Source organism: Dipodomys spectabilis, unplaced genomic scaffold (assembly GCF_019054845.1).
Source record: "Dipodomys spectabilis isolate Male_0828 unplaced genomic scaffold, ASM1905484v1 ptg000001l, whole genome shotgun sequence".
Lineage (NCBI taxonomy): Eukaryota > Metazoa > Chordata > Mammalia > Rodentia > Heteromyidae > Dipodomys > Dipodomys spectabilis.
Window position 1 is genome coordinate 32,128,495 of NW_024870678.1, and position 135,101 is coordinate 32,263,595.

A 135,101-nucleotide genomic window follows, 5' to 3' on the forward strand; every position below is an offset into this window, starting at 1 on the left:
CACAGTCCATGATTGTTTTTGTCTGTGAGACAATTGATTTTTTTAAATACCAATTCAGTTAGTCTTTTAATTGGAGAGTTAAGACCATTTACACTTAGAGTTATTATTGAATGATATGTCCTAATTTCTCTTTTATTCATCGTACAGGCTTCCTGGCTTACTGAGTCAATTACGTTGGGTTCCTGTAAGTATTTTTTATTCCATCATAAAGAATTGTTTTCTTGATTTCATTCTCATATTGTTCACTCTTAGTGTATAAAATACAACTGTTTTGCATGTTGAGTTTGTATCCTGAAACTTCTCTGTAGTCCAGGATTATTTCTAACAGATTTTGGTGGAAACTTTGGGATTCTCTCTCTCTATTAATGATAGGAACAATTTAACTTCTTTGGGAATACATCTTTAGAAAGGGCTGTGAGATGCCAGTCTCTCTTACTGTCTACTTGGTGAATGCTTCTGTCATGATATGCATCATCTGCCACCCTCACTAGTGGCAGTGGTTCTAGGCCCAAGTCAGACCCTACTCCACTGAATGCTGATGTGGACTACACCCATATGGCTTCATAGTCAGGCACCTGCAACCCATCCCCAAAGGGAAAGGAAGATGGGTTCTTAGTGGTAGCCATCTCTCGCCACTTGTCCTGATTCAATTTGTTAATGTGAGAGAAGATTCTGAGGGTTGCCTATTTTTCCTCACTTGTAAATCTTACATGCTGGTCTTCTGATTTACTTTAGGATGTGGCACCTATCTGTTGTTGTGTGTGGTCTCAGCGAAGTGTGCTTTGCTCCCTGTCCCCAGGCTCATGTTATTCATTCTAAAATATACAGTGTATGTGCAGAATCTCATTTAATCATTATAGCACTATGGTGAGATGATGTTCTTGTACATTTTAGGAGACTTTTGCATTTGAGAATACACACACTAGGAGAATTTAATATCTTTCCTTGTCCAATAAAGTAACTCATATACACATCCAGGTCTGTCTGATTCCAGGGCCTAATAAAGATTACCCAATGAGTTAAGTGTGTATCTCTCTTTTTTATTTGCTAAGAAAAACTCTAAAAACAGCACTTGACTAGAATAGCCAAAAGTTCCTCCTAAGCCTATATAGTTTAGAATAGTATTTCCTTATTGAACATAAGGAATAAGGTTCAGAGTTTCTTTGTAATTTCATAACCCATTATGGATCAAAAACTGCTAAGGGCTCACCAAACATGGCTTTGCATTTTCTCCTTGGCACATAGCTGAAGCGTGTCCAGGTCCTACTGTTGATAGGAGTGGCCCAGTAAAATATAAGCTAAGGAGTATGTGCCACCTGCTGTTTTCCAGGCATTCTCTTGCTGAAGGCTTTCTCTCAACATCTAGAATTACTGTGAAAGTACTTGACTTTTCATCTTGGAAAATGGGAGTTGGCAGAGCTTTCATGGGGGAGGGCTGTTCACATCCTGCACATCCACAGTGCTGGAACCTACCTATTTTGAGCGTCTGCCACTACGGTCAGCTTACTCTAACAAACACACACTGCGTGCGTTACTGATACAGCAGCAGGTGCATTAGCCGAGCATGCGGCTCCCAGGCCAGATGGAGACACGAGGCCTCATAAAACCCAGGCACAGTCTGCTGATGCTGCTACTCATTTTCCAGGAAAAATAAGCTCATTGATTCCTGTTTTTTTTTCTGAAGAGTTCTGAGGTATTATTTAGTGCCAATAGGATCAGCTAACAAGGATCAGCTTGGGAGGTGTCCTAAGGGCATTTTAAAGAGTTCATAAATAAACACAATGCGCTTATTTATCATACCACATAAGGTAGGTGATTCCCCCTACATCTCATTCTAATTCCTCATGTAAACTCAGGATATTGACTCCATCTCAGTTCTGGAAACATAATTGCCCCAGCTGTCTTCCTGTGTGTCTGCTCAACACTTCCTTTCAATTCTGGCCAGGGGGAAATGGGGCATTCTGAAAAGATAACCATTGGAACAAACAAACACCTCAGCTTTTACACTTGATCTTAGCCAAAAGGCTAAGTGATAAACACCTCAGCTTTTTAAATGAGCTCAGTGAATTTCTTGCAAGCACTTTATTTTCCCCTCAAGGAAACCAGCCTGAACTCTGGGCTCTTCCCAATTACAACACAATTCACACCTTGTTCACAGTGTGAATTTGAAGGGTTGCCTGTACCCGGCTGATTCCCCGGAGAGAGACTTGATGAGAGGAGAGCTTGCTGCGTGTGAAAATCAGGTTTATGAAGGTGACTGTGGATCAGAATCTTGGGTTTGGGGGAATGTGAGTGGCCTGGGGCCAGGAAAAGCCGCCTCTGCAGCACTTCTGGGTCGCAGTGTGACAGCAAACATCGTGGTGGCACATAGTAGGCTCTTTATAAACATTTGCCGCAAGAATAGTCCTTCTAGAACGGGCATGTACGATTTGAGCGGTGACTAAGCCTTTCTGTGAATTTATTGTGTCTCTGCCAGGTGATGAGTTGTCAGTAGACACAAATAAAGCCCTTATGACAGTGGCTTCAGAGAGATTTATGTTATCACTGTAGCGGTGGTAAATATTCCCCTTGAATACTGTCTTTCTGAATATTGAAGCCATTTTCTTCAATCTGGCTAAATAAATGGAGTAGAAAAAGAGTGAGAAAGTTACAGCTTTATCAAAATTAATTTTTTTTATCCAAATAGCATTTGGCATTTAAATATCTTTTAAAAAATTAGCATACGTGGCTATGAATTTATTCATTAACTGTTGCTTGCCAATGTACTACATTTGGTGCTGGGGAGAGTACAAGCTAATATAATAAGCCAAATTCATTCTCTGTTTTATTCTGAGGTTTTGTCATCTAAACCCTACTGACTAAAAATCATTGTTCTCCCATTCTGCCAATTTTTTTTTTGTTTTTTTGGGGGGGTCTGGTTGTGGGGCCTAAACTCTGAGCCTAGGTGCTGTCCCTCAGCTCTTCGGCTCAAGCCTAGCACTCTACCACTTGAGACACAGAGCCACTTCTGGCTTTTTTTCTTTTTGCTTATGTGGTGCTGAGGAATTGAACCCAGGGCCTCATGCATGCAAGGCAAGTGCTGTACCACTGAGCCACCTTCCCAGCCCCTCTGCCAATTTTTGAGCCAACTTTAATTTTGAATTTTAAATCTTTGAACTTTTATAAGCTGGACCTACCTCCCCTTGCCATGAAATTTTCTATAACATTCTTTGGCCTGTTTTCTAGGTCCTGGGTTCAGTTCCCATGAAGAAATCATAATGTTCAGCGCATGTGTAGAAATAATCTTTTTTTTTTAAAGACTGACTTTTAGATAAATGGCATTTGAAGAAGATTACCTCTAATTCTAAGTGTATTTTTTTTGTCTATTCCTTTCTTTTCCCAATAAGTTAAGAAAATGGGTCACATTTGGAACTGCAGGACAGCAGATAGCTGTAGGACCTGTCCTCTGAGAACATGGGAAGTGAGGCTCTTGGGTAGGACCAGACAAAGCTGATGCTTTCTCTTTGGGGTCCATGGTAGAGAACACTAATGCCAAGGACATGATTCCTTGCTAAATCTGGACATGGCCTCAGAGCCCTTACTTACACAGAGAGGTAAGTAGCCCTGTGAAGCAATGAGAGTTGTCTTTGAAGATGCAACGTATTTCCCATTCTGAATATTTCCTCCCCTCCCCTTTCTTGGGCAGTATTGAAGTTTAAACTCAGAACCTTGCACTAGCTAGGCTTGATTAGCCATTCCATCAGTCCTGTTTTTGAAATAGGGTATTGCTTTTGGCCTGGGCTGTGGTCCTTCTATTTGTTCTTTCACAGTAGCTTGGGATCATAGATGGTGACAGGTGTAAATCATCTGCCAAACCATTGGCTCTGATGGAGTTGATTTGGTCTGGCTTGTCCTTGAACCATGATCCCATAATATCCACCTTCCGAGAAACTAGAATTACAAGTTTGAGCCATTGAGTCTGGCCACATTTACCTTGAAGGGCTCTGGGTTAGCTCTTAAGGTTGGGGTAACAAAGTACCAGAGTGGCTTAAAAGAAAACAAGTTTATTCTCTTATAGTTCTAGAGATGGGAAGTCAAGGTAACGGCCGGGCCATGGTCCCCACTGAGGACTCAATGGGTATCTTTCCTCCTCTCTTCTAGTTTTGATAGTTCCCAACAGTCCTCGACATTCTTTGGCTGTGGATACAGCATTCCAATCTCTCTGCCTGTGTCATGGTATTCTCAATGTCTTTACACATTATCTTGCTCTGTGTGCATTGGTCCCTCTGTCTCTCCTCTTCTTATACTGACACTGGTCATGTTGGGTTAAGGCCTTGACCTACTCTGGTGTGATCCTACCCTAACTATACCTGCAACGATTCTGTTTCTAAATGAAATCATGCTTTAAGGTCAGGAAGGATGTGGATGGTGATGTCACTGTTCAACCCGGGACAGGCTCCTTGCTTTTGTCTTGTTACATAGTGGTTCATCTCAATTGGTAGCTGCCATTTTGGTTCTGGAGGATTAGAAAGAGCTGATGGTAGGAGAAGCACACAAGGGGAGGATGCAGGAGGCAAGGCCTGGGAGAGGCTTCCAGAAAAGGCAGTGGGGGAGGACAGGGCACTGGACACGAAGCTGAGGAGGTAAGTGGACTGAGAGCTGGGGAGAGGGACACAGTTTCTTTCACTCAGCGCTCAATGAACGAACTTGGGACTGCACTGAAGGACCCACAGCTGTGGCTGGTTCAGCCTAAAGACCCATGTGCAATGTCCCCCTTATTCTTTGCCTTGCCCAACTTGAAAATGCAAAACCACAGACATAGCTTAATAGGCAAATAAGGCTACCACCCTGTTTCCTAGCAAGACTCCATGTTCCTTGGCTCACTAGGCTTGTGAATTGACTAGACATTTTATTTTTGAAATAATGCTGCTATTAGCATTGTACTACTATGCTATGGAGGGCTGGTGTTTGGAACCTTGGGGCTTATCTTCATTTATTATGCTCTACTGTATTTCTGTTTTTTTTTTTTTTCAGGACAAAGCTTCTTTCGAAGTTCCTAAGAGCTCAGCAGCTAAAGAGCATCTGTGGAATATTATATATAATTTTCTCTGTCCATGGTTTGGGCAGTTGGGGCAGAGAAGGTTAATGCCATTTATTACTTATTCTGCAGCTATGGCTTTGCTGTGTGGATTGAGTATATTATGCAGATCACTGTTTGGCTCATTCTCTAGGCTGTCATGTTATTGCTATATCAAGATATATAACATTATAATTTGGTCTATTTTCCAGATAGTATATATGCGACATACTGCTATAGATATTTGATACCTTAAGCATGAAAACTAGAAATATTATTATTTACTTTTTCAGTCTATTTCTAGGATAAAAAATTCTCTATGCGAGGTTCTGCCAAACCATACTCTTAAGTTTTTTTTAAAAAATTAAGTAACTAGCTTTCTGTGGGGGTATAATATATTTACTTACTTATACAATTATGTTAATATATTGAAATACTTTATAATTCTATAATCTAGGTGTTTCTGTTGGTTGGCAAATTGCTTTTCCAATCTTAAATTACACAGTAGAATTCACATGGTGACTAAATAGCTCATTTGTGTGTCCACACATGGACATATTTAAGAAAAAATTTTGGGGGCCAGGTGCTGGTGGCTCACACTTGCATTCCTGGCTACATAGGTGGCTGAATCTGAGAATCCAGGTTTAAAGGGAGCCTGGGCAGGAATGTCTATGACCACCAAAAAAGCTGAAAGTGGGGCTGTGGCTAAAGCAGTAGATAGAGCTCCCTTTTTGGGTGAAAAAGCTCAGGGACAGTGTCCATGCCCTGAGTTTGAGTCTGGAACTGGCGTGTATACACTCCAAAAATATGGGGGAGATGATGAAGATGATTCTGAAGTCATAGTGGAGCAAAGACATGCCCGAAAGAGGAGTTAGGAGCGGGAAACCAGGCAGAGAGAACAGGGCATGGGGAATCCCATTGTCACCCATAAGATTGTCCACTAAATGGTCTGAAACACTGCTTTTCAACACTGGCTATTTCTTTTCTGGTGGTACTAGGATTTGAACTCAGGACCTCGGACTTGCTAGGTTGGTGCTTTACCATTCGAGTCATGCCTCCAGCTCTGTTTTATTGATGATTATTTTTGACATAGCCTCTTACTTCCTACCGAGGAGTATTCCTGAGTTACTAGCTCCCTACTTTAGGGATTACAGGTGCACACCACAGCATCTGACTGTTGAGATAAGAGTCTTCCAGCATGTTCTGTCCTGAAACTGTGGCTCTGCATTTCTCAGCCTCTCATGTATGCAGCTTGAGATGACGGGCACATGCTACCCAGATATGGGTTCAGAAAGAGTCTTATGAACATTGCTTCCCTGGCTGGCCTTGAATCACAATCTTCCTCTTCTCAGCCTACCAAGTAGCTAGGATTACAGGCATGACCTACTGGGGTCCAGTGTCCCCATGGGAACTTTTAAACAAGACCAGGCGGATCTACAAAGACTTCGATTGAATGGTTCTGAGTTGAGCTGGTATTAGAGTTTCATCCTCTTGTCAGGGAGCAGAAAACTGTGTGTCTGGTAAGTGCCAAGTATAATTACTGATTGATTTTAGAGGGTTTCATTTTTGAAAGCAGACAAGAAGGAAAAACTGCTCTCAATAGTAAAAACAAAATGTGGATACTGCAAACTTGGAACTTGGATGGAAATCTTTGTGAGCAATGGGTGAATGTTCCTCTGAGACTGACTATTCCCCAAAACTCTTTTATGAAGACCCCAACACACACCAAGCCAAGTTACAGTGGGAGGGAAAGGGGGTACTGCATGTAGATACCCCCAAACCCTACCCTAAACTCACAGACCCTGTGTCAGAACTAAGGGGGCTAGAATATTAAGATGGGAGGTTAATAAGCCAATTGATAAAAAAACAAGATTCTAGTTTTGCTACCTGGAAATTATTAGGTGGGAGACAAAGGATCACTTAGCTTCTACTAACTTGGTTTCCTGATCTCTCCAATAAATATAACAATGAGTGAACCTTGCAGGTGATTATTAGGATAGTTTGAATGTGTCTCCGTAACATTCAAGATCTGAAAACCTGGTTCTCACTACAGCAGTGATAAGAGGTGGGACCTGTGGAAGGTGACAGGATCATAGGAGCTCCATCTTCATGAATGAATTAATGGGGTATTGAAAGAGTGGCTTCATTATGAAGTGAGATCTTTCTAGAAGCTTGATCTGTCACCCTACATGAAGCCTCCTGCTGTACTATCGGACTTCCCAGCCTCTGGAACCAGAGCCATACAAACGTCTGTTATTTTTTTTTTTTTGTAAATAATTATCCAGTCTTAAGTATTTTGTCACAGTAATGGAAAACAGCCTAAGACAATTACATTGCAGAAAAATTTGATAAAATTTATAATCGAACACTTGAAACTCAACAAGCATCAGTAAGGAGGTGGCTTTTGATATTATTAGACCCAGATTACTGCAGATAATTTTCTTGTAGACAAGATGAGCTCAGGGCCTACCAGGTCACCATATTGCTCTATTTCCCAAGGTGGATATGCTCAAGCATAGAAATCTCCCTGGAGTCTAATACCAAGGCCACAGGAAAATGGCTCCCCTCCCCCACTCCCCATCAGCAACACCTTTGCTGCTCTGGTTTCTAGAAAGACTTCTGAGCTCTCCAGAGAATTGACACTGGGAAGATCAGACCACTGACACATACCCAGCTCCTTGTCTATTTGGGGACTCTGTGGTAGCCCTCTGGAGCATGCAATTATCTCAGCAGCCTTAAAAGATCTGCATAGAACAGAGGTACTGATTTTTTTTAAAATTCTGGTTCTGGGCTTGAGTTCAGGGCCTAAAACACTGGTCCCTGAACTTCTATGCTCAAGACAAGTGCTTTACCACTTTGAGCCACAGCTCTATTTTTGGCATTTTGGTAGTTAATTGGAGATAAAGGTCTTACAGACTTTCCTGCCCAGAACTTTGAACTGTGATCCTCAGATCTCAGCCTCCTGAGTAGCTAGAATTACAGGTGTGAGCCACTGGTGCCCTGCAGGAAGGCAGATTTCTAAGGTCAGGTTGCTCAGGGCTCCTCCACAGTACGGGACAGGAACCAAGGTGAAGGCCATGTGGTGTCTGTAGGAAGGTTTGCATCTTTTTAGGTCAGGGTCACGAGGATCAGCTCTCTTTATATAAAACCTTCCCAGAAGGCAAAATTCAAACCAGTGCATTTTCTGAAGGTGGAGGGAAGAGCCCAATTATGCCTGCTGTTATTATAGTTATTAAAGTTTATGTTATTCATAATTACAAACTCAGTGCCAGGCTTAACTGAAGGCCAGGCACTGTCCCTGAGCCTCTTTGTGCTCAAGGCTAATGCTCTACCACTTGAGCCACGGTGCCATTTCCAGCTTTTTCTGAGTAGTTTATTGGAGATAGGAGGCTCATGGACTTTCCTTCCCAGGCTGGCTTTGAACTGTGACCCTCAGACCTAAGCCTCCTACAGCACCTGGCTAGTGACTCTCTTGTAACAGTGGCTTGAGTCAACAAATTACTGGAAAGCCAAGGGAAAGGGGGTTAGGGATTCCACTCATGGGAGAACTGGTTGGTTGGGAGAACAGTTGTTTCTTTGTTCATTAAAGAAACATAAGACTCATGGGATATCTCTGTAGAAGGAGGAATGTCACTTCCTGTGTTTTAAAACCACTAACCATTGACTGGGCTTATGGGGGAGAGATGAAAATGGCCTAACTTTTGAATAAAGGAGAATCAAGAACAGCAAATGTGTGCAGTAGAAAATGGAAACAGGCTCACTCATTAGCCTGGCCCACCTTCTAGGACCTATGTGATAGTCTTTGTCCTGAGGGGGCATACAACAACCAGCGAGTCCTTGTCTTCATGAATTTGCAATCTAATGAGGAGGACAGTCACACCAACAAACTGAGACTACTGTTGGCCTCACATGGCTCTACCAACACAAACACCAAAGTTCCTGTCCTTACATTCTGGAAATGACAGCGAGGCAATGGAAAAACATTTATGTAATTTCCAAGTAGATGCAAGAACCAGAAAGTTAAGTGTCAACGTGTGAAATTTGGGAGATAACAAAATCCAGACCATCCCAATGGTGACATCAGTTTAAGTAGTTTTAATTCTGAGGTAGTGTGAAGATGTCCAGGTGGAGGTGACAATGGAGTGAGTTATACAGATGCACGTTTGGCAATTGTCGGTGGAAGGAAGGGGGAGGTAGCTGGAGTAGGGTTTCTAGGTAGAGGTTTCCCACAGCCTCCCACACCTGAAGTGTTGTGTGTTGGCTCACACCTGCAATCCTAGCTACTCAGGAGGCTGAGATCTGAGGATCATAGTTTGAAGCCAGCCTGGGAACAAAAGTCCAAAAGATACTTATTTCCAATTAACTAGCAAAAAGCAAGAAGTGAAGCTGTGGCTCAAGTGGTAGAGCTCTAGCCTTGAACAATAAAATACAGGGACAGTGCCCAGGCCCTAGTTCAAGCCTCAATATCTACACACATGTGTACACCCCCCACAGATTTAACACTATATATTATTTTTTGTTTTATCCTCTTATTCCTGGCATTACTTAAGATTGTTACATTCTAATGTGGCCTTGGGCTTTAACTATAGCATTCTCAAGATAGAGTACCAAATGTTGCACAATTATGGTTACATTCAATCTTTAAGATAATTTGCACCTGAATATAAATATTTGTATAGTATTTAATTGTTTCCCTAGGGACTGAAGAAAACTCTGGAAACTCAGATTAAAATAATCTTATCTAACAACCTTTGGAAGTGAAGATCATATTCAGAGACAGACGACCTACATAATTCAAAAAATACAAAAAGATTTTTCCTCACATCAAGAAAGGTGGGGGCCAGAGGAGGAGAATGCCCGCCCCCCCCCCCAATACAAAGCTAGGTGGAAAGAGGATCGATGACATTTCCTTAGGCTGCTGTCTCAGAAGGAGTAATTCCTTAAGGGAAAAATCTCATCCCTTGTATTTTAGAAAGTTCCCAGACTGTTCCATTCATGAAGAAAATGATTAGTGTGTGTGTGTGTGTGTGTGTGTGTGTGTGTGTGTGTGTGTGTGTGTGTGTGCTAATATTAGGACTTGAACTCAGGGTCTTGTGCTCTCACTCTACTACTTGAGCCACATTTTTGCTGGTTAAGTGTGGACAGAGTTTCTCAGACTTTTCAGCCTTGGCTGTTTTTTTTTTTGTGTGTGTGGGGGGGTCTGGTCGTGAGGCCTGAACTCTGGGCCTGGGCACTGTCCCTCAGCTCTTCAGCTCAAGGCTAGCATTCTACCACTTGAGCCACAGCACCACTTCCGGCTTTTTTCTTTTTGCTTATGCGGTGCTGAAGAATCGAACCCAGGGTCTCATGCATGCAAGGCAAGCACTCTACCACTGAGCCACCTTCCCAGCCCCCTTGGCTGGCTTTGAACTATGATCCTCCAGGTCTTAGTCTCACAAGTAGCTAGGATTACAGGCATGATCCACTAGTGCTCAGCCAAATCATTTTTTTTCAAATTCTTTATTGTGATTAAGTGATTACATAATTTCCCGGATTTCACAGTATTGTGGGATAGTGATGCTTAGTTAACGTCACAAACACATTATAACTTTCATGGAGCAAATTGTCTATCATGGTCTATACCATTTATGAGTTCTATGAGCATTGCGATACAGTTATTTCTTCCACATTGGGTGATATGTACATTTCTTTTGTTTTGCATAGCATCAGCTATTCCCTCTTTCCCACTTGTCCCCTCCCTCCCATCGCTGCCATTGAGTTGCTTAGTTCATTTTGGTCAATGTCCAGTGCAACTGATGGGTCCCGCTGGTGTATGTTTTTCCCTGATTCCCTGTAGTTCTGTGTCATCCTCCTGGTTTCCCTCCGGTGTGCACATATATACCATACATGTGATCAGCAGCATGGGGTTATTTAGTAGTGATTCCACCAGATGAGTGGAAGTCCTTTCTTAAGTCCTGTTAATGTTGTCATATCACCTAACATTTTGGATTTAACATCCACTTATCAGGGAGACCATGTGTTGTTTGTCTCTTTGCACTTGGCTTACCTCACTCAACATGATTTCTTCTAACTCCATCCATTTCCCTGCAAATGCCATTATTTTGTCCTTTCTAATGGCTGCATAATATTCCATTGTGTATAGATACCACAATTTTTGGATCCATTCATCTGTGGTGGGACATCTGGGTTGTTTCCTTATCCTGGTTATTGTGAACATTGCTGCAATAAACATGGAGGTGCAAGTGTCCTTGTATACTGGTTCCTGTTGTTCAGAATAGATGCCTAGAAGTGGTCATGACTGGGTCATAAGGGAGGTCAATATTTAGCTTTCTGAGGACCCTCCAGACTGCTTTCCAAAGTGGTTGTATAAGTGTACATTCCCACCAGCAGTGTAATAGGGTTCCTCTTTCTCCGCATCTGCTCCAGCATTTGTGGCTGACTTTAGGATGTGGGCCATTCTGACTGGGGTAAGGTGGTATTTCAGGGTTGTCTTTATTTGCATTTCCTTCACAACCAGGGATGGTGAACATTTCCTCATGTGTTTCTTTGCCATTTTTATCTCTTCTTCTGAGAAGTCTCTCTTTAGTTCCCTTGCCCATTTAGTAATTGGTTTGTTAGGTTTGGGAGGGATTAGTTTCTTGAGTTTCCAGTACATACTGGCTATTAACCCCTTGTCTAATATACTGCTGGTAAATATTTTTTCCCAATTCGTTGGTTGTCTTTCTAGCTTGGTTGCGATAGCTTTAGCTGTGCAGAAACTTTTTATTTTAAGGTAGTCCCATTTGGTGAGTCTGTCTCCAATTTGTTGTGACCGTGGGACTCTGTTCTGGAAGTTCCTGCCTGTGCCTATAAGTTCAAGTGTCTCTCCTACTCTGTCCTGCAGTAGTTTCAGAGATTCAGGTTTGATGTTCAAGTCTTTAATCCATTTTGATGTTGGTGCATGGTGATAGGCTGGGGTCCACTTTTAGTTTTCTGCATGTGGCTGCCCAGTTTTCCCAGCACCAGTGGTTGAAGAGGCTGTGTTTCTTCCACTGTATGTCTTTGGCTTCTTTGTCAAAAATCAGCTGACTGTAGGTGTGTGGTTTTATTTCTGGGTCTTCTATTCTATTCCATTGGTCTTTGGGTCTGTTTTTGTGCCAGTACCATGCTATCTTTGTTATTATGTCAGCCAAACCATTTTGATTAATCAGAATTTACAAAGCACTTGCTTTCAATAAATGTATGTAGATGTAGATGAGAAATATTGTTTTGCAGAATTCTCTATTACTTTTATTTTCTTGTGGTGCTGGAGATGGAGCCCAGGCCTCCTATTTACCAAGCTAGTGCTCTGCCTGTGAGGTCTACCTCAGCTCTGCCAAACTTAAATCCTCGCCTAGGTTGGGTACCAGTGACTCACACCTATCCTCCTAGCTTACTCAGGAAGCTGAAATCTGAGAACCATGGTTTGAATCCAGGCCAAGTAGACAAATCCTTGAGAACTTTATCTCCAATTTAACCATCAAAAAGCTAGAAGAGGAGGTGTGGCTCAAGTGAGTGACAGCTATGAGAGGAAAAACAAAGCCCTGAATCCAAACCCCAGTACCAAGACACACACACATACACACACACACACACACACACACACACACACACACACACACACACACACACACACACGCATGCATGAACATGCACAGAGTCCTCCTGGGAATAATGCCTTCATTCTCAAATATTTTTTTCCTTTGTTTAGACAATTCTGGAAGAGCAGAACTTCTAATGTCTGTCATAATTTGAGCATTAAGGTTTACTTTTATGAATGAAGCATGTATGTATGTATGTTTGGAGGACAGAACCTTGGTGTTCACTTCCAGTATCATTTACATCCTGGGTGGAGAAGCAGGTGTAAAGAAACAAATACAGCAGCAAGCAGGTGTAAAGAAACAAATACAGCAGAGGTACCCATTAGCTGCACTGGACATTGATGAAAGTGAACTAAGCAACTCTAGGGTGGTGATGGGAGGGAGGGAGGGAGAGAGAAAGAGGGAACAGCTGACGCTAAGCTAAGTAAATGTACATAACACCACCCTATTTAGTAGAAATAGTTCTATTGTTAAAATTTGTAGAGTTCCTAAGCTTTGTAGATTAGGATGATTATCACTATGAAGGTTAAAAGGTGTCTATTATGCCACAGTACTGTGAAATTTATGTGATCACTTAATCTCAATAAAGAAATATTTGGCCGGGCGCTGGTGGCTCACGCCTGTAATCCTAGCTACTCAGGAGGCTGAGATCTGAGGATCGCGGTTCAAAGCCAGCCCGGGCAGGAGAGACCGTGAGACTCCTATCTCCAATAAACCACCAGAAAACCAGAAGTGGCGCTGTAGCTCAAGTGGTAGAGCGCTCGCCTTGAGCTGAAGAGCTGAGGGACAGCGCCCAGGCCCAGAGTTCAAGCCCCACAACTGACAAAAAAAAAAAAAAAAAAAAAGAAATATTTGGAGAAAAAAAAGAAAAGGAACTTGATGTTAGTAGTTCAGCTCTTACTTGTGTGTGAAGGCAGATTCATTGGGGCATGTGGTCAGAGTCTACATTGTAGGAGACATGATTTATCATTGACCATTTTCTGCAAGTTCAGATGGCTAAATCTATGTCTTTTGAAACCTGTCATTTTTCAAAGCTGTTAGTGAAAGCTGAGCTTTAAGCACAAAGGAAAAGTCATGCGATGCAATGAGAAAAAAAATGGACCTAGGAATTCCTCAGAAAGAACTTATGCGTTTTCATAATTTCTTTGAGCTCTTCTGGAATGACTGACTTCATTGTTCAAAGCCACGGAGTGAGGAACTGGAATTTCCCACTCTCTGCCATTCAGCGGTATCATGGGTATACTTTTCAAAATAGTTGGTATGACTGGGTCTCAGCATCAGAACATGGCAGAGGTTTAATATCATTTCTCCTTCATAACGAACATTCTAGCTATTTTGTTTTGATTTGAAGTCTCTTGGTTTGTACAGTTGGTTGAAGCTGGTGCTAGCCAACTTGGTAAGGTGCCAGCTGTCTAGAGCAAGACAGGCTTATTTTGTGTAGGGACACTGGCTGATTGTTGCTCTCTTTCCACTTCCTCCTTTGGGACAGAGTTGCATTTAGTGAAGGCACTCACCCTCTTGGCTATGGGTTCAGAGTTTAAGATGATCTATCTTATATAAGACAGATTGGGTGGGACGAAATGGCGGAGTCATCACTCTTTAGGACAGTCAGATTTTATGGAGAAAACTTGCCTTTGGAATCGTAACTGGTATCTTCTTTGGGGCAGAGATCGTATCCTTTAGCCTTTGACTCTCTTCTGATTAGTACAGGAGTTCAAGGCCAGCCCTAGCCACTTCATTTCATACATTTTGTTCTGCAAGGTCTGACCTCATAATGAACTAATAATGAGCTTGCAGGCACATAGAGCGCCGGGACAACTCCTACTTGGGCTCTTGCTGGAAAATCCCAAATTGAGGGAATAAAGGCAATCAGCCCTGCCAGCAGATGATGGCTGGTCACATCTTTATCTTCCATGTGTCTACAGCTACCAGCCTAGGAGTCCACTCAGAGTCCTCTCCAACACAGGAAGAGTGCAGAGGAAATTGATTTGGTTGCCTTAGCCTATAAGAAACTTCTCTGAGTAGTTGCAAGTAGCCTTTCTCAGCTTTCTCTCTCTTTTCCTTTCTTTCTTTCTTTCTTTCTTTCTTTCTTTCTTTCTTTCTTTCTTTCTTTCTTTCTTTCTTTCTTTCTTTCTTTCTTTCTTTCTTTCTTTCTTTCTTTCCTTGTCTTTCTTTCTTTCTTTCTCCCCCCCTTTCTCTCCTTCCTTCTCCCCCCACCCCTTCTGTGTGTGTTAGTGTGGCTTGAACTCAGGGCCTTGCACGGCCATCTGCATTGTCACTCAAGACTGGCCCTCTACCAGTTGAGCCACACCTCTGTATTCCACCTTTGTGGTGGTTAATTGGAGACAAGACTGAGATTTATCCACCCTGGATGGCTTCAAAACAATGGTCCTTAGATCTCAGCCTCCTGAGTAGCTAGGATTACAAGCAAGAGCCACCAGCGACTCGCAACACTACCAGATTTCTAAGCCTACCAATCCTTACTTCACTGTTGGGAGAGTCGCCGATGCTCTGGACGTCCCTAACCCCACAGGCTCCTACCCTTAGATTGAGCGATCTTAGAATGATTGGTAAGGAAAGAAATGATTTCTCCGGCGCGGTGAATTGCCTGAATGCACAAACATCGCCTCATCCATTTCCCTTACAATCCACGAGGAAAGGCGTCGTGGAGTGAATAGGAATGTGTTGGGAGCTGCGGGGTGGGGTCGGTGTGGGGGGCTGTGGGACAGGGACCCCGGAGAGAGGGGGACAAGGAAAACCTTCCGCACGGCCCTTCCTCGTCACGATCGTTTTCTCAGTGGTCCCCCGTCCCGGGACAGCGTTGGGGGAAGACCTGGGAATCCGGGCTCACTCCCCGGTCTCCGGGACAGGTGACGGTGGCCCTGGCGTCGAGGGCCGTTCCCGCCCAGCCCTACGCCAGGGCCCTCCACTGTCTACGCGCCGGGATCGGCGCCTCCCCGCCCTTTCTCCACACCCGGCCTTCAGAAAGGGCGCGGGCGGCGTCTTTCAGGCTGTGATCCCCGCCCTCCCCCCCTCCGCCCTCCCCTCCGCCCTCCTCGCTCCGCCCACCCAGAGGCGCCCGCGGCGGGGCGCACGAGCCGGGCCGGGGTGCGCGCGCGCGCGGAGCAGGTGCCCGCCAGCCCTTCGCATGCGGCTGCCGGGCGGACGGTGGTAGCGGCGCGGCGCGGGGCGCTCCGCCCGCCCCTCCTCCGGGCAGCACTCGGGCACGGCGGACGCGCAGGCGGGGGAGATGTCGGTGGTGACGGGCGGCAGCAGCGAGGCAGCCGGCGGGGCTGGGGGCGGCGGCGGGCGCGTGTTCTTCCAGAGCCCCTGCGGGAGCCCGGGCCCCTCCCGGGAGGGCTCGGCCACCGTGGCCACGGCCGCCGCCGCCGCTGCCGCCGCCGCCGCCGCCGGGCAGGTTCAGCAGCAGCAGCAACAGCAGCAGCAGCAGCAGCAGCGGCGTCACCAGCAGGGAAAAGTGACGGTGAAATACGATCGCAAGGAGCTTCGGAAGCGCCTGGTGTTGGAGGAGTGGATCGTGGAGCAGCTGGGACAGCTGTACGGCTGCGAGGTACCTGGGCACCTGGCCGGGCGGGGAGGAACCCCCTTTTGCCCTTCTGCGCCCCTCACGGGGAGCCTCTGCGGCTCTGGCTCCCCGGGACCCGCGCGCCGGACGCGGGCGCCGCGCTCTCCATCGCCGGGACGCCCCGCGCGGCGCCGCACTGGGGCGCCACCGCCGCCCGGTGCCCGTGCCGGGAGCAGGGCGGAGGATGCAATCGATCCTTGCAAGAAGTGCGTTGCTGGTCTGGAGCTCCTGGCAGCTTTGCCTTCAGTCCAAGGTTGGGGTGGGGGTGGAGGGGGAGATGGACACTCTCCCTCCCCCCTCCCCCGGTTGTGCCAGAGCCATCCGCGGTTGGGGAATGAGAGTCCCCGACAGCAGCAGCCCCCTGCCAGGCCTGATTTGTTTTTGGATGGAGAGGGAGGCGGGGGGGGGGGGGGGAGAAGGAGGAGAGAGGTTCTGGGAATCTCAGAACCTCTTGGTCCCTCCATTTCCACATCAATGCTTCCCTTTTCCAGCCTTCCACACCCCCGCCCCCAACGCCAACCCCCACCATTCATTCATTCATCCCTGCCTTCCCCAAACTGCACACGTCGGGCTTCGTTGGTGGCGGGGTTGGGGGGAGGTGGGGGCGTCAGCTTTCTTTTGGGCTTTCTAAGCACACGCGTTTACTTCCAGGAGTGGGCGCAGCCTGAGGGCTGGGGGCCCCCTGGAGGGGTGGAGAGCAGGATGGGAGGGGCAGGGTGGGCAGGGGAGGCAGCAGCTCTGTGAACCTCACCCTGATTGACCACAGTTCAGGGGGCTAAGGTTTTTGCTCCGGTCTGATGACACAGATATCTTCGATGTAGGGAGATGGATTTAAAATAAGCAGCAAGAAACCCGAGAAAAATGATCTCCCGTGAGAGTGTTCAGGAATCCAGACTGAATGAAGTGCCCTGCTTACCGGAGTTGGGACAGGGCGAAAAGCAAGGAGAGATGAGCATGAAGGGTACGGCTTCTCAGTGGAAGCTAGATTTGTGAGCTTGTTAACTGGTACGCTTTTCAGCAAGAACGAGACACATTGAACTTCATGGCTTCCTGGCTGGTTTGGGAGGCATTTTGTATTTCACACATTTTATGGTCTATTGTGAACACATTGTTTTTCTCCAACATTTTCATTGGACGAGGAACCAGCATTCCCATTGCTCACAACTGATGACTGATTGATTATGACATAATGAAGCTTGGCTGTGTAATAAGCTTGTAAAAATATATTGCTTTTCCGGCCTAGCTTTTAGAAAAAAACAATTTAATTGCATTAATAATAATAATAATATAAAAAAATCCTGGCAACAAGAAGAAGTGTTCCCATGATTTTTTTTTTAATAGGAAGGTTGTGAAGGTCTTTAGAAAAACAATATATTTGACTTAGCTGGAATTCTAGTTGGGTGAATGGATGTGTTTAATCTCCTTTCTCCCTATACATTTTAATTTATATCTACTGGCCTTAGTATTCCATTTTGGGTTTGGAGGAAATTTGAACTGATAGAAACACTATTGTTGAAGTTAACAATGTTTCATTGGGTGTAGCTTGGGAAGCTAGAATTCTCAGTAGCTGATAAATTTTATATTTTAGAAATTCTTCACTGGGCGGTAATAGAAGCTGGTGGCTCATTCCTGTAATCCTAGCTACTCAGGAGGCTGAGATCTGTGGGTTGAGGTTCAAAACCAGCCTGGGCAGGATAATGCCTGTGAGACTCTTATCCCTAATTACCTCCCTTCCCTCAAAAAAAGCCAGAAATGGCACTGTGGCTTAAACAATAGAGCACTAAACTTAAGCACAAAAGCTCAGGGACAGAGCCCAGGTTCTGAGTTCAAGACCCAAGATAGGCAACCCTCCTGTCCTCCCCCCAAAAAGTGTTATTGTTTTTTTTTTCTCCCCAGAATAATTGGGGAAAATGGAAGTTCCAATGTTCACTATTGATTGTGTAGGTAGGCGCATATTTTAAAGGGTAAATATGACCTTGAGTCTTTTTCTTGTACTTTTTTTCTTTTGTGGTTTTTAGATAAGACTTATAGCAAACAATTTGATGTTGAGATAATCTAAGATTGTCTATGTACATTTCATTAGAATGTGTAATCATTTCTCTTCAATTTGTCCAGTGACTAAGCTGAACAAATAGAGATCATTGAGAAGATTACTGGCAATTTGCAATTACTATACTGACTTATACTTTCACTTAGTCATAAAGGAATATGTAGAACTGGGTGCCTGTGGTTCATGCCTATAATCCTAGCTACACAGGAAGCTGAGATCTGAGCATAATAGTTCTAAGCCAGCCTGTTCAGGAAATTCCATAAAACTCTCATCTCGGGCTGGGAATATGGCTCAGTGGTAAGAGTGCTCACCTAGCATTCATGAAGCCTTGGGTTCGATTTCCCAGCACCACATACACAGAAAAAGCCAGAAGTGGCTCAAGTGGTAGAGTGCTAGCCTTAAGCAAAAGCTCAGCTACAGTGCCCCGGCCCTGAGTTCAAGCCCCTGGACTGACAAAACCAAACCAAACAAAAAACACTCATCTCCAATTAACCAGCAAAAAGCCAGAAGTAGAGATGTGGCTCAAGTGGTAGAACCTAGACTTGAGTGAAAAAGCTAAAAGACTGCATATCCAGGCCATGAGTCCAAGCCTCAATACTGGCATATACACCGACAGAATGCAGCCTAATAAGGAGTTAAGTAAGGTGGGTGGGGGGCTCTTTTTATTTATTCCCTGGCAGGACTATTTTTAGCATTAGTTTTTCTCCTCTGGTTGTCTATCCTTGATTATTTTAGTACTTTAGTATTTTAGCCTCTGGTTTGCAAACTGAGAAGATCCTTAAGTTATAGTTTCCAACCTCATAAATACGAAGATAAGCAAGTATCCTTTTTACATTAAATTGATGATATTTCCCCCCAATACCTATTTCATGAAATTGGCACAAAAACTCAACTTGTCAGACTCAAGTTCCCACTAGACAAAGGCCTGAGTACCCTGCTGAGTGAGATAGAAGGTGAACACCTATTATTTAGTTGTTTGTTTTTTGTTGGTTTTGGGGCAGGCTTGAACTCAGGGCTTGAGTGCTGTCCCTGGGCTTTTTCCAATGGGCTACCACTCTACCATGTTGAGTCACAATACCACTTCTGTTTTTCTGGTGGTTAATTGGTAATGAGATTCATGGACTTTCCTGCCTGGACTGTCCTTGAACTGCAGTCCTCAGATCTCAGCCTCCTGAGGAGCTATGATTACAGGCATAAGCCACAATTGTGAACACTCATTTAATTGCAGAAGAACTTGTACTGGACAGTAGTTAGATGACTTGTCGTTTTCAGAATAGAGAATCATTTTCTTTCAGAGTAGCTTAAAGTTAGCAGGGAAGAAAAGAAATATCCACAGACCTGGCTGTGGTTTTTACCCAGGAGCTTGCAGTGGCTAATCAGTCTTATGTGGAGAGTAATTAGACAGACAGCATCTGGGGAGGGCGTACGTGCCAGGCGCTGCTCTAGGAGCCTGCTGTACGCTGATTTATGAGTCTGTGATGAGGGTAGCCTTAAGTATCCTTGCTTTAAAAGCGAGGAAACATCAGGAACGTGAAGAGACTATCCCAAGCTCATCTAGCTGGGGAGGGGTGTAGGATAGGGTTTGGGTTCTGAACCAGGCAAATGTAACTCTGAGGCCCCTATAGAATTGCAAGTCTGTTAGTTTTGCAGAGAGAAAAGGAGGGCCTGCAGAGCATATGTTTCTATTTTATTTTTATTTTCTTTTATTATAGAGGTGATGTACAGAGGGGTTTCAGTACATAAATAAAAAATATAGTACAATTCTTTTTGAACATTGTTACCCCTCCCTGTTTTCTCCCACTTTCCCTCCCCCAACTCCTCTTCCCTCCAAGTTGTAAAGTTCACTTCTAACATAGTGTCCAGTAAGTATTGCTGTTGCATTGGTTCAGCCTTTGTCCCACCATTCCTGTGATTCCATTTCTGTGATTCCGCTTCCCTTTCCCTAATCAGATAAACTTATATCCAAGACAGAGGTACTGAAATATAAAACAGTGACAACAGGGAATAAACTAAAGGGGGGGGGGGAAGAAGAAAGAAACAAATGCAAACAGTACACTGAAACAAAGCAAAACAAAAAACCTCAGTTTCCCTATCTTGGAGTTCATTTTGATTCACATCGTTTTATGGAAAGACTTGGAAAAATCATATTAAGTGAAGTAAGCCAGATCCAAAGAAACATAGGTTCCGTGGTTTCCCTTATTTGTAATAATTAGTATATGTCTAGGGTAGTCCTAGCAGAGGATCACAATAATGCAATAGCTATATACACCTTTCAATGAAATAAGCCAACAGGCATGTATATAAATTTGTTCTATCTACCTACTTTGACAACAGTGTCTTTATAATGACCCAAAAGGCTGGGTTTGAATTTTGAATTCTCCATTTCCCAGAGCTCAGAGCTGGAATGCAGTTAAGAAAATCTGCCCCTGGCCCAGGTGTCACTTTTGGTTCCCATTCCTGGAACAAAACCAACTTGAGAAGGGTATTAAGTGCATCTGCATGACTAGTCTGTACACATTTTTTCAGCCACCCTTGACCATGCTGCTGGCTCATACCATGTCTGAGAGGAGCCTGCCCCAGAAGCTATTGGTTATTGATAAGGGGTTTGGCTAAAAACAGTTGGGGGGATACTGGCTCCAGATAGTTGGGTCTCCTTGGTCCTAGACAGCCTTCCAGAAGGCAGACTAGAGCCTCAGACGATGGTGTCATTCTTATGTTGTTGTTGTTGGTTGTGGAGCTTGAACTCTGGACCTGGGTGCTGCCTCTGAGTTGTTCTGCTTAAGGTGAGTGTTCTGCCACTTGAGCCACAATGCTGGATTTCTGTTGGTTAATTGGAGATAAGATTCTCACAGACTTTCCTGCCTGGGCTGGCTTTGAACTGTGATCCTCAGATCTCAGCCTCCTGCGTAGCTAGGATTACAGGCATGAGACACGGGTGCCCAGCTCTCTCTTCTCTCTCTCTTTCTCTCTTTCTTTCTCTCTCCCTCTCTCTCTGTCTTAACATCATATCACCAAGACTTTTGGATACATAGATAAATGTTTTCATTAAATCCTAAAATGATTATTTACATGTTTTATAGTTCCTTTTCATTTTATCTGATAGGAAAGCATATACAGAAATTAGATTGTTAGCTTGGGATTTGGTTGTTGGGACTTGTTTAGTTAAATCTGCATCCATATGTAAGGATTTCTGTTTTAGGAAGAGGCATTTTCATCTCTCTTCCAAACCCTGACTGTTTTTAAGAGCATTTGAAATCTGACATAATGTCTACTCTCACAAGTATTGCAAGACGATTTACTGGGTAAGATATGTCAATTTTTTTCAGTCTTTCCCAGCGTCAAGATAACATCTGTACTTCGTTTTACAGTGTAGTTTACTTTGGAAATTAAGGGATATTGCTAAGCTCAAATTAATTGAATGCTAGGATCAGCTTAGCTATGAACATCTTGTGTGCTGAAGGTTAACTAAGCTATGTTTTCATGATTCCATTTGGGGGTCTTGCTTTGCTTTGGGTGTCTGCCTTTTGAAAAGGATTTTCTGACTGGGTGTGATTGATGACACATGCCTATAATCCTAGCTACTTGGGAGTCAGAGGTAGGCAGATGGTGGTTTGAGGCTAGTCTAGGCAAAGGTAGAAGACTCTGAAAAACAAGCTAAAAAGCAAAAAGGATTGAGGTCATGAATCAGATGGTTGAACACTTGTCTAGCAAGTATGAGGCCCTGAGTTCAATCCTCCATTTTCTGTCTTGCCTAGTTCCTTATCATCCTCATCCTAGAAAACTGTTTTTTGACGGTAACACTGAAAGAAATAGCCTTTAGATTGCCGCCTGAGACATGGATAGACGTGGGGGTGGATGGAAATAGCGAGATTCACAAAGCACCACTGAGTGTTACTGTGTATGCCCAAGAAAAACATTCCATCTAAAAATATAACCTAATTAATGTTCAAATACAACTTTCTATTCTATTTTGTAAAAATACTGGTTGTGACCTGTTAAGTGGATTTCTGAACACATTTATGGGCTTGGATCTTCAATTAAAAAAAATGCCTCAGAAAGGAAAAATCTAAACATATGAAATACAATTATAGATTGCCATAGATTGATACTTTTTTTTTTTTTTTTTGGTCATTCATGGGGCTTGAACTCTGGGCCTGAGCTCTGTCCCTCAGCTCTTTAGCTCAAGGCAAGAGCTCTACCAGTTGAGCCACAGTGCCACTTCCGGTTTTCTGGTGGTTCATTGGAGAAAAGAGTCTCACGGATTTTTCCTGTCCAGGCTGGCTTTGAACCTCGATCCTTAGATCTCAGCCTCCTGAGTAGCTAGGATCAGGCATGAGCCACTGCCAACCGGCCATAGATTTGATATTTTTGATATGTAGGCAAAGTTTATATAAGCCTAGTAATTACCTCTGATACTAGTATTTTATGCATGTGGAAACTGAGGCAAAAGAGGTCAAGAAGTGGCCTGGGGGGGGGCAGGGGACCTCAGATAGGATGTGGCAGAAGAGGGCTGTGGCCTGGAAGAGACGTGCAGGGACAGAGTTGATACCTCTGTTGTACCCGTCTAATTTGCTTCTTCCAGGGTGACTGCTCTTCCCCTCCTCTTTTCATCCCACTTCTGCTTTTCCTCCTTTTTCTTTTGCGTGCTCACGCATACAGAGATTGAGCTTTGGTGTTCTGTATTAATTGATTGGCCATATGATTATTCTTCTGCCAGTACCATACTATTTTTTACAAGTTAAACAATTTATTATTGTAATTGTTAACATATTCATTGTACCAATGAATGTTTTTCACTTTTGCTGTTGTTGCTGGGTGCTGTCCCTGAGCTCTTTTGCTCAAGGCTAGCACTCTGCCACTTTGAGCCACAGTGCCACTTCCAGTTTTTGAGCAGTTAATTGGAGATAAGAGTCTCATGGAGACTTTCCTGCTGGGGCTGGCTTTGAACCTAGATCCTCAGATCTCAGCCTCCTGAGTAGCTAGGATGACAGGTGTGAGCCACCAGTGCCTGGCAATGAATGGGGCTTATTGTGACCTTTCCTTACACGCGTGGGTTTTGTTCTTGTGCCCAGATGCCCTGCAGGGCCCACACTGTGAGTTTGTTCTTGTTTTGAATGTAGCTTTCTACCTTACATGTAGCATCAAGCTAGTTTTGCTGCTTTGTGTCTCTGCAGACAGGCCGAAACTTGTGGGAGCTCAGCTTGTGAAGTATTTAGAGAACTCCCATTTGTTTAGGTATTTAGGGACAGATTTCACCACCCCCCCTTAAATCTCTGTAAATTCAGCCTAACTGTCCTAAGGATTAAATTAAATACATTAAGAACCCATGGATTAAACAGAATAATCCCAGCCACTCAGAAAGCGGAGGTATAGGAGAATCATGGTCTGTGGCTGGCCTGGGGAAAAGCACAAGACCCTAACTGAAAAATAAACTAAAGCTCTAAAAGTGTGGTTCAAATGGTAGAGCACTTGCTTAGCAAGTGCAAGGTCATAAATCGAATCACTAGTCCATAGAAAAGAAAACAAAAAAGCCTGTGATAAAAGAAGTCAAAATTGCCCAGGTAGGAAGAGGGAGGGAGAAAAGAAAAGAAAAAACAAAACTACACTTAATTCTCTTAGAGCCATGGTTAGGGAAGTGTGGTGTGTGACTGGGATTCATCGGACGTTGTGTCTGCTCATCCAGCTGGTGTATGGCATCAGGCAATTTCCTTAACTTCTGAGAGCCCACCTTCCTTCCTATGCTAAAAGTGTTTGTCCTCATAGTGAGGATAGACCAGATAGTAAGACCAAGGAGACACCAAGTTGGTGTGTGGTTGCTGGTACTGTTGGGACTGTAACTGTTCTCTGTGAGACAGAGAAAGGGAATTAGGGGGAAAGGATCTGTCCTCATATCTCTTAGGCGTTGAATTTTGCAGGAGCATGTGTGGGTATACTGGAATCTCTAAATTCTTTCTTTCCTAGAGTCTTCCTCATCATTGGTGGATTTACCAGTTTGAAGGCAGGAGCCATCTTAATTTTTTATTATAGATGGCCCTAGTAGAGTGCACTTAGTTCTTCAGCCTTTTAGGATTTGTTTGAATGAATGAAAAAAATGGATCAGCCTTGCAACTCATTCGGGTTTTAGTAACCTATAGATTATCTGGTGATGGTTCATGTTTCATATTTGTGGCTAGGAAAAACTGTTGTATGGTTATGTTCTTAGAGTCTCTCTAATGCCCTTCCATCATTACAGTTTCATTTCAGCGTTGTTGCAAAATATATCTAATTTCATTGACTTACTCGTTGCAGATAGGAATGTAATGGTGATTGGTAGGTAATTGGTTTGTAAGCTTAGATTGAAAGAATACTTGTGGAAATTTTACCTTTACTGAAGTTTCCCTGCTTCTCTCTCGGTCTTCCTTTGTTCTAACGTGAGTCTGCCATACCGTGTTTGTCTGGCAAGCTCATCTCTGGTGCATGATTGCTTCTGGTGTCTTCCTTCCCAACAGCACATAAGCCTGTCTAGTCCCCAGCTCTCTCCCAACAGTCTTCTCTTTCTAGATGATGAGAGGAACAAAGTCTGAATTGTTTTGTTTTGCAGGTGATCTGTTATTTGTTGGCATGATTTAATTTTGTAGCTTATTTTCTTCTCTCTTGTTCCCTGTGCTTGGCTATTTCAGCCCTTGTTCTGTCTTCTGAAGGTACTTTGTTGCTGCCTTCCTTCCTCTTCGCTGGGTCCTGTCAGCTTCTCCTAGGCAATTCCTTCTATTGATGCTACGTCTTAGCTGTGTGGCTAGCCTTCCTTTCCATTTGAGCTTTCCATTCAAACTACATGTAAGTTGGAGTCTTTCTCTTCTGCCCAACACCACTACCAACATAGTTTCCCACTGTCTATTATGTGTCTTTTCCCTTCCTTCACTATCTACTTTTCCAAAAGCTCTTTCTCCACCTATCTTACATGTCTCCTTTACCTACAATAATGTGATGTCAGCTCTCACCATAGCTGGCCTGAGGACCAACCTTAGTTATCAATCCAGTGGCTTTGTTTGGTGGGTCTGTCTTTGACCTGACCTTCTAAACATTAGACAGCTCACCAATGCCTTTTGAAGCTCTGGTCCCTTGGTGACAGACCTATCTCCCGGTTCTTACCCTCTGTTTACATTATATTTCAGTCCCAGCTTCCTTTCTGGGGTTGTCTCTGTTGCCTCTTCAATGCTGTTCTTTCTGGGGCTTTGGGCTCCTGTTCACCTGTCTTCTCCATTTCTTTTATTCCCATGTGCTGTTTCTGGGTGACACAGATATATTCCCATGCCTTCAGCTGATGTCTCTCTGTTGGTGACATCAGATTCTGTAATGTTAGCCATGATTTGTTTTCTTTATTTTTCTTGTGTTGGTTTTTTTGAGACAGCGTCTTGCCGTGTGGCTCAGACTGGCCTTGAGCTCTCAATCCTCCCATCTCAATCCCAAGTGCTAACTACTGGAATTACAGGTGTATACCATCAGGCCCAGCCCCTGATTTGTTTTCTGCCAGTGTCTTACCTTGTTCTTCAAGTCTCCTCCTCTTCCTCCCCCTGCGTGTGGTGGCAAGTCTTGCTGCTCAGTTGTTCCAGGAAACTATTATGCGGTATCCCTTTCTCTTGCTTCTTCAGCCCTTTCAGCAGCTCCCCAGAGTAGACAAACAAACTGGGTACAGAAAGCTTAAGCTGTAGGAGCTGGTTAGAGGTCACACGTCCTCATTTTTGGTGTAGGACCTCTTCTGGCGATATCTCCAGCTTCCTCACGTCATAGTGCCGGAAAGCCATCTCAACATGTCACTTCATGGGTTATTTCTGGTCATCCCAACAAGGTGTCCTGCCCCTCCCCCTCCATCTTGAGGATAGAGCATGAGCACCTTAGCAAGCTCAGGGATCTGATCTGATCGGACCACTTCTCAAGAGTCATCTGTCCCCTCCCCCTTCCCCTCAGCCTTGCATTTTCAGTCCTCAGCTGCGGCCCCCGAGGCACGTCAGCAAGAACTCCTCTACAAGTCATCTTTCCCCACTCCAGCCTCCTTACCTGTCTGCCTGTCATCTGGCTTCCAGGCTGGCATTGGGTGGAGACTCCTTCAGGAAGGCCTTGCTCCATTTTCCCAGCAGACAAGAAGACAGGCATCCCTGTCTCCAGCTCCCTGCAATGTCTTACGCTTTTGCCACACTTTTATGAGGGTGTCATTTTGCAGCCCCAGCAACTCAGTCAGTCTTCCCTATTGATTTTAGATGACCCTGATATGAACTGAGTGTCTCTCTGTAACTCATCTCTCTTAAGTGATGGTGTTTGGGGATGAGGCTTTTGAGAGTGATTAGTGTTAAGTGAAGCCCTGAGAATGGATCCTTATACAGGTATAAAGGGACCTATCTCCCTGACATGGGAGGACATAGCAAGATGGCCATATGCAGCCCACAAGAGAGCCTTTCCTAGGGTGCATGCAACACCCTGACCTTGGTTTTCTAGTTTCTAGTATCATGAGAAATAAATATTTGTCATTAAACCTGCTCTGTGCACTTCTGTCATAGCATCCAGAACAGACCAAGACTGTCCTGTATCCAATGATGGTGGAAGGTCTTTCTTGCATCCGTGGGCTCAGTGATGTGCATTCCAGAAATGAGCTGCATGAGTGAATTTGGGTCAGCCTGTGTTGACACTTGCTCTTCCACTGTCAACTGGAAGTTACAGTTTCTTTTTCATGGCTATGAATTATAACTGTGCAGTCCTTTGAACCTGCAAACTGAAGGGAAGTTGTCATGAAATCAGGCGTCAATGCCTGGGTGAGGGAAGTCTTCAAAGGAAGCAATCACAGGTCACCGCCGCTCGTCTGTGATCTGAAGTTTCCAGGGTGTATGAGGAATCTGTCATCTGACACCATAATTGTTCATTTCTTTGGGAGTGGAAATGCTTGCTTGTGCTAAGAGGTGGTGAGTGTTTTTTTCAACTGCAGATAAGATCTCCAGTGGCAGGCTCACACAAGTCTTGATAGAACAGGTATTAAAAGCCCTGGTTCCTATGTTGGCTGTGAAGTTCCGGCCAATGAATTCTTACCAGGTTTTTCTTAGTCAGCACTGGCATTTTGAAAATCTGTTCCACCAAGGAAAATCTTAAGAAAGAGACCAGAGTGTAGGTGAGTCTCACAAGCATCATTGAAAGTGATCAAAGTAGGGCATTTTCAGACACTCCTTAGGGAGAAATGTGGAATGAGCAGTGGATGGTAGGGATAGTAATTTATCCATCCATCCATCCATCCGTCCATCCATCATCCATCCACCCACTTATTCTATTTATTTACTCATTCATTCATATATCCATTTGCCCATCAATTTTCTCATTCATTCATGCATCCATTTATCATCCATCCATCTACTCATTTATTCATGCATCCATTTATCTACCCATCTACTCATTCATTCATGTATCCATTAATTCATTTATTTACTTTCATCATCTCATTCATTCACTTATTTGCTTTCCACTAATTCCTTCACTCACTTATTATTCCCTTCATTCTGCAATTTCACTCACCCATTTGTTCACTCAGCAGATATTTACATAGGGAGAGAAAGGTGAATCAGAAGGCTTCATCCTTCTAAACTGTATAAGGGGAAAAAGGAAGAAGGTTGCAATGTATCCTTTTTCATTACTTATCTAACCCCTTACATGGCATTGAGTGAACATGCAATTGCTTTGGAAATTTAAAGTTAAACACTCACTTTTCTTATCTTTGTGCAGTGCTGGGATCAAAGCTGGGCCCTTGCATTTGTTAAGCATGTACTCAACCACTGAGCTACATCCCTAGTCCTCTAGAAGCTATTTTTATTTATATTTGGTACTACTATGTGGAGAGCTGCGGGAGCCCCAACCAAAGAGGGCCGCAAAAGCAACATTGTAGCTAAAATGGTGGGGCCGCGTGGAGCGGCTCCGACCTAAGATGGCGCCGGCTCCCGCCTTCCGTCTTCCCGGTGACGAGTGCTCTCTGTAAAAAACAACTCCTTATATGGCTATGACTTGGCTCCTAGTTTGCTTCTGTTTTTGCAGCCCTATCAGTATATGCCATGTGGCGCTTCAGGATTGGCCATCCAGGAGGCTTATAACCGTAGCGCAGGGGCGGATGGGAAGGAGAAGTAGGAAGAAGCAGGAAGAAGCGGGCAGGAGGGAAGTAGGAGAAAAGAAGCTGTAAACAAGGTCCTGAATAAACCTCGCGTCATCCTTGCGGGTCGAGGCGGTCGCGACACTACTAGAGTTTGAAGTCAGGGCCTCATGCTTGGTAGGCAGGTACTCTACCACTTGAGCCACACTTCTGGCTCCTTTTCATTTAGTTATTTTTCAGATAGGGTCTTATGTTTTGGACTGACCTTAGACTTTTATCCTTTTACCTATACTTCCTCCATAGTTGGGATCACCGGCATGAACTGCTGTGCCAAGCCCTAGGACTTAACCATACAGTATGTATTCTGTCCTTTGTATTTGAAATGAGCAGCTATTACCTTTCACATGATAGAAGTAAAGCCTTTGCTTCTAAATAATATGTGAACCCCCCTCCTTCTTAACTTGTCTTGTTTATGCTAATAGATATTTTTTGCTTAGATCCTTAGCCTCTGTGGCCAGTGATCTGTTATCAGTCATGAACTTCATTTATATTTGTTACTATTAATGGAATAAAATCTTTCAAGCCAAGGAGGTAAGTACTGAAGTTTCAGCTTGGTAAAGATGGCTTTTCCTGCTTTGTCCCTGTGAGCTAATACTCTACAATTCTAACTAGTTAACTGGTGTCTTATGTTTGCAACGGGGTATAGCAGCTCTCTGACAAGTCAAAAGAAAATGAGTCATTGATTTGGTGCTAAAACATGATTATACTTGCTGTAATGCAAACACCCTCCAAATATTACACTAAAAGAAAACAAAAAACAACACGTACTGTCTCTGCTAGACAAGTGCCTTTTGTTAGGCTAAAATATTCCATTTCTTCACCAAACCCCAGGAGGTTCAGCATTTAGTAATCTTATGCCTGAAGCAGTTTATATGGGCAGATGTTTAGCTAATGAAAATCTGATTGCATTTAGATAACTGGGCTGTCACCCAGTATACCCTAAGTGTCTGAAAGCACTTAGCGACTGGTTAATCTAACCAGATCATGTCCACTGAGTGACCTATCCCAGGTTTGAGTTAACTCAACACTTTGAAGGTGAATGAAATGAAGAGCTAGTTTATCACTGACATCCTACTCTACATGGTGGAAGAGGCAAAGAATGAGATACCCATAATGCTTAAGATGTTTAGAAGAATGGAATTATGCCATGGCATGGATCTACCTCCAACCAGAGTGCAGTTGGAGCACAAGACAGTATGGTGTACACAGGACATGCGCAGGGTGTGGGCCTCAGCCTTCCTCTCCAGGAACCCAGGCTTGTGAGCTATCTTCTTCCCACTGGTCCTACTTTACAAAAATAGCCACTAGGATGTTTCTCCATTTGGCTCCATTTCACAAATCCCTACTGGCCATCCCGATGCTTTATGCGAAATGAGAAGGTGTTGTTTTTGAAAATTAGTCCTCCCATCTCCTTGGGGAGGGAGTGACCTCCCTCCTCCCCCCCCCCCCCCACCGGAAGAGAGGCAGCCACTCCTATCAACATTTATTTCCAGCTTCTGAGCTGGTCTTCAGTCACTATTCTTGGTTGATTTTGATTTCTTCCTTGAAATAATCTAGTCCTATCAAGGATGCTTTGAGGATGATTAATAATATTAAAAATCATACCAAGAAAAGATCAGGATATTTATGAAGGCATCATTAGTAGCATCTACTGTCCTTTTGCTGTAATAATTATGCCTTGTTCAATTAAAGGTGTGTGTGTGTGCGCGCGTATATGTGTGTGTGTGTGCGCTGGTACTGGGGCTTGAACTCAGGATCTGGGCAGTGTTCCTTAGCTTTTTTAAAAGTTCAAGTCTGGTGCTCTACCACCATTGGCTTTTTGGTGGTTAATTGGAGTCAAGAGTCTGTCTTAGAGAGCCTGTTCAGGCTGGCTTAGAACTACAATGTAATCTTCAGATACCAGCCTCCTGAGTAGCTAGGATTAAAGGTATGAGCCACTGGCACCCAGCTAAAGGGTTTTTAGATGACAAAAAGGGTAGAGGCATAGGTTTTTTTTTTAATTTAATTTTTTTGGATTTCCCATAAGGTTTTAGGAATGCAGAATAATCAGTGCTTCAAAATGAAAAGTATTACCACTTTGCTGGAAGAGAATTACCTTTCTTCAACACGAGGTGTATCATATTTGTGTTGTTCGATAACTTAGAATGGGGTATGTCTTCTTTGTGTGTATAGAGAAGATGCTAGAGCAATACACAATGAACATAATTGTGCTTTTTTGGTGTCGTAGATAATTAAAAATGTATTGTGTGAAATAAATAGCTATCTATTTTGTAAGAGAAGAATTCTAAGCCTATTTTTAAAAAGGGGTAGGCATGTGTATCCTACACTTTTTGTAGTGACAGGTAAGAAAAGGGCATGTTTTAAGTCTTTTTTTGCCGTCAGACTGACTACTAAAGCCTGGGCAATTTGCTTTGTGCTTCTAGAGGCTGAGAAGTTCATGGTGCTGGTGCTAGAACCTGAGCAAAGCCTTCATGTGGCACCATGACACAGTAGAAGGGCAAGTGAGCATGTGCAGAACAGACAGAGGGAAGTAAGGTGGGCCGAAGGTGGACAGGGCCTCATCCTTACCTCGCTTGCTCACTCATGGCTGGTGCTCTACCATTGAGCCATGCCCAGTCTCACACTTTGCTGGCTAATTGGAGATAAGTCCTGAACTTTTCTGGATTGGCTGGCTTCCAACAGTGCTCTTCTGGATCTTAGTTTTCTGAGCAGATAGGATTATGGATGTGAGCCATGGCCCTCTTCTTTCTTTTCTTTTGCTTTTTTAATAGAAAATTGACTCGGGGTAGTTCCTTAGATGACTAACTCATAGTTCTGCAGTACTGGCATAAATCCAGTCATGACAGTATCTAGCACCAGTCCCCATGACCTCATCTCTAAGAATCTGTCATCATAATGCTGCTCCGGTGGCAGTTAACTTAGCGAGAGCTGTGGAAGGACATTGACTCATAGATGAGCACAGGTTTCCTCCTGCCACAGAGCTTTACAATGCCTACAACAGCTCAGATGGTGTTTTGCCATCTTTTCTTTTTGAGGAAGACAAGTGTTAAGAAATGCTTAATTATAAATAGCAAGGCAAAAAAATAAGCTAGCCTATTGGTTCACAATAGATGCTTAATATTTTCAGAATAAATAGTTATAACATGTTAGAAAAGATGATATCTCCATTTTGGAGGGTGGTGAGGATGGTATGTGATTCACAGGAGGGAAAGAAAGTTAAAAAGGAGATCAGATCACCCTTGACCTCCATGAGGCAGCCCCAGCCCCATCCACCTGCTCAGGGCTTTCTTCTCTTGCATCTTAGCAGGTTCACTGCTTGTCATGTATTTGCCGGTCTTTAGAACACCATCTCTGTGAAGTGCCCAGTTGAAAAGTAGAAAAACCCAACTTTGGCTTTGATTATTTGTCTTATGTGTTCTGGATTGATTAAAAAAAATACATCCCAGGAATGGATCTTTTGTGAGAAATATGTGCTGCATTTTCTCCCTCTTTGTGAGTTGCCATGTGTGTGTGCCTCTACCTCCAGCGTTTTGCTAGTTAACTGGGGATAGATGGCTCATAGATTTGTCTGGCCGGGCTAGATCTCAGTTTCCTGAGTTGTTAGAATGGATTACAGATGTGAGCCACCAGTGACAGGCTGCAAGTTGCCTTTTTTTTTTTTTTTTTTAATAAACTCTCTTAATGGTGTGTTTTGATGAACAGAAATTCATCTTTCTGTTTTTCAATTTGTCCATTTTTTTCTTTGTAGTTGCATACTGCTTTAAGAAATCCTCTGTTCCGAAGTCATGAGGATTTCTCCTGTGTTGTCTTACCTTCTAAATTTGGATCTGTAATCCAGCTGCAATGGTCTTGTGCTTGGTGGGATGGAGGGCTAAGGTTCTGTTTCTTCCCCACTTTGATATTGAGCTGACCCAGCATTATTCGTTGAAAAGATCACACTCTGCAGTCAGTGTACTGTGCTCCACATCAAAGGACGCTAAAATGCTTAGGAATTGGGTGGGAGTGAAGGTTGTGCTCTCCATTAGTAGGCTGGCATCCTGACTCTCAACAGGATGGTTCTAGCTGATGGTAACTTTGCGAGATGAGTAAGCCATGAGGGTGGAGCTCTCTCATAAGGCATGAGAGAGCCCTCTCCCTCTCTCTTCTTACCACGGGAGGGTCTAAGAAGGTGGTCTCGCCGGGCGCTGGTGGCTCACGCCTGTAATCCTAGCTACTCAGGAGGCTGAAATCTGAGGATCGCGGTTCAAAGCCAGCCCGGGCAGGAAAGACTGTGAGACTCCTATCTCCAATAAACCACCAGAAAACCGGAAGTGGCGCTATAGCTCAAATGGTAGAGCGCTCGCCTTGAGCTGAAGAGCTGAGGGACAGCGCCCAGGCCCGGAGTTCAAGCCCCACGACCCACAAAAAAAAGAAAAAAAAAAGAAAAAAAAAAAAAGAAGGTGGTCTCTAAGAACTAGGAAGACATAGAATCTGCTAGTACCTTGGATGTGGACTCCTCAGTCTCTAAAGTGCTAAAGAATAAATTTTTTTTGTTTAAGCCACCTGGACTGTGATATTCTGTTCCAGTATCCCAAACTGACCAAGACAGGGAATCAGGTATGTGTGAATCTAGATAGATTCTAGTAGGTGGGGTTAAATGCTGGGAGGGCGCTTGCTGATTTGCTCGTTCCTCTATGGCACAATGCCCAGGCACTGTTCAGTGGTCAACAAATATCACCTGATTGATAGATGGGCCTGAAGCCACTTCTAGTATACAAATTCTTTGTCGGAAGGACTTAAACTCAAAGAAAAGGTACTGAGATTTTATTCTGGAGAAGATTTTACTAGACTACTTTTATTTCTTCAGTGGTCAAAGTCTTGAGCAAGGCCAGTTGACTTTAGACTACCTGCCTGACAAAGCCACCCAACCGTTCAGCCAGTTAGCTGATGAATATAACTTATGGGCAAACTATGTGCCAGGCATCAAATAGGACTGAAATAATGGGACTCCTTCCAGAATTTCTATTTTTAGTTTTTGAACATTTGTTGTTCCTTTCTTCGTAAGTTAAGCACTCAGTATAAGGAAGGGAATTTGGGGCATTTTCTTTTATTTCTGGGATAGCTTTGTTTTGTTATAGTTATTTAAAAATTGTGTGTGTGTGTGTGTATGTGTGTGTGTGTGTATGTGTAGGAGAGAGAGAGAGAGAGAATGAGATTCTGGGTAAACAGGCAGCTAACTACAAATTAGAGCTTTTATGCTACTCTCAGAGTATTCTACAACCAATAAAGCCTCCAAAAGAAATTTTAGAAAAGATAGGATTTTATACAGTGGATTCAGTGAACACTTAAGTATTGTATTCATAGACTTCTCATTTTCACAATTTAGTGCCAGACCAGAGACTGGGTCCAGGGACGTAGAGAAATGGGTTTCTAGGGATCAGTGGGGACTTGGGCTGGGCCCATCCGAGGCAGCTCATCAGATGACATTGCCAAGAGGTTCCAGGGCTTCAGTCGTCAAGCTGCTGTTCCTCCTGGAATTCGCTCATCCACTGGAGATCAAAAGAACCTTGGGGGCTGTTCCTGCTGCCAGTTCTCTTAACCGGGGCCTCTCTGCTCCTGCTTCCTTTGGGTGATGTGAAGGAGGCGTGGCAGGGAGTAGCAGGTATGCTAGCTGGTTCAGCCACCAAGCCTTGACTGTTGGAAGTGGACCTGCCTCCATCCGCCCCTCTTGTCCACCTCTGCCTATGTCTGCTTGCCAGTTTCAGCTGCTCCAGAACCTTTTGCAGACACTGGAAAAGGCAGCCAGGAAGCCGATCCACTTCAAGAAAAGGAAATAGAAATAGATTGCTAAGGGATGGAGGCCTCTAGATTTACTGATGATGGCTTATATGACAGATCATTGATTCTCTTTCATATTTACTTTGATATCATCTCCAGTGTCTTTAGTTTTTGAGTTTAATTTTTTATTATTATAAAGGTGATGTACACAGAGGGGTTACGGTTATATAAATCAGGTAAGAGTACATTTCTCTTTGGACAATGTCACCCCGTCTCTCGCACTCTCCCAGATTTTCCCTCCCATCCCCCACCCCCACAAGTTGAATTGTTTATTTTATATTTTTTAGGGAAACATAACCACAAATTCTGTAGTTTCAATCCTATGAAACACGTGGAGATTTGAAGAGAGCAAAGAGTAGGTTTGAGGAAATCCTGTCCTTTATTGGAGGGAGTGGCTCTTAACGAGTTTGCTTTTCTGGCTTCTTTCCCTTTGATTTGGAAGCAGTTAGGGAGGCTGCTAGATGTAAAGGGTGGGGGGGGGGGGCATCTAGAAGTGACAGCTGACAGCCTGACAGTGAGGAGATGGAGCTATAAAAAGCTCAGAAGAATGGAGCCGTTGCCTATGAGGCAAAATGATCCAGATCCAGGCATAGCAGCGGCCTAGAGGGTGTGGCCGTGCTGTGCGTGGGATATTCCATAGTGGTGACTTGCGTAAAGGAAATACTGCACTGTTGCCATCTCCACTGCACGGGCGGGCGCTCGAGGGGGCCAGGCCACACTGATTTGCACGTCGTTTAAGCGTTGGTTATCTGAAATGCTTTGGTTCTGTAGAAGTGTTGCTTTCTCTGTCACATGCTAGATAACCATTTAAAGCACCTGTGATCCAGAAGTAAACAAAAGAAACAACTCCTTTCCTTATGGGTTTGGCTTATGCTAAGGATCTTGAAGTTTGCCTTCTCAGCACAAAAGCTTTTATGCAGGGAACTGAAATCTGTCTGTCTGTCTGTCTGTCTGTCTGTCTGACTGTCTGTCTGTCTGTCTGTGTATCTATCTATCTATCTTTTTCTCTGTGTGCTGGTAACTGGGCTAGGCATTGACTCTTAGCTTTTTCCACTCAAGGTTGGCATTCTAGCACTTGAACTACAGCTCCACTTCTGGCTATTTTGCTAGAGAGAGCCAGTGCCAGTGGCTCATGCCTGTAATCCTAGCTACTCGGGAAGCTGAGATCTGAGGATTGTGGTTCAAAGCAAGCCTGGGAAGGAAAGTCCATGAAACTCTTATCTCCAATAAACTACCTCCCCCCTCTAATAAAATAACTCCCCCCAAAAGCCTGAAGTGGTACCATGGCTCAAGTGGTAGAGCACTTGCCTTGTGCAAAGAAGCACAGGCCCAGCACCCAGGCCCACAGTTCAAGCCCCAGGACCAGCAGAAAAAAAAGTTTCATAGATTTTTTCTGCTTGGGCTGGCTTCGTAGGAGATCCTCAGATCTTAGACTCCGGAGAAGCTAGGATTACAGGCGTGAGCCACCAGTGCCTGGCACAATTCTTCCTGTATGCGCATTGAGGCTTTGTCTCAGTCTCACAGTCACCAGAGAACTGAGGCACAGAGAGGATTATATGGCCTCTCCGCCACCATCCATCTGTGGGTGGGAGGCTGAGCAGTATGGTGCTGCAGACCTTAAGGTCTTATGCACACCAGTTTCTTAGCTCAAATTCAAGACTCCCATGAGGAGCTCACTCATACCATTCCCAGGATCTCCCCTTTCCTCCCCAGAATCTCAGAGGGGATTCTTTCTCTCGGGATCTTGTTCATCCTCTGGAGCCCTATCTCACAACTCATCTCCATGTAGCTTTATTTTAGGCTGAAACAAATGTGTGTATGCAGCAATTCTCACACTCACCTAGCTTTATTAAAGTCTAATTGACAAATGAAGATTAAATATATTTGCAGTGTGATGCTTTGATATATATATATGTGTGTGTGTGTATATATATATATATATATATATATATGAGTGATTAAGTCAAAGTAACTACCATACTTTTAGTATTTGTAAATCAATTAAAAAGAAATGCTTCAGCATCATCTATCTAGTACTTTCTATATGCTGCCTTACAGTGTGATTTCTTGTGTCCGTGCATCTGATCTTTGCAATTCCACTGTAAGTAAGCTCCTTGAGGATAACAACTTTGTTTAATTAATGTAATGGTCCTCTCAGAATCCTGACATATTTAGTGGTCAGTCAATATGTTTTAAAGAAGTATGAGTCCCTGAAGGATCATTTGTCAAGAATGTTACTGTCTCATTCTTATTCTATTTGAAATACACTCTCAGTTGGCTTGAGCAGTGTTTATGGTGCTGTAGAGTTATTAAATCCTCATTGACCAAATAATAAACACTAAAACAGCACTAACAACAGCAACCCCTTTATATGGTGTTTATTATATACTGCTACGTTCTATTCTCTAAGGCCTTGTCCACCTAATGATACATGAAGTTGGAACTGCAGGTGTATCTACCTGGGCTGTTTCAAAGCACCATCCCATTCGTCAAGCCATTCTGCGATTTTCTTCTGGTAACAGGATCTCAAAATGTGTCACACCTGTCACAATTTACTGTACTAAAGAAGAATTCAGAACTCTGCTGGGAGTATTTAGCACAATGGGCCGACATGGTTTTGCATTCTTTCCCCCTTTTATGATGCTTGCTTGAGTTTTAGGAGGATTGGGTTCTCATGATTAGGGTGAGCAGGAGGGACACAGTTAGCCTCATGGAGAGAGTGTGGGGCAGGAGGGTACAGCCTATAAGATGTTGGCTGCAGCCGGGTGCCGGTGGCCGGTGGCTCACGCCTGTAATCCTAGCTGCTCAGGAGGCTGAGATCTGAGGATTGCCGTTCAAAGCCAGCTCGGGCAGGAAAGTCCGTGAAACTCTTTTCTCCAATAAACACTCAGAAAAGCAGAAGTGGCGCTGTAGCTCAAGTGGTAGAGCGCTAGCCTTGAGCTGAAGAGCTGAGGGACAGCGCCCAGGCCCAGAGTTCAAGCCTGACAAAAAACAAAAAACAAACAAAAAAAGATGCTGGCCGCCAGCTCTTCTTGCTGGTCTGGGTAGCACGGGCCTCCCGGCTCCCCTCAACCTCCACTTTCTACAAGGGTGCTAAGGGCCTCCTGGAGCCCTCAGGCTTGGAATTGCTTCTAAAAATGAAGCTCGAGGCAAGATGCCATGGTACAATTTGTGTCTGACTTTCTTGGCAGTCATGTCTTGTCTTGTTTCCTGCTCACGGCAGCAGTGTCTTTCAGATTAAACTGAATTTTCCCCTTGATTCACTGTCATAGTGCCAAAGAGATGGCTGAGAAGCCACTTCCTGTTTCTTTCTATGTGGTCTTCTTTGAATTACAGAGCAAGTTCAGGCCTCAAAAAATGTGAAGCATTTCTCACTTTATTCGAGGAAATTGTTCTTAGACTAATTCGTGATCTGTCTTGATTGTCCTCTTTCTACTGATATTTTGCGGAGATACTTTTAGGGGTGGTATCTCTGGGGCCAATGAAGTTTCAGCATCATCTCCAAGTAGACCACATGTCAGATCACAGCAGTAGATGTTTCTTGAAGCTGTTCTCAGGAATGAGGTTCTAAATGAGGGCAGGGCCTCATATCCTTGCCACAGGTGTCTAGGTGTGGTAGAGGACTTGAAGGAGTGGCTTAAAACAAGAGTAGCCTGTTTGGTGTATGTGTAGCTGCTGGATGTAGGGAGGTAGCTTATGTGTGGATGAGGCCACTCAGGAAAGTGCATGAGAGAACCCGAGAGCTAATTCTGCAAGGTCCTATTTGCCAGTGATTGGCCTTTCTCTGAATGCTGGCTCCTGGCTCTACCTCTTAGGGAGCTGTGTTCTTGACCCCATGTCCTGTTTGCTACTTCCCTTACTAGAAATCCTAATATCCAGGCTTCCTAGCCTACAGAGCTGACCCTCAGCCCAGAGGATGTCCTGCTGGGAGACAGGGCTGTAGCTGTTCTTGACACTGAGCTTGAGCATTCTAAGTGAGAGCGAGCAGGCCTCACACTCAGCAGAAAGGACCAGGCCTTCCCTACCCTGCACGTCTGTATGAAAGGAGAGATGTATTCACGATGCCAGAAGAATGAAGGACACTCTGTTTCTCTTCTTGCGGCTGTTGCTTGTGTGACAGGGTCTGGGGAGAAGGAAGGGGAAAATAGAGTGCGAACTTTTGAACCATATATGGTCTCACTTCATGGAGCAAATGTGAGGGCCAGGTTTATATTGGGAAGGAAGCTATCTTGGTAGATAAGATGGAATTCTTGTCAGTGTGCCCAAGGGCTGGGACCGTTGGTCAATAGCAAAGGCAGCAAGAGGTCATGTAAGGCCGTGTGTGGAGTCCTAGGACTTGGCTTTTGCCACCATAAAGCTTCTGGGAAGATCTGGTAATGTCTCTGTTAGCCATGCCTCCTCACCCCATCCCTACCCATCTGTCTTCTTCTCCCCAGTAGGGTTGGCTGAGTTGGTTGGATGGACACTGCAATCTATGGGGTCCAAATACCTGAGTAGCTTGGAACCACATTTCCAACCATCAATCCCCACCATCCTGTGTTCTTTTTTGGAGTCCAGCGTGACCTGGCACACAGCGAGAGCCTGAACTCAAGAGCATGGATGGCAGGGAGAGACAGAAAGTGGATGTGGAGTTACTTTAACTGGGAACTGGCCTGTAGCCAAATCCTTGGCACTGGACGTCAAATCAGTAGGCAAGGACACACTCATTACTGAGATCCTGTGTTCAGGCCTAGATGTGATAGGGTATTGTCCAGCTGCTCCTTTGTTAATGCTTTTCCCCGACAGCTGTGGGCCGTGGCCACAATCTCCTAGAGGGCTTTGTCTTTGTGTTTCCTGGTATGAGGAGACACCATATGGTATGATATGGTGAGCAAAGGCTGGCTCCTACCATGTCTTTCTAGAAAACTCTGTACCCTGGGAAATGCAGCCAGTGATGTGTGCACCCAAGGGTAGGGCTGCTCTGTTGGGTGAAGGAGGCTGGAAGGAATCCTGTGTGCAGGCAGCAGAGTCTGGCATGGGGACAGTGGGCACAGGAGAAGCTGCCTGTGTGGGCCAGCAAGACCAGCTTCTGACTCTCAGGAGGCTCCAGGCATGATTGGGGAGGAAGGGAACTTCTGCAGGAGGAGGGTGGAGACTGGTTTATTCTGCTGTTCTGCAGAACCAGCCACTGAAGTTCAATCTAGGCCAAGCCAATACTATTGACTTAACACTAGCTACCAGAAGCATCCCAGCCAAACACTGCAAACTACGTGTTGTTCTAGATGCTCTGCCTCAGTTGCTTGCTGCGGCTTTCATTTTTATGGGATCATTAAGGATATAATTACTCTTCCATCTCAGAATTATGGGATGCAGAGCACTGTATCAGAAATACCAAAGTGGGTTTGTTAGGCCATTGTCACTATGAATAACCATGATAATGAGCCACGAAGAGAGAGAATTGGCTTGCCTGGAGTGACAAGCTGGCAGGGTTGAGAAGAAAGGGCAGAATCTAGGTGTGCTCTCTGCTGTGTAGGCTTTGAAGTCTCACAGGTGATGAACTTCTCCCCACACAGGAAAGCAGAGAAAAAGATCTCTGTGTAGTTCTTGCGGGACCCTTCAGTCTGCAGAAGGTGGAGGCCAAGCGAGTGAACTCGCTAGGAAGCCAGACAGCCAAGCTTGTTAACTGTGGAGGTTTCTTATCGTTACAATGGGGAAGTGCTATTCAAAGTTCTTGTCTGCTTCCTAAAATACCTTGCCACCAACTTCCTCCTGGAGAAAGGGAGGCCTGGGAGAGAGGGGGAGTGCCTGCCTGTCCTGAGATTAGAACCCAGTGGGGAGGTCATCTGCACACAGCCTCAGTCTTCAACACGAGGGTGTCTAATCACAGACCAGGCCATGGGAATGGGGTGGGGAACTTTCAAACTGGAAACTAGTTGTGCAGATTTGCCTTTTATCAGCACCTGAATCCCCAGCTATATTAAATTGATGCCACTGATTTGATGAACTGTTAAAAAGAATTGATCAACGCTGGGCTCCAGTGGCTCATGCCTGTAATCCTAGCTGCTCAGGAGGCTGAGGATTTGAGGATTGAGGAGAAAAATCTGAAAGACTCTGATTTCCAGTTTATCAGCACAAAGCCATAGTGGAGGGATAGATCAAATGGGAGAGCACCAGCCTTGAGAGAGAAAGCCACAGTCACAAACGCAGTCCTCCCTGAGTTCAAGACCCAGAACTGACACATCAGTAATCCCCATGATTTTTCGTACATGTGAGATAAAACAACTTTTTTTTTTTAAAATAAGGTTGTGAAAAAACTGAAACATAGCATCCATACCCACGTTAAGTGAGAAAGAAGGAAGTTACGGAGGGCAGTTACTCACTTCTGTGCTTTGTGTTCTGTGTCTGTAAAGTGTGGATATCTGTCTGTCTGTCTTTTTCTGTAACAATAGGGATATTATGAGGATTAAAGCATTTAGCTCTAGTCTGTCTGCTAGGTGGGAAGCAGTTTGTGAATGGTAGCTATTACTACCCTTGAGACAGGATAGTATCGATTGATACAAGTCTTGGCTTCACTATGAACAAGTAAATGAAGCTCTCTCTCTGAGCCTCAGTGCTTTTGTCTGTAAAATGGGGGCACAATGGGTTCCACATCCACCAAGGAGTTGTTTGGAGAGCTACACACTTAACACTTGGGACTGTGCTCCTGTGTGACACGGGCATGCTAAGACATGATGTATTTCTTCTTGTACTATGTAAGAATGCCCACACATGCAGAGAGATCTCACGATTTCCTCCATTTGCCTCTGTTCTTCATTCAGTCCTGCCCATGGTCACACTGGTGGGTGACATAGGAGAAGCTGTGTCTACAGTGCTTTTAAGACATTTACCAGCAGCGATGGGTTCGCAGTGCTGTACCATAATCAGTGCCTCCTGGAGGGGCTGTGGGAGAAATGAGAGGCCATCCTGTGTTATCTGCATAAATCTGCATCACCACTGATCATCATCTTCATCATCACCATCATCATCACCGATCATATATACACACTCTCTTACACACGCATAAGAATCAGAGATAGCCCACTGTGGTGTTTTTGCAAGTGCAGTGTTTACCCCTCTATTCTTGAGTCTGTGCATCAGCAAGGCTGACCCAGAGGGGGAGGACTGGCCTTCTGTGAGCCTTGTATGTAATTGGCTCTTATGGCTAAGAAGGGAAAGCAAATGGGAGCTGTTTATGTGGGTGTTGTCCCTAAGCTTTTTTGCTCAAGGCTAGCACTGTCACTTGAACCACAGCAGCACTTTTCCTCCTCCTCCTCCTTCTCCTCTTCTTTTTCTTTTTCTTTTTTACTCAGATGTGAAGAAATAGGATATCATGTCTTAGCATCCATGATGCTTATGCCACAAACCATTCAAGGGTGCTTTTTAGGGAGATGTACCTAAGGTGGGCCCTTCCTCTTTTTTTCTAATCTTGGATTCTGGTTGTCTTTATAGGTGACTACTTCCTCCTTCTTCTCCTCTCCTCCTCCTCCTCTCCTCCTCCTCCTCTTCTACTCCTTCTCCTTCCTCTTCTTCCTCCTCCTCTCCCTCCTCTTCTCATAGTTATTATTATTATTTCTGGTGTTGGGAATAGAACCCAAGTCCTGAAACATGCTAGGCAAGTACTCTATTACTGAACTACATCCCAGCCCAAGGCTTTGTATTGCTATGATAGAACATTTGAAATGTCTGCAATGCTTCACTGTTAGCTCTGTGTTTCTGTCTGTTTCTTCAGCTCCTCAATTTCTCTATAGTTCTTGATTCTCAAGTGATCCACTTCTCTAATTAAAAAAAGGTTCCTTGCGGGGTGGGAAGGTAGCTCAGTGGTAAGAGTGCTTGCCTTGCATGCATGAGGCCCTGGGTTCGATTCCTCAGCACCACATAAGCAAAAAAAGCTGGAAGTGGGGCTGACGCTCAAGTGGTAGAGTGCTAGCCTTGAGCTGAAGAGCTGAGGGACAGCACCCAGGCCCAGAGTTCAGGCCCCACGACCGACCCAAAAAAAAAAAAAAAAGGTTCCTTGAACATAATAGGGTTTTCCCCTTATGTGTTAAATAGGAATAATGTCATATGTGAGCCTGTGCTGGTTATTTTTAAGCCTAGGAAGATGCTTTGTCCCTTCTTCGTGCCTGTGGAAGAGCTATGCCATTGGTGGTTGTGAGTCTGGGAGTTGTCTTTGCTAGGAACTTGCACCAATTGTGACTTGGTTTATTTATGAGTTGGGGCTAAGACAGCTTTTCCTTTTCATTGCTTCTCTAATTTGACTTGAAATAGAACTGCCTCTTGTAGTAAATGGGTTTGCTGTGTGTTTATTTTCTTCTTCCTCTTTCATAGCAGTTGTTAGTTGAGTGGTAAATAGGATTTGTGGGTGGAATAAGAATTAGTGTTTTTAGAAATTTTGAGTGTCATATTGGCTACATGGCTAAGTAGCTCAGAGTTGGAGATCGAAAAGAAATACCATACTTAATATTATCATTTGACTCAAGGGTTTTTTCACCAAATTTGTGTGTGTGTGTGTGTGTGTGTGTGTGTGTGTGTGTGTGTGTGTGTGTGTGTGTTTAGCCCTTCAAGGGATGAACAGTTTAGTTAAAGGGATGTCTAGACTGTAGGCACAGACATACTTGATTTGAATCTGGTTCCCATTTCCAACCTTGGGGCAAGTTATCTAACCTCTCTGTCTCTATCTGTTTGGGTTGCTAGTAACAAAGTTCCAGACTGGGCTGCTCAGACAACAGTGACCTACTCTTCACTCTTCTGGGGCCCAAGACCAAGGCACAGAGAGCTTGGGTGTTTCATGAAGGCCTGGTTCCTTGTTTGCAGGTGGCTGCTTGCTGCTTTCTCCTTGTGTCTATAGTCAATAGTCAGGGGTGATCTCTGTGTGTGTCTTTTCTTTTATTATTATTTTATTTTTATTTTTATTGGTCATGGGCCTGAACTCTGGGCCTGGGTGCTGTCCCTCAGCTCTTCAGCTCAAGGCTAACACTCTACCACTTAAGCCACAGCGCCACTTCTGGCTTTTTCTGCTTTTGTGATGCTGAGGAATCAAACCCAGGGCCTCATGCATGTAAGGCAAGCACTCTACCACTGAGCCACCTTCCCAGCCTGTGTGTATATTTTCTTATGAGGACACTAATCCCATTTCTGAGGGCTCCACTCTCCCTACCTAATTACCTTCCAAAGACCCTACCTCCTTGGGCTTGAACTCAGGGATGGGTGCTGTCCCTAAGCTTATTTTGCTCAAGGATAGCACTATCATGTGAGCCTTTCTCTTTTTTTGGTGGCTATTTGGAGATAAGCATCTCACAGACTTTCTTGTCTGGACTGGATTTGAACATGGATCCTCAGATCTCAGCCTCTTGAGTACCTAGGATGACATGTATGAGCCACCAGTGCCTGGCAAACATTTAGACTTTAACATTTGCTGTTTGCTGAACTGTCAAATGGAGATAGTAGAACTGTGAACTCATTATAGAGGGTTGTTAGGAAGATAAAATAAGCTAATGCTTACCAGGTACAAGGATTGTGCTTGTTGACAAGTGAGCACTAAAATATGTTATTGAAATCATAAGTATTCATTTAAAGTATAAATATTCTCCTAGTTTGCAGATTACCCCATTCACGATTGTTGTGGCACATTAGAATTCACACTGGAGAGGGAAAGATTTTTTATTTCCTCTAAATGACTTATCTTGGATTATTAGCCAGAAATTCTGGCTGATGTTAGTCATAAACTACTTGAATGTCCTATAGTACAGCCAGTCCTGAAATTATAAAAAGGAAATGAGTTGGTGGAAATGGGGTTATAAATTCAACTTTATATTCCTACCTCTACAGTAAAGAAGTAGAAGAGGAAAAAAAATACATTTTTCTCTTCGGGATTCAGGGCGATTCAATGTTCCGAAAAATACTTCTACATGTCACATTTCTTAAGAGTTATCAGGAACTTATTGCTCCCTTTTGAGTGTAGTTTCATCTGAAGTCACCAAGTGAGAACATTTCTTAAAATCAGATGCTGCTGGTGGCCCGTGTCTATAATCTTCAGCTACTCAGGAGGCTGACACCTCAGGATCACAGTATGAAGCCAGCCCAGGCAGGAAAGTTCATGAGCTTCATATATCCAACTAACTACCAAAAAGCTGGAAGTAGATCTGTGACTCAAGAGGTAGAGTGCCAGCTTTGAGCAGAAAAGCCAAGCAAGAGGTAAGTCCTTGAATTCAAGTACCAGTACCAGTACTCACAAAAAAATGAGTAAGTGAAATAGAGGAGTTTCAGTGATGGGCATAGAATCTCACATTGGAGCAAACATTAATAAGCATGTTTAAGAACGGCAGGCAGGGACTTGCTTGCTTTTTTGATAAGTCACTTACTTCCCAGGTTTAGAGGTGTTCCTGTTGATGGCTGGCTCACTGATTCTTTTAACTGTTGAAGGATTAGTTAGTTATGAAAGCCTGGTGAGCTAAACCGGGCAGGTCAAGTGTCAGTTCCTTCTTTAACAAGGATGGACCCAGATGTTTAGACTGTCCTGTAAACCATGTTCAGGTGGAGTCACATGGCCCAGTGCACCTGCTGCGTGCAGCCTATGTAGCATGTGTGTGGTAGTGTCAGACCATGAGACCTGTGGCCAAGTGAGGGAGTCAGAATTGTAAGTTCAGGAGAAGACATTGATGTAGAAGAGGTGGTTAGTGTGGCTTGCTTGCTTTTTCCCTCCCTCCCTCCCTCTCCCTCCCTCTCTCTTCCTCTCTCCCTTCCTCTCTCTCTTTCCTTTCCTTCCTTCCTTCCTTCCTTCCTTCCTTCCTTCCTTCCTTTCTTTCTTTCTTTCTTTCTTTCTTTCTTTCTTTCTTTCTTTCTTTCTTTCTTTCTTTCTTTCTTTCTTTCTTTCTTTCTTTCTTTCTTTCTTTCTTTCTTTCTTTCGCCTGGATGCTATCTCTGAGCTCTTTTCCTCAAAAGCTCTACCACTTTGAGCCACAGTGCCACTTCTAGTTTTCTGCTGGTTAATTGGAGATAAGATTCTCATAGACTTTCACTGGGCTGGCTTTGAGCCATTATCCTTAGATCTCACCATCTTGAGTAGTTAGGATTACAGGTTGAGCCATCAGCTCCCTGCTGAATTTATTTTAATTAATTAATTAATTTATTTATTTTTGCCAGTCTGAGGGCTTGAATTCTGTTCCTGGGCTCCTTTTGCTCAAGGCCAGCACTCTACCATTTGAGCCATAGCACTACTTCTGGTTTTTTTCTTTTTTTCCTGTGATTAATTGGGGATGAGAGTCTCATGGAGTTACTTGCCTGGGCTGGCTTTGAACCACAATCCTTAGATCTCAGCCTCCTGAGTAGAAGGGTTACAGATATGAGCTGCCAGAGCCTGGCTCTGAATTTCTCTTATAAGTCATAGTGATTTATTGTTCTTGACTTTTGCATGCTTTGCTGGTATGATTTATATTTCTACAACTACTTTCTTCAATATACATGTGAATCCCAAAATTGTGTGTGTGTGTGTGTGTGTGTGTGTGTGTGTGTGTGTGTGTGTGTGTATGTGCATAATACAAGTCTGGCTTCAAACCATCATCCTCAGATCCTAGCTTCCTGAGTTGCTAGGATTACAGATGTGAGCCATTGGCACTCAGCTAAAATTATATTTTACACTGAATGACATTTCCTTTAAAGCTGATCCTTTTAAGTGTGATTTACTCACACAAAGTTCAACAAAAAACCCACACCCCAAAGTGGAATGTTATATTCTAACATAACTCATCATTCATGAGAAAGACGTGCTTATTATTAGGGTCTCTTATTTCACTAGGTGATGACTCCAATTTGTTGTCAAAGTGTTTATGTACTGAGGGCTTCTAATTTAGAACAGATTAATCTACTTCTGGTTTTGTTGGCTTGTGTGTGAGATAATGTATTGACTTGAATCTTCTTTTGATAGTGGCTTAATTAAGTGGTTGGACAAATGTTTATAGTACACATTCTAAAACCGTAAATTTTGTCTCTAAGTGGTTGCAGGTGGATTTGCATTTTAAAAAGATTCTGAGCTTTGGAGAGAACAGGCTTTAAAGAGCAGTTCTGGAAGTAAGGACAGGGTCAGGAGGTATCACACGAGACTGGAAGGAGGCCACAGGGCCTGGCCAGGCCTGGGCTGCACGACATGCAGCACATGATTGTGCTGAAGTTCCACCCTGCTGGATTGCAGGTCCATTCAGGAAACAAGGAAAACTTGGTTAGTTGATAGGGAAGAGAACAGAGGGACTTTCCAATTTATGGGATTTCTTTTCTTTTCTTATCCTTTTTTTTTGATCATAGGGCTTGAACTCTGGGCGTGGGTGCTGTCCCTGAGCTCTTCAGCTCAAGGTGAGTGCTCTACCATTTGAGCTCCACTTCCAGTTTTCTGATGGTTTACTGGCCATGAGTCTCACAGACTTTACTGCCAGGGCTGGCTTTGAACCATGATCCGCAGATCTCAGCCTCCTGAGTAGCTAGGATTACAGGCATGAGTCACCAGTGCCGGGCCAATTTGTGGGGATATTTTAATTAACCTTTGTATACTGGATTTCCCTTTTTTGTCAATTTTTTTCCCTTCACATCATTTAAAGTCCTTCCTTGAGGGTCTATATAATCCCTTTTTTCTCAAATGATGTTTGTAAAACCTGACCCTACCCATCCCACCCTGTGCAACTCTTCATTATTTCTTTCTGTTGACATAGTGCCACCTCAGAGGGAAATCATTACCCAGTCAAACAGGTTCCAGTGTTCTGTGATTAAACCAATTTACATTCTGGTCTCACGCTTTTTCTTTTTTAAAACATCTTCATTTTTTGAAATTCATGTCTGTTTTGAATGGTTTTGGACTTTGAACTCAAGGCCTTGTACGTGCTAGGCAGGTGCTCTACCATTTGAACCATGCCTTCAGCTCTCTGGCTCCATTTTTATGGCCTGTTACTAGATTTGAGGGAGCCTCTGGTCTCTTGATTGGATGAGGAAGTCATCATGGTGGTCTGGATTAAGTTTAGAAAATGCTCTGTGCTCTTGGTGTGTAGGACTGGGGAAGTGCTTCAGCCTTCTGTTAAATATGTATTCTACCTGTTTTCCACCTTTGAGGGATTTCTGGCTAAGCTGCTTAGTTCACTTGTGATTTTTCAGCTTTTCTCTCAATGGGGACATTTTTCAGACTGATATTCTATGGCTTCCCCTATTTGGAACTTTTGAAATCTTTCTTCTGACACTAGAAGGCTTATAACCAAGAACACATCTGGGTGAAGTTAGATAGCAGCTAGTAGCCAGCCATCCCTGCCTTCTGGTGTTTTGAGTGAGTCAGATCTGTTTTGGATTGTGGCTTCCTGGACTCATGCTCCCACACTGAACACCTCTGGGAATGTGTCAGATCAAAGTAGGATAGGCACTGCTTAACCTTCCATGTTTTCCTTGGCTTTGACTCCTGTTTACAGGTTTAAAACTAAAAGTAATTTGGGACACAGCTTCTGCAGGTCTCTCAGGGCTGCCAGCCCTTGCCAGGGCCGCCTGAAGCATCATCGCCCAAGCCCTGGCCCTGGTTCTGTATGTCACAACACCTGGATGATGGCACAGGCTCAGTCAAGGCCCTTCCTTACCTTTTGATTCCTGGGGGCATTAGCCCATTAGCCCTGCCCCATCCCTCTATCAGGTCAGCCTGGCTCTGGCCCTTAAGCATCACTGTTCCATCCTGGGGCAGGCCCAGCCTTCGATCTCAGATGTCAGCTCTGCCTCTGCCTTACCTCACCCAAACACCCACCCCAGGCTCCACCCTTAGACTCCCATTTTTATCTGGGTTTCCTGAGGACAAGGGAGCATAGCAACAGTCAATTCAGGTGTAATCACCTCCTGGAATTTGAGTCCCACCCTACAAATATTTGCCCACCCAGACAGATGTTAGACTTGGATAAAAAGAAGAACCTTTCTCATACCCTCTGGATACCAGAGATGCCCACTTTCAGCATGCAAAGAAACAGATCTTTTAAGTAAAAAAAAGAAAAAGAAAGAAAGTGATTTGGGTTGCCCTTCCCCCAACAGCTGCCTGGCCCAGGGTAAATCCTGTTACCTATCTAACTGTATCTGTAACTGTAGTACCTCTGACTAGAGTTAGTGTAAGAAGTAGTAAACATCCTGATTGTAAAGCACAATGGCATACTACTTGTTACAGAGGTGTTGGTAATTTTGAGTTATCATTTTGAAAATGATGGACTGTCTGATTCAATTTTGTGCTTTGTGACAAATTCTACAATAGTGCTGTGTGACAGTTTGTGCTTCCTACGCGTCTTACAGAAAGCAAACATATAGACTCTCTGCCACTGAGTTATGGTTCAAGAATACGCCTTTTATTGTTAATCAATGAATGTGATAGTCTCTAAGGTTTTACCGATCCTCACAGGTGCAAATCAGTCCTTATTGGGCAGTTTTCTGGCCAGAGGCCAGAAACCCTCCGAAGAACTGCCGAATGAAACATAAAGAGCTCTGAACAAAAGCGGGGTGCTGGTGGCTCACGCCCGTAATCCTAGCTACTCAGGAGGCTGAGATCTGAGGATCGCGGTTCAAAGCCAGCCCGGGCAGGAGAGACCGTGAGACTCCTATCTCCAATAAACCACCAGAAAACCGGAAGTGCTGCTGTAGCTCAAGTGGTAGAGCGCTCGCCTTGAGCTGAAGAGCTGAGGGACAGCGCCCAGGCCCAGAGTTCAAGCCCCACGACCGACAAAAAAAAAAAAAAAGAGCTCTGAAGAAAATGTCAGCCAGAATTTGAATCAAGACTCATTTTCTTTTCCTCCAGCTCATCTACCGTTCACTTCCTTGGCCTGAGTAGCTCTCGTTGTCAATCACTTATTCTAAGACAAGAACAGTGTTAGGCCTGAGCTGTGTTCCTCCTATTTATGCCTTTGATGTAGCTGAGATGATACAGTATGCCGCCACTTCCAGTTTTCTCTGTTGAGATAGACTCTTGACTTTTTTTTGGCCTAGATTGGCCTGGAACTATGATCCTCCTGATCTTACCCCTCAAGTTGCTGGGATGACAGACCTGAGCCATTGGTTTTTGGTGTCCCTTTGGTTTTGTCCAAAACAAAATTTCTTAAGAGAGGATTTTATATTCTTTTTGTTTTTTGAAGCAGTCACTATAGTCAGATAATCCTGTTCAAAATCAGTGGACAGGGGCCCTCCCCTGAGCGGTCACTGCACAGCTGCAGATGCAGCAGTGCCCACAGAGACCGTGTTAGCAAACACCCGTCCCTTGTGAAAACACCTTCAAGGCTCCTCAGCGGATTTGATTTGCAAGAAAATATTCTGATCAGACCCAACATGATCAACCTTCCCTTGGGCATCAAAGCAGCCGGCTACACAAGGGCTTGAGCAGAGGCCACAGCCCCACACCATCGCTGGGAGGCTACAGGTGGCCACACTGCCCTTTAGGGGGATGATTTGTTTGCTTCTAAATAGGCAGGCTGCACTTTCTGGTTCTCAGTGGTCTCTGAAGTTGGCCTTCCTCTTCTCCACAAATGCAGCCATGCCTTCTTGCCCATCATCAGTAGCAAAGGTTGAATAGAAGAGTTTCTTCGCCAACTTGTTTCCCTCTGTTAGCGCCATTTCAAAAGCTGCATCCACAGATTCTTTGGCCATGGCTGATTTAATTTTGGCATTGCTGGCAATTTTTTCTGCACACTGGATGGCCTCTTCAACTAGTCTTTCAACAGGAAAAACCTGGCTTACCAACCTGCTTGCTTTGCATCCTGGACTGAGATCTGATAACCAGTCAGGACCATCTCCATTGCCAGGGACTTTCCAACTGCACGGGTGAGTCTCTGGGTGCCTCCAGCACCTGGGATGGTTCCCAGCAGGATTGCTGGTTGTCCAAACTGGGCTTTCTCACCAGCGCAGATGATGTCACACATCACTGCAAACTCACAGCCTCCACCAAGATCAAAACCATTGACAGCAGCGATGACCGGCTTCTTCCCACGGGTGAGGTGGTCCCAGTGGCTCTGGAACTTACTGGAGTAACAGACCTGGAATGGCTGATTCTGCATTTCTTTGATATCTGCTCCAGCAGCAAATGCCTTATCCCTGCCAGTGAGCGCAATGGTGCGCCCACGTCTGCATCTTCCTCACAGACCTCCAGGGCCTGGTTGAGCCCCTCGATTAGCGCCTAGGGGCGGTTCACCGGATGAGTCCCACACTGCTATTTCTCCCCCTTTTTTCTGTAATGATGTACTCAGAGCTGGCCCGCAGGCAAAGGGTTGCGGCGCAGGGAAGCCGGAGAGGAGCCACCAGTGCGCGGGCGCCGGGGAGGAGGGCACTCACGGCGGCAATGGCGCGGGGACAATCTACACAGCTTCAGTTCCCCATTGTTGGACTACACCAAAGCTGTTTTCAGGGAGCCAGTATCTTTCTTGTTTGATCAAACAGCCTCTCTGTCCTCATCTCACATGCCTGCTGTATTGTAGGCACTCACTTGAATGTATCTATCCAATGTTTATTTATGATTTGCCATGTGCAAAGAACAGTGAGCATGATTGGGAGAGATACAGAAAATAAACAAGCTGTGCAGTGCCCCTGGGAACCCCCAAAACAAGTGCTTCAGAATCATTGTCACAGTCTTTGGTGTATTTATTGGAATTGTTGGGGGTAGATGTTTGCTCCTTTTAGCATCTCAGCAGTAAAGAGGGAAGTCTGCTTGGTCAAGTACATGTTACCTACAGCGATTGGCACAGAATGTAAAGGCCAGACGTTGAAAAGAAAGACCTTACCCTGTTGACTTCAAGAAGGAAATGCTAAAACCACCAGGGTGGCTTGCTCTGAGCTGGAGCTGGAGATGTAGAAGAGGAGGGAAAGGGTTCAGATGTGGCTAGCCAAATACACAGAAATGCCCTGGTACAGGGGGCTTGAGGCTTTCTAGGGGAAGCCTTGTGGAGGATGAGCACCTGGGTTTTGCTTGTTTCTAAATCTACAGTTCTCACATGCAATGTTTTCCTGGAAGGGAACTGCTGAACGTTCCTCTAAGGCCCCTCACTAACCATAGAAATTCCATGCTGAACGTTTGACTCGATGACCATTTAGACTGATCCATTTTAAATTTCCCAGCCAATTTTGTGGACTCAGCCCTGTTCTTGACAGTTCTGCAAGTTCTAGACTCTTACACACTAGTCTGGAGTATTCCTGTTATTCTCAAATAGGCTAGAAGGTGGTATATGCACAGTTGTACATGTGGTTGGTCTTTTAAGGGGAGACACTTGACCCTAGAATATTCCGCTGGATTGGTTCTCTTTTTCCAGTTTTCATCATCTTAAGCTCTTGTCTAATCTGCTCCTGGCAGATGTGGGCGGGGTTTTGACTCACAGAGAAAAGGGAGATTAGAGTTTACCAAGTTTGTGATTTCCTAAGAGCTGCCATTTGTGGGAATTACTGGGAGAGATTTTATAAGTCGCTACAGGCTAATTGAATCAATATCTGCAGAGGATAGGCCCAGGAACCAAAAGGAGGTCTTGGAGGAGGAAAATTGAAGGGAGATAAAAAGGAGGAGAAGAAAAGCAGTGTTTCAGAATGTGAGACTGTGTCTGCCATTGTGTTGGCACCAGGTTTGATTTGTCAGTGGTTTTCTTTTCCTTCCTTCCTTCCTTCCTTCCTTTCTCTCTCTTCTTTCTTTCTTTCTTTCTGCTGAGGAAAACCAGAAAACAAAAGAGAAACCAAAGAAAGTGTATTTGCTAGAATTGGCAATCTGCATTTTCAAAAATATTTCTTTTTTTGTTTGTTTGTTTGGGTCCGGTCATGGGGCCTGAACTCTGGGCCTGGGCTCTGTCCCTCAGCTCTTCAGCTCAAGGCTAGCGCTCTACCACTTGAGCCACAGCACCACTTCTGGCTTTTTTTCTTTTTGCTTATGTGGTGGAGAAATCGAACCCAGGGCCTCATGCATGCAAGGCAAGCGCTCTACCACTGAGCCACCTTCCCAGCCCTCAAAAATATTTCTTTAAGTGGGGAAGAGGTTAGGAAGAGAAAGGAGAAGAACATGACAATGAGAAAGAAGGACAAGAGATGGGAAGTGGAATAATGGAACCTACTTGCACATGGCAGATGATGGGTGAAGAGGAGGGAGGGGAGCAGATAAAGGACAGGGGCAGATGTGCACATCTGGAAGAGTACCTTTGCTTGGCTCACTCACTTGGGCAGGCCATTCTGATTGTGTATAACCGTTACTGAGGACTCTCCACTTCCTTTTCCTGCCATTCATCTCACGTAAAACTGTTGTGAGCCTTCTCCTTCAGGCTCTTGGTTATTCTTCAGAAGTCAATGAATTCCTAAGAGATACCCGCATCTCCTTTTTCTTGAAATCTGTCTTCCCTTCTGACTTCTTTCCTGTTATCCCAAGAAATGGTTACTCAACGAATCCCAAATCCTTTTGAGACTCTGGAGATGATAAGGATTTGAGCCAAGAATTACATAGCAAGCCTCTGTTTGTTTTATATCTGGAAAATATGGGCAGAATGATACTGCAAGGAGGATTTTAAGTGATGTTATGTGATTTGATGATAAGAACGAAATTTTTTCTGTCGCAGTTGATAAGACAATTGTAAAATGTTCTTTCCCATTAATTAAGGAAAGAACTCTGCTTATTTACCCCACAACAATTGACTGTCGATAGGATTTTTTAAAGATGTTACTTTAAATAATGAGATAGCTTTTGTTGACAGTATTTGACACATTATTTAATTACTTTGGCCTTGCCTCATGTTGCTGTTAGCACAAGTGATTTTGCCTTTTGTTAACTTGATAAAATGTCTGCTTGACCTGCTGTAAAATGGAAGAGGTACCTATAATTTGTCATATTGGTGAAGAGCCTGTCTTGTTTATTTGAACTGCTTGTTATTTTTTATCATGACAGTGAAAATACAGAAGTCTACTTGTTTAACATACTTGTGTTACAGGTTAGAATGACTATTTATTGATTAATTGTTTTATCTAGGCCAGTACTGGGGCTTGAACTCAGGGCTAGAACACTCTTCCTTAGCTTTTTCACTTAGGACTGGCTATCTATCACTTAAACTACAGATTCACTTCTGGCTTTTTACTGGTTAGTCTCTTGGATTTGTTTGCCGATGTTGGCTTTGAATCTTAGTTCTCAGCTTTCAGTTTACTGAGTAGTTAGGATTACAGGCATGGGCCACACAGCATATACACAAATAAAAGGTGAGATTGAGCCCACTCTTAAACAGAACAATTGCTCCTGAAGGCTCACCATCTGGATGAATCTATAAATGAGGGCAAGATTAGAATATGTTTCCAATTTCCCTTGCATTTTTTTCTCACAACCATCTATAATATAACTTGTGTGACATTGTGCATCATTCTTGGTCAATTCTAAGAGGACGTTTAAGTACCCATGTGATTCTGTGGGTTTCTCTTATTGCTAAAACCTGAATAGTCTAGAAAGTGTTTGAACCATAGTTTTAGGCCTAAGCATCTTATTTTGGAGGGAGCTTCAGTTTCTTTCGTCAGAATGCAGTCTCGTGTGAGCATGCGTTTTGGGAACCGTGCTAAGAGGGGAGCTCAGAAGTGAATGAAACACAATCCTTTGTCTTCAGGGAGCCTAGTTTGCTGTTGGAGAACACAGATGCACATCTTCATGTTTTGTTTTCAGTGTAGTATAATATACGTAACGTAACATTTACCATCTTAACCATTTGTAAGTGTTCAATTCAGTGGCACTAAGTATATTCACATTGTTGCACAACCATTCCCACCACTCTCATTTCCAGAACTTTCTCATTCTCCCAAACTGAGAGGATGTTTCCTTTCATGGTGGATTTTGGCATAAGATTTTCCCCAGAGTTATGTGGGCCAGAGGACAGGAAACTCCTTGTGCTGGTGCACTGTCAAGTCATGATCAGGGACAGTGGTCAGTCCCAGTGGCCTTTGCCCCATTTCTTGATGTGTAGCTGACACCCAAGGCTGTTCAGCATTGGCCACTGTCTGGGCTGAAGAACATGTGTCTGAAGCCAGATGTTCCTCTCCTGGGCATAGAGATGGAGAAGAACTGTGGTTCTCATGGACCCCTACCATTTCTCAATTGGAACCCTGACTTTTAGAAGGGAACTATCATAATGTAGTCTTACTATAACCACTTAGCTACTAGCCAATCTGCCTGGAACAGCCTAGAAGCTGGCTAGGATTTATGATCACTGGGGGCAACCAGGCAACCATAAATCTGGAGCCCTGGTTTACCTTTCAACAACTGAGCAAGCTTACTGCTGTAAAGAACCACTGGGACTCACAGTAAATCATTTAGCCAGTTGCTCCGCAGATAATCGTGGAGTGCCTGCTAGGTGTGAGATGATTTATGTCCCCTTCCCTCCCCTCCCCTGCCTTCCTCTTTTTCCTTCCTCCATTTTCCCTTCCTCCATTTTTCCCTTCTTCTTTTCCTTTTCTCCATTTTTCCCTTCCTCTTCCCTTTCTCCATTTTTCTCCTCCTCTTTTCCTTTTCTCCGTTTTCTCTTCCTCTTTTCCCTCTCTCCATTTTTCTCTTCCTCTTTTCCCTTTCTCCATTTTCCCTTCCTCTTTTCCCTTCCTCCATTTTCCCTTCCTCTTTTCCTTTTCTCCATTTTCACTTCCTCTTTTCCCTCTCTCCATTTTTCTCTTCCTCTTTTCCCTTCCTCCATTTTCCCTTCCTCTTTTCCCTTTTTCCATTTTTTCCCTTCCTCTTTTCCCTTTCTTCATTTTTTCTCTTCCCTTCTTGTGCAGGTACTAGAGCTTGAACTCAGGTCCTCGACACTTTCATTTGGCGTTTTTGCTCAAGGCTGGATCTCTATCACTTAAGCCACAGCTCTACTTCCAGCTTTTAGGGAGTTAATTAGAGATAAGAGTCTTACTGGGAGCTAAAAAAATAGAATGGAAGAAAGACAGCCTTTTCAGTAAATGGTGCTGGCAAAATTGGTTAACTACTTGTAGAAAACTAAAGCTAGATCCTTATATATCACCCTGCACCAGAATCAACTCCAAATGGATCAAAGACCTCAGAGTCAAAGCAGACACTCTGAAAATATTACAGGATGGAATAGGAGAAACCCTAGGTGTCCTTGGCACAGGCCGAAATTTTCTTTTCTTTTTTTTTTTTTTTTTAGGATAATGATATTGTAAAGTGTATTGAACTTCAATAATGTATCACTAGTTAATAATTAGTATATATATAAAACATAACAATTACACATTGTTTATAACATATATATAAGTATGTATGGCATATATAAAATTGTGTATTGCATATAGTATATTATATGTACCATCTATAATTACTACATATAGGAACTGCTACATAATACATAGTTTATATACAGTAATTATATACTATATATAATTACATATAAATTATATATACTGCATATAATTACTGTATATAATAAAGCAAAATTATTGCTGAACATTTTGTTAATTTTCATTCTTTTTTTTTCTTTTTTTTTTTTTAAATTTTATTTTATTTTATTTGAGAACATACTGTACAGAGGGGTTACAATTACATGGGCAGGAAAATGCATACATTTCTTACCAAGCATTGCAGCCTCCTCCTTTGTTTACCCTTCACCTCCCTTCCCAGCCTCCCCCTCCCCCTGAAATTTTCTTAATAGAGACCCAGAAACACAACAAATCAAAGAAAGGTTGGACAAATGGGATTGCATGAAATTGCAGAGCTTCTGCATGGCACAGGACATAGCTAGCAAGATCAATAGAAAGTCCACAGATTTGAACAAGGGTCTCATATCTAAAATATACTTGGAACTCAAAAAATTAAATCCCTCAACAACAAATCTTCAAAGAAACAACTGCCCAATAAATAAGTTGGCTAAAGACTTAAAGAGAAACTTCTCTGAAGAGGAAAGAAGAATGGCCAATAGACACATGAAGAAATGCTCAACCTCTCTAGCCATAAAAGAAATGCAAATCAAAACAACATTAAGATACCACCTCACTCTAGTTAGAATGGCTATAATCAAGAACTCTAATAACAACAGATGCTGGAGGGGATGTGGACAGAAGGGAACCTTACTGCATTGTTGTTGAGAGTGTAAACTTGTTCAACCACTTTGGAAAGTAGTATGGAGGTTCCTCAAAAGACTCCACATAGAGCTCCCCTATGACCCAGCAATCCCACTTTTGGGCATTTACCCAAATGTTCACGAACAAGACCACACTAAAGCTACCAGCACGACTATGTTTATTGCAACCCTATTTACCATAGCTAAGATATGGAACCAACCCAGATGTCCCTCAGTAGATGAATGGATCAAGAAAATGTGGTATATATACACAATGGAATTCTATGCCTCCATCAGAAAGAATGACATTGCCCCATTTGTTAGGGAATGGAAAGACTTGGAAAAAATTATATTAAGTGAAGTAAGCCAGGCCCAAAGAAACAGGTCCCATGGTTTCCCTTATTTGCAATAACTAGTATATGTCTGAGTCAAGCAGAAAAGGTCAGATAAGTTGATGTTAGAGAAATGAACCCTAAGATATGTATTCAAATGTTTTTTTCTTTCATGCAATTGTTTCTAACACATTTATAAGATTATTTCTTTGTTGCTTTGTATGTCCCTCCCCCACAGTATAACCCCTGCTTTCACTGTATATGATGTGGGTATAATTTGTGGAGGGGAAGGGAAAAAACAAATCGTTTAAATAGGGATACAGGTGGACCCATTGCAACAATGAGAAGTACAAGTCGTTATGTCAGAAACGAACTTTATAACTTTGCGGGGGGGGGGGGGGAGGATTGGGTGGGGGTGATGGGTGGAGGATGGGAAGGGATGGGAAGGGGAAACAAAGGAGGAGGCTACAATGCTTGATAAGAAATGTACTCATTATCTTGCCCATGTAATTGTAACTCCTCTGTACAGTATTTTCACAATAAAAAAAAAAGAAATGTACTCATTATCTTGCCCATGTAATTGTAATCCCTCTGTACAGTATTTTCACAATTTAAAAAAAAAAAAAAGAGTCTCACTGACTTTCTGGCTTGGGTTAGTTTGCCCCAAGATCCTCAGACCTCAGCCTTCTGAGTTGCTAGGATTATAGGTGTGAGCCACTAGGCCAGGCTAGTCTTTCTTTTAGGTCAATATCTAGCAGGAGGAGAAAGCAAGGCCCAGATTCTACAAACCTTAATTTTGTTCCAAGGGCTCTTATTAGTCTTTGTTAATCTTCTAGGTTGTTTTGAGTTTGTCATCCTCAATCCAAAGTGTTCCCTGGACAGGAGAAAATCAATAAGGCTTTGGGGAAATATTCTCAGTAACATAGATAGGTGTAAATTATTTCCTCCTTAACTTTGCCACCATTTTTATCTTTGGTAGAAAAAAGAAAATCAATTCATTTGTTAAAATAAGACATCCCTTTTCATCTGTCATTCTTGCCTCTAATAATTGGAGTTTCTGTTCTAATAGAGAAAGGAACAGATGTAGGGGAGATAACTTGCTTTCTTGATAGTTGGAATTTGCTTTGTGATTGAGTCAGAATAACAAAATAACAACAACAAATGGCATTAAAAGATTGTTGACGCATTATTCTGTGCTTCTTGCCTGGAATCTAAGGTGAAACTACCCACAACAGTGTTCACAGCCTTTGTGGAAGAAAGAATTCCTCGGGAATCTTAAGGGGTCTGAAAGGCCCTTCTTTCCCCTATGGACCTGGCCTTCTACCACGCCGTGGACCAAGGCCTGACCTTATGCAGCTTGGTTTGCCTCTTCAGCTCCCTGAAATGTATCTCGTAATCTCGGGGGACATGCCAGTCTCAGTGGAGGGATGGCAAGAGATTACAAGGATTGTCTGCTGCCCTTGCCTTCCTCCAGCCTTCGAGAGGGAGAGCTTGGGGGCCATTTTGTGGGAGAGGAAAAAGCTAGGAGAGGAGCGCAGCTCAGCACTTGGCCTGATGAATGCAGGTCCCAGGCATGGGGCAGGGCTGACTTTCTAGGGACTTGTCTTGCATCGAGGAGCAGTAAATATTTGAATTGAATTGCATGTTTACTTGTCTGTCTGGGGTCTGTGAGGTTAGGGAGGAGAACGCAGGGGGCCTAAAACGAGCTGACTGCTTCAGAGATTGGCAAGTTGCTGGCTTCCAGATGGTTGTGGGAGGCCTGAGGTAGGCCTCTGGGTCACTGAAGCATGGTAGAGAAAAGCGATGGCCCTGGTTCCAGTGGGGTGGCAATCTGCTATGACATCTGTCCCCTGCCTGCCTCAGTGGTGGAGGGAGGAGGGCCCGGATGCTTACTTGGCTTTCTGTCCCCCTGCCTTGACTTCATGGCTGTCAGGGGCCCTTCCTGAGCACAGTGAGGTAGAGGACAACGCCACGAAGGGACCACTCAGGGTTCCCTTTGCAAGTCCTGCTTCTCTAGCAGTATCTTTTCTACCTAGTTTTGAGCTTGCCTCATCCTGGGGTGAAGACCCACGTGATCAGGACTGCCAGTGGCAGAGCAGCTCAGCCCTGATCACATCTAGGCAGCCCCAGGGGTCCTCACACTCCTGAGCGTTGCGTCCATGCCGCCGGGCGAGGTGTCTTCTTGTACAGCTGTCGGCCTCTCTCATTATCACTTGCTTATACTTTGTCTAGTTCTCTAGTTCTCTGCCCTAAATTGTAGGTGGGGGTCATATGCTAGTTTTCTCCTCCATTTATGTATGTATGTATTTATTTATTTATTTTTGCTGGTCCTGGGACTTGAACTCAGGGCCTGGGCGTTGTCCCTGCGCCTCTTTGTGCTCATGCCAACACTCTACCACTTGAGCCACAGCTCCACTTTTCTGAGTAGTTTATCAGAGATAGGAGTCTCACAGGTTTTCCTGCTAGGGCTGGCTTTGAACCACGAATATTAGATCTAAGACTCCTGAGTAGCTAGGATTACAGATGTGTGTCACCAGCACCCAGGTTCTCCTCCTTCTTACTGGCATTACTGGGAATTGGACCTAAGAGTAACTGCTCTACCACTTGAGTCAGTGCCACCCTCCCTAACCTTTTTTTTTGTTTGTAGTTTGTTTAAGAAATGAGGTCTCTTGCTTTGAGATAGGGTTTTGCTAACTTTGCCTGGGATGACCTGGAACTTGTGATGCACCTGCCCTCCTTCTTTCCTTATCACCATTGTCAGTGGAATAGCTTTGGTTTTGGAACTTCTGGAGCAGTGCTCTACAAGGGTAATTGACTGTGACTCTTCGCTGTTGGTTCTTGAGCTACTTAACTTAGATATTAAGATGCACTGGTTTTGAGAGAGGTTTCCAGGAAACTGAAGTTTTACATGTTCACAGGGGGATTCAGAGGCAGGAATTTCATGATAAAGAACCCCTTTTCACCCGTGGCTCATGCCTGTAACCCTGGCTACTTAGGGGGCTGAGATCCAACGAAGCCAGTCTGGGCAAGAAACTCCATGACTCTTATCTCCAATTAAATCACAGAAAAAGCTGGAAGGAGTGTTGTGGCGTAAGTGGTAAAGTACTAGCCTTGAGCAAAAGGAGCTCAGAAACAACATTCAGGCCCTGGGTTCAAGCTTCAGGACTGGGGGGAAAAAAAGCCCCTTTCTAGGGTTTTTGCTGAAGTGCCTGGCTTGAATGTGTACCTCCAAAATTCAGGTGCTAAAATTGAATGGCCAACATCATAGTACCATCACTAGAGGGTTGGCCATGAGTACTTCTTTCTTGTAAATGGGATGAAGGTTCTTCTACAAGAGGCTTTGTGGAGTATGCTTTTCCTTCTTCCGTTTGCCATGTGAGTTTATAGTGGTCCTCCCCTTTGGTGAGCACAGAAACAAGCCACCACCTTTGGTGCATAGACTATGCCTTGATCTTAGACATCTCAGGAGTCCAGAACTATGAGAAATAATTTTCTGCTCTTCATAAAGTATCCAGTCTGTGGTATTTTGTTATAGTAGCATAAATGAGTCAAGACAAGGTACTCTTGAGATTTTCCAAGTGAGGAACAAATACTAATAACAGAAACCCTGGCTCGTTTCCACTCCTTTCATGTTAAACCTGAGACGTTGTTCATGTTTTGATTTCCTTGTTCTGCTGCCTTCAGTCCTCTAGGTATGCCTTAAAGATTGGAAGAAGAAAGAATGGGTGTGCGGAAGCCAGTTCCTGGGGTAGCTTCATTAGAGATGACGTCTCTGCCTTGGACATGGTAGTAAAAGGTGCAGACTGCAGCACCTTCAGCCAGAGAAGCAATGGCCTTGGTGGAGATTCACCTGTGGGCCAGGAAGAGAAGGGATCAGACAGGCTCACAAGGAGCCATGTTGCCTGCACAGAGCACATTATGACATGTTCATGACTAAGACAACTATATACAAAGGTCTCCCAGACCCACACCAAAGCTTAAGTGGCTTGTTTGGGGACTGGCCTCTTGGTAACAGTGGAATTTAACTAAAGGCAGTTGGACCCCATGTCTAGGTCCTGCCCTCTCACTCTGGTGTAACTGTGGTACCAAGCATGAGCTCTTCTTTCCCTCCCTCCCATGGAGTGGAAAGAGGGAAGTAAAGAAAGGGCTTTCTAAGCTGGGCAATGGTGGCTCACGCCTGTAATCCTAGCTACTCAGGAGGCTGAGATCTGAGGATCGAGGTTCAAAGCCAGCCCGGGCAGGAAAGTCCATGAGATTCTTCTCTATTAATAAAGCACTAGAAAATCAGAAGTGGCACTGTGGCTCTGAAGAGCGCAGGGACAGCGCCCAAGCCCAGAGTTCAAGCCCCACGACCGACCAAAAAAAAAAAAAAAAAGGGCTTTCTAGAAAGTTCCTCATCTTCATGCAGAATAGTGTGGCTCCCCAGCATTAAATCTGTGTTCCTCTCCATGTCCCTCCTTGTGTCTGACTCTGCCATGCAAGCCAGGTGCCCCTGAAGAGGCAGCCCTAGCCCCGGCTGCTTCTCCTGAGTTGAACCCACACCTCCAGCTCCAGGCCTGCCCTCCCTCACTTGACCTCTCATCTGTTCTGAGGATTGACACAGGCTGTGGTCAGCTGAGACCCCACCTTCTCTTATGGAGGACTGGGAAGGAAGCAGTATTCCTTAGCGATTCCTTCCCTGCTAGGGCAGTGCCTTGTGCCTCTGGGACAGTTCTACCCACAGTCGATCGGCAGCTTACGACCTGGGTCCGTCTCAGGTGGCCAGATATGGATTGACTCACCTGCGACCTTTCACATATGATCAGCGCAGTAGTGTTGGTGACCATGTTCCCAGGCACTGTTGCCACCACAAAAGCAGTCTTAGTTAAAAAAAAAAAAAAATATATATATATATGGAAATAGTACAGTGGCTGAAGTGGTGGAGCGTTAGCCTTGAGCACAAAGAGGCTCAAGCCAGAACCCAGGCCCTGAGTTAAAGCCCCACAACTGACATATATATTAGACTATTGTTAGTGTTTCCAGTTAACAGAACCATTGGGCAGAAACCAGAAGCTTCTCATCTACTTTTGTTCCCCTCCCTTCACTGCAGCTTCCTGTTGTTTGAATATCTTGCATGGACATGGGATACTGGCTATCCTGACATGACCACCTTGAGGCCTGTTTTAACCAAACCCCAGCGTTTTCTCTGAGCTCATTCTCTGTGATGTCTATGTGCATGAATGTTCTCAGATTTAACAAGTGTGTGCTGACAAGGATCTACCTTTTAAGATGGTCCAGGATAAATAATGACCCATGTTCTTTATGGTCGTCACAGCGGCCCCTGGCAAACATCGCATTGATCTTTCTCCGACCTCCACAGCTCCATGCTTCCTCAATGTCCTGTAGTTGGGCCTGTCCAGTATGGAGTCCTTCCCTCCACGTTGGCTCTCTCATAGAGTAAGGTACATTGACGGTTCCTCTATGGCATTTTGTGGCTCGATAATCCATAGTCTTCTAAACCAGAAATTTCAGGGCACAGGCTGAATCTCTGGATGGGATTCACAGTTGCCTTTTAGTCTCTGCCAAGTGACTCCACAGATTTTTCTCCATCTCACTTTCTGTGCAGTCAAGAACACATTGGGCCATAGTCTGCCTGAGACAGGAAGAGGGAAGCGTCCAGATGCAGTGCTGTATGTAGGAAACTCAATGACGAGGGGGCCCCTGATTGTGCTAGGAATGGCTCCATCTTGAGCCATGTGGAGATAGCTTTGCATTGCCTTTGTGCTGCTATTGGGCAATGTTTCTAGCCTAAGAACATTCTGCTTAGCTCCTGTGTATTTCCATTAGAAAGGTAGATATGGGCCATTTTCTCTCAGACCCCTATCTCTGAGTTACTAGGAAGCAACATGGAGCCTGGTATGTCTTTTTAGGGACAGACTGGACTACTGTCACCTCTTCTTCTTGGATGATAGCAATTGTTTGTGTCAGAACACTTCTTTGATTTACCCAACATCCTTATGCATGGCCTGTGACCCAGTCCCACTGTGAGTATATTGATGGGCTGCTCACACTAAAGGCTTGAGCTAATAGCTTTTCCTGAATGAACAGGAAGTAAGTCTGCCTTTGGGGGATGTATGTCCCCATATCTGCACTCTCCTGCACCACAGGAAATGCTGGTGTTTCCTGGCAGGTGCTGCTATGGAGAGCTGGGGTTTTGAGGAGAGGCACCATGGATGTAAAGATGGTGGCCCCAGTACTCTGCCTCTAGAGAGAGCCTTTGGGAGTTTTTCATATCTTCACTCAAGGTGTGGCTGAGAAGGTGATCTTTGTCATTATCACGAACTATCTTAGGATCAACCGCCCGGCTTCTTTGTCGTGTTGGCACCAACGATGAGCAGCTGTGCGTGTCCAGTGCTCCTAGAAGTGCAAAATGTTATTGCTTCCAGAAAGCTCTGCACCTGGGGAATTTTGCTTGCCTTTTCTTTTCTTCCCTTCTATTCCTGGTGGCTCTGAACAAGTCAGTGATATGTTCGGTTTTTTGTTGCAATTTCTAGGCATTGACAGAAGGATTCTGACAGAGACATTCACATAAGGCATGTGTATTTTTTTTTAGGAGAATAATCAACTGATCGCATGCACCCAGTCCTTTGGAGTCCATGGAGCTCATTTGCCATGTATTGGGCTTGCACTGTGGGTCTGGACGTGGCATGGTAGCTATTCATCCCTCTGGAGTGGGTGTAGGCCTGTTTGATGAGATTAGGAAATAGGAAATACTTGCTTCTACAGGCTGCAGTTGGAAGATGTGGATTTAAACCTGGGCCTGTCTCTCTATGCTCCGGATTTACCTTTACCCAGCCCTGGCCCACAGTGTCTCCTCTGGATTGACAGTGTCTCCTCTGGACTGAGCATCTGTGAAAGCCTGTGGCTCAGGCAGGAATGCTAAAGTTTGGATCTTTTAAGTTCCATCCTGTGTTTTGTTCATCCAAATTCCCTGGCATTCTCTTTTTATTATCTTTAGGTAGTTGCAGAAAGGGCCTTCAAATCAACATGTCAGTTTATGAGTACAATGCATCTTTAATTTTTTAAATTGTTATTATAAAGGTGATACACCAGAGGGGTTACAGCTGTGTAAGTCAGGTAAAGGGTACATTTCTTTTTGGACAATGTCACCCCTTTTCTTGCTCTCTCCAAATTTCTCCCTCCCAGTCCCACCCACAAGCTGTATAGTTCATTTTCAACATAGTGTCTAGTGAGTACCCCTGCTGAGTACACGGTAACTTGGTGAATGACATCCTCTTATTCTGCAAGGAAATGGCCTTGTGAGCCATTGAGATCGAGGGTGGCATGTAGCTCACCATTTCTATCTGACTTAGCATCTTTGTCTAAGTCTTTTCATTAAAAAAAATCTAACCATGACTAGAGAGCTATGATCTCTCTCCAGGGATACTTCTGTGCTCCAGTGAATTGCTAAAGGTAGGGAGAAATTGGGGGGTGAAGGAGGCAGGCTCTGCAGTGCCAGTGATGCCCATGTAGCCCTGTTGGGTGAAAAGAAAAATGTTAGGTGGTGAGTGGCTCTTCCAGCCTCACTTGGTGCGAAGGAGGCACTAAGATATTAGATTTGTATATGAAATCTGCCCCCTAGCCTTTCTCTCGCTAGCCTGTGATGGCTGCCATAACTCTGCTCGCTGCTACTGCCTGTGTGCAAGTGGGCACAAAGCCCGGGGCGTAGGGCGGTCAGCAGAGCATTCTTAGACGATGTGTGTTTCAGGGATTGCCATTAGGATGAACACAGGATGTGTAAACATTTCACAGAGAGCTCACATAATCCCAAGGATTCAGTCTTGTTTTAAGCCGCCTACACAGGCCCTCCCCCCACTCCCCACCACCCTCTCCCTCAGGCTTATAGAATGGCGAACTGTCACACATTTGGCTGTTTTCCGTAATAGCTGGGGTTTACTGCTTCCCACACCCCCTCCTCCTGCTGCCCCCGGTCTCTCTCTCTCAGCTGCTACCGTTTGTGCAGTAGTGTATTCCCATGGGGCTTTCTCATGCCTATTTGGGGATGGAGACTGCCACAAACTCCTGTTATGCTGTGTCCCACCCATGTGGTCTGAAAACCATTTGTGTGTGTGTGTGTGTGTATGTGTGTGTGTGTGTGTGAGTGAATGAGAGGGAGAGAGAGAGAAAGAGATAGAGAGAGAGTGTGTACTGGGGTTTAAACTCGGGGCCTGGCACTGTCTCTTAGCTTTTTTAGCTCAAAATTAATGCTCAACAGTTACTTGAGCAACAGCACCACTTCTGTGTGTGTGTGTGTTAAGATCAGAGTCTCATAGACTTTCCTGCCTAGACTAGCTTTGAACCGTGATCCTTAGATCACCAGCGCCTGTCCTGAAACCCATTTTGATTCATTTCCAGCTAAGTTTTAGCTTGATTGTTCCTATCTGTTCCTCACTGTTAGGACAGGGTGAACAGCATTTTTTAAAAGCCTGTAAGACACATCCCAGGGTATAACTCTTCTGGGGCATTTATGTGTGGGGGTGTTCATGGTATGGCACACATGAATGTGTGTGTGTTACACTCATGTGCATGCAGGTGTGTGAGTGGTATACAGGTACTGTGCATGTGAGTGTATGTATAGTGTGGAATGTATGTGAATATATGCGTTTTATATGAGTGTGTATATGTTGACACGTGGATGAGTGTGAATGTACATATGGGTGTGTGTGCACATGTTACTGTGCATGTGTACACACATGTGCATTGTATTGTGCATGCAGGTGTATATGTCTTCATGGCATGGTTTGTGTGTGAGTGCTTATATTCACAGTGGCGTGCATGCAGGTGTGTGTGTGTGTCCAGATGTATTCCAAGATTTGCCTCAGTACCATTGCTGCATTGGTGCCAGCACCTCTGTGAGCTCTTGGTCACTGCAGCTATGTGCAGGTGCTGCCTATCCAGGTCTGTGCTCTGTCACTCAGTCACACTGTCCTGCAGGGCATCGTTGGGTGGCACAGCCTGGGTATCCTGCTGCTGCTTCAGAGTTGTGGTGAGGCTAGAACTGTCTGAACTTCTGGCCAGTTAGTGTCTTCCTGGTTCTGGGTCTGCTCTTTGCTTTCTCCTCTCTCATACAGCTCACCTCCATTCTCCCTCCCTGTTTACCTCTTTCAAAGCCCTTCCTTTTGCTCTTGCTGTGACTCCTATTCCTTCCCCATTGCCTCAAGCCAGGATGAATGGCCTGAGCCTGCGGCTGGCCAGCTCTTCCCTCTGTCCAGGCCCCCCCCCCGCCCTCCCCCCCATCTCCTTGCTCAGGAGTCTTCTGTGGCTTTGGTCCCTACAGGGCAGGGTAATGTTGTCTGTGGGCCGATGGATTTTGTCAACCTTTTTTTTTATATATATATATATTTTTTTGGGGGGGGGTCCAGGCGTGGGGCCTGAACTCTGGGCCTGGGCGCTGTCCCTCAGCCCTTCAGCTCAAGGCTAGCGCTCTACCACTTTAGCCACAGCGCCACTTCCGGCTTTTTTCTTTTTGCTTATGTGATGCTGAGGAATCGAACCCAGGGCTTCAGGCATGCAAGGCAAGCGCTCTACCACTGAGCCACTTTCCCAGCCCTCAACTTTTTTTTTTTTTTTAATTGAGATTCTTTTTTAAAAAGTGTTGAAAAAGTAGGTTTTTATATAACTGTTTTGAGCTTTTCCTGAAAACTTGTGCCTCACTGAGCACTTATTCCTAAGAGGCCAGAAAGTAGGGGTGGCTGGCTTCCTCCTGCCTTTCCCTGGCCATGTTCAGCTTGCCACACTCTCCACTGTGCCCTAATAGCCCCTCCATTCGCCATGTTGCTGTCATCTGCCTTCAACACATTAATATTGGTAGCTCAGCACTGTGGATCTGTCCATATCTATACTCAGAACGCACTATGTGTTTCTTGTTGTCTGAGTACTCTTTGCCTCTAAATCCATGCAGTTCTGCTACCCATGAAACCACTCACCTGCCCAGGAGGATGTGTCCTCTCTCCCAGAATCACTTGGGTGTTTGGTGCTATTGTTTGTTTACTGGAGTTGTGCTGAGGCTGGCTGGGGCCTCCCAGTGCTTGGTACACAATGCCCTCCTCATGATGGGTTCTCAGACTAGATATATGACTAGAACAATGCCTAGAGATGCTGCAGGCTTGGTTCTACAGGTACCACCAGGAGGCCCTGACCAATGAGGAATGGTGTTAACTAGTAATTTTCCCCAGTGGCTCTAAGACCCTTGTTTCACCTCTGTCACTAGAACCCCATTCTGGGGAAACATCTTTAATGTGGGGCAAATAAACCCTAATGCAGTGGAACTAATACTCCATGTTGGGAGGCGGGGGCCTTTACTCCCCTGTATGTGATGGGATCTGTCACAAAGGCCATTTGGCCACATTGCTTTGAGATCAGCATACAGAACACAAGAGTGAAGAGGCCATCCATGCCTTTGAAATCACAGCATTGAACTCACAGTTTGGCGTTCCTGGTGTGAATGCGAGCTTGATGCTGAGTCTGCTGGAGTAATGAGCCAGTCAGATTGTCAGGAAGATTGTTGGGGCTACTTTTTGCATCAGCTTAACCTCTTGGAAGCCCCGGATTTCACAGCCACATGCCCTTGGGTATCAGAATGACCTTGAGAATACCCAGCATTTCTTGTATTTATGGGATTTCTCTTTGAAAGGGGAAAGGGGCTGGAGGGTAAGTGGGCTCTGGGGGTAGTGCTGTCCAACAGGACATGATGACAAGGTGGGGTGAATCTGTTTTCTAGTGCAGTCACCAGGCCCTTTGCCTGTGGCCAGTGTGACTGGTGAGAGTTCATTGTTGTAAGCCTCGCTCTCTAGGGGGAAGGGGTCAGAAGTAATATCTTATAGTGAGCTATGCACATGCCTAATGAGAGGACAGTTGGCTAGAGGTGTCTTCTACCTGGGGTGGAACACTGGCTGTATTCGTCAAAGTTCACTTTACCAAGCTTGGCCTGGTATCACAAAGGTTTGTTTCAGTGTTGTTTGTCAGGAGACCTGTTGCCTTGCCGTTCTGAGGAGAGCTTACTGCTCTTTTATTTCCTTTAACAATAGCCAACTCCAAGCTTCCCTTTGCTGCAATTCCTTAAGAAAGTTCTATGCACAGTTTCCTTTCCTTGATCTCATTAAATCCTAAATATATGCTCTGAGTGCACAGAGTATAAATACTATTTCGGGGGAGTGGAACAAAATAAAGGGGAGGCTGTGTAGACTGCTACACAGATGGAAACGTGTGGGTTTATCTGTTTTGCTTGGCTCCTTTTGAATAGAATCAGATGAGACCTGCCTTTATATGGTAGTTAGTAAAACTGCATCGTGCTGTAGAGATAGCTGAATTAATCTGCACTTTTCAGAACACACATGCAGTATCCAACCAGGGGCTGGTTCACTTTGTCCTCATTAGCCATTAGACTGGTGATGCCTATGGGTGGCCTGTCCTCCCAGAGGCCCTACAAGAGCACTCTTCATTCGTGTATGGCCCACCTATTTTTCTGTAGCCCACTGTTGTGTTTGTGATACACTGGTTCTTTCATTGTGGACGTTCTGGAAGAAAGCTACGCTGTTTTCTTTCAAGCTATACACGAAAGCACTACCTCTTGCTATTTGGGGCCCACTATGGTTGGAATATGAAATGTCTCCCACATGTTCACGTGTTGTACACTTGGTCCCCAACTAGTGACTGCACTATTTCAAGAGATTCTGGAAACCACAGGAGGTCTAGTTGGAGGAATCAAGATGGGCCTTGAAGTTATTCCTGGTCCCCAGTCCCTTCCTAGCTCTGCCTACTTGCTGTCCTCCATGAGCTGTACAGCTTCCTCCTCCATGCATCCCACCGTTGTGTGGATTGGCCTCACCACAGACCCAGATTCAACAGCAACCAAGGACCATGGATCGAAATCTCTGAAACTAGGAGCTATAATAAATGGTTCCTCCTTTTAAGTTGCGTAGGTCAGGCATTCTGTCACAGTGACAAGAAAGTCTTTCTAATAAAGGGTTCCCTAGTATCTCCTGTTCTCCCCTGTCAATGTTCTTTTCAGTCATGATTTCAGATACACAAAATTAGATGGTTGGGCAGAAGAGAATCTGGGAGAGAGAAAATGAGGGTGGTGGTTTCTCAGTGCTTTGACAGCCAACCATATAGGAAGTTTGCCCACCTCCTCAGAGTTGGTTTGTCCATGTGATATAGTAATCTTATGAAGAAACACCTTTTCTGATTCCTCTCTGCTCTGCCCACTCAGGACATGGTCTCCTCCTGACCTCAGCCTCTAATCTTGGCTGCAGAACGCTGCCCACAGCTGCTTGCTACTCACAGAGCACTTCCTCAACCCTCACCAGTTCAGAGGAAGTAAGGGGTGCTCTGGATGGTATAGTGCCTTTTGGGGAACCCTCTTGGTGTTCAGCTGGGTTATATAACCTCTTGGAATCGGTAGTAATGCTAATGCCCCCCAAACCTGTGGCACATTGAGGTTTTCCACAGGCGCCTAAATAAAGTCTAGAGTGGTTACCAAGAAAAGAATGGAAGTTAGTTAGGAAACTGCAGCACTCACTTTCCTCTCTATAATCCATCAGTTCTCATTGTTCACTACAGGCATGCTTTGTTCAGGGGTGGGGAACATCCGTCCTTTGGGGTGGAAAATCATTTCATGCATGACGAGACTGACACAGGTGCTTCTGTATGCTTCTTAGCTGCCTGTGACACTCTACTTGTATTGATTGATAACTATGGCCTGCAAATGATATAATTATCCCAATAGTCCTTGGCAGCAAAAGTTTCCCTGCCACTGTCATCTGGAGAATAGAAAAAGGGTCATTTCTGCAATAGTACTTTTTACTGCTTTGTGAATCTTGCTCCTTTCACTTCTCTTCATTTCCTCCCTCCATTCTTGTTTCTATCCTTTTGCTTTCTGCTCCCTCAGGTGCTTCTCCCTTTTCTTCTTCCATTCCCTTCCTTCCTCTTTTCTTCCCCCACTCTCTCCATCCCCTTCTTACCCATAATTCCCTCTTGATGGATACTCTAGCACTTTATTTAATTCAACTTAATTGATTCAGCACAATTTAGTTCCTCCCTAAATTAAATACCCTTGTATTTCTCTCCTAGGAAGAAGAAATGCCTGATGTAGAAATTGATATTGATGATCTTCTTGATGCAGACAACGAGGAAGAGAGAGCTGTAAAATTACAGGTAAGCAGTGTTCAAAATATAGAAGTTGCCAGTTGTGGATAGTGTCATCAGAAGTGGGCATGCACTGATTTTGTCGCATGGTGGCATTGGCATACTGTCTTTACCCTCACATACCTCATCTGTGATCATAAAGCAGTTCTTGACTATAGTCCTCCAAGCACCAGAGGGGATGACTTTTTCCAGCCTTGGTTTCTTAGGAGAGAGCTGGTTGTGCCCTGATTGTCTTCCTGGGAAGGCAGTGAGCTGCAGATGTGTGAGGAGAAGGGACTCAGCTGAGCGGACACTGGGCTCTGTTCTCACAGCTGTGGATGGTATCACTCCTAAAATTAATTTCTAGAGTAGATTTCTTACAGCTCTCTATATTTTTTGTAGATGCTCACCTGATGGCATTGTAGTACGTACCTCTGATGGAGGTTGAGGTGTGTCCTATTCCTTAGTGAAAAGCATACTTCTGCACACACAGGAGGTCAAATCTATCACTTTTACACCTGCATTCGGCAGTTACTGAATAACCTTTGACCTGCCGTTGCTCTTAATGTCCACTGATAATTTCTGTTAGTGGCAATTGGCTATCACCAACGAGAAACGGTCAGGACACATCAGAGGGTACATTATAATACACTGATGTGTTTAATGTGTTAGTAATTACTACTATCTCTTGAGTGGCAGGTAGTCTCAGTTACAATAATTATGTCTCATGGTCTTCTTCACAAAAGCACAAACAAGATAAAGCAGACATCAGTTCTACAGAAAATGTGACAACAATAAGACACTTTTCTAAGTTCAGAACTTGCAAGTATCTTTTTGAGCTGTGAACAGCATCCCACTTCTTGGTCCCCAAGTAAGTGAAGGCATTGACGCTCAAGGAGGGCAAGTCTCAAGCTTGTCTGTGACTGAATCTTGCCATATCATTGTGATGGTCACTACTTGAACAGGCTGTCTCGATTTTAAGAACTGGAAGTGTTTAAAATTATTATTAACCTACTAGGCAAACCAAAGGAAATGAGGGGAGGTGTGCACATAGAAAGGAGGCAAAATAAAAAGAAACCACTGGGAACCAATGGATTACAGTCTGTGTAGGAAAACTAAAGTGGAAGAGGATGTTGATTCCAGATGAGGACCATCTTGAATTTATAGTTAGTCCCATTCTTTCTACACACCATAACCTGATACCCACTCTCACTGTCACAAGCTCTTCTCAGTGAGACATCTATAATATATAATCTATCTGTCTAGCTATCTAGCTAGCTATCTAGCTATGTATCTAATCTATTATAACAGGATATATATATGTATATATATATATGCTGTAAATAGTACATAAACTACTATTTTGCTATTCAAAAACTTGCCATGGGCTGGGAATGTGGCTCAGTGGTAGAGTGCTTGCCTAGCATTCATGAAGCCCTGGGTCTGATTGCTCTGTACCACAGAAACAGAAAAGGCCAGAAGTGGCACTGTGGCACAAGTGGTAGAGCGCTAGCCTTGAGCACAGAGAGGCTAAGGGAAAGGCCCTGAGTTCAAGCCCCACGACTGGCAAAAAAATAAAAATAAAAAAATTGCCATGTAGCATACATATGCATAATATGTACATATGTGTGTATTGAAGAACAAAGTTCTTGTACATTAATGATTTTATAACCTTAACTGACCAACTACTGTTGAAATAAAGTATGATTGTTGATGATAGTCAATTAGATTTCTTGATTTAGCATTGTAAAAAATAGTAGAATGAAATAAAATGACTTTTAATTTCATTTTCAAAGTGATGATATGTAATTTTGAAGCAATAAAACTGACTTCCTGTGTGTTTAATTCTAGGAAGCTCTTGTAGACTGCTACAAACCAACAGAGGTAAGCAAATTATCTTTCCTGAATGTTGTGTTTGAATTGGTTTTAACTAAGTCAATTTGTCTATTTTTGAAGGTAAACCACACTAATTAAATGCTAATTAGCAATTACTATCATGAGTGTGTATGTTTGCATAGTCTAACTTTATTACCTTTCTGCCTAAATGTATGTAGTTCAGGAAGACTTAAAACTAATGGAGTTAGGGACTGATTCTTGCTTTACATTAAAAAACCACACTTTAAAGAAAATTGTAAGAGGTACAGAATCATTGTAGTAAAAGGTTTGTTTATAACCAGTATTAGTTTATAGGTATGTATTTTCTTTTAATGTTTAAAAAGAGCTTGTTTTTCTAAAAAAAACCCATGCCTTTGTTAAGAGAAAAAATTATGCTTTGAATATTTAAAACATTACTATAAGAAATAATGAATAGCCAGGTATTGGTGGCTCATGCCTATAATCCTAGCTACTCAAGAGGCTGAGATCTGAGGATTGTGGTTCAAAGCCAGCCTGGGCAGGAAAGTCCATGAGACTCTTCTCTCCAATTAAACACCTGAAAATCGAAATTGGCACTGTGGCTCAAGTGGTAGAGCACTAGCCTTGAGCTGAAGAGCTCATGGACAGCACTCAGGCCCAAAAAGAAACAATGAATATGAATTGGATTAGACCAAAGCATTTAATATAGATGTTTAGTGACTTTTAGCATAGAGATTAAGGTTTTGGTCAGTTGTAAAAATATTATCAGAAATGCTACCTTTGATTTGTTCCTGTTAAAATCTGTGGCCATAAGATGTTTGTTGTAATTGTTGTTGTTTTTGGGGCCTGGGCACTGTCCCTCAGCTCTTCAGCTCCAGGCAAGTGCTCTACCACTTGAGCCACAGCACCACTTCCGGTTTTCTGGCAGTTAATTGGAAATAAGAGTCTCATTCGCTTTCCTGCCTAGGCTTGCTTTGAACCTTGATCCTCAGATCTCAGCCTCTTGAGTAGCTAGGATTACAGGTGTTCAGCTTCCATGAGCTGTTTTGAAATCAGTTTTGTAACATCAAATCAATGATGGCAACACTTGCAATTTTTGTTGTGGAAAGTTATAAAAGGGAAGAGAAAGCAAGGTCTGTGGTTTTCTCCCACATAGGTCATGAACTAATAAATAGAAGATTTTGGTTTTCTTCACTTTGATTCACATCCAACTCTTTTTTTAATATATATATATTTTTTTATTGTGAAAATACCATACAGAGGGGTTACAATTACATGGGCAAGATAATGAGTACATTTCTTATCAAGCATTGTTGCCTCCTCCTTTGTTTCCCCTTCCCATCCCTACCCATCTCCCCCCGCCCCCCACTCTCCACCTTCCGCCCCCTCCCGGTAATATATATTTTTTTATTGTACAGCAGGGTTACAATTACTACATCTTAACTCTTGAACTCAGGGCTTGGACACTGTCTCTGAGCTTTTTTTCACTCAAGGCTGGTGTTCTACCTTTTGAACCATAGCTCCACTTCTGACTTTTTGGTAGTTAACAGAAAATAAGAGTTTCAGGGACTTTCCTCCTGCTAGGAATGGCTTCGAACTTTGATCCTCAGATCTCATCCTCCTGAGCATCTAAGATTATAGACATGAACCACTGGCACCTGACTAAACTTGGAACTCTTGACATAAGTCTTTTCTCAGTTGGTCTCATCAAACTCAGCAATATAAATGTCATCAGACTAATGTATTAGTGATCAATGAGTAAAAATGGTGTATTTATTTCTTCTGCTTGAGTAAATACCATCTTGATTGTAGTTGATATAAAATTAGAGCTGGCTTAAGTGAGAATGTCTAAAATACAAGAAGAAAAGTAACGATCTTACCTTGAATATTTGCATATGAGTTGTCAGAGTGGAGGGGAGGTGGTAGAATCAGAGGCAGAAGTTTACAGGTATAGGATCAGTTCCTATTTCCCACTCTTCCCTTACAAGCTGTTCAAATCTTTAGGACAGAAAGAAGTTCACCCATGGTACTGGGGTGAGGCACAGCATGCATTTAGTATCAGCAGGATACCATTAGGCCAACCAATACGCTTTTCATAAAGGACTGTGTTTATCATCAGCTTTTTCTGTAAGTACCTTTATTTCACCAGAGCTTGGGCTGTCACCTGTCTTTTGGACAATCAAAGCCTGTGAATTGCTGTGCATTGTGGGCTCACCAGGATGACTCACGAATGAGTAGGTAGTAAGAGGAATTTTCAGGTCCCAGAAATCTGCTGGGTCAGGGAAATGTCACAGTCATGACATGGTACCTCTGAGTAATTTACAAGCAGAAATCAACCAATGTTTCTTGAGACATGCTACAAGAAAAGAAGCTTGCTTAGAAGAACTTCCTGAGGATTCTATCCATTAAACTCTTTTCTAGAACTATGGGCTGATTGTAGCTCATCTGTGTGGCACCCATGAGCTACAGAAGTAAACTCTGTGGTTTGTATAGAAGTTTACTTCATGGTGCTTGCTAAAGGACTACTGAATCCACCTAAACTTCTTTACCCTTCAAAAAACCTCTAAGCCCTCCTCACGGGATGCATTCTGATTTCCACTGTAATCTGTGCTGCCAGACCCCAAATAAGTGCTCTTTTGTTTCGCAGACCATCTTAACCTTTCTTGAAAACATAGCAGATAATATTCTCCCTCTTGGATAATGAGAATCTTGGTGGAGTAACTTTAGTTTCCTTAGTGTTTGCCAAGTGGTAGATTATAATTTTACTGGATTTCTGCCCCCCCTCCTCTGATCACTTACTGATTTGGAATATTCATGAGGATTTCATGTTGTCTGAATTGCAAATGTAAAGATTCAGAGGATTATGTTAGTAAGGGAAGAAGAGTTAAATGCCCTTGAATTGAAAATGGTGATCACAAGTGGGGTCCTCTGCTGCCTCCAAATTGGGGTTGGGATTTGTTAGTCCAAAAGCAGTGGACTGAATCTCTTAAGACAGATTAATACGCCCACTCTCACGCAGAACAAATTAATCTTTAGAAGCAGGTAGTCAAGAAAATAAATGGACAGTACAGTGGCAGTGGTTTTAAGTTCAAGGAGGGCAATGAAAGCTGAGGTGCAGGAAAGGCCTTCAGGAATTTATGAAGGCAGAAGTCATGACAGTAGATCTGCAAACCCTTCCCTGCAGCAGCTTCTAAAGCTTCTTTCAAGATAATGCAAAATAGGATCAATTCTGGTGTTGCCTGCCAGCAAATGGACCCTTCTAAAGATAAGTAATACCTGCACCCCACCCCCACCCCCGCCCCTGCCCACAAGGAAGCACAGCGGGACATGTATTCTGGAGTGAAATGGATGCTGCTTGCTGTGGGGCCGAGGAGTGTTGTTGACTGTGGGACTGCATTTCCAGTGTCTCCTGGGTGGGGCACGTCTAAAAGTGGCCTTCTCTGGGCTGACTCACCTCCTTTGGCTTCCTTGATAATGATCAAGCTTATTTTTTTCAATGCCTCTGCGATAACTTTTGCTATTTGGAAGTTTTCAGGTCTTCCCATGGCCTTTTCAAAAAGGCACATCCCAGCCTTCCATTCCCCTCATTGATCTAGCTAGAGTGATCTGGAATTCTCACTCTCCAGCCTGTCACACCTTGCCCAATTCCCACCATGACGGTTGATCATTGAGCTCTTTGGAAAAAGTACAGCTTCTTAGAATTTGACACTTGACACTGGAGGTCTGTAATCCCAGGATTTGGGAGGCTGAAGCCAAAGGATTACAAGTTCAAGGCCAACCTGGGTTCTAGAGTGAGACCCTGCACAAAACAAGACAAAATGAGAACCACAATCTTGCATGGGGGCTAGCTGTTGCTGGAAGTGGGCAGATGCTGGAGGTTGGGAGCAGATGGAGCCTGTGAATAGGCAGTTTTCAGGCATGGCTGGCCGGGGAAACAAGGCCCATGTGGGTCTCAGCCTCAGGAGTCCTCACCTATTGTTCTCTGCCTCAGGAGTGGGTGGTGGTTTCTGAAAAAGCAGGTTGAGTTCTTCCAGGACTCTTGGAGCTTGCCTCCCTGGCAGCTGCAGAGGCGGGTGATTTTAAAGCATTTTTCCTAAAAACTCCTCTTCCTAGGGGATACTAATAATACTGCCTGATATCTGTTTATCATCTTCGTTTTAAATGGTTCAGCATGCTTGAAAGAATCACAAAGCAGGCTTTACAGTGATACTGGTCCCTTCACTTCCTACTGTCCAAATAAACCCATCTCTTTTGAAAGCAGTGTGTTACCACCAAGTGTAACTGATTAATTACTTTGAACGCCCAGGGAAGGCTCCCAGGTGCCTGGCTATGGTGATAATGACAAAATGTGTGTGTCCATCTGCTGCCTCTGCCACAGACCCAGGATGGAATCTGGGGAATGAAGGCTCCAAGTAGAGTGTGCCAGTCGATGCCATGCCCCATGACGGAGCTGTGTGGCAGTAACTCTGGAGTGAGAAAAGACCTTTTGTTCTCATGCCTGCTTCCTGATTTATTTTCCCTCTTCACCAGCCTTGACTTCTTAGAAGTCTATAAATCAGGAGGCAGCATTCTGTAGTCAGTTTAACAAGCTCCTGAAAGTGTTATTCTTTTTTTTTTTTTTTTTTTTTAGTATTGCTTCTTTAATCTCTTCTTCTCTTCTTCCCTCCATCCCTCCCTCTCTTTATCCCTCCCTCCTTTTCTCTCTCTGGAACATGGTAGGCTCTACTCTTCCCCCAATTCCCCAGCCTTTTTAGTTTCATACTGCTTAAAGAAGTTGGACCAACTGATACTTTGTGTGAGTTTTTCCCTCCCTTAAGGGACATGGAAGAGTCTAGTCCCATCCTGCCCCTTTCTGTACTTTCATGCTGTAGTTCTATGAATTAGTTCTTTCATTCATGTAATTCTTTACTTTGCAAACCTTTGCGTAGCTTCTCATAATATATTAGGCTTTGTACTAGGAAAACAAAGGTGAATAAGAAGACTGTTGCAACCAAGTATGCACATGGATTATTTTGTATGCTTTGCATAAATAATTTTTTCTCACATGTCTTTTCAAGCTCCTTTATTTTATACAATATTGGATGTTAACACAGGAAGCTGTATTTCAGGAGGAAGTCTATTTCATTCTTTTTAAAAAATTGAATAGCATTCTTTTGTATTAACTATAATTTAATCAATTTTTCTTTTGATACTCACTTGAATTGTCTTCAGTTTATCTTTATTATAAACAGAGGTGGAATAAAATTACTATTATTGATCTATTGTTCTATGTACAAAAATTTTTCCAAGGAAATACCAAGAATTGGAACTGCACTTAATACTTGTATCAGCTTGCGTGCTCACACTGATACAAGCATTAAAAATTCCCTTTTAATGTCATCATTACCTCACCTGGTATTGCTAATGTTTAAGATTTTGCCCATCTAAAAGCAGCTTGTTGTTTTGACATTTCTTTTCCTGAGTAGTAAGAATAAGGATTTGGGAAGAGGAGTTGGGAGCGGGAAAACCTGCAAGAAAATAAGGAAGAGGGTGACACTGTTCAAAGGGAAATGTACTCATTACCTGATTTATATAACTAACCTTTCTGAAAATTACCTTTACAAATAGAAATAAAATGAGGAATTTTTTGTATGTGCTTATTAGCTGTTTCTATATCATTCTTTGGGAGTTTTCCATTTCAAATTCAATGTGTGCTTTTCTCTGAGTTACTTTCTGTGCCGATTTTGGGGAGTCCTGTGTATTTTGGATGACAATCCTTTGACCTTTATGTAGATTGTAATTGTTAAGTTTCCTAATGGTAGATCTTATTTCCAGTTACAAGGTCTTCTATGCACAGGAGTTGAGTTTTTTTCCGGTACTGAAGTTTGAACTCAGGGCCTTACGCTTACATGGCTTGCCTGCGTGACCAGCACACTTCTACCACTGAAGCCATGCCTCCAGCCCTGCTTTTTGCTGGTTATATTGAGGATGAAGTCTTGTGGACTTTTCTGTCCAGGCTGTCTTTGAACCATGATCCTCTTGGGTGTTAGTTCCTAAGTAGCTAACCTTACAGAAGTAATCCATTAGAGCCAAACCAGAAGCTTTAAATTTTGAATCAAATTTGTCAATGACATCTTTCATGGCTTGTGCTTTTAAGAAAAATTCAAAAATCTATTACTATTTTAGTGTGTTTAAAAATAGTTCCTTATGCTTTGTTTTAAACATTTTTACTTTTACTTTTTACTTTTAGGTATTCAAATGCTTCTTCCCTCTATTTGTCTATACAGTGTGAGGTAGGGATCTACAGTTACATTTTGCTGTATTATCCTAGTGCTATGCAAACATAGTCAGCCCTTCTTTCCTTCACTGATCTTAATTCATTTCTGTGTGTGTCGAGTTGCCCTATATGTAGGGCCTACTTTTGGTTGCCTGTCCCTGGCAAGAAATGGAAGCAAAGGTTTATCCTCAGGAGACAATTTCCATAATGTACTTATAAAGACACAGTCCTTTGAGTATCTGTCATCCTTTTCCCCACCCTTAAAAGTTACAGAATTGTTGTGTGAATCATATGTATTTCAAGTCAGTTTAAGTTTGTAATTAGATTAAAATTACCTAGCCTGACTGCTTAATACAAAATATTTCTTATCCTAGGCAGCCTGGCACAGAGAGAAGGATCAGGCCCTCCACCTGGCATTCATTCCAGGTTCTTTATGCCTTTACATTAACACAGTGTTTGAATCCAGGGCTGACTACTTAGTAGCTGCACGGCCTCAGGAAAGCCTCTAAATCCTTCTAAGCCCATTTTACAAGATATTAGTAATGATTAAATCAGGCAGTATGTGAAATGCACAGTGTGCCTGCCTCCTAGAAGTTGCCCAATAAATATGAACTGAATGTGAACCCTAGCCAGGTGCTCAGTTCTTTTGACAGAGTGACACTATGCCCGGCAAAATGACAACTGCAAGAGAGAATTGTCTGTATATGAATTAATGTGTAAAAAGAAAAAGGAGAGGGTAGAGGATTTTCACATACAATAATAGTGCCCAGCACAGAGGGGTAGGCTGGGCATAGCAACTCAGAGGCTGAACACAGGGTCACTTAAAAAGGCAACTATTGAGGGTAGGAGGTTTTTGTTTTTGTTTCCTTGTTAAGGGGGGATAGTCTGGTGGAAGGGAAGGCGGAGACTTTCCCTGCAGTGTGACACAGACAATGACTCAGAGGAGTCAGGAGAAGGGGGAGGAAGAGGTGGAGGTGTAAGATGATGGTGGTGGTGGTGGTGGTGTGTGTGTGTGTGTGTGTGCGCGTGTGTATTATGTGTTGAGGTAGTAGATAGTTGGGAAATACTGCTGAAGGAATGTCTTCTAGCCCATTTAAGCACTTCATGAAATGAAGGGCAAACATACTTGTTTGTAGCCCTTTAAGAGGGGAAGTGATACAGGCCAAGGATCTCTTGACTGCTGGCTTGATAGCAAGCCATTGCCTAGCTGCAGGAGCGGGAAAAGGCAGGGATCTGCTGAGCAAGGTGCTGAGGAACTGCAGCCCTCCACCAGGCACTGTGAGAGGCCACTATGGCCTTCTTCAGCCTGGGTGGCCTCAATACTTACAGGGAGGAACCACAGCCATGGAGGGAGGAACACTTGCTGACCAGGACCACTGTGAGCTTCCCTGAAGAAACATGTGCTGATATTCATACCCTGACCGAGCACTCAGGGTCTCATGTTCTTCTCATCTGCCTTCATTGTCACACCTTCCCATAGGGAATGGGGGGGGGCGGGGGGAGAGAATAGCTACAAGGTGTGTGTGTGTGTGTGTGTGTGTGTGTGTGTGTGTGTGTAGCCCATTTCTTAGTGCACGCTGTGATACCATGTCCAGAGTACCTGGGACTGGATGATAACAAACAAAAAAACAATTTTTTCATGTGCGTGCCAGGCCTGGGCTTGAACTCAGGGCCTGGGCACTGTTCCTGAGCTTTTGTGTTTAACGCTCTTGCTCTAGCATTTGAGCCACAGCTCCACTTCCAGCATTTCTGATGGAGATAAGAGTTTTGGAGATAAGGACTTTTCCTGCTTGGGGTGGCTTCAATTTGTGATCCTCAGACCTCAGCTTCCTGAGTAGCTAGGATTATGGGGGTGGGTGACTAGGCCCAGTGTAAAGAGTATTTCTAACAGTGTAGAGGCTGAGAGGCCTAAGAGCATGGTGCTGGCCTCTGACAGAGACCTCTTGGATGCATCATCAAAGCTCAGAATGAAAAGAGAACACATGAGAGAAACAGAGGTAAGAGAAAGCCAAATGTTCTTTATAACAATCTACTTTTAGGATAACTAATCCCCTTTTGGGATAATGATATTAATCCACTCAAAGCAAGCCCACACGGCCTAATCACCTCTTAGAGGCCCTGCTTCTTAATACTGTCACAATGGCAGTTAGATTTCAGCATGAGTTTTGTAGGGGAAGGGGAGGAGAAGGGTAGAAGAGAGAAGAAGGAGAGTATAGGGAAGGAAGAGGGAGAGGATAGGAGAGAGAGAGAGAGAGACCTAAGGGCGGGGGGAGGGGAGAAGACAGAAAGATAGAGACAGGAGAGGAAGAGACAGACAGACAGACAGACAGACAGACAAAGGAAAAAGAATCATCATCATCTATCCAAGAACCTATCCCAGTGGCCTATTTCCTCCAGAAATTAGGCTCCACCTCCAAAAGTATCTAGCACCTCCCAAAACAGCACCCTCATGATGAAGCCTTCAATATATGAGCCTTTTGGGCTGGGAAGGTGGCTCAATGGTAGAGCGCTTGCCTTGCATGCCTGAGGCCCTGGGTTTGATTCCTCAGCACCACATAAGCAAAAAGAAAAAAGCCGGAGGTGGCGCTGTGGCTCAAGTGGTAGAGCGCTAGCCTTGAGCTGAAGAGCTGAGGGACAGCACCCAGGCCTAGAGTTCAGGCCTCACGACCGGACCCCCCTCCCCCCCCAAAAAAATATATATATATGAGCCTTTTGAGGGATGCTTTATTGAAAACATAACGGTGATCATGAGAATGACCAAGGCAGTGGGAATTGTTTGCACTGCACTTACTGTAATCTCAGCACTGTCCCGCCATTTCATGTATTAACTTACTTAAGCATTTCATGTTTATATTACTCCCACTTACAGCGGAGGAAAACTGGGGCATGGAGAATACAATCTGAGTTACACCCAAGGACTTGAACCTAGGCTGTCTCTAGATCCAGAATCCTCCTCTCTGCCAGGTGACGACACTGCCCCCTGCTGTGTGTGTATGGGCTGAACAAGCCCGGTTAACAGAACTTTTTCCATTTGTTCCAAAAGGTTCTGCAGTGTTTGGGATCTAAGTCTTTGTCTTCAGTCTCTCTGCTTCTTGTGACATTATTCATTTCTCAGTCCTGGGGGTACTAGGCCCTAACCTCATTAAAAACAGGTGACTGGTTCAGCCCCAGTTTGCTTTCTATTCAGGGCCCAAGAGCTCAGGTAAGCACGGTAAGCAGGTAAGTCTGCAGGGTGTGGGAACTCACTTGGCACTGTCGCTTATGCCTACTACCAGCAGTGCTTTCCTTGTCTTCTGCCCCTGCTGACCTAGAAGCTCCTGAAAAACAGGACTTCTACCCTCCTTTCCTCTCAGCTTAGCACTCAGGGCAGGATCTAACAGAGATTCCACTTAGGGTTCAATGAGGGCTCTGCAGATAGTTACCCAACTCAGTTGGCACCAAAGGCCTAGATTTAAGTATTTGCTTTGTGATCTGGAGCAGCTGACTTGTAATGGAATAGAACATAAGCTTTACTGAACTGCACAACTTACGGTTTTGGATTAACTATGGGCATATGGAAAAGGGCTCCACAGGGGAGACCTTCAATCATGTTAGATCCTTCATATCAAGCCTAAATGGTCAAATTCTGATATGGAACCCGTGCCTGCCCATTGGGTTCATCCACTCACATGCATCTGTTTATACAAAGCCAAAAAAGAGTTGATAGCTTTTTTGTTGAGTAGTGAGAAGATTATGTCCTTTGTGGCTACGAAAATGCCTTAAATGACTATATTTTCATTGGGAATTCTTCGGCTGAGGAATAACATGTTAATCCTTCTCAGCATGTTTAGAGCATACACCAGTTAAGAGGAAGCTCTATCAAGGCAATGGTGAAATGCCACCTTGGAAACAACTTGTATGTCAAGACAGAAAGTCCACAGACTGCTTACCAAGTTAGTAATGTTCTAGATCATAAAGCAATACTCGGATTTAAAGGGATTCAAATCATTCAAAGCATGTTCTTTGACAACCGTGATATTGTCTTAGAAATTAAAAACAGAATAATATCTGGAAAATCTCCAAATATTTGGAAACTAAATAATGCGTATCTAAGTAATTCAAAGCCCAAAGAAGAGGGGGATTGAAAAGTATTTTGAACTAAGTGAAAATGAAAGCCCATCTTATCTTTCTGAGATTTCACTAATGCAGTGATTAGAGGAGAAGGTGTAGTATTAGATGTCTAAGTTATAACATATAAGGAACCTTAAGAATAACAACAATGACAACCAAGAGGATAAAAGATTGAGGCTAAGCCAGGTGCTGGTGGCTCATGCCTATCATCTTAGCTACTTAGGAGGCTGAATCTGAAGACCATGATTTAAAGCTAGCCTAGGTAGAGAAATCTGCAAGCTTCTTATCTCCATTAATCAACAAAAAAGCCAGAAGTGGAACTGTGGCCCAAGTGGTAGAGCATCAGCCTTAAGTAGAAAAGCCAAGCAAGGTTTTCAACCCTCTCCCCAACCCCCTACCTCTGTATATGGAAATAATAAAGATGTAAGTGGAGCTCAGTGGAATGGAAAAGGTCAATAAAATTGGCAAACTTCTATTTACTCAGGTAAGTAGGAATAGAGAAGATGAATGATCAATATCAGAAATGCGAGTAGGGAACATGACTACAGAGATTCAACAAATACCATGAGCAACCTTATAAAATGAATTTCAGCAGCTTAGATGAAACGAGCATAAAACATTGTGATATAATAAGCAATGCGTATTTGAATTGGTCTCCCCTCCACGAATGATGTTTCTGAAACACTTGTAATTTCCTGATTAATAGGGGAGCTACATTCATCTTTTGTTCAAATGCTTGATCGTTTACCCCAGTTCCTGGTGCAAAGCTCCTAATCCTTTCCTAGGCAATACTGGGTAGCAGGAGTATCTTTTTTTAATAGTGGAATTTAATAGATGAATTAGCAGAGGAAGCCAGTTGGAGGAGATAAAGAGGCTAGCTGACAGCTTCCTTGCAGAGTCCTACAGAGGAACAAGTCAATGTGAGCAGATGCAGAGATAACAAGAAATGCTGGAAAGAATTCCTTTCTTTTCAAGTTTCTGCAAGTGTTCTATACAAAGTTAGTGTGATTTCTTTCTTACATGTCTAGTAAAACCCCCACTGAGGAGACAATGGATAATTGATCCATTAATTTAATTAATGGCATATGTTTTGGAGTCCTGATAAGGTCTGGTCACCAGGAAGATCAAGTCAGTTAGAAGCTTGGAGCTGTCAATCCTACCTGCCCCTCCTCTTCCCTCCTCCCCTGCCCCCACTCCCACCCCCGTAAAAGGAAAGGAGCTGGAGGTTGAGCTAATAGTCCATCATGTTTGTGTTATGAACTTCCATGGGCACCCCTAAATGCAGGGTTCACATGACAGCGCTGAGAGTGTAGCATGCTCAGAGACAGATTGAGGGATCTAGACCCTTCCCTCATACCTTAACCCTCTGTATATCTTTATCTTGCTGTTTAGCTGTATCATTTACCATCTCCTTTATTATTAGTGGTAATCTAAGTGTTTACCTGGATTGTGTGACCTGCTGTGGCAAATTGTTGAATAAAAGGAGTGGGGGCAGTAGAAACTCCCTTACTTATGTCAGTTGTCAGAAGTATGCCTGACAAGCCTGAGTTCCACATCTGAACGGAGGACAGTTTTGTAGGGCTTACACTTTAACCTGTGGGAGGTAAATAGCATTTGTTTGTCCCAGTACTGGGGCATGAACTCAGGTCTAGGCATTGTCTCTTAGCTTTTTTGCTAAGCCTAGCATTCTACCACTTGAGCCATGGTTCCACTTCTGGCCTTTTGGTGCTTAACTAGAAATGAGACTGTCCAGCTCACACCAATCCTCAGATCTTAAATCTCCTCTGAGTAGCTATATTACTGGTGTGAGCACCATGCCCGATGGTAACTAACTCTTCAGCACAAAATATCTAGTGTCACAATTGAATCCAAACTTGGTGCCCTCTGTTGGTATCCACTGGTGAAGTGATTGCTTGGTTGTGGGGAATGGAAACCTATCTCCTCTGACATTTCAACCTCCAGACATATGGAGGGTGAGAGCAGGAAACATGATTTTGTTTTTCCAATCTGACAGAGGCAAGTTCCTTAAAAGACACACCCTATCAAAACTTCTCAAAAGAAAAACAGACTCCTCCCACAAAAAACACCCCAACAACTCTAGGCCCTAATGGCCTCATTGGGGGTTTTACTAGACATCTAAGGTAGAACTCACACTAACTCTATATAGAACACTTCCAGAAACTTGAAGGATTTCTTTCCAGTGCTTCTTGTTAACTCTCTACCTTGTCACACTGGCTTGTTCCTCTGTAGGAAGAGTCCTACAGCAAGGGGGCTATCAGCTAGGTCTCTGTATCTCCTCCAACTGGCTTCCTCTACTAATTCAGGTCTCAAATCAGTGTCATTTCCTCCAAGGAATAACCTTTCTGAGACTAAATTAGCATTCCCAGTCCAAGGCAAAATGACTCTTGGAAGTGAATGAGATATACTGAAAGTCACTGATCTAAGTGTTTTTGAGTAATACAAACTCAAAGCCCAACTATTTAATTAGAGGTCCTTGAATTTTCCTCAAGAATCATCTGCAATCAACAGAATCCTTCTGTGCAAGTGGTGTTGGCAAGCTTCTATTTTGAAAATAAATATTGAGCTTGCTTTTTTTAACCCACTCAGCTGAGCACCCAAATATGCAAATTTCATGAGCAGCATAAGTATGCACATTATGCACAAAACAGTATATTAAGATAAATATACAAGTTATGTTCATATAAAATGAAAAATTGGATTTTTTCCATTCATACTAATGCATCATAGTCCCAAGAAAAATTATATCTTTGTGGGCTGGAAAGGTGGCTCAGTGGTAGAGTGCTTGCCTTGCATGCATGAGGCCCTGGGTTCGATTCCTCAGTACCACATAAGCAGAAAAAGCTGGAAGTGACGCTTTGGCTCAAGTGGTAGGGTGCTAGCCTTGAGCAGAAGACCTGAGGGACAGTGCTCAGGCCCAGAGTTCAGGCCCCATGACCGACAAAAAAAAAAGAAAAGAAAAATTATATCTTTGTGTGTGTATGTGGGGTGTGTGTGTGTGTGTGTGTGTGTGTGTGTGTGTGTACTGGGGCTTGAACTCAGGGCCTAGGCACTCTACCTTATGATGTTCTACCACTTGATCAAAATAGAGCTGTAGCTGAAGAGGCAGAGTGCTAGCCTTGAGCAAAAAAGCTCAGGGACAGCACCCAGGCTATGAGTTCAGGCCCCAAGACACTCTCTCTCTCTCTCTCTCTTCTCTCTCACACACACACACACACAGACACACACACACACACACACACACACAATTACATCATTAACCTTTTTAATCTCTGAGACTCATAAGCATTATGATTAATTTTCAGAGAAGTTTTGAATTAGATTTAAATTACCAACATTTTTGTCTTGAAGAGATATATCTGTAGTTCAGGGTATATTCTTCTTTATGTTATTTTAGTCTTAGCTCTGCAAAGGGAAGTTTCTAAACTATTGCACAAAGAATTGTGCACAAGATATTTAATAGGACTTGTGATTCTGATGCTGGACTTAAGAAGAAAGGAAATTTAGAGTCAAAGACTGAAACTTTTTATAGTAGTCATTTGTGTAACAGGTTTGTGAAACTATGTGCTAATACTATGTACTGATTAAATTGCACAAAGCATACAATAATACATTCAACTTTTCAAAGTGAAAATTGTGTGTAAATGGGAAAATGTAGCATTATTTCACTTAAGAGAATTCTTTAAGTTAGATAGGTATTCAGTAAATTGAAATCAGGCCTTCATTGTACTTCCATTGTCTTCCATTCTGTCCAGTCTTAGTAGATATGGTGGTGGTAAAAAGCATTTTGACATTTCACCCAATTCAAAGATAACTCTCCAGAGGAAATAATTAAAACTACATGCAAAGACTTAACTATAGAGATTTTAGTTACACCATTGTTTATAGTTTTGAAAAGCCAGGAACTACCTTAGAATCCATTGATGTAGGAATTAAGCAAATGGTATATTGTCTGCACAATAAGGGAGTGTAAAATTATGAGCATTAGTTTTTAGGAAGACTGCTTAATATTGTGGGAACAAGCTCCTGACATAACAATGCTAAGTGGAACAAAAGGATATTGTTATATTCAGTATGATCTTAATTAGGAGGTATAAACAATTTTCCATAGAAGAAATATGTTCACAGCTGTTCATTCTAAGGAGTATATTGTTGCTTTTTGGTATTTTCCAAGTTTTCTTAGAAAAATTGTGTATTATTTTTATAGTAACAAAAAAGAAAAGCCAACGATGGTGGTAACTTTAAGTGTTTAAGCTTATTGTATTTAGCTCTGGAGAGCAGGAAGGACCCTTGAGCCTGGGCCTCTGGCTGTGAGAGCCGGGGGTGGCTTGGAGGGAGAGTAATATTTCTCACTGATTGTACCCTCAGCTGGTCCCTAAAGTCTGATCATTTGCTGGCTGTGAACTTGCTGGTCAGAGGGTCTGGCTGTCATTCTTGTCTTTGACCAATACAATTATATTATAAAATACAATTAACGCATGAACGTGCCTTGGATGGGGTTCCGACATTTTGAAATGTGAGGCAACAATCCATTTCCCAGTGGATTTCGATCCATTTGCAGGTCATGCAATCATTTCCGTGGATCGCAGCCCTGCAGCTTCCCTCTAAAAATGAAAGGAGAATCAAAAAGAAAATAACAGAATGCATCGCACAAAACAGTCTTTGTGTAAATTTTAACCTCAGGTGTGTGTAGGTAATGTGGTATGGTTTAGTTCGAGTTGGGTTTGGGGCTATGGATTACAGTCCATAAAGTCCCTTTATGTGATCTAGAGCGCTGGTTCTCTGTGAGCTTGGGAGCAGGGGCACTCATGCCACTGGTGAAAGGCACATCAGAAAAGCACATCGTCAGCTTCACCCACATCTACCTACCAAACCACCCCTCTACTGGATCCACTGTGCTGGTGGGCCTAGCACTCAGTGGCTTAATCCACACCGTCACTAATAGATCTGATGCACATTCAACTTCCAGGGCCTCTTGTCCTTGTCTTGAGCCTTCAGGTACCCTCTCAGACAGTGCTAACATCAACTGTGACCTAGTTAGAAATGCAGGGTCTTAGACCCTAACCTGGCCGTACTCTACAAGAGCCCCAGGTGATCTCCGTGTACACAGTAAGCCCCAGGTGCTCTCCACACGTGCCTCTAGCAACCACATAGATAATATCAGTGAGAGAAGCGGGCCTGGCTTCCCTCCTAAGGCGAGTAGAGCAGGGTGAAGGCAGCAAGGCTGGGCTATGAAGTTGAGGCCTTCTTTGTTTGTTTCCCAATTTCCCTATTACGCCAGTTCCAACCATCAACTAAGATTCGCGGTGCTTGCCATCACTTACTTACTTCACAGATTTTTCAACATGGATTTTAGTAGCATGACTTCATGTTCACTTCTTTGATCTCTTTTAGGAATTTATCAAAGAGCTACTCTCCAAGATAAGAGGCATGAGGAAGCTAAGCCCTCCACAGAGGAAGAGCATATGATTCTGGAACAGGGTAGAACTGTCTCGGAGACGAAGAAAGGGTCCTGGGGTTTGAACTTCATGAAGACTTATTAAACAACAGTTGTCCTTCTGAACAACTTCTTTTTGGTGTGTGTGTGGGGAGGGGGATTTATTAGACATTTATTCATGAGCGTTCCTTTTCATTGTCGTTTCTAAAGGTTTTCACTAGTGTAATATCTTAATAGCAAAGGTATCACGACTCTGACTGCAGCCCAGCCAAGGATTATCCAGGCTGGTAGATGTCCAGTGATGAACCAGGCTGGGTGGTGTTTTCTGCAAGGACTTAGATGTTTAGGACCTTAACAATACAGGGAAGATGGTTTTCTTACAACCAGTTTTTCCTCCCCCTTAGGTTGTACATTTTGGCTCAGATGTCAAGTTTCTTGTTCTTGTATATATCTACGCAACAAGTTAAACTGTAGATGTGAGTTTTATTTCACATGGATGGGATAAACTTGTGCTCGTCTTAAGGAGGGAGGTCACAGCACTCGGCCTTTTTCATGGGAGTGCTGTTGACCCTCAGCGTTCACTTTCTGCACCAAAGTGGAAGAACTCAGTGTATCCGTTATTTTAATGAGCTACACTACAAAAAAATAATGTGTTGAGTTGGTCAAGGGCTTAATTTATGGACTCTCTGTCGTTTCCTTGGTTAAGATGCTTCGCCAGGTCATGTACTTATTGCCTCATTTGTGGTCTTTTAAAGTTTTATGAACACTTAATTCGAAAAACTAACATACTTTCTAGAGAAATGTCCATACTTTCTAAGTAGTGATTTGTCATGGAAAAGAGAAGTTGTGTGTAGTAATAGATTTCGCTGCTTTCAACGCACAAAAAACAAAACTGTGTATCATTCTGTTTGTGTGAAAGCAGGTAAGAAGGAAAGAAATTGGCTGGGCATCTCCCTCCTTCAAAGTAGATTCTAGTCCCTTTTGTGCCTGGTTAGCATCAGAGCAGAGTTGAGAGCTGAGGGTTGAGCAAGTGCAGAGATGGGCAAGGCCTTCCAGGCACTCGAGGAAGCAACACTTGCTGGCCTGGAAGTATGGATGTCCTTTGTGGCTTCTCTCAGTGGTTCAGAATGGAAACTCTGTGTGTTCCTGCTCCTCGGTGTGACCTTGACCTCCATGCTTAGAGGTAGGCCTGAGCACCTGTCTGCCCCCTCCATTATTACATACTAACTCTTTGGAGAAGAATTAGAATTCAGATGAGATGTGGGCAGGGTAACAGGTAAAAGTACGAGCTCTTCCATTCATGCGTCCCTGCGGCCTCTTCCTGGAAACCCCACCTACTGTAAGATGTCTCCAGGTGGTCCTGTCTGAGGACAGGGACCAGGCATTTTATATCAAGGGTGCTCTGAACATATTTTATTTTTTAAAAGAACTACGTTTGTGAATTTTACGTATACTGGCAAGCTTTTGGAAATGTATTTAATTTTGTAATGTTTATCAATGATTTATTTACAAGCTTATTTACTCAAATAAATGGAGCTGCTTACAAATCGGTTTGCTTCTGTGCTTTGTAGAATCTAATAAGGTGGTGATTTTATGTTGTTGGGTTAAGACAGATGAGAGCACCAAGTACCTTCTCATAATGCTGATTTTTTCATCTTCAAACTATTTGCAGAGATTTAATCCTTGCTCTCTCCCGAAGTGGCTTCATGTTGGCTGCTGGAAGTAAAGGTGTTGGGACACATGTTGGGGCTAGAAAAGAAACAAGAAGAGCAATGTGTACTCTGCCAGGCTTCTATTCCAGCCCTCTACTAGGCCACACCGCCCTCATTTTATTAAAACTCCCTCTTCCCATCTGAGAGAAATGTACAAGATTTCAACCTAATAAAATATGTCAGTTATTGTTAGAGTGTTACACATTGTATAACTCAGGATAGTGAAGGATTTTCAGGATTTCTACTAGACTTGACCAGCCCAAGATGTGGTCTTTAGATGAAGCAAGAAATGACTTTTTACCTTGCCTGGTAGTTTAAGCCTATAATCCCAGATACTTGAGAGGCTGAAATAGGAGGATTATGGTTCAAGGGTAGGCCAGGCAAAAACCTCAGCAAGACTTTGCCTTACAGAACAAGGTCTGCTGGTGTTGCATATCTAACCGCATCTAGGCAGTTAGAAGGATCATGGTCTCAGGCTGGTCTTGGGCAAAAGCATAAGACTAAAAATAAAGCAAACAAAAAGGAAAATTGGGGGTGGGGGGAATGGCTCAGGTGACAAAGTGTCTGTTTAGCCAGTAGGAGGCTCTGAATTCAAGTCACAGTATGGATAAAAATCCCTATAAAGGTCTCAACTACAACCAGCCCGGCTTCCTCCTTCCCTCCCTCCTTCCCTCCCTCCCATCCTTTAGGCAGCATCTGAGATCTTCTGAGGATTTCCCCAAGGAGTTTTGTTCTTAAGACACCAAGCTCGTCTTCTGCTGGCACGTCTTCCATGCACCCATGTCGGTTATCTGACTGCTGCCTCCTGGAATCCATGTCCAGTCTTGTGTCTCTCCTGTTTTCTGCTTAGTAGTGAAGTGTCCAGAGCACTGCACCCTACCCTTTACTTTGAAGTCTACTTCTCTGACAGAGAGAGCACCTGAGAGGATAGAGAGGAGAGAAGAGAGGATAACTATCTTTACCACTTCCTTAACACACACACACACACACACACACACACACACACACACACACACACACACACATGGCAGAAGAGAGAGAGAGAAAAACAGAGATGGAGGGAGGGAGGGAGGGAGAGAGAGGAGAAAGATGGAGGCTGAACTTCACAGCAAGTGAGAGATTGAGAGCCAAAGAGTGCTAGAAATAAGAACAGCAAAGGGGTGTGTGTGTGTGTGTGTGTGTGTGGCTTGTGCTGCCACCACATCTTCAAAATGTCTGTGCCTAGTACATGTGGAGAACCAGTCTGGGGACTTGGAGGTCTAGGCCCATAGGAAGACATTTCCTGTCTCCTGTCTGCCTCCTCTCCAGATCCAGAAGTTCTTTTTCTGGATAACAGTTTCTTCCTGAGTTTCTGCGCCAGGTGCAAGTGTCACCTATCTACAGAGAAGTGCCACCTCCCAGGAACCTGCAGACTGGTCCGGGCCTAGGCCTCTGGACTTTTTCTCCACCTGCCTTTCTTCCTTGGGTTCTCCTGCTCACAAGCTCTGGGATGGATTTTTCTCACCTGCTCAGTTTCACATGTCTGCATCAATGGCCAGTACCTGGCCCACTCCATGTCCTTCCATCATCCATCATTCTGCCTAAGATATCACTCAAACAAATGAAGACAAACATGTGAATCATTGTGTACCATATAGAGCAGTGAGTCCAAGGGAAGTTCACACTCAGCCATCTTTTCCCTGGGAAAACAGAATCATAAGAATAAAGCCTTGCCCTTTGACAAGGCATTTTTTATTGTCTGCATTTTTTTGGTATTTAATATCTGTGCAAATCATAAAGCTATGTGGGAATTTCAATTCCATAGAATATTTTATACTTTCTAGGAGCAAGTAAGCTTTCAATTGCTCTTTTTTTTCTTTTTTCTTTTTTTTTTCTTTTTGTCAGTTGTGGGACTTGAACTCTGGGCCTGGGTACTGTCCCTCGGCTCTTCAGCTCAAGGCTATCACTCTACCACTTGAGCCACAGCGCCACTTCCAGTTTTCTGGTGGTTAATTGGAGATAAGAGTCTCACGGATTTTCCTGCCTGGACTGGCTTTGAACCATGATCCTCAGATCTCAGCCTTATAAGTGGCTAGGATTACAGGTGTGAGCCACTGGCACCTGGCTTCAATTGCTCTTTGCTTGTTTTATCATGGGTCTCAAATCCAAAGTACTGCTCCTTAATTTATGGTTTTTATGTGAAGAAACACAAATGCTAAAGATACTTACATTTTTTATTACCTTTAAGTTGTTGTACAAAGGAGGTGCCATTTAATAAAGAGTTTATGAATACAATGCATCTGGATCAGTGTCACTCTCCCCCCCCTTTGATCCATCCCTTCTCTTTCTTTTGTAGCATATACAATGTCTTGACTACATTCTTCCCCTTGGACCCTCCTGCATTTGTCTACTCCTCTCTCCTTGGCCTCATCCCCGCCTTGAAAGTGCCTATTTCCTGTTGCTTGCTTTGCTAGGTTTTGACCTAGTTTTTCTAAAGAATTGCAGTATTTGAGCAATCCATAGAGTCTATACTTCATTCATTTGAAACCACTTGCATACCACTCATCATATTTGTTTATAGAGAGAAACTAACGAGAGAAGCCAACCTTTGTTTCTCTGGGTCTGGCTTACTCAATATAATTTTTCCCAAGTCTTTCCATTTTCTTACAAATGGTACAATGTCATTCTTTCTGATGGGTGAATAAAAGTCCATTGTGTATATATACCACATTTTCCATTGTACATATACCCCATTTTCTTCATCTATTCATGCATTGAAGGGCATCTTGGCTGATTCCATATCTATTCACTATGGCCAATAATGCTGCAGTGAACATGGCTGCACTGGTGGCTTTACTTTAACCTTGTTTGTATTTTATTGGATAAATGCCCAATTGCCACCATACACAGAAAGTAGGTCACACATTTAATGTTAGGACCAGAAGTTGCCTTGGCTGAAGCAATAGTTCAGTCTTTCTTGCCTGAGACCAAGAATAACTCACCAATGTAATGAAACAGAGGCACATTTCTAACGAACTCCAAAGTCTGAAGGCAGAAAATCTACAATCCCCATTTTGTTGCCAACAACCAATATCAAATAGTGATGATTGTCCAAGGAAAAACAAGCAGAGCTGAGGAGACTTTGAAGTCATAACCATCCATCAAAGCAGTCGTTTCACAGAGCGACTCCATTTATTACTGGGAGCAATTTTTTTGTGTGTTGTCAGAGTGGTAGGAAAGTCCTTGGGGCTTTTCTCAATGGTAGGGAAGTAAATGTTCATGGCCACCATGGATTTGTAAGAACACTTTGACTAACTCTTCAAATTCTTTATATCCAACTGCCTGAGTTTGGAACTCTGATTGTCCACCCAAGGCTGTATAAAAGCTTTTAAATTATATGTGTTGTCAGAATTGGCTCCTCAAGGAAGTGGAGGAAGCTTGTCTGTACTTTAGGTTTTAAAAATAATGTTACTGCTGCCCATGTCCAATCCCACAATTCCCTTTAATTTGTGACCTGGAGGCCAATCTATTGGGGTGACATAGATTATTTTTTCCAAGAATTCATAGTCAACAAGCACTGGTCGCCAGAGGTAATGGAGTTAGTGGTGAGGTTTCAGAAGCCACAGGGTGTCCATGTGTCTCTTTATCCTGCTGTGAGGTTTGTCTGGGGTGCCACAATCAACCTGTATATACTCCAGTCCTGGAGTTTGAACTCAGGGCCTTGTGCTTGCTAGGCAAGTGCTCTACCACTTGAGCCAAAGAGCTGGGATTACAAAACTCTCATCACTATGTCTAGCTGATTGGTTGAGATAAGATCTTGCTAATTTATTTCACATAGGACTGGCCTCGACACACAATTTTCTCAATCTCTGCCTCCCCAGTAACTGGGAATATAGATAGATGCCACCATACCTGGTCTTAATCTGTACCATCTTTTGATGTACTCAGAAGTATCCCTCATTTTTGACTTTATACAGGTCTTTATTGAGGTCTGGGTCTGGTGTGAGGGCCAGGAGGGACTAACGGTGGGGAAGGAGAGACATTATAACTGGTGTCTGGAGATCATGAGGCTGCTTACAGAATGCTTTAAGTCACTTTTCCCAGCACCCCCACATCTGTAGTCTGCTGCCCAATGACACCGTGAGGTGGGCAGTGTTAGGAAAATGGAGGAGAAAGGAAGGAAACAGGCCGGATTCGATCTTCCACAGATAAGGACTGTTTCTTGAGAGAGAGCTGCGAGGGACACAGCCGTCCTGTGGGCTTGGAGACTGCATCAGAGCTGGGACAGGGGCTGGGTTTTAAGAGGTCTGAGCACGGATGCAGAGATTAATGAAAAAGCCACTAGGGAGGTGTGGGGAGGGCTTTTTGGTTGGGCTCTTGATGGACTGTTTACAGCCAGTCTTAGAGTGATTGCCCTGCTTTGGTGGGTTGCCTGGTATCTGTTTGCACCTGGGAAAACGGGGTGGGAGTCAATCGTTCAGGTAGTATTTTGGAGGGCAACTGAGAAATGTAACATGAATTACTCTCTGATGGAGCAGTTATATTCTCAAAACATGTACATACTACTTGTGTAGATGTCAATGTAGAAGGCTCTTTATTTACACTAGAGAAAATGGGAAGAAATCTGCATTCCTCATTGGAACATGATGTAGTGAGAACATGGGAGTTGACTAACAGAGAAGAGGAAATAACAGATGGAAATGAAATTGGAAAACTATAACACAGAGCTAAGGATAGGTGTGGCCGGCCGGCCCATGAGTGAGCTAGCCATGTATGCAGGGTGGTCAGTGAGTGCTGGCTAATACCTGAGTTCAGAAGGCTGTGCAGTGCAGTTGCAACCTTTCTATGGGGCCCTGCAGAGATGATCCAGCTAGAGGACTCGTTCGCCCAGAGCCCATCTCCTGTGGCTATGCAAAAAGTAGAATGAAACTACAGCACGCAGGGTTGAATAGACCTGGAAAGCAAATTAGTCATCATGGCTGATCATGTGTTTTGGCTCCCATCTTGTAATCTCTGTATATCTTGATATTGGCCCAAAATTAGATGCTAGATTAAACAGACAGTGATTCTGGTATTTTCATCTCAATGTTTCCTCTAGCCACAGAATATTCTATACAATGCAAATATTATGGGCCAAGGACTTGTTCCCAACAATGTCTTGCAAGAGCAGACAGGTAGGGTCTTTATTGTGATTTTTTTGGGTGGGGGGGCCTTCTGGTGAGCTATAGGAGATTGATAAAGTAGAAAGTTTGTCCCAACTTAGCCTGATATCTCAGGTATAGTCCTATCTGTCAACTTAACATTCCCACTGGGTAGAAAGGCTCAAAGGAGCAGTAAATGAGAAAGGGGTTATCACAATACAAGCATCTACAGGAGAAAGGGCACATATTGATTGGCTTGGGAGCATAAGCAGTTGCAAAGAGGTGGTGACAACTCATTTACCAATCAACTAATCAACTCGTCAATAGCAATGGGCTTTGTTATGGTGGTGGGTCAGACATTGCCCCTCACCTCTTGATCCATAAGATGGAAATGCTAGCAAGGCTAACCACCACACATTTATAGATGCTTCTCCACTTACAGTGGAGTGGCGCCCCCATAAATCTGCTGTCAACTGAAAATATTGCAAAAAGTGTTTACCCAACATCATTGCTTAGCTAGCCTACCTTACGTGTGCTTGACACATGTCTGTTAGTTTAGAGTTAGCATAAAGTTAAATTTAATAAATGTAATAGAGAAATGATAGAATGTGAAAACATTTCAGACCCAGAAGCCCTTAACACTCAGCAGTTTACACAGTTTAGAATCTCTGTTTTCACCCCTGCACTCAGTGCTGACTGAGTGGCAGTGCTATCTAGGACTGGACAGTACATAGCCCAGATCTGAATTCATAGCATTCCAAACTCAAAAACATCCCACAATTGTGACTCAATCACCATAAGCAGCTGTGTAAACAGATCCACAGATAAAGCACTTGATGCAGAAAGAACCTGCAGGCAGTTACAGAGCATATGTTCAGTAATGGCCACTCCCCCAAAGCCCTTGCTTTTTCCTCTTCTTCATTCTCCTAGGGTTGTGCCTACAGGTTCTACTTAATCACAGGTGTGACACCGGGAAGGGATGGCCTTCAAGGCTGGAAGCTCATCTTTCCATTAGCTGGGCTGTAAGTACACAGCAAGTTGTTTTTGCTTTCTTGTTATTGTTTGTAATGTATTTGTAAGGTACCATGTGATTTTTTTTTGTTGCTTTGTATGTCCCTCCCCCACGGTATAACCCCTGTGTTCACTGTATTTGATGTTGGTATAATTTGGGGAGGGGAAGGGAAAAACAAGTTGTTTAAATAGGGATACAGGTGGACCCATTGCAACAATGAGATGTACAAGACGCTATGTTGAAAAATGAACTTTACAATTTAGGTGGGGGAAGGGGGGGTGGAGGGGAGTGTAGTTGAGGAGGTGGGAGGGAAGGGATGGTAAGGGAAAAACAAAGGAGGAAGCAACGATGCTTGATTAGAAATGTACTCATTACCTTACTCATGTAACTCTAACCCCTCTGTACAATATTTTCACAATGAAAAACTTATTTTAAAAAAACAAAAGTAGGGCCATAGCATCTGACCTTAGGACCGGTGTTGTATGGGAACTCGATTGGTGAGAATGGAGAAGCCACATTTTGAGAGGTTGAATTGGAAGTGTTTGTTGGAGAGCCAACGGCTGCAGGTGGACTCCTGTCTCAAAGACCTGCAGCCAAGCACAGACCTTGCACAAATCTTTTAAAGACCAAAACCACGTTTGGGGTTTAGATCCAAATCCAACAGAAACAGACCGTATAGGGAAATGGTCTGGTACCAGAAGAACTTTTCATACTGGGGGGTGGGGGATCTGCTTCAAATTTTCTCTATAGGGAGATACTCAGGGGCGAGCGAATCAAACCATTTAGGGAGATAATCAAGGATGAGCATTTTCTGTAGCAAAAGCTCTCCTAAGGCTAAACAGCATGATACCTGCAATTCAATGAACAGCCTCTCTCACATCTAAGCTTTTCAGAGCTGACATGCTTCAGCTCCCAAATTCCATACTTAGAGTCTTTCAAGGGCGTGGAGGGGAAAAAAAGAATAAAAAATTTTTTAAAATCATTGTCATAAACTGACATGTTCCATTGAAAGTCCTTTGTATAACTCCTTATAGACAATGAGAAATCCTTGTTTGTACTTTTCCATATTAAAATGTGATTGTTTCATTTCCCCTTCTTTGGTCTTTCTTAGCTGGGCTGGGGGAAGCTGTTAAACAAGAATCCTAAATCTAACAGTCATCTCAGTGGGCCAAATTACAGGTGGGAAAATGGCCCACTCTGTCTGATATCCAAAGAAGGAGACCGGCATCTAATGAGGCTCACATGTGTCCTGAACTCTTCTCAGGGCCAGTGTTTTAAAACAAAGGACCAGGTTACAGATGATAATCTTTAATTAAACCTGCAGTCGGTGCCTCCAGGGGTTTGTGCTCTTAAATTATGTTCTCCAATTAGCAGAATCCTTCCTCCTGGCCTCCAGGCTTTATTTACTGTTCTAACTATTCTCTGGTAGATGTAAGCTGTTTGATTCTCTCTGGATGCATCTGCAATACAGTCAAGCCCTCCCTTCCTTGTCTCAAACTTTATTCCTTTACTTTCTGAGTGTCTTTCTGCTGAGAGCAGTGAAGACAGTCTGCTCTCTCTTAAACCACCACATCAGGCCTGCACCATCCCCAAACAATCCTTTCTCTGGCTGTGCCCATCTGTCCACAGTGTTTTAATAAACACATTAACCAGAAACTCCTGTCTTATGTTAGAATTCCATTGCTATAAAAAAAAAAAACACTTTTTAAAGGAGGAGGGTCCTGTTTTGGCTCAAAGTTCTAGAGACTTCTCTCCCTGGTCATTTGGGCTCAGTTGCTTTGGGCCTGTGGAGCACAGCACAGTATGTCAAGGCTGCAGAATTACATAGAGAAGGTCAATTTATCTCTTGGTGGCCTGGAACAAAGGCAGAGAGAGAGGAAGGGGCCAGAGCCCTTTAATCCTCTTCAATGGTAGGTACCCCATAAACCAGCTTTCTTCCACTGGGCCCTCTTCCTAAAGCTTCCACCACCTCCCAATAGTGGCCCAGGCTGGTGACCTAGTCTTCAACACACAGGCCTCTGGGAAACATTTAAGAAGGAGGAAGGAAGTGATACCTCTCTTTCAGCCAGAACCAAAAATATCAAAGATCTTCTGGGAAAGGTGGCAGTGGCCCCTTGATCAATTATCTGTCTCCCTTCACCTTAAAGTGATTGCAAAAAGCCACTTGACTTCCCATTTTGTTTCATTTTTAAGTCTTCATTATTCAATAAATAACTTAGACACCAAAAATGTGGAGCTTCTGACCTATGACCCACATGGTACCCTTCAAATACTTTGATTTCCTGGAGCTCTTTAAATTTACTCAGTGGTAATGCTTAAAACCATTATTCTAATAAATTATTTCTGTATGTATAGAAATCCCAGAGAATCTATTTCTATATGTTTAGAAATCCCAGAGAATATTGAAAAGAAGTGATCTATCATGTGCATCCTGCCATACCTAATTACTTATCTACTTACCAACTACCTAGTTGACCTTACACTCAGGAAGTAAACATTATGAATAAAACAGAAGCTGGCTTTATATCCCTTCCCCCACCCTCTCCTCTACCTCCAAAATAGTAACTGCAAGGACAGCCCCCAGAGAAGTGCAAATGTGTTGATTACCTCCTTAACTGATTCAGGATGACCTCAACCCTGAATAGCTTCTACTCTTTTCACCTGAACCTGAGCATCCTCTGAATTAAAAGGAAATGATGGATATTATCTCCCAGCTATACATATCTGGCATTTAGTGACTGATATTATTGTGACATTTTATTGTTTAAAAATGTCTTCACCTCTGTCATCTGATATTGACATTGTTTCCATGAAGTAGGCAAAGCACCTATTGTTATTCAAAACTATTTTGCTATTGTCATCTTGTAGCTGAGAAATTTAAGCTTGAAGAGAATTTCTGAAGAGAATTTTAGACTTTCCAGAAATTTCTGAAGGTGCTGTGCCCCAGTCTTTCACACTAAATGCTATGATTTTTTCAAGTAGACTGTTGATTGGTCAATCAAGAATGCCTGAAGAAATGCAGCCAAAGGACTCACGCATGTGCACATATTTGTTTACATTTGTATGTGTGTAGCTACATATGTCTATATATGTACATATGTGCCCATATTCATGCAATTTATTATGTTAAGGATTTGGCTCATGTGATTATAAGGACTGGCAAGTAAAACAATCTGGGAGCTCTGGCAGTTTTGAGGAAAAGAGAAATTTCCTTTTCCTTTTTGATTTTTGTGCTTACAACCTTAACTGAGTAACATCAGCCCACAAATTGGTTAGTCTCTTGTACTTGGTATCTTTCAGCACCCAACTCTTTGCCTGGCTTATCAGTAACTGTTAAGAAAGTAGATACAAATGTTTTTTATTATCTCACAAATGCTGATCCTAGAATTAACCATACCATAAAACTAGTGATTCCTAGTTGTTTAGAAATGTATTCTAGGGCCAGACTGCTCACAGTCAAACTATATCACCTGTTCCCTATTTTCTCCCTGTACTACCTTAGGTGAGTGACCATACTTATCTGTGCCCCAGTGATCTCATTTGAGAAGTGAGGGTGATACTTCTATCTACCACCTACGGTTGGTTGTTGTGCAAATTAAATGAGTTAAGGTATGTGAAGTACTTAACTCAGCACCTGGCACATAGAAGTACCTAATAAAGCCAGGCCCTAGTGGTTCACACCTGTAATTTTAGCTAGTCAGGATCTGAGGATTGTGCTTCAAAGTCAGCCCAGGCAGGAAAGGCCATGAAACTCTTATCTCCAATTAACCACCAGAAAACCGAACTGGCACTGTTGCTTAAAGTGGGAGAGTGTTAGCCTTGAATAAAAAGAGTTCAGGGATAGTGCCCAGGCCCTGAGTTCAAGCTCCATGACAGGAAAAACAAACAAAAAGAAAGAATACCTAATAAATATTATCTATTATTTCTGTTGCTCACAGGCATCCCTTGTGTCTTTCACCTAGAGCTTCATATTCCTCACTTATAGCATAGCAATTTCAGACTGTTCCAGATTTTTCTCCCCTAAACATTGCTTCAATTCCTAGGTTAGTATTGCTAATTGTGCAGATTGGAATGCTGTTTAAATAATTAATATTGCCTTTGAGAGATAATCCTTCTCAATTAAAATAATTAAGAGTACATTAGTTTGCAGCTACTGTAATGAAGTTCCATGGGCTGGAGGCTAAAACAGTAGACACTGAGTGTTTCCTAGTATGGAAGGCCAAGGTCAAGGTCAAGGTTAAGGTGCTGGCTGGGTGGGTTCCTCTAATGGAGCATGGCTGTCCCTGAGCTACTGGGCTACTATGGAAAGGGCACTGGCTGCCACCGTGTCGCTTCAGATCTTCATGCCCTGTTTCCTCTCTGCATGCTCAATCTGTGTCCCCTAAAACAGACACCAATTAGGTTTGGTAAAGATTCACCATATTGGCGTCATTTGACATGATCTTCTGCAAAGGCACCATTTCCACACAAGGCCCTATTCCTAGATACTAGGATTAGAACTTCCCCATCTTCTGGGAAGATATGATTCAACCCATAGCATTTAGCTTTACGTTGGAGTCAGTGAATCATAAGCTGTACTTCTCTGGTCTCAATGCAGTTCCGCTAGATGATGAGTAACTTCCCAATTCCAACCACATTGTAGTTAGGAGGGGAAGAATGCCAACCAGAGTGACATGGGCGGGCACTGTGCCTGGAACTTTACTATACTATCTTGCAATCTCTTTTTAAACTTGTATGTATTTTTGTGCCTGTGGGGGATAAAGCTGTTGTTTGAACTTAGGTCCTCTGCCATACTATAGGGGGGAATGTGGAGGTTTGCAACATTTGGTCAAGAATAGATTAGATTTCCATTTTGGGAATATCTAAATAATAACAATTAAATAGATTCAATATGTAAATCAAAGTCAGTATTATGGATTAAATAATACTTAGGTATTCCAAAATCCAGTTTGCTCCACTCACTAGAGGAAGAGGGGAAGGTTTATGTTCCCAGGAGTGGGATAGAAAGAAACTGCAGTGATCTAGGGAATCCTCAAGCCTCTGAACCAACTGCTGGGCTCCAGTGTCCTATCCATCAACATTCTCCAAGGACCAGGAAGCTGCCATTGCTAATACTGCTTCCGGGAACCAGGGAACATATTGTTCCAACAACAAACCAGGTATCAAAAGCTATCACCAAACCTGTTGGCTACAAATCTACCTGCAAGCTCTGTCTCACTGTCTACTTCACTCAGCAATTATTTCAAGGCTTCTTGAGTACATCTAGGTGATATTTTCAATTAGAAAGAAGACCCTCCTTAAAGAGTCTGAGCTATTCAGTGTACAATAGAAGAAGAATGAAATAGATACAGAGATAAATAGGTATGGTAATATAAGCTGCACCAAATCAGTGTCTTACTGTTCCTCTGCTCAGTATCTGTTTTGAAAGATCAACACTGGAAATGGACGAGAGAAAATTCTCATTAGCTTCCTGTATGAAGCATACATGATTGAGCATACTGACCTAGAAAGGTCTGAATTCATCCTTTCCTTGACCCCAATCTGCCACTACAGTTTGGAGGAATGCTTTGCTAACCCAGGCTGGGAGAGCCCAAGAGCTCTCCTGCCAATAGCTACTGTTCCTAGCCACAGACAGAATCTTATAGGCCAGGGTAACCTGTTCATCATCCTTTCTCTTCTAGTCTTCTAGACTTGTTTCCTGGCTTTTTTCAGCCCTTCCCCCTCCCTCCCCTCTCCCCCTACTTCACCCAAGTCTGGATAGTCAATAGTAGCTCTCAATAAAATTGAACTTCCTGGAGTGGTGCTGTAGCTTAAGTGGTAGAGCACTCGCCTTGAGCTGAAGAGCTGAGGGACAGCGCTCAGTTCCAGAGTTCAAGCCCCATGACCGACCAAAAAAAATAAAATAAAATAAAATTGAACTTCCCAATCTCCTATGGAGGTTTCTGCACTGAACTGTTTTTTACCAGTGTGTCTGAGTGGTTCTTACCTTCTAAAATCTCACTTCAGGCCCAGATGGCCTGTTCCTGAGTCAGAGAAGCTTTTCCCATGTTAGACTTCCATTTCATGGAAATATTGCCACCGTGCCACCCCCCTCTCCCTCCCCCCCCCCCCCCCCCCCCCCGTCCGCTAATGAGGCATCTGCCCTGTCATTCACTGATCTGAGTTACATACACTATGATACACCCAGGGTCAAGATGGGCTGTCATCTTTCCCATTATGATAGTACTCACTCTGGTTATAGAATATGGAAACACACATCCAATAGGAGGAAAGAGAACACTGTACCCCACAAGTATGGATAGTTCACTTGTTTACTTGATTGCCCAGTTGGTCTTCTGTATCTGCAATGTTTGTGCGAGGGCCCACAAACTCCTTCAGACAACAAAGACACTGCTTGGTAAAACCATCAAGGGCTGACTGGCCACTGGGGAAGTAAGGAAGTGCATTGAATTAATAAGGGCTTTTTGTTCTCAAATGAGTGTGTGGACAAAGGCTGAGCTGACCAGACAGCACCCCTACAGCTCTCCCGACACACTCCCTCACTCTGCCAGTTAGGCACACACCAGCATTCATGGCCATATGGCTGCTTTCTCATTCCCATGGGGAAAATGACTGGCCTGAGCCTGCCTGTCTAACCTGCTGTTGCTTTTGCTCTGGGGGGTGGACAAAAAAGAGTGTTCAAGTCATCACTGCCAGTGAAAACATGTTTGGTGAGGATCCTGGCAGGTTGGTCGGGCTTGAGTGGTGGCAAAAGAGAGCAAAAGCTGCCGGGCAGTTCCTTGGCCCCAGTCCATAGATGAAAGGGCCTAGACTGAGCTTAAATAGAGTCTGCATCTCCCATAGGCACACTGGGAAGCTTCACAGGTAGGTGTGTGTGTGTGTGTGTGTGTGTGTGTGTGTGTGTGTGTGTGTGTGTGTGCGTGCCAGAACTGGGGCTTGAACTCAGGGTCCAGTTGCTATCCCTTAGCTTTTTCTGCTCCAGACTGGCACTCTGTCACTTAAGCCACAGCTCAAATTTTTTTTTTTTGGTGGTTAATTGGAGCTAAGAATCTCCTGGACTTTCCTGCTGGCGCTGGCCTCAAATCTTAATCCTCAGATCTCAGCCTTCTGAGTAGCAAGGATTACAGGTAGAGCCACCAGTGGCCAGTGGCCAGGCAGGTCTTAAAATGTGTCACTCAGAGAACAGATGACTTCTGTTCTCAAGCTTTTCCAGGGACAAGGGAATTCTGCCATGAATGGACTTTGTAGTCCTTCTCTTCGAACCCAGCAGTACAGCCCTATGTGAATGCTCACCGTTGATGAAACGTGGCCACCTCAGCACGTTCATTCTCCTCTCTGCTCCTTCTTTCTGTCCATGCTAAGTCTGCCCTGTGCTTTTCTTTTCATGGCTGGCAAGTCAGAAGCATCCAAGAGACTCACCAGGGCCAGAGAGGCTATCTCTGAAAGGAAACAAGCTGGGGAGAGCAGGGGAACCTCTAAGACTGGAGGTTGGGGGTGGTGGCTGAAGACTGTTGGGGGGGGGCTGCCCAGGACACAGAGAAAAGCAATAAAGCAGAGCTCAGCCTTCCACCTGTTCCTGAGGCCCTGTCACTCAGTCTCTGCTGATTGCTTGATTGTGATCAAAACACATGTATATAGCAGCGTTTCTTCCTTGTCTTAATAGCAAGCAGATTGCAGGCATTTTTTCCTCCACCCCAAATCAAACAGTTAAAGAGAAGGCAAGCAAATGTGTTTGTGGTGGAATGATTTCAGTATTTCTTGATTTGTATTTGTGTTTTTTATGCATGCATAAGAAAAGATGGCTAGAAAAAAAAAAGAAAAGAAAAGATGGCTGGGAGTAAACAGGTCTCAGTGTAAGCTGAAAGCAAGTCCATGGAGAGAAAAGATCGGAACTCACTACAAGACAGTTTGTTCTTACTGCTTCACATTCCCAAGAAAAGAGAGGGAGCAGTTCAACCTGAAGCAGTTTGAAATCCTTCTAGTGATTGATGAGCCGGTGTGATCGATTCCTACCTTCACTACTCCCCTGGGCCCCTTCTTTGATTAATTGATGGATTGGTTATTTCATTAATCAAAATCTGTGCTTAGTGATCTCACCATCTTCTTAAAAAAAAAAAAAGGCCTATTAGCTGGGTGCTGATGGCTCACATCTGTAATCAGGAGGCTGAGAACTGAGGATCCCAGTTCAAAGCCAGCCCAGGCAGGAAAGTCCATGAGACTCTTATCTCCAGTAAACCACTATGTGGCTCAAGTGGTAGAGCACTAGCCTTGAGCTGAAGAGTGCAGGGGCAGTGCCCAGGCCCAGAGTTCAAGCCCATGACTGACCCCCACCCCCACCCCCAAAGAAAAGGCCCATTAAGCAGCCACCAGGGAGAGGAAAAGGCACAGAGAGGAATGGTCAGAGAATACTTAGTGAACTTCATGTCTTTGTCAGTCTTTCAGAAGCATGGTGTGCAATGGGATCGTCAGGGTCCCTTGTCATTGCAGCTGCATAGATCTCAGGTGAGGCCCAGGAAACTGCATTTAACCCTTCTATTTGTGCGGGGGGTGGGGGGATGGGGAGGGTTTGCAGGACATGCTGCAGAAGACCTGCTCTCAAATGATTCCCTACACTTCCATTCTTTTACTAGATGACATCATGTGGAATAAGCTTTCTGTCCAGATTCCCCTTTCCCCTCAGGCACCTATCCTAAACTTTCTGATTTCAGAGTTGTCCATCCCTTTTCCAGGAAAGAATATACTCAAACAATGCTGCTGCTGCTGCTGCTGCTGCTGCTGCTGGCTTGTCCAAAACCTGCTGCTACTCTGAGAGGCAAGTACAGAAGTGCCCAGCTGCTGCCCCAGAGCTGGTGGGGCTGGAAAGCAGCCCTCAGCTTGTATCAAAAGCTGTGTGTAGGCTGGGAAGTGGCTTAGTAGTAGAGTGCTTGCCTAGTGTGCATGAAGTTTGGGTTTAATTCCTCAGTACCACATAAACAGAAAAAGCCAGAAGTGGCGCTGTGGCTCAAGTGGTAGAGTATTAGCCTTGACCAAAAAAAGGAAACTCAGGGACAGTGTGTAGGCCCTAAGTTCAAGCCCTAGGACTGGCAACAAAAAAAGCTCTATCTGTGTGTGTGTGTGTGTGTGTGTGTGTGTGTGTGTGTGTATAAGGTTGTTCTGGTGTTGCGAGACCTTGAAACTTGACTGATACCTACACTAACAGCCAGGAGAAGGAAACAAGTCTGTTATTAACAAGTTTTAAACCATCTTATTGGGCCCACAGCCCCCAAATAGGTCTCAGAACACTTCTTTCCAGTCCTGAGGCTGGGTAGCGGATGGCAGTTGTACCTGGCACCTTATCTTCTCCACCCCCTTCCACAGGCCAAATACTGGGCTCATCGGAGCTTTTTCACACTGGACGCCACTGTGAGAGAAAGGATTTTGGGGATAGAGCAAACACTCACACCACAGTGTCCTGGGTATTCTTCCTATGGAGGAGGAACAAGGGACTGTCAGTATAAATAGAGACACATCCTGGAGCATGGGGGCTCTGTCTTCACAAGTAGATTAATGAATATTGAAAATTGCTATTAAGGCAATGCATTTCTGATTTAAAAAAGGAGACAGTTTGGCCAGATTTTCCCTCCCTGTAGAACACCTGCTTGCTATCCCTTTCCTCATGCTATCATGCCACATAGAGACCCTCACCAGAGCCAGCCTCCAGATCTGAGAGCCAGATCAACTTTTGTTGTTCTTATGTTGCCTGGCCTGTGGTATTGTTATAACAGCACATTATTTCTGAGGCTCAGAACTACTTCAGACCTGTGTGCTCTGTTGTCCTTCCTTTCTTTGTTTTTTTTGTTTGTATTTTTGAGATTTGGGATTATTTTGCCTGAACTGGCCTCATATTTCTGAGCTCCAGTGATCCTCCTTTTTCTTTTTCCTTCTTTTTCCTTCCTTCCTTCCTTCCTTCCTTCCTTCCTTCCTTCCTTCCTTCCTTCCTTCCTTCCTTCCTTCCTTCCTTCTTTCCTTTCTTCCTTCCTTCCTTTCTTTCCTTCCTTCTTTCTCTCTCTCTTCCTTTCTTCTTTCTTTCTTTGTCTCTCTCTTTCTTTCTTCTTCTTCTTTTTTATTTTTTTGGTCGTGGGGCTTGAACTCAGCTCAGGACCAGCGCTCTACCACTTGAGCCACAGTGCCACTTCCAGTTTTCTAGTGCTTTATTGGAGATAAGAGTCTCATGGACTTTCCTGCCCGGGCTGTGTTTGAACTGTGATCCTCAGATCTCAGCTTCCTGAGTAGCTAGGATGACAGGCGTGAGCCACCATCCCCTCTTCCTCTGGCACCTGTTCCTCACTCTGCCCCCAGTTTCTTCAGGAGCAGTGTTCAGGCTGGGCACTGAAAGATTGCTTTGGTGCATGCTCACATGGTCTAGAGGTGCTATGGATGTGAATTATGGCGGTGACAGTGGAATTGAGCTCATCATTCTGGCAACCATCAGGAAGCTAAAATAAGCTTCTCTTAATGGTGGCAGAGCCAGGATTGGCTCTGTTTGCAGTGCTTTGGGTTTTTTATGCCACTGCTGTCTGAGAAGAGGAGGAAGTGCTGCGAACCATGTGGGCAGCTGCAGAAGAAGAGAAAACTGAGGGCTCAGGCTGAGGCCTCACTGCTCCTCCACTGCTCTGGGCAGAGGATGCCGCTTCTATCTCCCCTTCCCCCCAGGAAGAGGAGATTCTCAAAGTACATGATTTTCTAAGGGCCTGACACAATTATCCTTTCATACAAGAGTAGGCCAGTGAGTGTGTCCTCAGGCCAGTGTCTGTTTTTATGAAGCTAAGAATAGCTAAGAATCATTTTTCTGTTCTTAAGTGGCTGGGGAAAACAAATCAAGAATGATGTTTCATGACCTGTAAGAACTAGATGAAACTTCAAGTTTGGTGTCCATCAATAAAGACTTATTGGAGTCATTCCCTCACCTGCTGGTCATGTGCCATAAAAGGGGAGGAGTTGCCAAAGTATCTGTACAATGTGGTCATCATTGTTTTGCTGCTTGATGTTATTATAAATCATAGTGGGCCAACCCTACTATAACCCTATTAAAACTCACAGGTGCCAACCCTACTCTGGTACATCTTTATTGTTTTATTGCCAGGCTATTCCCAAGACTTCAAACCACAAAGGCTGAGAGCATAGGAGTGAATCTGAGGCATTGCCTTCCAACTCAGTAATTGCTGATGGTTTTGGCTAGCAATAGCGAAGTGTGGAATTCTTTGGTTTGCCTGGCTTGCCCTGCTCTCAGTTTTGAACCCATGCTTTAACCACAGTAGAAAGTTGACAATGAGCTGGGATAGGATTAATCTATCCAAATGTATTTAAAAATCATTGATAAGTTGCTTCAAGTATCTATCTGGTGTTCAAGAATTCAAGCCAAGATGGACACCAATGACTCATGTCTATGTTCTTAGCTACTCAGGAGGCTGAGGCTCTTGGTTCGAAGTCAGTCCAGGAAAAAAGTCTGTGAGACTATAATCTCCAATTTACCACCAAAAAAGCCAGAAATGGAGCTGTAGTTCAAGTGGTAGAGTGCCAGCCTTAAACAAAAAGCTAAGGGCAAAAAGCTAAGGGACAGTGCCTAGGCCTTATGTTCAGGCCCTAGTACCAACACACACACACACACACACACACACACACACACACACACACACACACACATTTAATTTGAATGTATACTAACAAGGCAGAATTACTATGGCAAAGCATAGTAGATGTTACTAATGATGCTTTTGTAAATATCCTGGCACTATCTTAGTATGATCTCCCCAGGTGAAGTCAAGGCCCCACCTCTACTCCTGTGCACTGCCTCCCTCATGGGGCTTTGTGTCTGGTTGTCATGGGCCATATTCCTCGTCCTCTACTGGACAGCCAGCCCTTGAGGGACATTGCCCAGTCTATTTCCCGGCAATGTGGATCCAGAGTCTGGAACTGATACTTAGTAATTGCAGAAGAGTGCGCCAGTTATTCCAAACAGCCCCCCAGCAAAGGTTGTATGACTCCAGGACGCTTTTTGGTGATGTTTGGAGAAAGGCATTTACACCCAAGGACCAGTTCAACTCTCTTTTCAGGGCCATCAAGCTGGTATAGCTACAATAACACTGAAGTCCAGGACTCAAGTTCAGCTTGGACTTAGGATGACATCTGTATTCCTGTTCATGAGCAGCCAGAGGAAAGCAATCTTTTTTGGTATTGTGCTTCCTATGGGCTAAGTCCTAAAAAGGAAACAAATTTCTCGAAAAAGAGTGTTGTCTTAGAAACTGATAGGCAGATAGATATAATCATAATGACAGCCAGAATTATTGAGCAAATATCCTGTGGGCCATGCTAGGAGGTATTTCATACTTATGATATTAGTTCTCACAACTCCACACGGTAGGTCATTGTGCTGACCTTCACAAAAAGCCATATGGCTCAAGGCTCAGAAATGAAGCCATTTACTCAACACAGCTGTGAAAGACCTGGACCTAAGTGAGTCTAACTCAACACACGCTATTTCTGGTGATCTACATTGAGTCCCTTCATAAATGTTCTACTTTTTCTGCTTCTGCAATTAGCTGAGCCTAAGAAACTGATGTGAGAAAGGACACCTTATTGGCCAGCAGAACTCAACAGATGGACCAAGGTTCTGTTCTCTTGTCATAAATAAGATTCCATTTTCATAATCTTGCCCGCAAGAGTGCTGACTTAAAATTGTTCCTGTACATTTTCTCGAAGTCTTCTCTGAGATGACTGACTGGTTTCCTGGTTTGAAAAGACACATTTCCCCCCTTCCCCCAACACACACTCTATTTTAACATGTTCTAAAATTGGAATCTGTCTTACAATTGTGTTCATTTCGATTGAAATCAAGTTTCATAAGAGCATCTGAAGATAGTTCTCTATAAACTTGTCTTGGATCGATGGTCCTACCTGTTTGAGTTCAAATTTTCCAGGAAGCATTGCTTTTTTTCATGTGTTTGCCCAGTGCTAGTAAGACTTGCACATCTTCTGCTACATATGTCTGTGGACTGGATTTATTCCTATGTACTCCTGTACTGAAGATACAGCTTGTGGTAGTACAGATTATTTGGAGAACCTCCCAATATTGGCCTTTTTTTCCTCTTTTTTTTCAGTTGTGGGGTTTGAACTCATGGCCTGTGTGCTCTCCTTGGGCTCTTTTTGCTCAAGGCTAGAGCTGTATCACTTGAGCCACAGCTCTATTTCTAGTTTTCTGGTGGTTAATCAGAGATAAGAGTCTCATGGACTTTCCTGCCTGGGCTGGCATTGAATCATCATCTTCAGATCTCAGCCTTCTGAGTGGCTAGGATTATAGGCACAAGCCATCAGCACCTGCCTTTATTTTCCTTTCTTATGTGAAATGAAGATATCTTACAGTAAGAGCCAATAAGAAAGATACAAAGGTATTTTACAGTTCAAGGTCCAATAATAAAATCCAATATTTCTCGAAATCAGATGATAACTTCCAGCAATGTTTCTCATTTATTTATTCATTTTAAACTAAATATAATATTTTATGTGTCCATGGATATCAGTAATTATGATAAATTAATAATAATCAAATGGGGGTTATTAGCGTCTCTACCCCCATCAGACATTTGCCATTTCTAGGTTAGGCCTTCAGACCCTTCTTTTCCAGTTATTTGAAGCTATAGCATAGTAGTTTCTCCAAGGAGATTTTTCTAATGATGAATCAGGCAGGAATGAAAATACATCTCATTTGTCAACTGGGTAAATAATTGGCTAGATTATTTTCAGTCTAGGGAAACACTCAATTTTCTTGGATGCAAGAGGCTTTAGATAAAGTAACTCTGCATTACAACTAGCAAGATTAATGGGTTAAGGAATCACAATTAGAGAGAGGAAGGGAGAGAAGGTGAGGGGAGGGAAAGAGGGGAGAGGAGATGAGAGCAGGGGAGGGGAGAGGGAGGAGTTATGCTTTGGTTTTGAGACAAGGTCTCTCTTTGTAGCTCAGGCTGGCATAGAACTTGTGTAAGTGAAGGCAAGTAAAAAGTCTCAGGCTTCCTAAGGATCTCAGATAGGAGGGAGGACCCCAGAAAGGAAAGGAGGCCTGTGAGAAAATCTCTATGGTTAAGGTGGCTGGGGACACACACACACACACACACACACACACACACACACACACACACACACACACACACACACACACACATTGGACCCCAGCATCATGCATGCAGCTTGTAAAAACTCTAGGAGACTTGGAGGAAGCAAATGTGGTTTTACATGCTAAAGAGGTAACTGTACGGGCTGCGAAGTTGGCTCAGTGGTAGAGTGCTTGCCTTGCATGCGTGAGGCCCTGGGTTGGATTCCTCAGCACCATGTAAGCAGAAAAAAGCCAGAAGTGGCGCTTTGGCTCAAGTGATAGAGAACTAGCCTTGAGCTGAAGAGCTGAGGGACAGTGCCCAGGCCCAGAGTTCAGCCCCCACAATCAACAACAACAACAACAAAAAAGAGGCAACTGGAACTCTGCGCATCAACTTTATCATAACAATAAAAAAAATCTGATATGGTGAGAAAAAAAGAGAGGTCACTGGTAGGCTGGGGCTTCCAGCATAGTCTGGGTTTGTGGCTGGTTGCCAAGGCAACCAACTTTGTGGGTAGAGGGTTAGAACTTTTAGTTCTGTGTGCCATTCCAACCTGACCTCCTAGATCAGACAGAGAGGGTGAAGTCTGAGTTGATCAATGGCCCATGATTCAATAGTGTCTATGTAAGAAATTTCCAGAAAAAAATCACAATCCAAAATTCAGACCCCAAAGAGTGTGGAAAGTCTACCTGCTTCCCTCACACCTTGCCCTGTGTGTCTCTTCTATGCTTCTGAACTTTATTTGTTCCAGCAAATAACCCCAAGTTATAGTCTGGCTGTCAAAAGAAGAGCAGTCTCAGCTTTTCCATTGGTGTGTGTTGTGTGTGTGTGTGTGTGTGTGTGTGTGTGTGTGTGTGTGTGAAAGAGAGAGAGAGAGTGTAAGTGTGTGTTGCTCATGCATTCATGAATGGAGGGGTGGAGCATCTGATGGATTTGTGCCCTTAGCCTGTGGTAGTGTCAGAATTGAGTTGTCGTAGGACAATCAGTGTTGGAGAATTGGTTGGTGTGGGGAAAAGACAAAAACAAAACAAACCCACACATTTGGTTACACAGGTGTTGATGAGTATTGGGATTACAGTAAGGAGAAAACAAAAAGGCTAGGACTAGCCCCATTTGCTCAGGTTGAATTGTGTGAATTTTTGTTGTTCATTCTTGGAATTTTCATTAAAGCACCTTTTACACAGCTTATCTTGTGTTGGTGATTAACGAATGAAGGAAGAGAAGCAATGTCAAAACAGTGAAGTAATGAATCAGGAAGATGAAGGAAGATTGAGAGGAGAAAATTAAGAGGAATTTATTTCTCTGAGAGAGAGAAGAGGAGGTTGGAGAGAAGGAGGGAGGGAGAGAGAGAGAGAGAGAAAGAGAGGGAGGAAAAGAACCAAGAGGAATTTTTTTCTCTGAGACTCCCAGCAGATATAAGACACTGGGCTTCAGAAGGAATATTCGATGGACCCACCCTACTTGGGTGTTAAAGGAGAGGGCCATGTTCTATAGAAAGCCTAAAGAATTGACATCCCAGTAGCAGATGCTTGGATTACATCAGAAGGGTTCTGTGAAATGAAAGAACTTCTATCATGCCACACACATTCCTGCCACGGAAGCCCCAGTTCTGATGGACACCCCCACCCCCAGTCTTGGGCTGAGACCGCCTTTCCTCACACACATCCAGCTGTTCTTCGCCCTCCATCTCAGTGCTCCCCAAGGAATAAAGCCGTAGGTACTTCATCATGAGGCTGACAGATTTACAATAGCTGGAGCCAAATACTTCATTTGAATCCCAGGAAGGGGCTTGGGTTGTCAAGGAAAAAGTAAGGGATCTCCCCAGCTCTCCCCAGCTTTTGTGTTCTGTAATTTTAGCAAGAGAAGAGCCAAACTCTGGTTTTGTACATTGATGAATAAAAATGGCCTGGCTGGGTGTCAGCTGGCCTGCCAGATCTGGCAGCTGAGGGGGAAAGAATAGAGAATGTCCAAGGAACTGGCTCAATCTGGAAATGAGATTTGTCCATACACACTCTTTTGCATATAGATTATATAATAATCTCCATGACATGCAGAGAGGGCTAGGATTCTTGGGAATAAAGGCAGTTCAGAAGTGGACCATTTCTAGGGCAACACAAATCAGACTAGAGAGTCTGGTGTCATGCCTGGGGTGAGCTCAGCTGCCAGGGGATGCTTAGCAGCTAGGGAGGCACACATGAGGACAAAGGAAGTCATTTCCATCGTGAGGGCCCAACCGGAAGCTGGAGGGGTGTTGCCTGGCAACGGCAGTCTTCCTTTCTTTCCATTTGCCCTAGTCAAAGCATAATAAGACGTCTCCATTTTTCTTCTTCCTGGGAGCCTTTCAGTTCTTACCTAATTTTACCTGAAATTTGTTGGGAGCCCAGTGTGATTTATCTGAGGCCTCACTGGGATACCAATTAAGAGACAGGTTGTTCCTCACAGGAAAACGGAGCCCGGGGGGGGGGGGGGGGGAGCTACATCTGACTCGTCTAAAGCATCTGGTTGCTCCTAGAAGTTTGCCAACTTCTACTGTGGGCAAAATGTGGTGACACAAGCTCACAGCTAGAAGGAGGAAAATGTACATGATCCTGAATGCCTGTGGGAACAATTGGTATTGTATTGATGAATGTGTATGACTGTTCCTGTTGGTGGTCCTGATGTTTTAGAGAATCAGGCATTGGCTTCCAATCCAAGATTCATTGTTTGTGGCCACTTTGTCTCTGGAGGCCTCAAAATCTCAGTTGTCTTTACTATGCTGTTCTACTGTATCTTGCAGGAGGATGAAAGAAAACCCATTGGACTGTAAAGACTCTTGAGAGTGGTATCAGCACTTTTCATCTCTATCTACTTTATAAGCACCAACCAATTAATTTATAAACTATATCAGATGATCAACAATTCTCTCTCTCCCTCTTTTAAAGGAAGCACCATAGTTCTGCTGGGCTTCATTGAACTTGGTCTTCCCCATTCCAGCTCTTCATATTTCCCAAATATTAAAGAAAAGGGTGGCCCTCAGAATAAAGATTTTGAAAGGGATATCTTCACAGAAAATACTTGGATGGCATTGTAAGAATTTTAATGAAATTGGAAGAGCCAGGCACATGGTAGACTTATGACCTCTGAAGAGCTCTGAAGAGCGAGACAATCCATCAAGGCACAGTTAAAGATGGACAAAAGAAATTTATTTACAGTATTTACACCAGAAAGGGGGCCTGTGACTATCTTGTCCTGGGCTAGATATCCAGAACCAAGAGCAGCCTCGAACACCAAACCTCCAATGGGCAGCTCTGACCTTTATTAGTTGGTCTGCTATCAACCAATAGGTCTGCAAACCTCCAAAGCTCCAAACCTTCAACCCTCCAAAGGGAAGGCTTTTCCTTGTCTTCTCTTCCTCGTCAGGCCTCCACTCTCCACAGGCCTGCCCTGCGCTGCTCCTGTAGGCCTCTCCACAGGCCTCTCTAGAGGATGTCTCAAGAGAAGGTCCGAGAAGGTCCGGATGACTTCCTCGAGAAGCCACAAATGGCCTCCAGAGGAGGCCCCAAATGGCCCCTCAACAAGGCCCCAAATGGCTTCTCCAGGAAGCCCAAATGACCTCTCAAGGCTTGCCCTGCCCTCCTCAGGCCTGCTGTCCCTCTCTCCACTCTTGTCTCCCCTCTCTGTTGCTCTTCACTTCCCCTCGACTCTCCTCAGGACTCCCCTCAGGACTCTCAGTCTTTCCCCTACTCCCCTCAGGACTCAGACACGCCCGCTTATATAGGCTGCGCCCCTCCCCCTTTCGGCGGCATGACACGCCCCTCCGGTGGCACACCCCGCCCCGTGGAGCGGTGATAGCAGCCCCTCGATGTCCCGCCCCATCCAGTGGCCCAGTCTGTGGAGCAGGGAGGCTGGCCTATGCCCCGCCCCCTGCAGCAGGCCGCCAGCGGCCCTGCTGGTTACCCGGCTGGCTGATTATGGAAGGGGGCGCTGGTTATTACAGTAGCACGTGCCTGCAAATAGTGAGGGACGTGCCTACGTCTCACAAGTGCCTTGTCACCCTGTGAGGGCCTAGAGATCAGAAGTTAGGCTCTCAGGCGCAGATCTGTTCACCAGACTGGGACTTGGTGGCTTTCAGTAACCTTCTAGAACCTTGGTGTGTTAGGTTTTGTGGCTGTGACATAATGCCTGAGAAAACAACTTACAGGAAGAAATTTATTTTGGTTCGCAGTTTTAGCTGTTGTTTCTGGGCACAGGTGAGGACATACATCATAGAAGTTATGGCGGAATAAAGCTGCCCACCTCAGAGCGGCCAAAAAGGGGGAGGAGAGAAGGAGGAAGGAGGGAGAAAGGGGAGGGAAGGAGAGGGAGAGGTAAAGGGAGAAGGAAGGAAGGAGTGGAGGAAGAAAAGAAGGAAGGAAGGGAGGAAGGAAGGGAGGAAGGAAGGAAGGAAGGAAGGAAGGAAGGAAGGAAGGAAGGAAGGAAGGAAGGAAGGACAGGAGGAAGGGAGAGAGGGAGGGAGGGAGAGGGAGGGAGGAGGGAAGGAAGAAGTTGGAGAAGATATGCCCTCCAAGGGCACAAAGCCCCCACCCCACCCCCACCTCACTGATCTACTTCCTGCAACAGGCCTCACCTCCAATAGTTCATTCCACATAAACTAACCGCGGACTAGTCTATTGACATTGATGAAGTCTATGCCTTCATGCACCCTCACCTCTCAACCAGCACCACAAGCCTTGAACACATGAGCCCTGAGGTCCTTTGACACCCAAACTATGATGCTTGGCTCCCTTAAAAGGTGTTGTTGCAGGAAAACGGTCCCTAGTTCTCTACTAAGCACACCTCTGTTTTCCTCCCTTAACCTGGGCTCCAAAGTAAAGCTGAAATAGGCTGGGATTGACAGAAGACACAGCTGGACCCAGCCCTGGGTGAGTGTTCTCACTGCGCTGGGTTCTTGGCAGTGACATACACATGCCAGCTGGCATCAAAATTAGGGCCAGAGCTGGGCACCAGTGACTCAAGCCTGTAGTCCTAGCTACTCAGGAAGCTGAGATCTAAGGATCCCGGTTTGAAGCTAGCCCAGGCAGGAAAGTCCGTGAGACCCTCCAATTAACCCGAAACCTGAAGTGGCACTATGACTCAAAGTGGTAGAGCACTAGCCTTGAGCAAAATACCTCAGGGACAGAGCCAAGGCCCTGAGTTCAAGTCCCTAACTAACAAAAAGAAAAGAAAAGAAAAAAAAATCAAAATGTTGGTTTCCACTTTTCTCTGTTCTTGGAAGGAAAGCCTGGATAGTTTTTCAAAGTGAACAGCTGGAGACTCATGAACAAGAATTCCCCAAGAACATAAAACTCCAAGTGACACTTGGATTTCCAGGATAACTCAACCAAGGTTATACAGGGCTCCAAAGAAAGGCAAGCGTGATGGAGAACCAGGCTCCATTTAGTGTCCTTTGTGTTTCATGGTTGGTGACTGTGGGAGCTGAGCCCTGGATGCCCAACTCACATCCTGAAACCTCAGGTACATAGTAGAGCCTAGTCCTGACCTTCCACATGGTCATACTTCCAGGCATATGTTCTGTACCTTTCTATTTCTTCTTACTGAGTTAACTTGAAAGTGGTGGGTTGAGAAAAGATCACTCCTTCTTACCAATGAAAGAGAATCTTCACATAAGATCAGACAGGCCAGCCTCCAAGGTCAGATGTATTGATCTACAAATGCGTGGGCCCCGACTACTCCCTCCTGAATTTTAACTTGGACATAGCTTTCTCATGAAGTCAGAATGCCTATCCCTGTGATGTCGTGAAGAGACATGTCAGACACACACACAGAGGGATCTAAGTCTCAAGAGTGGGAAGATCTAGGCTGGGGACCAGTGTAAGAAGCACTGGGGCCCTGGGTGGAAGAATGGTGGTAGGATGCAGGATTCACGAAGGAAAGGAGCGTGAAGGGCACAGCTTACTGTACCTGGCAAGTGCTCTCTCATAGCGCGAGGGCAGTGGTAGTCATCAGGCTCTGCTCATTGCCTGGGTGAAAGTTCCCTCAGAAATGTTCAGTTGTGAGACTATTTAATGTCTTGTTCAGTCTCGCTGAATTGGAAATGTAGTCTCTGGGAAGCTTATTTTATGTTATGAAGTTAACAAATTGGTGTAGAGGTCAGATTGTTACGATGCTGGTTAACATGAGTCAGTTTACCCAAGACTGGATTCTCCTTGGAATACCTGAAATCCTATTTTCAAAAATTCCAACTTGAAAACTAAGGCTCTGTGGGAAAAAAAATTCCTTGCAGGCCTCCAAGCACATTATTGTGTGGTATAGACCCCTCCCCAGAGTGACTCTAGACCCTTAAGTTGCTTGGGCTGACATCCCTCCCTTCCCCTCAGCCATGCTGGCTGATGTACAGTGATTTGAGAGGGGAGTTAACTTCATGTGGCCAGTTATTAAGCCGGTATCCACAGCTGCCTTTCCAAGAATGTGTTGGAAGACAGAGCTAGGGGAATGTCCTTTTCCCTGGCCTCTCTGATGCCAGTAACAACAAAGAAGCCACTTGGTGCTGTGTTTCTTGGAGCAGAGCCCAGGGTTCAGTACCCAACAGGGACTGGAAAACTGTGATGCAATGACACTTGCAGTCATACCGAGCATGTGACCCATCATGCCTAGAGAGAAGTCCTCACTCCTGCTAAGCACCTCTGTCGTTCACGCCTATCCTGGATTCTTACATCGCAGTCCAACACAATTCACACTTTTATGCTTGCGTGAGAGAGAAATTGTTCTGTTACAAAGTTCTTGAAAAGAGTAACTTTTCTTTCTTTCTTTCTTTCTTTCTTTCTTTCTTTCTTTCTTTCTTTCTTTCTTTCTTTCTTTCTTTCTTTCTTTCTTTCTTTCTTTTGGTCAGTCGTAGGGCTTGAACTCTGGGCTTGGGCGCTGTCCTTGTGCTCTTCAGCTCAAGGTGAGCGCTCTACCACTTAAGCCACAGCACCACTTCTGGTTTTCTAGTGGTTTATTGGAAATAAGATTCTCACGGGCTGGCTTTGAACTGAGATCTTCAGATCTCAGCCTCTGAGTAGCTAGGATTACAGGCGTGAGCCACCAGCGCCCGGCGAAAAGAGTAATTTCTTTTCAGTATGGTCCCTGGCCTGAGAAGATGCGTTGTGATAAGACTGGGCTTTTCTGCTCTCTGATTTTTATCTGGTCCATGAGGCAGCAGATAGGAAGGCAGGAAAGAAACCATGGTGGTCCTTAGAGGCATTGGAAAGGGTTAAGATTTCTGTCTGAGACCAAGTATTCATATCCATTGTATCAGCTGGGCTGGAGGTTTTCATAATGGATGATGGAGATCCAGCACTCAGGGGCTGGATTAGGCTGTGTAAAACAGAACACAGATAAGGCATCACAATCTAGATGATCCTGTGATAGGCTAGAAATAAGGATGCCTAAAATCAAGAACTCTAACAACAACAGATGCTGGAGGGGATGTGGACAGAAAGGAACCTTACTTCATTGTTGGTGGGAATGTAAACTTGTTCAACCACTTTGGAAAGCAGTATGGAGGTTCCTCAAAAGACTTCACATAGAGCTCCCCTATGACCCAGCAATCCCACTTTTGGGCATTTACCCTAATGTTTACAAACAAGACCACACTAAAGCTACCAGCACAACTATGTTTATTGCAGCATTATTTACCATAGCTAAGATATGGAACCAACCCAGATACCCCTCAGTAGATGAATGGATCAAGAAAATGTGGTATATATACACAATGGAATTCTATGCCTCCATCAGAAAGAATGACATTGCCCCATTTGTTAGGAAATGGAAAAACTTGGAAAAAATTATATTAAGTGAAGTAAGCCAGGCCCAAAGAAACGTAGGTCCCATGGTTTCCCTTATTTGTAATATCTAGTATATGTATGAGTCAAGCGGAAAAGGTCAGATAATGTGATGTCAGGAAAATGAACCCTTAGATGTGTATTTTAATGTTTTTTTCTTTCATGCATGTGTTTCTAACACATTTATAAGATTATCTCTTTGTTGCTTTGTATGTCCCTCCCCCACAGTATAACCCCTGCTTTCACTATATTTGATGTCAGTATAACTTGTGGAGGAGATGGGGAAAAACCAGTTGTTTAAGGATACAGGTGGACCTGTTGCAACAATGAGAAGTACAAGTTGTCATGTCCAAAACGAGCTTTACAACGTTGGTGCCGGGGGGGGGGGGGGGGGGGGAAGGGGGGGTAGGGGGGGAAGGAGAAGGATTGGGATTAGGGGGGGAGGGGGAGGCTGGGAAGGGATGTGAAGGGTAAACAAAGGAGGAGGCTGCAATGCTTGGTAAGAAATGTACGCATTATCCTGCCCATGTATCTGTAACTCCTCTGTACAGTATGTTCACAAATAAAATTAAATTAAATTTAAAAAAAAAAATAAGGATGCCTTTCTAACTGTTCTGTGGCTAATTACAAAACAGGATAGATTGGGCAAGTTTTAACCAAATGAGATTTAGTTTCTAAACTTCCTGGTTCTGGAAGGCTAAGACCAAGGAGCCAAATCTGTTGGGGTAGTAAGTTTTCACTCTTCACACCTCAGAATGGCGTTGGCAGACACAGATATTTCAGCTCACTACATAAACGCCAGTATTGAAAGATAAGGTTAAGATATGAAGAGCTTCAAAAGCATGACAATAGAAAACATTTAAAAACTGGGTCAAAGGGATGATATTGTCCAAAAAGAAATATACCCATTACCAGACTTTGATAACTGTAACCCCCCTGTACCTTTATAATAACAATTTTTTTAAAAACTGGTGTCAGAGGTTGCAGTTTTAAAGGTGACCCACCTGTAGATCAATCGCTAAGTTTCCTGGGTAGTGAGGTCATTGAGCCCTCCTGGGGATGGGACAGCTGCTGCTGACACACAGGTCTTGAGTAGACATGTAAGAGAGCCCTCTGCTACAATCTCCTCATCTAACCACAGTAGATTCTCTAAGCTAACAGCCTCCAGTCCTGGTTCCTGGTGGTCTCACCTCCTCACCCTGGAGCCTCATGTCTTCATCCCTTTTTCAATTCCTAAGAAGTTCTCCACCACAGAACTGGACTTGTCCTTGACTGGCCCAGGTATCAAGTTCTCTAAAGCTCCCTGACCTCTAATCTTGTCCCTGTGACCTCATGAGGTCCTAAGGTCCTGAACCACTGGTCCAGAGGATCTGATCAGAATTCTCTGCTCTTTATTCAGATTAGATTGCAGAGGAGACCAGAGGAGGCCAGAATATTTCTAATCAGAAGCTGGGATACAGACTATTGGGGTGAAACAATTCTCCAGGAAATTCAGTCTGGTGATGGTCACAAGTCAGGAGATGGTGATAATTGGGCTTATCACTGGAAGAAATCCTTCTAATTGTAATCCTAGCTACTCAGAAGGCTGAGATCTGAGGATCACAGTTCAAATCCAGCCCAGGCAGGAAAGTTTGTGAGACTCTTATCTCTAATTAACCACCAGAAGACGGGAAGTGGCACTGTGGCTCAAGTGGTAGAGTGCTCTCTTTGGGCTGAAGAGCTCAGGGACAGAGCCCAGGCCTAGAGTTCAAGCCCCATGATTGACAAAAGAAAAGAGAAAGAAAGAGAGAGAGAGAGAGAGAGAGAGAGAGAGAGAGAGAAAGGCTTCTAAGCCAGACTTTCCCTTGGTTTTGGTCAAGTGCCAGAGGTCTCGGTGGGTAGAGCTGAGCAGAGAGCTACTCAGGCTAGGACACTGGTTTGTAAGGTGCAGAACAGCTGGAAACTCAGGCAGCCCCTCACCAGGAAAATGAGATGAAGTTGGGTTAGACAGCCCCAAATCACAGAGCCACCGTGCCTCTAAGTCAAAGCAGTTTCATTTAGAAGAAGGAGCCCGCAGCTGGCTGAGAGGCCTTGCAGTTAGCTGGAGAAGCTGTGGAGCGTGGGGAAGGTCCTCAGCACCAGCCATGAGAAGCTGAGCATTACCTCCTTCCCCCACCACTCATGCCTAATTATGGGAGAGCATGCTGGCTGGCACGCGTGAGTCACTGCCCAGAACCCAGCGCAGTGAGAACCATTCACCCAGGGCTGGGTCCAGCAGTGTCTTCTGTCAATCCCAGCCTATTTCAGCTTTACTTTGGAGCCCAGGTTAAGGGAGGCAAACAGAGGTGTGCTTAGTAGAGAACTAGGGACTGTTTTCCTGCAACAACACCTTTTAAGGGAGCCAAGCATCATAGTTTGGGTGTCAAAGGACCTCAGGACTCATGTGTTCAAGGCTTGTGGTGCTGGTTGAGAGGTGAGGGTGCATGAAGGCACGAACTTCATCAATGTCAATAGACTAGTCCGCGGTTAGTTTATGTGGAATGAACTATTGGGAGGTGAAGCCTGTTGCAGGAAGTAGATCAGTGAGGTGGGGTGGGGGGCTTTGTGCCCTTGGAGGGCACATCTTCTCCAACTTCTTCCTTCCTTCCTCCCTCCCTCTCTTCCTTCCCTCCTTCCTTCCTTCCTTTTCTTCCTTCCTTCTCTCTTTACCTCTCCCTCTCCTTCCCTCCCCTTTCTCCCTCCTTCCCTCCTTTCCTCCTCCCCCTTTTTGGCCCCTCTGAGGTGAGCAGCTTTGTTCTGCCTCTGTGACTATGTCCTCACCTGTGCCCAGAAACAGCATGGATTGAATCATTTAAACTGTGAGCCAAAATAAATTTCTTCCTGTAAGTTGTTTTCTCGGGCATTATGTCACAGCCACAAAACCTAACACACCAAGGTTCTAGTAGGTTAATGAAAGCCACCAAGTCACCGTCTGGTGAACAGATCTGCGCCTGAGGGCCTAACTTCTGATCTCTAGGCCCTCCATGCTCTTATTCATTTTCCTGCTGAAATACCCAGTGAGGTGGCCCAGCCCAGTATATCCAGCCCAAGTTCATACTCAGCCCCCTGGAGCTGCAACACAGCTTGAAGCAGCCTTTAGTCAGCAGATTATTTGGTAAGAAGATGGCTGTGAAGCTGCTAATGGATTTTCTTTATGTGTGCCTTGTAGGCCACAAGACCTTCCTCTCATTGTGTCACAGGACACAGTCAACACCTGCTAAGACAGCCAAACCCTTCAGGGAGAATGAGTGATTTATGAAAGCAGCCTTTCACTCAGGGCTTTGTGCAGCTGTCCTAAATTCCTAGAAGCTTGTCTTCCTGTAACCTCCAGGAAGTAAGAGCGCATGTGCCTTCTTCCATCCTTGTAGCCTAAAGCAACTCAGATGCCCAGCCTGACTCCGGCTGCGTGGATAATGCATGGTTTTATTGCCCCAGGTCTTTGAGGCTCCACACAGGCTGTGCACAGACTCCAGGCCACCCCCTGATGAGAGGGAGTTGATGGCCTTCACCTACGCATTAGTGTCAGCTTTTCAGAAGCACATGGAGATGTGTTCATGTCAAATCTGTCTCGACATGGAATAATAAGAATGTGTGACTTGCTTTGTGAAAGCTGAGCTGGGGAGACCAGAGGTGATAGAGAAATCTGTGCTCACAAAAACGAGCCATTCAGTACTCAGAAACTGACGTGTTGAATTGAAACCCTTTGTACAATTACTTAATAAAAAAAAAGTAAATGAAGATAAATAAAAAAACCAAAAAGTGAATCATCATTTGCAGGTAGTACTTGTTTTCCTCTATTGGTCATGTGCCAGGGTCCTGCCTGAACTGATAAGGAAAGAAGGAAGGAAGGAAGGAAGGAAGGGAGGGAGGAAGGGAGGGAGGAAGGAAGGAAGGAAGGGAGGCAGGAAGGAAAGAAGGAAGGAAGGAAGGGAGGCAGGGAGAGAGGGAGGAAGTCAGTCAGAATACGCATTTCTAGGCAGATGGACTCTTTAGATGTTTCTGAAGGTGAAAATGGCATTACAAATTAGCATGTATCCTTAGATCCTCGCCATGAACCACTTCTGACTCCAGAGCTGCCATCACTTCCGAGATAATCACTGAGCTAGCCTTGGCATGAGCAATCCCTCCAGTTCTCACAGGAAAAGCCCTGTGAGTATTTATTACCCTTTGGCCCTACAATTCATTTCACTCCTGCTGAGGGTAGCAGTGGCCATTAAAGCACCCAGTTCTGCTCTTGGGCAGTGGGAGATGGACTGGCATACGCCAGTGACTTCAGAGCTTTGGGGACAAAGATCAAAAGCTAGCCACCACAGGTTTATCCCAAATGACTGTGGCAAGCATGGGGGAATGGCTCATAAATCAAGGAGTTTGGAGCTGTTGCAGACAGCAATTACTGGGTGACAGTTCTATAGGATTCCGCTAGCAGGGGTGTGCTAAATTTAGCATTTTGTTTTATTGGTGTTGCCCAGTTGGGTCCCAAAGATGTAGGATGCTAAACAGTCTAGTCTTGGTGTTGAGGCCGGAAATCAACAGGAGTTGTGAAGCCCATTTGGCCCAGGGATCAAGCAGAGCTCAGGGCTGTCATCAGCAAGTTTTGGAGCTGTGAAAGCTGAGATGAGGCGGTGGCAGATCACCTGAAGCTGGTGGGAAGCAACTGTCCCTTTGGTGATTACCACCTGGGTCATCTATTTCAGACACATTGGTACCTAGGGAGCTCAGCTGTTTCTGAAAGATTCGTATCACAATGAACTTCAGCAGAAGTCATTACAGGCAGACTTCTCTTCCCAAAATTACATAAACTATACTGGTTAAATAAATGTTGAAGATTCCCACAGCCGTTCTGAGATTTAGGCAGGCCTTTCTGTCTCCCCCGTAGATGGGGAAACCCTGAGCTCTGTGATTCATTTCTGTTCTACATGGGTTTTGCAACAGTTTCTTGTGCTGGTTTTCTTCTATGTGTTTTCTTTTCATCGGAAAGTTTGCTTTCTGATGAGGCCTCTGGATTATTATCAGGGGACTTCTGATTGCACTTCTGGATAAGTGTGTGTGTGTGTGTGTGTGTGTGTGTGTGTGTGTGTGTGTGTGATTGGGGAGTCTTCAGTTAAGAGCAGGTGTGGTGAGCAGTAACTTCCCGTATCTCTAGGGGCTGTCCTCCTACTTTTCCTGGCCACATTCAGAGTCCTGGGACTCCATCTTTTTACCTTGTAGCAACACTAATGTGCTCCAGCATCGGAAGACCTAATGAAGAAAGTGACCCAAGTCTGCTTTGGGTATAACACCACAGGACCCAGAGTGAATATAACAATAACAAAAATTAAAAAAGAAAAAGCGAACTTCTTTCTCCTAGTAATAAAATTGCCTGGGCTGAGCTTCTAACTAAAAGAGAAAACAGGTGAAAGGCAGGAGTGGAAATTAGCTTTCCTCGCCTTTCTTGAGGAGCAATCTGGCATTTAGCTGGAGGCAGCTACTGTAAAAGATTCATGGCAGTGACTGTGAAAAAAAAAGAAAAAGAAATGAAATGTCAGTTTCCTGCCTGGGGGGGGTGGGGGGAGGGGAGGAAACCAGGGCATCAGGACGGGGCAGACGGCATCTCCTACCAAGGCAGCCTGCTGAAAATAGATTTTAAAGGCTATTTTGGTGACTTAGCAAAGGATAGTACTCACACATAATGGATCTGCACTAATAAAATGCTCCGTGAAAATGTTGATGGATGTTGATGGCTATGGATGCTGCTGTAGGAGAAATAATGTAAGTTAAAGAGAAAACCAGAACTTGAAATAGCATGTGCATTCTGACTGGAGATAAAGTATGCTCTTTTTTTTAAAAAAAATACTGAAAGGGTTTGGAGTCATTTGTTGGTTTGGATTCGTTTGTAAAGGGCAGTGTTGTCAGCCTTATGTCACGGTGATGGGATGGTTAATTTTGATTGTCAACCTGACTGGATATCAGGCTAGTAAAACTCATCTGGGGGTGTCTGTGAGACTGTACCCAGAGGATTCCTGCCTCAAATGTGGGTGACACTATTCCTTATAGGTTAGGAACCCAAGTTTGACCATTTTCTCTGTCTCTCTATCTCTCTCTGGGATATCTCTGTCTCTTTCTCTCTGTGTCGTGGTCTCTCGGTCTCATATCTCTCTGAGTCTGTCTCTGTTCATCTGTCTCTCTCTTTCTCACCTCCCTTTCTTTCCCTCTGCTCACTGGCTGCCCTGAGATGAGATGCTTTCCTTGATGAACTGAAAATTCTGAAACCGTGAGCCACAAGAAATCCTTCCTCATTTGCATTGCTTTTCTCAGATGTGTGTCACAGCGCTAGAGAAGTTAACACAGTGACTAAATACCACAGCAAAAGCAAAGGTCCATTTGAGTCACAGTTCAGGCCAGTGATGGGCCTCATGGTGGCCAGGAAGAAAGATGGAGAATGAGGAAGAGGCTGAGGTCCAGAATCCTTTTCAAGGGCTCACCCCAATGACTTGACTTCCTTTCACTAGGCCCTACCTTCTAAAAATCCCCCCCCCCCCATCACAATAGAATCACAGCTGGGACCAAGCCGTGGGTCCATGGACCTTACTGAGACAGATTAGATTAGAGCTGCATCCAGTTACATTTACGATCTAATCATCTAACACCTAGGCTACTCACTCCATGCCCTCTAATTCTCAGTTTTTCTGATTTCTCAGAAATTACACTAAAATGGGTTGTTTTGTATATCTTTACTGACTATGGCAGTGTAAAAAACAGTATTGTGGCTAACAACACTATGATGACAGCAAACAAGTCCAAGCACTGAGAAAGGAGAAAGAGACTAGGAAAGGGGGACACCAGGAAGTTCTCCTGGCTTCTGAACCTATAAACAAGCCTTTTTATGTAGTTCAGTACAGAGGAGTGTACAGGTACTGCAGAGACTAGGGTATCAATCCATCTTTGAAGTTACAATCATCAACATGAGACATAGTTTGCATATAAGCGATCATTGACTCCCTTATTTAGGAAGTGGAAGGAAGCAATAAACAGTCCAATATTAACAGAGACTTTTATCTTACCTCCAAGGTCTTATTTGGTGCTCAAACAGCTCACACATAGGGTAGAACTTTGAACCTCTAGTTTGCCCTGGCTGTTTGATCTTTCTGGGGCCCAGTTCTCAGCTTTCTAGTACTGTTGAGCTGGCTTTCCGATCACTTAACCCTTTCCAGGCCTCACAGCTTGCCTCCAGTGTTTCCTACACAGTACAATAGGTTTTCTCTGGATACCAGCATTCAGGCTAGAAGCTGATTTAATTTTGTACCTATGCCAACTCTGTATTCCAGAAAGAGTGCCCCTGTGGCTTCTAGTCCTAGAAAATCAGCACCTTTGGGAGGCATTTGGATCAACCACTGTGTGGGCTATAATAAAATATACTAGGAACCCTGGAACACTTTGCTCTTGCATAAGCCACTCAAGCTTTACTGCTTGGCAAGGAGGATTAGCCCAGAGGACAGGGGGAAGTCACTGCTGAGTGAGCTGAAACTGTATCTGGGCTTGGCCTCAGCTTCTGGATATGGTGAGGGGCCATTTAGTGCCTGGCCTGGCTTGTTGCCTGGACACAGGCTATACATAGCCTCCTCTGCTTTAACTAGGCCATGTTCTTAAACTATGAGCATGGACATGCCCCTGGAGTCTAGTTTGATTGAAACATTGCATTTATCAAATGGTAGGAGTTGGCCCTCCTTTCTTACCAAGTTCAGAGAAGCTCTCTGTTAAGTATGGTCTCCAGAAGGTCATGAGCAGGAACCCCAGTCTATAGAAAGGCATTAAAGAACTAGAAATTCTGCCTATGCACAAGATAGGCCCACCCCTTTTCTTGCTTGTCTGAGAGGACATTTAGTGAAGACCAACTGTGTGACAAGCCTATGCCAAGTGGACAGGGAGCACCTGCCATTCACAGGACCTTGCCGGGCTGAGGATGTGATTCATGAGTGGTGCAAGGCCCTGGATTCCATCCCTAGCACAACAACAGCAGAAAACAACAATTGCAGCAGCAAAATTCTCCAGAGTCTTGCTAAGTTGATTAGTCCTGGAGAGAGATACCCGGAAACAGTCTTGGGAGCTCCTAGCTCTGTGTGAAAATTGCTTTTCAGATCCAGGTCATCAGAGTTCCCAGGCAGAGGTAGCTGGATGACAATTACACAGGAAATACAACCCATCAGTATGGGGTCATTGCTCTCACTTCTGGGGAATAGGCAGATTATTTTAGAGAATTAATTCTGATCTTCATAGTCCAAATAATCCTACATAACATTCCCTACTCACTTGCCACCTGTGCCTTTTCAGCTGTCTTCCCATATTAAACAGTTATTTTGGGTCAGAAATGGGCCCAAAATCCTAATGTGGGACTCTCAGTCCTCATGGCAGTACAATGAGATATGCCCTATTGTCCATAGGAGGAAACTGAGGCCCAGAGAGGTGAAATGACTCGCCCACAGCTAGGAGGAAGCTGAGCAGGCCCTGCGGCTGCAGTGTCAGCATGCCTGGCCACTAGGCAGTCCTGTCACGGAGACCAAGAACCATGGAGGGAAACCCAGAATCAGCCTCCCGCATCTCACTCTAGTGCTTATGATTTCACAAGCACTGTAGCCTAACTTGTTTGTTGTTGTTGTTGTTGTTTAGTCATGGGGCTTACTCAGGGCCTAGGTGTTGTCCTGAGATTTTTTTTTTTACTCAAGGCTACCATGTTGAGCCATAGCTTCACTTCTGGTTTTCAGGTGCTTAATTGGAGATAAAAGTTTCACAGACTGGGGCTGGGAAGGTGGCTCAGTGGTAGAGCGCTTGCCTTGCATGCCTGAGGCCCTGGGTTCGATTCCTCAGCACCACATAAGCAAAAAGAAAAAAAGCCAGAAGTGGTGCTGTGGCTCAAGTGGTAGAGCGCTAGCCTTAAGCTGAAGAGCTGAGGGACAGCGCCCAGGCCCAGAGTTCAGGCCCTACGACTGGACACACAAAAAAAAAAAAAAGTTTCACAGACTTTCCTGTCTGGGCTGGCTTCAAATGGCAGTCCTCAGATCTCAGCCTCCCAAGTAGCGAGGATTACAGCCGTAAGCCACCAGTGCCTGGCCTTTATTTATTTATTGGATGGGGGATTGAAATGAAATATGGATACTGGGTCTAACCTGTGCCATCTTGGCATCTTGGTGGATGATGGGGACTTTCCAACAACTCTAGAGGTGGAATTCCACTTCCCTACCTCCACCCCTAGGTGATAGGCTCCTGAACTCCGAGAAGCCCATGGGGCAGGGGCTTGGACAATAGGTTCCCAGACCTGCCAGACCTGTACTGTGAACTCTCGAGACTCTTTGAACTCTTGAGTGACCTGTGACCCCGCCCCTTGACCATTTCTATTTAGGCTCCTCCTCAACTCTGCTGCCATTGCACCATGCCTTGTGTCTCCTGACTCTCCTCACATCACCATGGTGTCCCTCTTCACTAGAGCTGATTTGGTTTGTTGAGATAGTTTTCTGTTCTTTCTTTACTCTAATACCCTTGTGGCTCACTTTCCTAACAGTATTAAGGGCATTCGAAGCTACAAGTCTTTGGGACACAAGTCCGCTTGCAGTCTCTGGCTTTCTGATAAAGATTCCTAGTCAGGCGCCAGTGGCTCATGCCTATAATCCTAGCTACTCAGGAGGCTGAGATCTGAGGATTATGGTTCAAAGCCAGCCCGGGTAGGAAAGTCCGTGAGACTCTTATCTCCAATAAACCACTAGAAAACCAGAAGTGCCGCTTTGGCTCAAGCGGTAGAGTGCTTGCCTTGAGCTGAAGCGCGCAGGGACAGCACCTAGGCCCAGAGTTCAAGCCCCATGACCGACCGAAAAAAAAAAGATTCCTGATTCACCCTCTCAAAATGTGGCTTCTCTGTATCTTGCAATTGAATTCCTGTAGAACAGAACCGAGTGCCTCACACTTGTTAGGGCAACCACTCTACCACTGAGCTTGGTTCTCTGTTTCTGTAGTTGGAATCTTAAAAGACTTACATGTTGAAAGCTTGGTTGCCAGTCTGTGGAGCCGCTGAGAGGTGGTGGAATTTTTGGGAGGTTGGGCCTAGTGGGAGGAAGCTAGGTCATTGGGTGCGAGCTCTTTAAGTGGGGATGGGGATGCTGGTCTCTTCTTCCCTCTTCCTGTCTGCCATGAGATGAGGAGATCTCCTCTGCCATGTACTTCCACCATGATGTACTGTGTTGACACAGGTCCTGAACAACAGGACCAGGCAACCGTGCACAGAAATGCCCCAAACAGTGAGTCAGAATAAATCTTTCCACTTTTTAAGTTGACGATGTTGGCTACCTTTTCAGAGCCATGGACAGTAGAATAACATGAAAAGCCTGAGGTAGATGGAGTAGAAGGCGTAAATGTTCCTGGCTATGTTGAAGCCCATCCTGCTGTGGGTGCTCTGCAGAGCTAAACTGCAGAAGCAGTGTTCCTCTGGGAGGCAGCCAGCTGTGTGACAGCCACCACAGACCTCCTGCGTGACTTGGTTAGGGCCCTGCAGCTCCCAGACTACCACAAGTGCCAGGCTTGCCTCCACTCCTCCTTTCCAAGACCTAATGCCAGGCAGGGCCTAATGAATATCACCTCCAAGATTGGAGCAGCTGCTCATAGCTCATCGCATTGCCTTCCACCAGAAATGCCATGGAAGCCAGGTAGCTGGCAGGTTGGTAAACTTTCTCATTATTTGTTGGCACGACATTTGGGCTGTTCACTATCCAGACACTTCTGGGGCATCTCCAAATCGAGATTGGCAAGCCCTAGCTGTGGGTACTGACTGCATGGGAGGATGGTCCCTGTCCTATAGCCAGGCTAATGGATTCTTAAGGTGGTGTCTGTTGGGATTGAGTTTCTGGCTGAAGAGACTTAGGAACAAGAAGCCACTGTCCTCTTGGCATAAGCTGAACATGATGGATGCAGAAAATCCGAATCACGGAAGATTAATCACAGGTAAAGTCTGAATATTTTTAAAAAATCTTTTAACTTATCTAAGTGTGGCTGTTTCTTTCTCAGTGATTTTATTCCTTAAATGAGCAAGTCCGTGGTTTGTCCCTCAGAAACTAGTGTAGACCTGTGGCAATGAGCCTGACTCCCAGGGTCAGGATCCACATTCCTGCTCAACCAGGTTTCTGTCTATACACGGGGACCTCACAAGGCCCTCATGGATGCAGTGGGTTCTTAAGTGGACCCAGAAGAACTGAGGGGACAGCGGGAGAATAGCAGGCCTTAGCAACTGGTGGTGAATCTGGACAGATCACCTGTTGGACCCTGAGGAAGACAGTGGACACTCTCTGAGGTCCACTTCTGAATCTAGACCAGAAGGCCTCAGGAAAACCCGAGGCCCAAAACAACCCAGAGAGCATCCCTGGAGGTCAGTGTACCTACGTTATCTGAGACTGGTAGGAGCTCTGAGCACTCCCTTCATTTATATTTTATTCCACATTTGAGGCACTAAAAGGCTAGCACGCTCCCAGTCAGCACCCCAAGAGTTAAAACAAAGAGAGAGAATATCTGTGTGCTCATAATCAGAACCCTGACACACATCACGTGTGTGTGAAAGAATAACAGAGAGAAAGAGAGTGGGGGGAGGGCAGTGGCTCAGGAACAACTTCCAGAAATTGGGAGGAATTCATCTGAGTTCCTATTTATAAACAGATCATTGCTCAAAATTCAAGCTACCAGAAATGTGATGCATACACCATTGTCCCAGCCTCCAGCCAGTCTCTATTTCTTCTAGGCATTAACATAATCCCATATACCTCATTGTTTGTATGACAAGTCAGTTAGGGCACTTCATAGCTGCCCCCAAATCCCTGGTGAATACATAAATAGATGGGCAGACAAGGAGTCAGCACAAATCCAATCGGAGCTCACCACTAGCTAGGCATCAAAAAGCAGCTTTTCTCTGTGGTCTCTCTCCCTGTTTTTTCTCTGCCAGGGACCCTGGGCCTGTCTGGTTTCAGTCCTCATCTCTTCCATAGGGTCCCACCTCTGAGTCACTTGGTGGGAGGAGCTAAGGCAGTTCTGTCTGACTCTCTCAGCCAGAGGTCCCAGTCCTTAAAGTGAAACCTCTGTCACATCTCAGCATAACTTTTTGTGTGTGTGTGAATTGTGGGGCTTGAACTCTGGGCCTGGACACTGTCTCTGAGCTCTTCAGCTTAAGGCTAGCACTCTACCACGTGAGCCACAGTGCCACTTCTGATTTTCTGGTGGTTAATTATAGCTTAGAGTCTCATGGACTTTCCTGCCTAGGCTGGCTTTGAACCATGATCCTCATATCTCAGCATAACTTTAATGCAGTATTTGTTTTACAAAGTCTCCCTTATCTGCTTTTCCTGAAGCCAGAAAAAAAAAAAATCATAGCAAACTCAGGAAGTTATTGGTGAGGTGATACACCAGGGCTCAGACATACTCTGAACTCAAGGAATGAGGCCTTCATCTTAAGGCTATGGATGGGCCTCTCAGAGCACAGAGCAAAGCTGAACACTTGGCCCCTGGCCACAGAGATACACAAAATGTCAGCCCTAGAGGAAGCAGAACCAGACGGTATAGGATCCAGAAGGAGCTTGAATTAAGCACTCTTGGTCAAGTGGCCAAAACATCCCTACCCTAAAGTGAACCAGTTCCCACCACTGTACAACGGGTAGCCATCTTCCCTCACCCAGTGTCTGTCTTGGCCCTGTTGCTTCTCTCCTCAACTCTCTTCCTTTCACTCCCACCCTTCTGGTGCATGTCTACAGATCGTTTTCAGACAACCCACCGCCGTACACGACTTCCATTCATTTCTTCCATGCAAATTCAAGAGCGCAAGAGCTACGTCTGCTTTGTGTTGCTATGACAAAATGCCTGAGGCTGAGTAGTTAATGAGGTAGAGAGGTTGGTTTGGCTTGTGATTCTGGTGGCTGGAGGGTCCAAACAGCAAGGTTCCAGTATTCTTATGGGAACCCCTTTGGCTGCATTGAAACAGGGTGGAGAAGTAGAAAGGAAAACAGTGGAATGCTGGAGCTCCTCTTCTTCTACTTTTTCTTCTTCCCCCTTTCCCTCGCCTCCTCTTCCTCTTTTCCCTTGCTTCCTCTTCCTTTCCTTCCTGCTCTTTCTCCTACTCCCCTCTCATCCTACAGGTGCTCTGACATGTGTGACAAAATCCTTAACCAGAGCCAAAGAAACTAATGGCATACCTACTGCATTTATGAATAAAGCACTCAGGGATGGGATTTAAATCTCTGAATGTATTCTCTTCCTGAGCCTACTGTAATTCCTCATTTGTGTGCAGTATGCTAAGTTGAGTCTGTCATGGGGATTAATGTCCCTTTGAAAGATGTTGAGAAGTTGTATTTAATGAAAGTGGCTTCTCTCCATCAAGGAAAGAGTAGAGAATTTTTACCCTAGTCAATTTTGGAAAAAAAAATTAAGTGCATAGATACCATCCTAAAACCTCTCAGAAATGAGCCCTCAGTACCACTGCTGTCAAGATCATTGCTATCTGAGTCAGAAAGAGGGAGTGGGTGAAGGAAGAAATTCCTTGGACACATTTCCACCCAGCCAGGCTGTGGAGAGTAGCAGACACAAACAGCCCCCTGTTGTCCAGGGCATTGTAACCCTATGAGTGATAATAGCCAGTTTTTACAAAACACCTCCTTTGGGCTTCTGCTTTATACATGTTAGCCCTGGTCCCCCAAGCAATTTTTTTTTTCCATTTTTGTCTATTGTCGAGCTTGAACTCAGGGCCTGGGCACGGTCCCTGGGCTCTTTTGCTCAAGGCTAGTGCTCTATGACTTTGAGCCCCAGCACCACTTCCAGTTTTCTGGAAGTTATTGGAGATAAGAGTCTCACGGACTTGACTTTCCTGCCACTGCTGTTTGAACGGCAATTCTCAGATCTCAGCCTCCTGTGTAGCTAGGATGACAGGCACCCGGCAATTTTTTTAATGCAGTATTTTACTAGTTGACTGACAAACAAGCTAAGCCTATGAACAATGACTAGCAATATAAAGAAACAGATCTAAAGCATCAAGTACTTAGAAAGCTAAGTGCCTGGAGTTGTGGAAGGGGAGGGGCATCCATCACCCAGGGTGGCCAATGGAAGGGCAGCCAGCCAGGTCCCAGAGGTAGGATTTGCACAGGAAGTGGAGAAAGAAGGCTGGGAGAGGGGCAGTAAAGGGGAGATGGCCCCTCTAGCTGCTGTAGGAGCGGCAGTTCTTTTGGTGGATTGCTCAGTGGCTCCCCAGCACACAGTTCTATGCATAAATCTCTACCAAAGGGGCTCCCCGTGTGCCGTGAAGTTGGTTCAAGTCACCAGGGCCACCTTTCCCAGGCCCAGGAAGCTCCTGCCACTGTTCCATCTCTTGCTGCCCACACTCACCCTAGAATCTACCTCACAGGCTGTTTGTAGGATGGGCGCCATTCCTCAGCTCTCTGGTGTGCCTGTGACATTAAGCTCCTGGAGGTCCTTAAGCTCTTGGAGGTGGTCTTCTGGACTTTCCACCTCTGGGTTGCTCAGTCTGTCTGCCCAGTGGCTTTCCTCGACCACTGATTACACATGACTCTAAGCCTTTGTCTCCCATTTCCAGTCCTTGTCTTACAAAAGTTGTACTCCAGAACCTGCAATTGTGTGCGAGACGGAGGCAAGGCATGTCTTGTCATCGCTCAGCTATGATTCATCAGAAATAGACTCATCTATATGCAGTGTGAACCAGCGCTACGACCAATTTCGTCGCCTCCGTCAAGTGTATTACGGCTCACTCCATCATGCAATCTTCTTACAAAAGTACCAAGGAGAGATCAAATATGCATTTCCCTGAACCCCGTATGCTGGGGCTCATCCCATGGGCTCTAGCAGTGAGGGCAATAATGCCAGTGGCTGAATTGGAATCTCTTCAGCCACTCACCCAACAGCTTATTAATTAATTGGTGATAGTGGGGTTTGAACTTACAACCTCATGCTTGCTAATGCAGGCCTCTACCACTTCAGCTAATCTACTAGCCCTATTTGTGAAGTAGGGTCTTACTTTATACCCAGGCCAACCTAGACTGTGATTCTCCTACTTATGCTGGGATGACAGGAGGGTGCCACTGTGCCCAGACATTGTGCTTCTTCCCTCAAAGCTGGGATTACAAACACACCCACTCAGGGATTGAAATGGGGTCTTGTGAGCTTTTATGATTGGGCTGGTCTTGAACTATATAGTCCCTAATATCCACCTCCCCAAGTAGCTAGGATTACAGGCTTGAGCCACCATCCTTTTGTCCACTCAGAGTCAATCTATTCTTGCTCTATGCTTAGTTCTCACCTGGTTATCTTGTTTACAGCTTGAGGGAAGTTCACAGAGCTTAGCCAGAGACAAGATAACTCTTTAGGAGGAAGACAGCAACCTTAAAGCCCAAGAGAGGCTTGTCAAGAGTGGTGACCACGGGAGGAAGAGCACAAAGGCTCCTCTCTGACGCTCTGGATAGTAACTCCGGCACTACTCATACCACCTGACACGTCACAAAGGCTCCTCTCTGACGTTCTGCATAGTAACACCGGCACTACTGCATACCACCTGACATATCACATTTGCCAGTGTTCCTAAATTATTCTCTTAGCTTCCTTTTGTAAGAAATAAGACAAGTATTACTCATATTTTACACAGAAGGGAACAGAACTGGAGTGATGTTTCCAAGCCCTCGCCCCCCCATAGCTACCAAACTGATCTTCCCCAAGTAACACCTTTTCTCTGTCTCCTAATGTCCCAAATGCCAGTTCTGGGGCTTAAACTCAAGCCCAGGGTGGCTGTCCCTGAGCTGCTTTTGCTCAAGGCTAGTGCTCTACCACTTGAGCCACTGAACCATTCCCAGCTTTTTTGAGTAATTTATTGGTGATAGAGTCTCTCGGACTTTCCTGCCTGGGCTGGCTTTGAACCATGATCTTCAGATCTCAGCCTCTTTTGTTTTTATTGTGAAAATACTGTACAGAGGGGTTACAATTACATGGGCAAGATAATGAGTACATTTCTTATCAAGCATTGTAGCCTCCTCCTTTGTTTCCCCTTCCCATCCCTTCCCATCCTCCCCCCCCCACCCAATCCTCCTCCCCGTCCCCCTCCCCCGCCCCTGCACCAAAGTTGTAAAGTTCGTTTTCAACATAATGACTTGTACATCTCATTGTTGCAATGGGTCCACCTGTATCCCTATTTAAACTATTTGTTTTTTTCCCTTCCCCTCCACAAATTATACCCACATCAAATACAGTGAAAGCAGGGGTTATACTGTGGGGGAGGGGCATACAAAGCAACAAAGAAATAATCTTATAAATGTGTTAGAAACAATTGCATGAAAGAAAAAAAAACATTTGAATACATATCTTAGGGTTCATTTCCCTAACATCAACTTATCTGACCTTTTTTGCTTGACTCAGACATCTACTAGTTATTGCAAATAAGGGAAACCATGGGACCTATGTTTCTTTGGGCCTGGCTTACTTCACTTAATATAATTTTTTCCAAGTCTTTCCATTTCCTAACAAATGGGGCAATGTCATTCTTTCTGATGGAGACATAGAGTTCCATTGTGTATACATACCACATTTTCTCGATCCATTCATCTACTGAGGAGCATCTGGGTTGGTTCCAGATCTTAGGTATGGTAAATAATGCTGCAATAAACATAGTTGTGCTGGTAGCTTTAGTATGGTCTTGTTTGTGATCATTTGAGTAAATGCCCAAAAGTGGGATTGCTGGGTCATAGGGGAGCTCTATGTGGAGTTTTTTGAGGAACCTCCATACTGCTTTCCAAAGTGGTTGAACAAGTTTACACTCCCAACAACAATGCAGTAAGGTTCCCTTCTGTCCACATCCCCTCAGATCTCAGCCTCTTGAGTAGCCAGGACTATAGGTACAAATCAATATCTCTCAGCTCTATTTTGTTTCCTAATTGAGGTTTCAAACCATCTCTCTCTCTGAACTAAATGTCCAAAGTGTAGGGTGGAGCACAGATGACAAAGTGTGTGTATGTTTGTAGGACAGATCGTGCAGCCTGGATTGGCCTCCGATTCCTTCAGCCTGCATGCAAATGCAGGAGGACTTTCCAACTGGTGACAGAGTTTAGATTCACCCTGATTGTGTGCATGCAGGACACCTAATAAACTTAGTCCAAACCCCTACCATCTGCGATACATGAGCAACAGTGGCTGGCGCGCTTTGAAACCTTGGTGCACATTGTTCTTTTCTCAGGTCTCCTGGGCTACATATGTATCATTTTAAAACATGGAGGGTAATAATGCAATTTGAAGCCATTTTCAGCATTTCTCAAGTCAGACTTTATGAGGTACTTAGACAGAAAGTACATGTAGGTCAAAATGGCTGAATTATCATAAATGTGGCTCTGATACCACATCACATGGAAAGCAATTAGGATGACTGTTGGAAAAAAGCCATACTGTCTTGTAAAATTCAATACAGGAGCCATATCTACTGTGAAACCCTTGCCAGGCACTGGCGACTCTTGCCTGTAATCCTAGGTACTCAAACATAGAAGATCTAGAGGATTGAGATTCAAAACCAGCCAGGGCAGAAGAGTCTTGTAAGACTCCATCTTCAAGGTAACCAGCAAAAAGTTGGGCTGGAGGCGTGGCTAAAGTAATAGAGTGCCAACTGAGTAAGCAGAAGGCCCTGAGTTCAAACAAGACAGAACAATCACCCAACCAAACAAAGAAAAAAACCACTGGACATCTTTGTTAATTTTTCTTTTGTTTGGATAGCATATTAAATTGAACCTTTTTAAGTTTAAGAACAATTAACCAACCAACCAAACAAACAA

General features: G+C 44.2%; 1 protein-coding gene and 1 pseudogene across 3 annotated transcripts; one reads left to right on the forward strand and one right to left on the reverse strand.

Moving 5' to 3' along the window:
* The first annotated feature begins 15,925 nt into the window (after nucleotides 1-15,925).
* On the forward strand, nucleotides 15,926-100,721 carry Ppp1r14c (protein phosphatase 1 regulatory inhibitor subunit 14C). 3 transcript variants are annotated; one of them, XR_006148589.1, is made up of 5 exons: nucleotides 15,926-16,246; nucleotides 69,776-69,859; nucleotides 71,681-71,713; nucleotides 87,462-87,890; nucleotides 100,710-100,721. XR_006148589.1 is itself a non-coding variant. In XM_042687962.1 (5 exons), the coding sequence occupies exons 1-5, from the start codon at nucleotides 15,926-15,928 to the stop codon at nucleotides 87,534-87,536; spliced, it is 468 nt and encodes a 155-aa protein (XP_042543896.1). In that variant the 3' UTR covers nucleotides 87,537-89,051. The 3 variants fall into 3 exon arrangements, 2 of the variants coding, with proteins under 2 accessions (XP_042543896.1, XP_042543770.1); XM_042687962.1 differs by lacking the exon at nucleotides 100,710-100,721 and having other exon boundaries at nucleotides 15,926-16,069; nucleotides 16,115-16,246; nucleotides 87,462-89,051; XM_042687836.1 differs by lacking the exon at nucleotides 100,710-100,721 and having other exon boundaries at nucleotides 87,462-89,051.
* LOC122118835 lies at nucleotides 49,719-52,481 on the reverse strand (annotated as a pseudogene).
* Nucleotides 100,722-135,101: the final 34,380 nt, after the last annotated feature.

Bases quoted from the DNA above. Each gene is read 5' to 3' on its own strand.
- Ppp1r14c (XM_042687836.1), top strand. From the start codon at position 15,926: ATGTCGGTGGTGACGGGCGGCAGCAGCGAGGCAGCCGGCGGGGCTGGG. The intron at 16,247-69,775 runs GTACCTGGGCAC...TTTCTCTCCTAG, and splicing joins GACAGCTGTACGGCTGCGAG to GAAGAAGAAATGCCTGATGT. The intron at 71,714-87,461 runs GTAAGCAAATTA...GATCTCTTTTAG, and splicing joins ACTGCTACAAACCAACAGAG to GAATTTATCAAAGAGCTACT.